Source organism: Melopsittacus undulatus, chromosome Z, assembly GCF_012275295.1.
Source record: "Melopsittacus undulatus isolate bMelUnd1 chromosome Z, bMelUnd1.mat.Z, whole genome shotgun sequence".
Lineage (NCBI taxonomy): Eukaryota > Metazoa > Chordata > Aves > Psittaciformes > Psittaculidae > Melopsittacus > Melopsittacus undulatus.
This window is the reverse complement of record NC_047557.1, coordinates 27,473,827-27,618,005: the sequence shown is the minus strand read 5'-3', so window position 1 is coordinate 27,618,005 and position 144,179 is coordinate 27,473,827. Positions and strand designations below refer to the sequence as shown.

Below are 144,179 nucleotides of genomic sequence, written 5' to 3'. Positions count from 1 at the left end.
CATAGTTGCTATAGCTGACGGCACAATAACAAACAGATTCATTGCTGAGTTTGATGCTTTTTCAGATTTTAGTCTCAAAGGTTTAGACTCAATATTCCCACGAAACCGTTAAAGAACTCTTGAGAATAATTTTTGAGATCCTGTAAGAGGAACCATAGGAAAGTGCAAGCAATCTCAGCGTTGTGGCTCTATTCGTATTTTCTCATTACCTCTAATGTCTTTTGAATTGTTACTACTATCAAAAATTATCCTCTTCCAGTACAAAATTAAGCTATAATAATATACTTCAGGATCAAAACTCATTTCCATCAAAGTTTCTACTTAAATTTTGGCATAATGTCATGCAGCTACACATACTTGGTTTAAAAAACACTTTGAAATGAGCAATCAAAAAAGACCACCCCCCCCACCAAAGCCCAAACAAACCCCAAACAAACTAACATGTTTTCTTACCCTTTTCCTTTTTTGGAAGTCGTCTGCCAATACAATTATGCTCCCTGGTGCTTTTTTTGCCAGTAGATGGCATTCTCAGTGCCCATACTCATACTGTGCAGTAAATGAGCACATACAAACTTCTGTACTATTTTTAGGTCCTAGTACTTAATGTGAGACATATGTTTTCTGTTTTGCTCTGACAACTTGCTTGGAGTTTAAATCTCAGAAAATTCAGCTCTGTTGACTGTGAAGGATGAAGGAAGAAGCTCATTTACAACTGTAAATGCGCTTGTCAAAATTCAAATCTTATAGTCAACAGAGGAAAAGCACAGCATAGCTCATGCAGGTGAGAGGTCTGTCAGTTAGAAGACCACAGATAGCAATCATTTATGAAAATGCTTAACTTTACATTAATTCTGCAGAGCCAGCAGGGGGAAAAGCAAGATCCCTATATATGCAGCTATATTTGTGCATAAATTAACACATGCTGTAGATACAGCTGAGGAAATCAGCCTTACAGATCATGTATATAGATCCGCATTTTCAGGATGTCTCTAACAGACCTGAGCTTCCCCTCTTTTGAAGCTATGATATATCACACCAAGAAGTACAGCAGTGCCTCCTCTCCCATGTTGAATTTAGAACACAGGATGGAATAAAAGACCTGAGATCTATGCAAGTAGACTCCAATTCACTTATGAGGTTTAATGTATCTCACATGTTTTTCCTTGTCTCAGTCTAAGCTATAACTGTCAGGAATATAGAAATACAGTAGCATATAGTTTGACAAAGCATTTCAGTATTGTCTGTCTAAAAATACTTGTTCATACAAGTATATTCGCTATGTATCCTTTTTCCTTTCTTATGGATAGAAAAAAAACCCCAACCTTATAGCTTTCTAAGTGACTGTAGGAAATGTGATACATCCTGAATCAAGAGACCTGAAGTTTAGTCGTTAAATTTTCCCCCCAAATACATAAAGACTGACTGTAGCAGTCACACTTAGATGCTGTGGACAGTCCTTGATATGGATTATTCAGTTGCAGGGATGTAATTACATTGATTATTTTTTTCTGTCTTGCTTCAGTTTCCCTTTGGGGACTGCTCTGCAAAGTGTGCCAGTAGAGAACCTAGCATCAGTGATTTATGCAGTGTGATCTTCATTAGAATTCAAAATGAGGCTACCAGCTCTCTTCAAATAAGCTACCAGCCAGATGTTAGAAAGTAATTACTACAGGGATCACTCAACTTGATTTGAAAATAACACCAAAGATGAAAAGCTGAGATTAGACATTCACCAATTTGTGTAACTCCTTCAGATCTGAGTTGTATTTAAAAAAAAACACGTGACCACCATTTTATGAAGCTGAATACCTGCACATATCTCTATGGACAAAGTACTTTTGATATACAAAAATACTGGTAAATGGACATTCAAATAATTTTCAGCTAAGTTGACCTTGGGCAAAGTACTAGGGCTCCAAAGGCTGCTGAGAGCAGCTCTCTTTTACCACTTATGTAAAAAAAAAACACAACAGAAACAACAAACAAAAGCTCTCAAATGGCAAAAACATAGCCAGGAATTTGTCTTCAATTGTGATTGCTATATCACTTTGACAAATTTTGATTTTAACGTGTAAATTATGAGTAATATTACTGGAAACAGAAGGGTCCCACCAGATCTACCCTGTTATGTGTTAGGGAAGCATACTGCTGTTGAAGAATTGCAATTTGTAGATCATATTTATAAAGAGTTGGAGGGAAATGTTTGTGGGGAGCTGGTTTCTACATAAAATTAAATGCAGCACTGCTGGGTTGCTGTGGCACCACTTGAAATAAAACCCAGCAATTCTCTTCTACAGCTTCCTTGTGAGCTGGGCGGTGCTGGCATTGACAATAAATCAGCTGACTTCCATTAGACCTAGACATCTATAGGAAGCTGAGTGCTTGTGCAAATCTTAAGCCAAGCTGGTGAAATATTGTCAGCCATCTCTAACAAAGCTCCATGTCAAGTGGGAGTGAAATGCTTCCAAGTGCAGCCGCGTGTCTGTGGAAACGTGTGCTTTCTAATTACTAAAAGGCTCTTGCTGGTCCTAAATCTAGGATGCTTACAGCGTAAAAGTTAAAATACTATGGGGAGATGGAGTAAATGACATTTTGATTACCCTTCTTAGTGACTGACACAACCTTCAAACCCTGGGGAAGAGAAGTGGCAAGGAGGAGTCTTTTGCCTTTTGTCACCTCTGCTGTGCCATCCCTGCCTCTGCACCATGCTTATCTCATGGCTGAGGCTTAATTAGAAGACTTTGAGGCTGAAGTTATGGAAGAGAATATAAATTGCATCTGTATGGATTACGATCTGGTGGAGTTCATTAGCATGCAGGTGGAGTTTGTGTGCTTCCCAGCCTCTCTTCCCAGAGCTTGTGACTTCCAGGCATTTCCACACTCCAGCAGATCAGTTGTGCCCTATGGGGCTAACCCGCATTTTCATATTAACACAGTTTAATTAGGCAAGGAGAGATTGCTGTGTCTCCAGAATGATCTACAGATACAATAGATCAGTATTTATTACAAAGATTCTTTCAAATAAATGTCTGCTCTGTTAGACAGGTTTGCTCGTTCAGAGGCCCTAGAGTCATTTAAGAAACAATTAAATCCTCTCTGGTGTGAAGCAGAATACTAAAAAGGATTAATGCTGACAGACTGTGCACTCTCTCTAGTTTCAGCTGTGTTCCTATGCCTTGCTGTTCTCCTCTGATATGTAGGTTTGATAAAGGGAGTTGGGTTCAGGGACAGCTGCCCATCCCTTGCAGCAGTGTGGAGTGTAAGAGAGGATATAAAAAGCACCAAGGCATTGGCCAAAAATGATCAAGCCTAGCATAAATATGTAGCTGTGAGGAATATACAGCTGTTATGCTAGGAAGAACTTCGGATAGCTTAATTCCGTAACATTTATCCTGGTTATCCAAATTTGATGTGAAAGATGAGTATGAAGCGGTCTAGTCTTCTAAATGCTCATGTAACTAGCCAGATTTACAGTGGCCATCTGGGAAATGCCACATGATGAGCTTCCATGGTCAGGTCATTGTTGATCTTATTTTTTCCTGATTTCTCCTCCTCTCCCCTCAAATTAATCTTAGTGTTCTGTGCAAGGGAAGCAGTTTTCCCCTAGGGAGCATGTTGGAACAATATGCAAGATTGACTCAATTATGAGGATTCGCAAAGGACCTGTACAGAAAACAAATATTTCTCTAAGCTTTATGTAATTTGGATTTATTTACATGGTTGAATTTCCTACTCATGTTATTGTGTGTATTCCTTATATATGACTATGTAATATATGTTTAAAATGCTATATATTATAAATATTCCTATTTTTTAAATTTTTCAGGTTAATGTCTTATGAACTACACAGTAATGTAACTTTGTAGAATCATAGAAATATAGAATCAGCTAGGCTTGAAAAGACCTTTCAGATCATCAAGTCCAACCATTAGCCCAGGACTGCCAAGACTACCACTAAACTGTATCAGTGAGGACCTCATCTACACATTTTCTGAACATTTCCAGGGAGAGTGATTCCACCACTGCCCTGGGCAGCCTGTTCCAAGGCCTGAGCACCCCCTCCCTGAAGAAAGTTTTCCTAATATCCACTCTAAACCTCCCCTGGTGCAGCTTGAGGCCATTACCTCTTGTCCTATCACTTGTTACTTGGGAGAAGAAACCAACACCCACCTCACTACAACTTTCTTTCAGGTAGTTGTAGAGAGTGATAAGGTTCCCCACAAACCTTCTCCAGACTAAACAAACCCAGTTCCCTCAGCCACTCCTCATCACACTCCTGCTTCAGACCCTTCACTAGCTTTGTTGCCCTTCTGTAGACCTGCTAAGTGTAGCCATCTCAAAAAAATGCAATTTAGGACCATGACGACCAAATTCCAAACTTGCAAATATAACTGATTTGACTAGTTCAGCATAAATGAATCTCCCTTTTGTTAGCTGGAGTCTTCAAATTCAAACTGAATTTGTAGCAAAAAAAGTGATGTATCTGAACTATTTTGAAATCCGTCAGAATTTTGCTCTTGATCTCAGTGAAGGCAGGTCAACCCCAACGTTATTTATTTGTTCAAATATTTATTAAATAATTTATTTATTTTTATATTTGTTGTTATTTTTTATGCTGTTCTCAACAGGCATGCAGTTTTTTCTTAATTTAAGAAAGAATACTTGTGCATTTGCACAGCTTATAACTATCATCAGGCATGTCAGTTGCAACGTCTAGTAAGAGTTCTCTCAGTGTAACTCCCTCAGAAAATTAAGTGTGCCGGACTTATCACAGTTTATATGGAAAAAAATAAAATCAAATAAAATCATGCAACTCTGTCATGCAAGACAGTGGGAGCTTCCAATGGAATCTAATGGCAACCTTTACATTTCTTCACCAAGAGAAAATACTAAAACTCACAGGATTTCTCTTCCCCCAGAAGAGAAAATAAATTAAATATTTTAATCTGGGGGGGGGGGGGAAATGCAGCTATATTGGTTTCATGTTCCTTAAGCATCCCCCTGCCCTGCATTTTTGGGTGTTTTTTTTTAAATGCTGATGATGAACCTATAAGTGTACTTGAGTTGTGTTCATTTAATACCGTGTGGGTTAAATGTCTCACTAATGCTGACACTTTGTCATTCTAATGAAGTACAATTTATGAGTGTCTGTAATTACACAGCCTGTGTGCTTAGAGTGATACACTAAAAGGAGTGTATCACATCTAAAATAACATTTTCTTCATTGCATCGTCTAATTTCATCTGACATTCTGCCAAGCAGGGCACAAGCTTTCTGCAGGAAGCCGCAGAGTATCTATGGTCTCATTTAGACAGAATTAAGTTATTATAAATCTGTTTCTAATTATGTTAATTAAATATTACATCATGTATATCGACCTGCTGTAGATCTTAGATATTTCTTTTATTGTTTTAGTAATTTGCTCTATTTGTTATGCATGAAAAATGCTTTTGATAACCCATGTTGATCATACTTGCTAATGAACCAATGCTTACCATTATTGCACTTAAGGATATATCTCCAGAACATACAGTGTTAGAGGGCTGATAATGAGCACAACAGCTGAAGATACTGATTAATTTAATCAGGGTTATTTTGCCTGCTGCCAAAGTATAGGAGGAGAGATGCTACCACTGGAAAATGTTGGAGCATTTAACTTGTGGCTATGTATTTAGGAAAAAACTCGGTTCAGCCAGCCTGTTTCAGGAACATTGATAATGCAAAATGTTTTCTTCATTATAATGGCAATAGTTATTTGCTACCTTGTTCAGATCAATTTATTATGAAGCAGCATGACACTTTGTACTGTGAATCATATTGCCCAAAGGCATTCACATGAAAATTGCTCATTTAATTTTCACTGGATTACTTTTCTCATTTAAACAACAATAATAATGTAAAGTATAGAGCTTCTACAGCTTGCAAGTTTTTTTCCCAATATTCTCAACCTAATTTTGAGATTAACCTTTTAAAATACACATTCAGATTTCAAAGATCAATTTTTTTAACTTCTTTTTTTTCCTTTATGTGGAAAGCTGAATCTTTTTTACTATTTCTCTTAGTACAGCCAAAACAAGATGCTTATCAGCAAAGGATATATGCCATTTTTTATGGCAAAATTTCTCTCAACCTATCTGATTGAGAGAAAATGGATAATAAACACGACTTGCGCTACATCAGTGATTTCCGTTGTCAAAAGAAAGAGGCCCAGCACAACACTTAAATTTATGTGGTTGGAACCCAGACACATAAAAGCCGTACTTTGTCATTGAGATAGATATTGCTAATGGAATTGCCTGTGTGAGTGCTGTCTGGCAGATGATTAATAGATCAGCAGTAGCACAGCTTCACGAAGGCTGCAGATACTGTCGTCTAAGGGACAGGAGGAGTGATCGGTTAGTGACAGCAGCTCTCAGGGGAGGAACAATAGAGACTGAGGAATATATCAAGGGAAACATCACTGGTAAACAGAGATACTGTAAGGCTTTTACTCACCTTCTATGAAGTCTCTGGATGTGCCTCATGGCTATAAAAGAATAAAATGACAGAAATATACTGTTGTATCTTTCACTAATACTTGGGCTAAAAGAATGTCTTTGAATTCCTTTACATTTGCTTATGTCCAGTTTTCCAATATTTTCCTGTAAAACCACCATCAATAGTTTTTTTTTTTTTTTTTTTTTTTTTTTGTGGCTGCTGCTAGCAGAAACCCTGAAGAGAGGGATGGATTTTTTGCTCACTTTTCTGCCCTTCAGTGTGCTCTTTCCAGCACATCCCTTCTCCCTACCAGTCACTTCCCCATGGGACAGGGCCTGTGGTCTGCTCAGACCTCTTGTGATATCTGGTCATATCTTCTGCCAGGCTCAAGCAGTTAATGAGAATGGCCAATTACCTAAGAGGGTTGGTCAGACACTCCTCAGTTTTCACAGCTGCCAGCCGGTTTCTTGATCTCTCAGTGATATATACAGATCAAAGAAGCCAAAGATGACACAGGCTTTAAAATAAGAGTCAAGTTTGCTCACTACTCTTCTGCATTTCTGATTTAGCATCATCCAGGTAAGACAGCAAGAAAAGAGCTCCAGAATCACTCCAGATGTTATAGAAAAGGCTTGGATTTCTTTCTTGTTCCAGTTTTGTTTTGACATAGCTTTTGAAACAAGAGCACCACAAAGTGCTAGACTTGGTACATCAGTCAGCCCTGCAGCCAGTCCTAGAAAAGACCTGTGCTAATGTTGACTGAGAAGAAGAGAAGCAGGTGATGAGAGAGACTAAAGGTAACTTTTCCTCTGTATTATTCAGAGACTCACTGAGCAGGCTTTATTCCTTACTAAGGAAAATGTTTTGTTGGTTTTATCAAACTCCAAACTAATCTTGCCTTAATCTTACTGTTACTTGAAAAAGCTATTTAAAAAAAATACGTTGAATCTAGACCTTTAAAAAGCCTGTTAACCCTTATATATGAGCTCAAGGGCAATCTTTCTGTTTTCAAAGTAACATAATTTTCTCCTTGGAGGCAATAATTATTAACAGCCAATACTGAAATTCAGACCTGAAAATTGCTTTTGTGTTCCCATGAAAAAAAATCAGTGTAGTACATACTCCATGTTACATGTGCTCTTCAAACACAGTATTTCAGGTTAATATGTACTAAAGGAGGATTCTTATAAAGCTTAAAACTTTAAAATATTAGTAGGTGAGCAGCTGTTCAATAGTCAGACAGCCCCTTCAAACCAGTTGTCAGCATAATAATATTGAGGGGAAAGATAATTAATTTCTGTGTTCCTTTATAGTTGTGTGTTTTCTAATTATCACATTCCTTTGCTAACTTCTGCTGTACTAACCTGATAACTGGGGGTAAATTTCAACAAATCTTGACATGGTCACATACTTCAGAACTTTAAATGGCTGGTTTAATTACCAAGAAATCTGCATTTGTTAACAAAGTGATAAAATGCAGAAATAGGGAATAACTCCCCAAGTGGGAGATCGTACATGCTACTACTAATCTTGCACAGGAATGCTTACTCTGCATAAATACATAGCAGTTTATATGTGTATGTATAATTTACATAAATGATGTAAAAGCCAAAGCTGACATTTCAAAGACTCTTTGAAAAACAATCTTAGTATTATTTTTTCTTTCCTGTCCTCTTTAATGAAACATAAGAGATGGGAAGCCAAGCCTTTCCTTTGTGCCTCGTTTAAACAGATTTACAACCTGAATTTCTGTAGAAAGAAGGCTAAGTGAATTGTCATTAATATCAGAGGAACTTAGTGTAGTCCATATATTATCAGATAAGACTAGTCAGTGCTGATACAATCTATTATATCTACAGACAGCTGCTGATGTCACATCACTTGTACGGCACATATGACTATGTAAACAACATAATGCACACTATCAGAAATGAAGGCATACAGAGGGGAATTGATTCCCCCAAGGAACATCTAGGTGTGCCCTTGTTCTTGATGCAGGAGTCAAGGATCCTGGGCCTACAGTGCATGCGTGACCTCTTGGAAAACCCTGATTCTCCCAGACTCAGATCTTTCTGGCAGCTGCCAACCCAGTTCTGTTCCATGGATAAGGATTACCAGTCTGCAATACTCTCTTTCTGTGTTACTTTCTCTCAACACTTCCTTGGACTGTTTTGTATGTTCCTTATGTTGCTCCACTTCCTTTGTGGGTTTCCCACCTTGTTATACTGTAAGTCTGTCAGAATAGAAAATATATAATTTTCATAAAAGACCACCAGATTATTATAAAGGCCAGAACCAGATGATTCACAGGAAATTTTTAAGCTGAGATAATTTTAAGTGAATGTTTGGTTTTTTCTTTATTTGTAGAAGAAACAAAACCAGTTTGGGCACTAGAAATGTAAATAAACCCTAGTTATTTTGTAAACTTTCATTACTTGTTCAAAAAGGATACAATAGGCTTTTATATTTCCCTGCTTTTTTTTCTAAGGGACATGAATGACAGTAGTCAAATTATAAACCACTCAAAAACAGTAGCATATGAAAAAGAAAACCATCAACTGAAAATGTCTTTTTGTATCTATACTCCTGGGCCATTCCTCTAATGATATTACAACCTAGCTTCTACAGGTATACTACAAGAGTTCTTATACTGTCAGATGAATTCTAAAATATACCCAAATCCCAGGAGAAAGTGCAAGAAGACAATTTTTTTGTCAGGAGACTATATTATGGTTTTATTTTGTTTTGCCAACTTTCTTTGCTAGACCACTTCAGCTAAATAGCCATGCATCCAGACATTGTCTTATACTTGTTTGTACTCTACACAGAAAGTAGAGCATACAGTACCTCATGATAGGTCTGCCTGCAAGTCTGCTAAACTATTTCATGTAATGTTATAAAAGTAGTCTGGATTTTTTAGAGGAATCATGCAATAATATGATACACAGTGGATGTGAGATAAGAGTGTAAAAGACTCAAGCCTTCTTTCAAGAGAACACTTAACTAATTCTTAAATCTTTCCTTTACCCTCCTTACTTCCTGAAGAATTAAAACTCTACCATTTAGTGATCACTATGCCCAAAACAACCTCCAACCATCACATCACCCACAAGTATTTCTTTGTTCACAAACAACAGGTCCTGTGGAGCACCTTCTCTAGGAGGCTCCCTCACCAGATGAGTTAGAAATTTATCTTTCATACACTCCAGGAATCTCCCAGACTGTTTCCTGTCTGCTGAGCTGTATTTCCAGCAGACATCTGGTAAGTTGAAGTCCCTCACAAGAACAAGGGCTGGTCCCTGAGAATTCTCCCAGCTACTTACAGAATATTCTGTCTGCCTCTTCATCCTGGTTGGGTGTCACCCACCACGATCCCAACATGAACCCAACATCTGCCTTGTTGGCCTTCCCCCTTATTCTTACCCATAAACACTCAACCGTATCATTGCTTTTAATCTCTAAACAATCAAAACTCTCCCTAACATATGGGGCTACCCCACTGCCTCTCCTTTCTTGCTTATCCCTTCCAAAGACTTTATTAGCCACCCATTGCAGTACTCCAGTTGTGCAAGTTGATTTTCAGTAGCTTTGTATGAGAATTGTTGACTTTCTTCTCTGTTGACACTCAAGGCATGTGAGAACTAGACTGATTACTAGTTGTTAGTTGCACTTGAGATGGCACTGCAAGAAATTGAAAGATGTCAGTGCTCGAAACAACAGTATTTACCCTTAAGGACAAAGGTAGAAATCTGACCAGGCAGTTTGTTTATATTTAGCAAATTCCTTTCTCTGCTCTTGCAGAATATTTATTATGCATTTATTTTTGTGTCAGTTGATAAGCTGTGTGCTGCACAACAGAGGGTCACAAAAGACAGGCATGAATAAAATCAGACATAAGAGGTGGGAGAGAAATAATTTTTTACCTTGTCCTTAAGTTGACACTGGATAAATATCTGATATGATAGAACTTGTCTTCAACAGCAGAAGAGAACATAAACTGGAAGGTACTCTTTCTTTGTGAACCAAAGAAGGGTGGCAGTCTGGGTGGTTATTTGCACATACACTTAGAGAAATAGGCAAATGTTAGAGTTAACAGACAATGATGTAAACCAGTTAGCACTTTCCCAAATATTTTTCTAAAATACACATTTTAAAAGCTACTGTAAGAAACAATTAAAAGTTAATACATGGCATGAATGGATGGGAAAGCAAGAAACTGTCTTTTGAAATTTTTAGAACAACCTTAGTGTCACAGTAACTATCATACTGCACAGTTGGGTCTAATTCTGAACTTCATACTCAGGTGACTCATGCAGTGGACTTACAGATTTTGCTGGATCTTATCCTTCAAAGACTTAAGCACTTCCTTATTTTTTAGCATGATCTTTTTACAGACATTTAAAAAATGCCACTTTAAAGTGTGGAGTTTTTTAAACTTTTTTTGTCCTCTGATTTCCCTTCTTAGTCTGATTTGGTTAGAAAAGCTTGAATAAGAAAATAGAAAAGGACACACATATCTGCAGATGCTTGGAGCTAAATTAGTAAAATTAGACAAATGCATTTAATTTAAGTTGTTTTTAAGCATTATACTGAAATGGTAATTTTTCTTGGTACAGTTTACCACAGCTCTTAATCCATCTTGTAGATAAGCTAGAGAGTTTATGCTGGGGCCACTGCTGCATGCATATGTGCCAAAACTCATCTGAAGGAGCTGTTTCATTACTAAAGACATTCCCAAGTAGAATTTCTTAGGTCTATTGCTAAGCACATGCTAAATACAGGATGACTGTGAATTCACTGTTGCTATGCCAATTTACACTAGGTGGAATCTGAGCTGGGGAGAGTAATTTCCATGTAACTTGCAGATGGGATATAGAGCTATATGAGAGAGGATGAATAATTTATGTCTGAGTTCACAATATTAGACCACGAACCAACTCACAATTAACTTATTCTTACAGCCATGGGGAAATTCGCACTGTGGTTCCTGATGACTGTAATCATTCATAGAACATTAAGTTTTCTTGAAATTGTTAATTAGCAAGTGAAAATATTTTTGGCAGTGTGAAAAATCCAATATTTTTGTCTTGTAAAACTTATTTTGTAGACTGTTGTTTTTAATGACTCTTTAGTGAGTTTGTTCAACTCCCACTGAAGTCAGTGGAAAAAGTTCTGTTATCTGAAGGCCAGTTGGATCAGCCCTTACTCTGTGTAATTTTGGATGTTTCTTCTCTTTCCAGCATCTGTGATAGATGGTGCATGAGAAATCTACACAGTCAAATTATCTCTGTACAGAAGAACAATGTCTTACATTCCATAGTACTTATGTTATTTTTCTTACGCATCATGCACAATAGCTGTATCTGGAACAAAGAAAGAGCCTTGTGCATAGCTAGTTATAAAATAAAGTATTTCCAAAATGTTCATTGAAAAACTTGACAAACAGAAATACAAATAGAAAACAGACATTGACTTTTTTGAAGTGCAGCTGTAGAGCAAAATGTGTGACAGCTTTATTAACAGCATCCAGGAAATTATAACAAAACCTAGCAAATGTATTAGCCAGGGAGAAACTAAGCAGGTGGAAACAAAAACCTACTTCGTGGTGGGAATTCAGTTGTGACACACAAACTATTCTGCAAGATATCAAGGCATGCTTTGAGGACAAGACCTTGGTTTTGTGTCTCAGTGACCACGGCTGTAAGCACATCCTGACATCTATAAAGAGATGAGTCCCTGCAGGATCTAGCTATCCTTTCAGCATTTCCCGTCAAGGATTAGAAGGCAGAATAGTAACCTTGATGCTGCCACTGCTTTGCAAAGGTGATTTGTCTAGACCTGTCTCAACTCTGAAGAGTGTAAAAAAGAGAAAGAGAGCTGAAGGGAGGAATAAGGTCTGACACTTCACACAGAGGGTGCACTGAAGAACCCAGAGGTCCATTAAGAAACGAAGTACTCTTGCTGTTAGTGTCCCAGCCATCAGCTTAAGAGGTCTGATGTCATAGCCACAGGCTCAGTGTGGTTATTTCAAATCTTTGTGCTCGCCCACTACCTCCCTCCCCAGGGAATAGGGTTATTTTTTTGTCAGAAATGTTCTTCAGTAGTTTGAAGGTAGAACTGGGAGTGGGTGACAGTGCTCTGCAGAAGTAGGGTAGAAAATACACTCCAGGCTGTTAGGAGAAGCAGGAGTGAATGCTCCCTTTACAGCAGTAATGGCTAGAGTGGTTAGCTGTGGTAAAGATGGCAGAGTGCTCTTCATTCTGCTCCCCACAGATCTGCTTTCTTGCAGACATGATAGCACAGTAGGAACATCCTGTAGAAGTACTGACATGCCCCAGTGAAGCATAAAAATTGGGTTGTATTCAACCAGTGTTATAGGCAGTGTCCATGGAGTTTGCTTAGAGATGCTGTAGCTTCTCTGTGACTTTGCTGCCTTTTTTATTTTGTATTTCATTTAATTTTTATTTATTGCTGTTTTTTTTTCTAGAATCTTGATTTGTAACAGTGCCTGCAGTTACTCTGTTATATGTGACACTAGTCCCCAAGGCAAGTTTTCAAATTTGTGAGTGAGAAATGATATAAAGAGCATGGGAATAGTGGTGAGATAGGAATCAATCCAAATCAAACTGCCAGCTAGAAAATGCAGACTACTATAGCACATGAAATATTTGATAGAGCAGCTTAAGATACTTGAGGGAAATAAGAAGAAGACTTATTAAGCCTCAGTTTCTTTTCTATTGCACTGATTTTGGAATTGTATTTTAATCTGTTTAAGATGGACAACAGAGGTGATTACCTATTAAAAATTAGGTTACCACCATCTGTAGAAGATTTTTTTTTAATGATAGTTTTTTACACAAAAATACTGTTCATCTCACCTGAAATGATACTCAGCATTATGGACTGTGCAATCTTACCAAGTTTTCCATGATTCAGTACTTTAGCAGCTGAGTCAGATTAATAAAAGGCGTTTGTTTTCTGTGAAAAACTTCAATTGATTTTGTAGTTCACTGCTTCCATTGATTCTGTTTGAAATGCAAATAATGGAAGAAACGGTAGGCCAACAGCTGCAGCTGTGAAACATGGCACTCCCTCCAAATGTAAATGTGGCACACAGGGACTAAGCCTCAGTCCCTGTGGCCTGGAGGGGTTTTGCCAGGAATAAAGCAAGCAAGCACTCCCAGGAGCCAGGGAGCTAAGCTGAAAGGAGTGTTGAAAGAAAACCAAAAGTAGAATTTTGATATCTTTCACTAAAAATAAAGATTGCAAAGCTGGTCAAAGATTTTAGTTGAGCATATTTTAATTCAAAACACCCTTTCAATAAAATTCATGTTCTCTTAAAATGTGTTTTTCCTTAGATTAATGATTTCTCATATATAAGTGAAATATTTAAAATCTTATGTTCATTTTTCTGACCTCACAATTTTCAAATTGAACATGATGGAACAATTCAGTTCCATTTAAAAAATATTACCAGAAAAGCATTATTTTATTTTCCATGCACTGTAAAACTCTTATCAAGGACACTGATTCTTACAAAGACTTTCTGTCCTCAGTCTGTTCAGGGAATGGGGTGAAGGAGGAAGGGCACTTATTCAGGTTGCAAGCAGCAGTGACAGCCATGGCCTGATGTGCTGGACTGCCCACATCCAATCTACTATGGACACTGCAGCCAGAAGATGTCCTAGACATGTATATTGCCTCCATGCACCTAACAGGGGCAGTACGTGCTGCTTTTGTGTTACTTGTTTGTATTGCATGGTTGTGTATTTTCACATACTTCTCACAAGAGGTTTTATTCCTGAAAATTACAGAAAAAAAAAGACAGAAAGGAGATAAAGGACAAGTGGAGAAAGGGAAAAGTGAAGAAAGGAGGGAGGTTTTACAATTAATTAGCGCAAACACACAACATTTTATGATGCTGGTGGTGCAAAGGAAATCAGATTCCATGGTGGAAAGTGAGGGGCCAACTCAGCCTCATTGTAAGGTAAAAAAGCCAAACCTTCCCAGGAGATCTGATTTCCTTCTGCTTTCCTGTTTCTTTCTGAGGTACTGGGAACTGCAAGTAGCCAGGGCTGTATTTGTTCAGTGAAGACAGATCCTTGCAAGCTGCCAGACTGCACCTGAGTGGTGGCTATTCCTCTGACTGGTGTTCAGATCCTGGTTTTACGAAAGGAAAGAGGCAGACTCTGGTGTTAAGTTTTTCAGAGGCAGAATTAAGATCTTTCATGATTCTGAAAGGTCTAGAATTTACTGCAGTACAAACTGCGAAGATGTGCTGCAATCTGTAATTGAAGGGAACCTATTGTTTAATGCATTATCTGATGCTAAGGCAATGAATACTTTCCTTGGAGGTTAGAATTACAGTGCTATAGTAACTGTGAGCATGTATGTGGGTACCGACTAGCACATATATAGTAAGTCTGACAATGGTGGGGTGACAAGTGCTCATATATTTGGAGTGGATAGTGAAAGTGGGCATATTAGTGTTTACATGTATCAGCTTTCACAGAAATGAGAATGAAGCACTGTCTTATAGGCATGTTGATATATAGAAATGCTAGTATACAGAAGTGGCAGTAAAGAAATTCTGATACAGAATGGACCAAACTGTATCACTGTAATTAAAACTTCAAGTCAGACCTACTAACTGATTTTATGCTCATGAATATATTCTTCTCCCAAACATATTTGCATATACAGCTCATGTAGCTTGAAAACTGACACATACTCTGAAGATATAAATGAACCCTTGATATTTTCCAGAACTGTTTGGTCTGACTTAATTGAATGTTATAAAGTGCTTCTGAGAGCTTCATTCATTAGATGAAATATTATAATGCCAGCTGAATCCATAGTATCCCTAAGCAAATCATGAAAGCAATTTTTAGCATTCAAAGGAATGTGGCATGGGATATTTTATAAATATGTTGAAATGACAGCAAACATGCTGTGACTTGATGATAGATCTATAAAATGTAAGTCCACATGCTTTGATCTGAGGGAACAGCAGAGATGTGTTTGCAGCTGCATATAAAGAGCTAATATTCACTAACAACAAATAGATTAAATCTGTATACCCAGAGAGCTGTGCCAAAGAACTTGTGTTATTGTTTTACAGCAACCAAGCCAAAGACAGCTTCCAAATAAATGTTCCAGTTTCCACGGGATTCTTTGACTTTTTTTTTTTTTCCCCATTCTTTGGCATGTGGAAAAGGAAATATTTCACTCAATTGTAGCTATTATTATGAGTGTTTTATTGATGAACATGTGAAATATTAGTGTCATGGTCAAATATTCATACCAGACAACGTGCTTAGAATTTGAGTGGACTCTAGCCCATGCTTTGTTGTCTTCTAAGTTAAAAACAAAAACACATCACAGTATTTGGGGAAAACAGGGCAAAGGAGATCTGTGGGAAATCAGGAATCTTACTGAGACCTTTAACCTAGGAAGTAAGGGATGCTAGGAAGGGGAGTAGACATGTTGTTTCAAAATCTAAATCTGATTTATTCCTACCCTGTTAGTGGTTGCCTAAAGCACTGGAAAGCATGGTTCTGACCCACAGGTTTTTCCTGGAAGTGGTGGGGAAGCAAATTTACCCACCTTGGCAAGTCTCTCTGGTGTCAGACGAACCCAATGACCATCTTTGCAGAGGATAGGTCCTAAAACAAGGATGCAATCTCATGGATCTGCACTTTGAACTATCCTGAGGTAGTGACAAGGCCCTCTCATGTCTGGGTGATACTTGTTCTTTTTGAGGGTGACTGTGGTTTCTACCGAGCTCCTCCGAACTCCCCCCCTTGCCTTGCAGATCAGTAAATGTGTCTTCCTCTGGTTCTCTCCTTCAATTGTGAGTAAGTGCTGAATGTTCCCAGCAATGTAGTATCAGTGTAAGGATAAACCTGTATATTTTTCTTTTTAACTTTCCTAGCTATGTGCAAAGAATAAATAACCTCTGTATGTAAAGATACAGTCACTTACCCCATACCTACCAGCAGCCATACCCAGTTCTTCCTTAAACATTCATAAAACATTAATTACTGTTGCCCAATTACCTATTTAAACTTGAGCACCAGAATATGGGATACAGCTGACACTGCTAGGCTTCTGTGGGGAAAGCCACTGTAACCAACAGCTCTTGTTATGGGTATTTATTTTTTCCAGGTTCCTAAAAATCTGCTATTTCACTGTTGTGTTGCACTACTTCTGTTTCAAATGGGGAAGTTACATGGTTCTTGAGATTTGGTGAGATTTTCATCAGTCTAACTAGGATAGTGTAATAATGAGGAGCATGGGATGCAGAGCTCCTCCTGTATGGGCTACAAGTTGAATAAGAGAGTAATCTTATGTATCAACTGAAAATTATAGAAAACCCCAAAACTATGCAATGACTGTTCATGGAAGAGGAGGTTTCCAGAAATGATCTTGAAGTTAAGAAATGCAGGCAATATAGAATGCTCTTTTTCTTAGGAGAACACAGCGAAATCTCACCCTTTGTGCAAAGATGATGTTGCCTTGCTTCCTGCTACATGTGCAGACCTGGTGCATACTGTTTACTGTAAGACAGATGTGGTTTGAGGCATATTAAGCCTGAATTGAATTTATACAGCACTTGATGGTCCTAATGCTACTTTTGGACTTGACTTTCTTGATTTACCATGTACACGTCTGTTCTTAGACAAGACACAATATTACATTATTGTATCTAAATCAGGAAAATATTTTTCTCTTGATTTTTCCAGTTGTCTTCTTCAGGATATCTTGGAGTAGGCCTCCCCTTGTATTAGCTTGTCCAAGGGCATGCTATTAAAGTTCATTAAGATCTTTAAGGGGTCTTGCCAAATGCTACAGAATTCCACTTTTGCCACAGATTCTGCAGAATTTTGGGGGCAAAAATTCCCTGCAGGAATTTCTGGGCCTAGCTAGATCAAAATGAAGATGTTGGCTGTAGAGAAATGCTTTATACTTACAAAATTTCTGCAAATTTTTTCTTTATTTACTGAATTTACCACAATCCCACAATCCCTCATTCTTATTTATGTGAGAGCTGAGATTTTCTTCCCTGTTATCCAGATTTTCTGCATAACACTTTCTTTTAACAAAATCCCAGTACCTCGTGGTTTTCTGTTTTTTTGCTTGTTTTCCGGCTCTTGTGTTCCCCAATTGTTCTATCTTGGGGAAACACGGCATGAAGATAATTTCAACAATACGACCACTGGGGCTACAGGTAAGAGCCTTCCTACTTGAGGTCTTCCAGAGTATGTTTCCAGGAGCAATCAGTTTACAGACAGTGTACAGACAAAGCATGGAGCCCTCCCCCCGTCCCCCGCTGGGAATAGGGGCAGAGACTTGGAGGGGCCATCTATAAATGAGAAAGTGGATTGGCTCTCTTAATAATCTGAAATGTTCTAGATCCCCTGATTTAAACAGAACCTTTGCATCTATACGATCCACCCAGTATTGCTCAGAAGCTACCACTTTTAATAAATTATCAGTGTCAATTATAATGAAATTCACAGATGGAGTACAGATAGAAGACATCCTTTAAAACTTACAAAATAAAAGTAACATGCATTTCTTTCTTCAGTGTTTCCATTTTAATTGCAGCCCTCACTTCTCAGTGTCCATACTGATGCATCAGCTCTATTCATAATATTCTGTCACACATCTCTACAATTCAGTTTTGAGATATGTGTCGGTGCACTTTCTCTAGTTGTCTTCAAGGTTTCCTCTTGGCAGTCTATTGCTGGAGGCTACTTGGTGTCAGTTGCTGAAAGTAATTAGAAAAAAAAATCTGTTTAAAAAAATGTTGATCACTATTCTTCTTGCTTGTACCTTTGGATGCATGCCAGAGGAATTAATTCTAATACTGGGCCTAGTGTGAAAAAGTCTCTTAAGTTTGATTTTTGTAAATTTCTATGGTATTTTTTTTTCACAGCATGATGAAATCTGCATGATAAAACCAGCTTTAATTGATCAGTTTTTGCCTGCAAACAATTGCTTAGTGATTGGTGGCCTTTCTGTTCAAATCTACAATAAAACTGATTTGTGGGTTAGGTCACTAGCTGGTTTAAGTCAGCATGACTGCTGATTTAATTGGTATGCACCAAGTCAACCTATTTACAAATATTTCTATATATTTAAGAATAGCATGGATAGCTTCTATAGACAAGACAATGCTGACTGATAAAAGAGACAGCTCATGTGGTTTTCGATTTACTAGTTTATCTTTTGCAGATGTCTTTATTTTTTCTGATTGCAGTCTTGAATTAAAATCAAAATTTCCAAATTTTACATTTGGAAAGTACTAGGTGGAGCTAATAATTATGATAACTCAAGAAGACAAACCTGTGTGAAAAGTGTCACAATATATTCATTCCTTACTAAACACCTTTGCATCTGAATCCATGATGATTAACAAAAAAAAAATCAAGGATTTGTGTAGTTAAAAATTAATTAAAAATACCCTATTGTTGAGTTACAAACCCTCAAACTGAAAATAAAAACACATGTTGTTCTCAGTGGGGGAGAAAGTGTCAGGAGATAGATTCATAGCAGCTTACAGACTAAATTCCTCAGCAGAGCCTGGTCTGTGCATGTGTTATGGAAACAGATATCCAGTTACAGGGCACCATGTGGTCACCTATGGTCGATTTAAGAAGCAAACACTGCCACAAATGCTATTAGTACTGTGTAATGAGATTAACTCCCCATAGTACTTGCAATATCCTTGAGGTTTTTCCCTGAAGCAGCACAGGGCTGATCACCACCTCTTAAACAATAAAGAGTTTAATCTTTCATTGTTGTATGCACATAACTCTCATTGGCATTAATAGGAGTTAAGCATGGACATGAAAGGAAGAATGGACCTTAAAGTTTAAGTAATCATGGTATGCTAAAGTTTCACAAAGGACCAGGCCAAAATTGTATTGACTATTCCCACTGGGAGACATTAAGTATTTCCAGAGATTTGTATTTTAAAGGCATAAAGGGTGATTAGAGGTTCCAGTATAACATGAAGATTTATGAGAAGGTAAGAAGGATTAGCTGTAAGAGACAGAACCTGAGACAGAGCTCATATTTAATTAAATGTTTTTCCTGTCCATGACAGGGTGAGCTTTTGCATTAGTACTGTGCACTGAGCGTTGTGGTGAACTGTCTGGGCATTTGGTGGATGTTTATTTCACTGGAGATGACAGAGTTCTCTGCATAGGGAGAAAACTATTTAACTATACAAATCTGCACGTTCAGGTGCAAATTCTGTGCCCTCCTTCAAAAACTTTGTGTGGCTGTGTAAGCAGAAAGGATCTTCCCATTGTAGGTCAGCAAAAGTAACCGTCTGCTCCTCAGCTCAGAGGCTGCCTGAACTATTTCTGGGGTCACCTGTGTCTCCCATGGACAATGACTGGAAGTATGAAAGGGCATCAGAAATGGTAACTCAAACACTTGAATATCAAAACAGGTGCTTTCAGAACTACATCTGTTTATCTCTTATTTTTCCATACAGAAATCGGTGCAGGCAGAGTGTCCAGGGCCAGCAAACAAACAAAAAAGAGAATAATCCAAGCTAGACTCTTGATTGGCCTCTGGAGTCTGCCCGCTTCATTATTTGGAGGGCCAGCTTTTGCTTCCACACTTGCTGGTCCATTGATTTCTGATTTCCAAGCCCTTTGACTTCTGTTGCTGAGTAATTTTCTTTCTTGGATCAGTGGACATGAGCTATCACTGTTCTTCATACGCTGTTTTTTGATACTACACTTTCCACCACTAAATAGTGTAAAGCTTTCTTACATTTCGGCATTTAAGTATTAAAGAACATCGACTTTTTGAGATAATATTTGGATATGAGTGTGTATTTCCTGAAGACACTTTTCGTTTCTTCCCTCTTTTCCTGTTTTCCTGTTTTGATGTATTAATTACAGAAAGAATTGACTTTTTCAATCTTGTAATGTAGTCATGTTGGTTGTACTTAAGCACATCATCAGAAAAATTAAAGGCCAAAGACTGGAGGGATTGTTTATGGCTTTTTTTAATTTCAGAAATGAATGTTCCCTTTGTGCTGAATCATCTAGCTGGCAGGTGCACCTTCTCATTTTCTTCTTTGTGAAACCTGTAATTAATTAATAGTACTTGCTCGTATTGCATGCAAAGGCAATTGATTTCATATTACATTTGCAGTTTGCATCACGGTGGAGAATTACATCCAGTAAAGAATCAGAGGATGAAGGTGTTTTGAGTTTTTCAAGTGATTCGCTCTTGGCAGAACAAGGTCTCTGTCTTCAGGCAGAACAATTGCTCTGCGCTTTCAGATGGGGAAAGCAGTTGCTGCTAGGATAGGAAAAGGAATTCACATCCAGAAATTGATTAGCAACACTGCTTATTGTCATGGCTTTTTTCACTGCCTATACGTAAAGCAAAATAAAAGCTTTGGGCAAGTTGTCCCATGGAGCTGGGAAGCCAGATGATTGCCAGGGGAAAAGCTTAAACCTGGTTCTCATTAAAGGCTTGCAAATAGAGCATCTTGTTAGCTTTTGCAGGGTTGTGGAGGCCTGGGGAATATCCACAGCTGGTACATTAGTTGATAGTAATAATACGCTTAACAGAATGACAGGTTTCTAAAGCACACAAAAGTAAACCCGAGTATTAAAAAATTAAACTTTTCCACTGTAATACAGCTGTTATGATTGTGTGATTTGTTCGGGAAACAGCAACAAAGCTGCAATGTTATTTGTGAAAGAACTTCACAGTGTTTTAAATTCTAGGTAGATCAGTTTAAGAAATTATTTTGGTAAACAGCTAGGAATTTTAATGTGTATATATATATATATGTATATATGAAAAACAAATGTTACAGTGCAACTATCAAGGATAGGTTATAAAATGTAGGGTTTTTCCCCAAGAAAACTTATTCATTGCCAGACTGTATGAAGATTCAACCTTAAATAATTTTATATCCTGCAAAATTGTCTAATCTGCAGTGCAAGGCTCGCTGCATCAGCCCTTCATGCTTGCAAACAGATGCATTCATTATTCATAGGCTGCCAAGGCAATGAAATCCTTCTCTGGTTTGGACTAGGAGGAAGGATAAAAATTATATATAAACTGAGAAACTTTAATAAATACATGTCAAAGAAAATGTGCTCGAGGAAAAGAATGCATTCGGCATGTGTGAAACTCTCATAGGTTGTATTGACTTGTCCGACTTCTGACAAAAATGGCAGACAAAGTTAAGTCACGTAAGCAGTAGTGACCTCAAGATCAGAAATATCGCCCAGAGGATTTTAATTGGAGCTTTGTTTTGATTTCAGCTGCCATAGTGATGAAAACCCACTAGCAGGTAGGCTGTGGCGAATTGGAAACATTAACAGAGACTTTTTGATGTTATCAAAATCCAGAGACTTGTTCCTGAAAGCAGGGAGTAAAACACTAAAAATGCATGCAAGTAGTGATGTCTTTGAAATAAAAAGACAGACTACTGAAATATTCACTGTAGTATTTATCCCTTTGTTACACATTTTGCATTTACATCAGCTTTTCCTTGATGCTGCTTTGCTCCACTTTCCATATGAAGGTGGAAGCTGTGATGAAGTGCAAGGAAGCATCTTCACAGTGTGCTGCGGAGAAAAGAAAAAAAACCTCTGAGCAACCTTCAGAGTTTGCTCTTGAGTCAGGATGATGAGGGCAGAATGGTACAGCGAAGCACTGCAGCACAGGAAAGTAAAATAAAAAGATGTAAAAAGGAAGTTTTAGCAATGGCAACATTTGAAAAGGAGTAAAGTACATTTAAGTGAGGTTGCTTTTGTTTTTCTTTTAAATACAGAAAGGATCTTGGCTACTTGCTTAAATTCCATTAAGGAGAAACATAATGCTGATGCTCCCTATCTTGTTTTCACATCAGATATTTATAATTATAGAATCATAGAAAGGTTAGGGTTGGAAAGGAACTTAAGATCATACAGTTCCAACCCCCTGCCATGGGTAGGAATGCCTCACACTAGACCATGTTGCCTAAGGCTCTGTCCAACCCGGCCTTGAACACAGGGATGAAAATTTAGCAACTCTTTGGGCAACCTATGCCCACTGCCTCACCACCCTCACAGTAAAGAACTTCTTTCGTATATCTAACCTGAACTTCCCCTATTTAAATTTAAGTCCATTACCCCTTGTCCTGTTACTACAGTACCTGAAGAAGAGTCCCTCCCCAGCATCCCTATAGGCCCACTTCAGATACTGGAAGGCTGCTATGAGGTCTCCATGCAGCCTTCTCTTCTCCAGGCTAAACAGCCCCAACTTTCTCTGCCTGTCTTCCTACGGGAGGTGCTCCAGTCCCCTGATCATCCTCATGGCCCTCCTCTGGACTTGTTCTAACAGTTCCATGTCCTTTTTATGTTGAGGACACCAGAACTGCACACAGTACTGCAAGTGAGGTCTCACAAGAGCAGGATCACCTCCTTCTACCTGCTGGTCACGTTCCTTTTGATGCAGCCCAGCATACGGTTGGCTTTCTGTGCTGTGAGCACACACTGCAGCCGGCTCATGTTCATTTTCTCATCAATCAACACCCCCAAGTCCTTCCCCACAGGGCTGCTCTGAATCTCTTCTCTGCCCAGCCTGTAGCTGTGCCTGGGATTGTCCTGACCTATGTGCAGGGCCTTGCACTTGGCTTGGTTGAACTTCATGAAGTTGGTACTAGCCCACATCTCAAGTGTTTCAATGTCCCTTTGTATGAAATCCCTTCCTTCCAATGTGGTGTTGTGGCAAACTTGCTGAGGGCGCACTCAATCAATCCCACTGTCCATGTAGCAAACAGATGTTGAACAGGGTCAGTCCCAACACTGATCCCTGAGGGACACCACTCATTACCCATCTCCAGCTGGACACTGAGCTGTTTGCCACAACACTGCTTGTGGCCATCCAGCCAGTTCTTTATCCTCTGAGGGGTCCATCTATCAAATTGATGTCTCTTCAATTTATAAACAAGGATGTCATGTGGGACAGTGTTGAACACTTTGCACAAGTCCAGGTAGATGATGTCAGTAGCTCTCCCCTTTTCCATCAGTTCTGTAGCCCCATCATAGAAGGCCACCAATTAAACAGAAAACCTTTTCTATTCCTCACTGATCTCAGTGGCAGTTTTCCTATGGAGTGCACTTGGATTTGAGTTAGAAACTCTCATTTAATGCAGATTGACACAATTGTATTTTGTTATAATTAAGATCAAAGCAAATCAGATATTTGTTTTCCATAAAAAGCAGCCCCTGGAAGAAGTCCCAAGCACTTTTCCCTTGATGTGTGAATTTGCTTAGCATCTCTAACAGCCCAGTAAATGGTTTTGTTTGTAACGTGAATATACTTGGCACTTGGTATAACAAAGGAACACTTAAGCTTTTAACTCATCTTGTGAATTACGATATATGGTAGTGTTTGATAAAGAGTGGACTGTGAGTAATAAGCCACAGAGGTATTGAGAAAGAAGCAGTATTTTTTCCAAATAAGATTGTGCTTGGCTATTTGACAGTTAACACTGAGTTAGGATGTGAAAGAGATTCCTTCTGTGTGAAGTTAAAATACCACATTGTGGGGACTGTTGCAAACAAATGATAGTGAGAAATGATCTGTTCTGTTAATGATTAGTTTCTGGATCTGAGACGTGTTCCAGTGGTAAAAGAAAAGATTTCTTTCTTTCTAAACAGAAAATTCTTTCTGGAAAAGCTAATGTTGTGCAGCTCTCTTCCCTGGTTAGTAACACTCCCAAATGCAGGCTCAGACCAGGACTTTCACTGACCTTCAGGACTGATGAGTCAGCTCTGCGTCACTGCAGTCTCCCATGGTTTGTGCCTGTTGGCTGCCATTTTCTATGCAGTACCAGGGCAATGTGCTGTGCAGCTGAAAATTAAAGCTCCAGGTCCATGGATCAGTTCTGCAGTGTATCATACAGATGCCCTTGACATTTTCTATGCATTTAAGACCTAAGGGTAGGCAAGAGGTAAATGTGAGACAATGAAAAGATTAAAGCCTAAAAATACAGGTCTGACCATAGTATACATGCCATCGATTTACTAACTTGCTGTTAACAGCTTTTTAAGATTACTACTTGTAACAGAGATATATAACTCAAGACGAGTGCTTACAGTGAGTCTCACATTTACCTACTTGCTTGCCTTAAGTTTATGAAATACAAAAACTAAGAGAGGAAAAGATTAAGTTGCTTTGCTTTTGCCTAGATAGGAGAAATTTCTACTATTTTTTAAATAGCCAGGCAAGTGGTTTATAGAAAACCTTTAGCTCTGGGAAGCAGTCAAAAGGAACAATAACCCATTATCCACTGCTTTTTAGGTATTCAGTGTTTTTTATTGCACAACATAGAGATCTGCCTTTCACAACGAAAAGGGTGTGTAGCTGCAGCATTCTGGTTGGTTTCTAAAGATTTAGGTATCTGTTTCTGTATGACCTTGGAAATTGTTTCCCTGTTTCTATATATGGGGTTAAAACCTTTTCACACCTTTCACATATGTACTAAAGATAAACTTCATTGTGAAAGTAGTTGTTCAGATACCACTGTATGTAGAGTTTTAGTATATAAAACCAATATGTGGAAATGTTCCTAAACAAGATTTAAAACAGCATTTCAGGAAGCCATTCTTAATTACGAATATTTTGAAGGAAGATCCTAAGTTTGTTTGTTGGGGATTTTTTTAATATATGGAGCATTAGCAAGTGCTACATATTGCCTTGAAAATAACGGAAAAGGTTATACAATTTATATAAAAAGACTTTAAGGGCAAAACAATTGAAGGATAACACATAAAGGCACATAGGAATATTTCCATATTGATGCTTGCAGCAGTCTTCTAGCTTTCTCTGAAGCCTCTTATTTCAAGGTTGGAAGGGTGAATCCTGAGGGAGATGGTGACTTTGGCTGAATAATTATAGGGGAAAGCCCATGTCAGACACTAGGGTGTTCCATGGGGACAAGGATGGGGTGTTGGCTTCTCAAACCCCCACCGACTTACAGCCATGCTATTGAGCAAGGCATAATGGCGTTCTGGTAAGCAGCCATCACTCTTCCATCCCTTTCTGACCAGATATTAAATTGCTCTGCTCTATCAACACATTTTTGGGTTTGGTTTTTTTTTTTTTTTTACTTCCTATAACTCCTACAACAAGAAATCAAATCTTAGTACAGGATTATAAAGCTGCACTCACCTGTCTGCAATCTGTAATTCCAGCTGTGCTAGTTCAGATTTATGTCCTTTGTTTGCCACCCACTCACTGAAATTGCAGTGCTGCCGAATAGTGACAGACAAGGCTTCTGGGATTTGAGCTTGGTCTACCATGTGGATTGTAAATGACACAGGTCAAGAAAAGACAGAAACAGCAGAGTTCAGTGACAGGCATGCCTGACTACAGCAACAATTAGGCATCAAATGAGAAAGCAAAGACTGCTGCCAGGGACCCACTATCTGCACAGCAGTTGGTTAGGATATTGGGTAGTTCCCCCAGAAGTATGAAATCTTAGGTATTGGGAATAACTGATTATAGCAGGATGGATGAGGAAGGTTTGATTTCCTGATCAAAGAAGCATTCCAGTAATTAAAGACAGTAACTCCAAAAAGAGGCTTGACTTTTCCCTGTTGGTAGCAAATTTTAATGCTCAATACCAGGAACCTGTAGCTGAACTCATTGAATAGATCGGTGCTGTTGTGTGACTGCTATATTTATTTTTTACTTAAACCAAGTCAAGGGTGAGCGCATTTGTCAGAAGGATTGGATTCCACTGTTGTTGCAAGTTCAGTGTATAAACAGCAGGTGTATTCTTGTTCCCTTTGATTTTATTGAGGACTTCAATAATCTTAGATTAAATTTCACTCCTGTCTGGAGTCTCAGTGAAATTGATACAGAAATCCCTGGGGTACTTTGTTCCGTTTTTGTGTCATATACTCTTTTTCTGGAGACAAACCTATTTCAGTAGGCATTAAAATACAATATATAGACTTTTATTGTCAGTGTGCTTCAGACTGATTTGCTCCAACTTTTTTTTCAGAGTATTTTTTTAGTACTGTTCTGTTCTGAAGAGATTTTTAATACTTTATCAGTTGTTCAGAGAGCCCCGAAATTGTAAAACATCAAGAATTATGTGAAAATTATTGTTTTTGAAGGTAAGGAATGGCAGCTAAGGGTAATAATTTGCCCGTCAGTAACAGATGGGAGTGAAAGGCCAGCAGTTTGTTTCCATTTGATAAATGGCTGTATTTTGACAACAAATTAGATGTCACATGGGGTTGGCAAATAGTGCAAGAAATCAATATTTAGTGTGAAAAGTTGATACCATTAGTCTATTGATAAACAGGGTGTGTGGAAACATGATTTAATGCCTTAAATTTACTTCAGGAGATTTCAATGGGAATGGGTCACAGAGAGAAGAAGTCCCCTGTGAATACTTTTAGTTCTTGCAGCAGCTCCTAGCACACTCAGTTCATAAAACTGCCAGTATTAGAGATTAAAGTTTGAGGCAGAAAATATGAATTCAGCTATGAATATTCATGCAGAGAGGTCAGCTTGTTTTCCCTCACAGTCCTGAGCAAGGATTAGTTGACTGGGTTCATGTACAGTAAGTAAATAGAGGCTGAGTCTTGCAGTTACTGTTCAGGCTGCATCATCATCTTCTGTTCAGCCTTCCACTTTCGGACTCTATTATTACCTGGAAGCAGAAACTCAAACAAGATCTGGCAGATAGGAACTTGCCCAACAGCTGAAATGAAATATATGCAAGCCTTATTTCATTAAATAAAGGTGAGCTTAAAAATCCTAAAATACAACATACACAACATTGCCTCTCAGGACTTGTGGTTTATATATTGTTGCAAGTCAAATGTGAGCAGGAGAAACATTTAACAATCACTAGGCTGCAGCTGAATCATATGAAACTTGAATATGAGTTCCATTTATAAAGGGAGAAGATAAAACACAGATTTATGCCTCCTGCAGAGTCACAACACAGTTCAGTATTCCAGCAGATCAGATGCAAGAAAGATTAACTTCGAGGCATAATTCTTATAAAAAACATCTAACATTAGATATGAATTTGAACTAACCATTGTGTTCAGAGGAGGCAGGTTTAAATAGTCACAAGTAAAACAGTAACTCTTTCCAGTCAATGTCACTCTTTCACATCTTTGTCCCCATCAGAGGGCTCAGCAATGTTAGTAGAGCTGACTTTTTGTTCACAGCTGTCACACTAACTCAGCATCCTAGTAGGTATATGGATTTTATTTTCACCTAGAAATGTGTAAATTACTCTATTATTTGTATGTATGTGAGAGTTCTTGCTGGAAAAATTACTATCTTTTCCTTGCACCCAGTTTATATTTAAGAAGTCATTGGGCTGAATTAAACACTGGAGGCAATGAATCTGTCTTCTCTGACGTAAATGGAGTTATGCCTGTGTTACGCACTCCCCATCGTGTCAGCTATTTAGAAGACTGACTGATCAGCCTCTGCAGCTGCTGGCATCACTTGCAGGGCTTTCTAGAAGAGGTTTTCTGAAGTTCAGCTCTTGTAGTTCAGTGCCTGTTCATTATACAGCCATTTCTCCATCAAGTCTGCAAATAATTTTCTTCTTCCTTGCAGATAAAGAACTGCAGATTTTTACGTAAGGATTTGCCTTGGCAACTCCATAAAGCTCACTACGTTGTTTAATGCTGTACTCTTGCCTATTTGTCCAGCTTGTAGTTTCTGTCAGTGGAAACTTAATGTGCCCTGGTGGCCCTGTCTCAACAGAGAAGGTGAAGGGGATGGAGTGCTCCATATCATTTATGCAAGATTTCTTCAGATAATTGATAATCTGTAAAAGTGAATCCTGATCCTTTCTCCTTGGTCTGGAATTGTTGTAATTTAGTGCCTCCACGTAGACAGTGCGGAGGTTTGGGGGCTGGTCACAATTATAGCATCATTTGGCAATTCATGCCTGTTGATCTTTGTGTGGAAAACAAAGGAAAAATAGATTTATTCAGTAAGTATAAGAAATAGCAACCATCAAATATTCAGTAATCCAGAACTCTGGATTCTCTGTTGATAACATCAGCAACCACACTGAACACAAGTTTAACATGTCTTTTTTGGAAGATAAATCTTAAGTCCCCACTTGAAAAAGTAGGTGAAACAATTAGGAGTTTGAAATGATCTAAACTATTTGCATTATGGTTATTGCATTACAGTTGGCTAGGCAAAAAGCCCCCTTTTTTTCCCGAAAGAAAAAATGCTTTCCCTTGCCATTACATTTTGTGTTTGCATAAATGTAACATAAACTTTGTTAAAAGTGGGCCCCATGGTCACGCTGCTTGATTGGCTTGTAAAGATCAACTATGTAAATTAGAAATCTGTTCAGTCACTTCCCTAGAAAATGTTAGGAACACCATCCCCATCTTAATAATACTACTATAACTGCCATTGATATTTGACTGAGTTGGGGAGCAATAGTATCCTGTGGCCATAGAAACTCAGATGTTGCATATGGAAATGACCCTTTAAGCAATTGTCATATGCTGTTTACTTCTCTCTGCTCTGGTTCTGAATCAAACAGCTGCAAAAACTCTTTATTCATATGTGGTTTTACTGTAAAGCTTTACTTAATAAAATCACGGATGTGCATGTACTTAGATTTCTTCCAGACAAGATTCTTTTCTGCAAGCCTTTAGGTGAGACTTTGACTTGCTTTCTAGAATCAGTAAACAGGTAAAATCTCTTCACCTAGCCACTTCTGTGCAACCTGGAAGTTTCTTCCTTCGTTCCTCTGACACTCTCAGAAATATCTTGTCAAATGTGTAGTGATGGGCTGCAAAAATCCAGTAAAGTCAATATAAAATAACCCCAGATCTACACAAGTCTCAGATTCTCCCTCTCCACCTGTAGATTAGTTAGTCACAGTCTCTTTCCAGTTTGTGAGATGCTATTGCTAGTTTCTGCTTTCACACTGTGATAGTTTGCTTGTTTGATAAAACTGTTCCCATGGGAGACTTCCCTTCACTGTATCTGAGTGTCTCAAGGGATCAGTGGGGGCACTAAGCCTGTGTCATTCTTACAAAACTGTAAATAGTTTTTTAAAAGATGCAATTTTTTATTTCTCAAGTAGTGACATGGGATATCAACAATTTGCTGATACCAACAACCATGTTGTTGATATCAGCAAGTAGCCATAAACTTCTCAGGTTTTACATGGGGTGGGAGCCCTGCCAGCACCGGGTTCCCCCACCCTGTGTGATAAGCAGTAACACATGCTGATGCTGAGGCATCAAAGAGGGAGGCAGTCACACATGCAGCTCTGAGCAAGCACAGTGTATAGGGTGCAGACCTCTATGCTTGCCCCTGGAAATCAGTCTCAAGGTACATGAAGTCATGCAGCTTGAGACTGGCTGGGTGTCAGGCCCATGGGTGAATAGGATGTAAGTGACCACCATTGGTGCTGGTCAGCAGGAGCTGCTACTCTTCAGATCAAATCTCTTGCAGCTACACACCTTGGAGCAGCTTAAGTGAAATACAAAGTGGGTGCTTCAAAGTGGACACTGCATCTTTGTCGAACTTTACATGTGGTTAATTGCATTTCTTTTCTACCTGTGTTTAATTTGTTAATGTCTAATCATGTATGAAGCTTAGTCTGGCCTGAAGCAAAATGTGTGTTCTCTGTCACCAAATGTTAAGGGAGAAATCTCTGTGACAGCTAAAGGTTGGCAATTTCTTTTGTTTCCTTACCAAGGGTAAAGACTAGATTCAATAAACTCTGCCTAATCTCTTGAAGGAAATCTGCAGAATAACTAAAATATCAGATAGCAGAGCATCTTCTAAAAGGAGTCTGTAGTAGCAGAACCATCTGGATGCTTTATTGAATGTAGCCTTATATATGCATTCCTGCTAGGCGAGGAAGCAGAGCTATAAAAATAAATTGAATTACAGAGGATACTGCCAGAACTGGAAGCTGCAGTGGGAGACCTGCTCTCCTCCCCATTTGTAATAGACGGTCTGTCTCCTTCTTTCAATGAAGTATCACCAAAAAAAAAAGTGTTAAGAAAATCATGTTTCTTAAAATGAATTAGATTATTATATACAAGTCTCTGGGCACTGTCATGCATAAAAGAGTAACCTACAATCCCATCTCACATTTTACTTGAGAACTTTTAGGGTTTTTTAGCTTCTCCTTCACTTTCTATCAATTGATTCTAAGCTGTTAATATAAATGCAGACCTTCCCCACAGCAACAGCAAAAGACACAGCACACTGCGAGGTTGGTGGGCAAGGAGGAGGAAGGCAGGAGGGGTGCAGGCAGAGCAAGGAGGAGGAGGAGGGCATCGCTGGTGCAGGCAGGCTCACTGCTGGTGTGGGAAAGGCTGCCTGCCCACCCTCTCAGGCTGCCCCAGCCGCCTGGTGCTCCCAGGAATGCAGAGATCCTTTCAGCATGGCTGTTCTCAGCTTTGTCATTTTATGTTTCTTTTACAGGGGAGTATTTTGAAGCTGGCAAATAAGTGACTTGTTCTGTATCCGTTGTACGTCCCTTTAAGTGTAATTATTTATTTTAATTAGTTAATATAGCACTGAGCAGTTTGCTCAGAAGGGATAGCTCTTATGGTTTTTTTGGACTAATTACCAGTCTGGATTTCTGAATGACAGTGTGGCTGCTAATTAATCTCACTGCAGTTCTCACAGAAAGAGACCCTGATAAGAACTTGCCAATTAACATAAGAAAAAGAAATGTCAAGGGTTTTGTTGTGTTTTCCTGGCACCCACTCCCAGTCAGATGAATATCGCTACTAAATAGAGACAGACTGCTAAGCATGAAAGCCAGTAGGCTGCGAGGCTGCACCAGTCTTGTCCAGACGTTATTCATTCAGGAGCTAGCTGTTATTTGTACACCCGTTCACTCTTGTTGCCTAACATTGCTTGCCATGGTTTTTGTAAGCAGAAGGAAGATGAAGCAGGGCAGCATGGCAAGTGTCTGACCACCATCATAGGCAATTTCTCGCAGCATCCTGATGTTAATCAGTATTAGCTGAGGGTTGAAAGTGGGAGTTTTGGCAGGGTGGGCCTGGCTTTCACCTGGTTCTTCTGGTGTGTCCAGGGACCTGAGGTCTGCATGGGGTATGCCTGGTTCAGGAGTACAACTACAGTGGAGCACAGAGTGTCATACAGGATGGCACTGGTGGTGGTGGGCAGCACCCTGGGCTCCTTTGCTTGTCTCACAGATTGTGCTCATCAGCCATAGTGGGCAGAGCAGTATACAGCCCAAATAATCACTTTGCGGGGAAGTTTGCAGTGCGTTTCCTGCTGCTGCAGCTAAGCCACTGATATTTGCTGGAAAATCTTATTAAAAGTCACCTGGGCATGTTACAGGACTGTGTAATCTCAGCTATATCTTTGGTGTATATATGTAAAAATACAGGGCCAGATGCTCAGCTGGTGATGGTTACTCCAGTCCCTGATCACACCAGCTCTGTGAGACCATGGTGAGTTACAGGGACTCCCCCAGACAGGAGAAAGAGACAGGGCTTGGTGCAGTTGCCAGTTGGTTTTCATTACCTTGAATTTCCCATAGCCATGTTTGTGGCTGACAGGACCACATGATACAGATGTTTCTGAAGAGATGAGCTGTACAGCAGCTGTGGTGGCCAGCATGCAAAGCTCTGGGTGACCAGAGAGCTATCGCAGAACAGGATGTACAACAAGCTCAAGGGAAGTACTGGTTTAAACCATACTGGTTGAATTACCTTTCTTTACTTTTTTTTTTCCTTTCTCTCTGTACTTGCAGGTCAGAAGATTCTTCATCACAGAAGTGATGTCTTAGAAACTGTAGTCCTGATCAATCCCTCAGATGAAGCAGTTAGCACTGAGGTAAGTCAGAAAAAATAATTGCATGTGTCATAAAAAATCCTTGAAGTGGACAGGATCAGAGCAGTGAAAGAGGTGTATTCTTGGGTATCAGTTACTGCCTTGCCCCTTAGTGACTAGCAAACCCCAATACGTCTTTCAGAGTCTTAGCAGAGTAAAAGTAGGTCCTGACTGTGGATGAAAGAACATGTTAGGAGCAGAAGCCGAGAAAAACGTCAGCCACCCTTTGATTTTCTCCCTGTTTTCCCAGAATTCTGATATAACGTCAGAGGCATAGGACAGAAACACACCTCTGATCTCAGTATTCATTATTTCATAGTGCACCAAATTCCCTTCTTAAGTGAAAGCAGTTGTAGTGAAACTGCATGTACTTTTCTTCTGTTCCTTTATAGTTTGGTAGCTTGGGATGCCTATTTTACACATGAAGAAAGTTCCTGAAAGTACCTTGAGACAAATTTAGGTCTTTCAGAAGAATTATCAGCTATGTGGTGATGATTCTAGGTTGATCTATCTGTCCTTCAAAAAGCAAGTGACATGATCCACAGACTCTAGAGAGTACTCAGAAGAGGTATTCCTTATGAATTCCTTATGAACTCATTAGAGTTCGTTAGAGTAGAGTCAAGGAAAGGGGCAAGTATCTCAAAAACAAAACTGACAAATTTAGCTAGTGAGACTAAAGGTTGAAAGAACAGGGATAATTGCATTGCCAGCCTATGCTGGAGAGCACTGACATAGTACCATTTCTGTTGGGAAATGAAGCAGCTGTGCTTGTAGTACATAATGAAAAATCTATTTTGTTACCAGCCTTCAGTGATGGTTGAAAAATGATGGTTGAAAGGAAGAAGGACTCTGAAATGAAATTTCTGCAGTTGTTTAAGTTTGAATAAGTAATTCACCTTAGTTAATGGCAGCTTATTCACTAAAAAAAAAAACCTTCGCTTGAAAAACTCTTACAAGCCTTTAGAGGTACTTGATGAGGAGCAGCTGGATAGCACCTCTTAATAGACTCAGACATTCAGAGCAAAAAGCTGTGACATGATTGTGTGGAGGAGAGAAGAGCCAAAGGAAGAGACAAAAGTAGGGAAATCAATTTTCTCTTGCTGTTGTTGTTGTTGCTTGTCACACCTTTGATGGATGACCATATAGAAGAGCACAGTATGAGGCCCATTAATGACTTCTTTACTCCCTGGGCTCTGGAAGATGTTTGGCTAGGTTACTGTTAATCTCCTCTTGCTAGACTGTGGGAGGCAATCTTTTCTTCACCTTCATCTGGCCAAACTGGTTACAGCCAGAAGTTACGAGTTTTACCTTGGCTGGCTAAGCAAGATGCTAACTGAACACAAGCCAGAAAAAGACAGTAAGAAAGAGGCAGAAGAATTAAATCAGAGGTTGGAATGTCCCTGCCCATGGCAGGGTGGTTGGAACTACATGATCTTAAGGTCCTCTCCAACCCTAACTATTCTATGATTCTAATAGTCATGCTTTGCTCATTATGGCAAATATAAAACTTAGTTTTGTATATCATGATATTTCCAGGTTGTACCTGGGGACACTGATCTACCATGGAGCTCAGACTTCACCACAAGAGGACTTGAATCTTTCCATTCAGGAAAATCAAAGATGACATTAAAAGAAATCCCTGATAATCTGCCTGGCAATAGTCATACTGGTAGTTAGAGCATGGCTCTGCCCACAGCTCCTATCAAATGCCAAAGTACCTCCCAGGGGAGAGGCACAAAGAGAGAGATTCTGTAGTTTCCCAAAGAAAACAAGTTTCTTCCTTCCTAAGAAGTCCCCATTCTGTTGCTCTAACCCTCCTGCAACTGTACCATTAGTCTGGGAAATTGCTGACCGGCTGATACTCCTGTCTGTTACATCCATTTTGACTGAGCCTACATCTTACTGTCTGCTTCCTTCAAACAATTTGAGACTTCAAACAACTTCTCTTTAGGTGGAGCTAAGCAAAATCATCACCTTGCAGTATTTCTTTGGAAATTAGCAGTCTTGAAAATAGGAGACAAATTGCTGGTTGTCTTTCGGGAAGCCTTGGTTATCCCCAGACACAGAATTTATGTGTCTCTTGAAGGTCTTCATGTGTGTTATACATTATGCTCTGTAATCTATTAGCATTTATTTACTCTTCTTCTTGCCATAGTTTGCTAGCTCTGCAGAATGTATTTAATCATCAATTTACAAAATAGGTTGAAGGGAAATTATGTGACAGTCACTTATCAGCGATTCACAAGTCAGGAAATAATTCTGCTGTTGAAAAACCTGGTGAGTTTACACGTAAGTTGGCAGACTGTCCAGCACTGCTGCCAGCAACAAGAGAAAACATAGAAGAGGAAGCCAGTTCTTTTATGGTTTTAACACAGCTAAAGCAGACAAGATTAGAGTAACACACATCAGCCATCTGCACTTATCTGTATTTTTGTCTGAAATAAAATATATTCCATCGAGCAAGAATATTGCTGAATTTAGAATTATTTAATACAATTAGCAACAGACCACCATTAGCTCTGTGTTTAATTCAAGGAATGTTCTGCTGCTCAGTATCCCTTATTTAATAATATAACAAAGAAAATGTAGTAGAGTTGGGATCTTGTTTCAGGTAGATACTGTTCAGTGTCTCTTTTCTACTTGTACTGAAAACTTGAGTTGTTCAGGAGAGATTCGTGTCAAGCTTTTCTGGCTCAGCCTCCCTGGTATGAGCAGGAATTATTTAGCAGAAGTGATTGCTTAACAATCAATATAAATATTTGACAGAATACAAGAACCAAGGTGATTATGTCTTCTCCATGGGGATGAAGCTTGGGTGCAATATCATGTGCAGTTGTTCCAGATGGACTCTGCTCATCTGATTTAGTATATAGATAGCCTTGCCCTGGAATCACAATTCTGGTTTAACTTAATTCCTCCTTAAACAGAGGAATTTGTGCACTTGAAATTCATACCTTACTGTAGGCTGAATTGATTTTTCAGTGTTGGACAAGGCTTTCAAAGAATTTGCAAAAATTTACTCAATAATATGGAATCTTACACAGGTTTTGATTAGTTTTGTTCTTAAACTTAGGTTTTGTTCAGCCAAAAGAAATATACTGAATATATGGATTTCTGTTAGCATGCAAGTAAATCTCCCTCTAGGGGTGAAACAGGAATTATTAGAGCTGTAGTGAGGATCAAGTAAAGTAATGAGGTTTAAAATAGTTATTTTGAAATGCAGTTGTTTATTTCACAGTAGCAATCTCATTTGTGCTGTCAGACACCCACTTAATTTACTACTGTATATTGAAAAAGGTCTCAGGTTGACACACTTTAAAAACTTACAGTGTTCATAGTCAGTCCATCATGAGATGTAAATGGTGCATGTGACTGTGTCTGGGTGCTTGAAGTTCAAATTTATGATAGCAGAATTGTCCCTTACCTTTCTAGATGATCCAGTTTACAACAGGATGACAGTGTACATATGACACCTTTATGCGTGATTTGTGGCTGTTATTTTGCGGTGATGGTTTCACAGCTGAATGGCAAGAAATGCTGTACTCTGGGAAAAGAAGAGCAGCCTTCCAAAAACTGAGTCTGACACATGTGGTTGACCCTAATTAACACATGGGATACAGTTTACCAAGGCTGTTATGACACAGTGCTATTAAGATTCACGGAGTTATACATAGAATATGCTTTTTTAATGGAAAAAGTTTTGGGGTTTTTATTCAGATTTTGTTCTGTTCTGCTCTTTGGTCTTCTTTTCCATGTCATTACTTTGGTTTATTCATCAGATCTCCTCTCAAACTGTTTCTTGTTCCCCCGTTTTCCCTTTTGCACCTTTCTTTTACCTGTCTTTTGTGAACAGTGCTGTAATTTGTTTCAACAGTCCTGGGAGATTCTGGTGCAAAATATGTTTTAAGTTAGGAGAGAAGACCTGCCCATTCTCAGTAGAATATAGAAACATGTGGTAACTCCCATTATTGATATATTCTCTTTCACTTTAGGTGCGCCTGATGATCACAGACGCTGCAAGACACAAGCTCCTTGTACTGACCGGACAATGCTTTGAAAACACAGGAGAACTCATTCTTCAGTCAGGGTCCTTCTCCTTCCAGAACTTCATTGAGATCTTCACAGATCAAGAGGTGTGTTCAGAAAAGTGTCTTCCACACATTGTCATGTGATGGCAGAGGTTTCTCGAAGACTAAAAATGGCCCCTTGTGTTGGTAGAGCTATCATTGGCAGCCTGATGCTGATGCTCTTTACTCTTCAGTATAGGTTTTCATTCAAAACATTTGATTAATTTACTTTAGATTTGATGTAAATTGCTTACTAAAATAATTAAATTTTAATTTGGGAAATTACACTATAAATTCCAAAAACATAAAATCAAAGAACTTTTGGACAATGGAAGGAGATAGTGTTGTGTTTAAAATATACTTTTTATTTATCTAAGGTGCACATACACAGCAGGCAGATTGACACCAGGTTCTTTCTTGGTGGCAGCTAAGTAATAGGTGACATTAAATAAGATAGAGGCTGTCTGTAGGAATAGCTGTCGTTCTTTTGCATGACCTATCTGCTTGGGTTCTTTATAGTAGTGTTAAATATTTGGCCAGTAAATCTTGTGATTTTTATGTACCAGAAAGATAAGTATGAAGTATGCCAGTACTTAATGTTGTTTGTTTCATGACTTGCTGTTTTGCTGTCTTGCCTAATGTACTGTGTCTGAAAGCTCCCACAGGGAAGGAACCCATAGTAAACAAGCTGTCATACTTAATTTGGCTGCTGCATAAGTATATATTTAAATAAACTATATGGCTTCATCCCTAGGAATTTAGTTTCCAAAATTCATTAGGAGTGTGTCAGTGAAATGAAATTTGAAAATTCAATGCTGAAAAAGTCAAGTTTCCATAGCTCCAACATGACCTTATTGTATTCATTTGATCCTGTTCTCAAAGCCTCTTTGTTCAGCATATGGTTGTAGGTTAAGGAAAGAGCTGGGTTCCTGGTCTCTGAAATACGCATAACGCCTAAAATTCACTAGCAGGATGCAGAGTTAGTTACTTTCTTAAGAAATTCCAAACCCAGGAACCTTGCATCTCTGATCAGTTAGCAACACATTACTACTTTATGACCATATGCAAAAACTAGGGGCAAATCTTACCATTATCGTTAGGAAGTGAAACTGCTGGCTGGAAAGCAGAGGAGTGGTGATAATGCATTTCAGCCGCCAAGGGTTTGCTGCAGTGGTGGGTACACAGGGCATACTCCCATGGGCTATGAGTAAGGCTCAATTGGCTACCTCTGTGACTGGCAGCAGGCTCAACAGCCAGCTGGCGTGGCTCTTTGAAAATGTTGGCTTCCAGCTTGTTGCTTCTGAAGTGTTGGGCTCTCACTGCTTCTTCAAGGTTTCACAAAGGCAAAGAAAGGTTGCATTTACCATACTGCAGTCTGTGCATGTGACATTTTTTAAAGAAGGGTGCCATTATCAGGAAAATTTCAGGTGGTCTATGAATGGGGAAAAAGGTTAGAAAAAAGGGCTAGAAAAAAAAATTATTAGTGTTTTTTTGTGTGTTATCAAATAGGGTAAGCAGTTGAACTGTAGATATCCTTGGTGTCACCATTTGAAATGCAAATCCATTGAAGTTATATCTGAAGTATTTCAGAGCTTGCTATTCCTAACTGATATGATCTATGTGTGGAATATTTTTTCTCCAACTTTTCATTGTCCTATGCTATCAGTGGCTTAACACTGCATTATGAGTGCCAACTTTTATGAGCAAAGAGAATTAGAATTTAGGAGTATGAAGCAGAAATCCAAATATGATACAGTATGAACTGGAGAGCATCAAGCCCAAACCTTGGCCCAGTATATTCATTAGCCTAGTATATTACAATGGTTTTTTTACCTAGCCAGAAAATTTGCCCAGAAAATGAGAAAGTCTGTACTCAAGTTATCTACATAGGTGTGCAACAAACTCAGATTTGTTTATCCAAAGGAAGCGATCATTTACTACTTTTGTCTCTCCCTGATGATCAGAGACATAGCATAAGGAGTATTCTTCAGATTCTAGATCTATTTCAGACCTGTCGTCTGTGCTGCCCCTTTCTCTTATTTCTACAATAAGCAATAGAAATGGTTCTTATTTTCCTTATCTTTCATCCTTTTCAGAATTCTTTTTTTTTATTTTGTTTTGCTTGTTTTTTTTTCCATTGCTCCTTTTCAGACAAAGCCACATCTGACATATTGGTGAGATTTATTTATATTCCTGTCAAATGGTTTGGATACTAAGTAGGGCTGACAAAGGAAGATAGCAAATCTGCTTTACTTAGGTATTGGCTGGATTATTTTTCTTTGGATAGCAGCCACTGCATCTTTTTTGAGCTTTACTTATTTTTAAATGCTGAAAATAAATTATATAGCACAAAGAAAGGGGGACATACACACATGAAAGCCTGAAGAGGTCTAATGCAATCAAATATAATTAAAATTTTATATATTAATTTCTTATGCTGATTCAGCTTGTGGTCCAGGAATTTCAGATTACACAACTGTAACATAATCTCTATCATCTTTATGAAATCTGATCTTACATCTTGCTTCTCTGCAGAGAAGGTTGTGATATATTGCATGATGAAGTGCTGGCATATTTTTCACTGACATATAGCCTTATTATGTCTGAATTACTTCCTTAAAGAAGAAGTTTACATAATTTTGGTGGTCTCTTTGTTAAGAGCAAATAGAACAGAAATGAGCAACATTTACCCTAATTGTCAGTAAAAAACATAAAAAAATCAAAAGTTGGAACTGGGAGAAAGAGTGAAGTATGTCACACTTTTAAATGTTTGTTCATCTGCTAATCTGGGACCATCAAATAGTGTTTTTTAGTTCAGACTGGACCAGAAACAGCTCTTCATACTATGGCATAGAACTTCTTATTTTCTGTGCCTTTGTTTCAGCAGCTTATTTTGGTACCAGTATGTTATCAAATACTGTCAAAATTAATGGAGTTATTCTAGGCTTCAACTTTTGTGCTCCATGAGCTTAAAATCAAATTAATGACAAGAGCATTTTTTCTCCTAACAATTTTTTTCTGGCTCTTTCTTTGGCCCTGTGCCTCATGGTCTCTGAAACACAAAACTTGTAATTGTTTCCATTTCTGAAGATTAACTCATTTCTCCGTGTTCCTGAAAGCTCTCTGGCAGTCAGTTGTGCTACTGTGGGAGTGCTGCTGACTTTTCAGGAGCCAGCTTGAGGAAAAGGATTGCAGTGACAATGGTGCAGTGTAATATACCTGAGATATACATGAGAACAGGGGTGAGAAAGGCAGCTGCCCCTGGGAGGACACTGGCTTCCTCTCCTTAATCTCTGCCTGATATGAGGATGTGCTTTGTCCCTTATATATCTGTTGGCTTTTCTAGGGGGTCTGGGGCAGCAGGAAGACTCATGAGCCAGTTGTAGAGACAGTGGCAGCTTGGGCAGCATTAGTCTTGTAGTCCTCATAGTCTCTTCATGTCAAAGCTTGTACCATCCTTCTGTAAAGGGTAGATGAGGGAAGGGGGAACCTTGGGGTACTGTTGTCTTTTGGGCTATAGGAATCAGTAATAAGGTTCTTCTTGGTATTTATAAAAACACAATAGTAAAATAACTGTGATAATAGCTTCCTTTAGCTTCCAGAATGGGTACTCACCAGTGCAGAAGCAATGAAAAAGTTTTTATTTATCTGATTAGGAAATATTACATTCTGACTTTAATTATCATTAAAAAGATTAATTTATGTGCGTCTTCTTGTGTTTTTGTTTTATAACCCTAGATTGGTGAATTACTGAGCACCACGCACCCAGCCAACAAAGCCAGCCTAACTCTTTTCTGCCCTGAGGAAGGAGACTGGAAGAATTCCAATCTTGACAGACACAACCTTCAAGACTTCATTAACATTAAACTCAACTCATCTTCCATATTGCCTGAAATGGAAGGGCTTTCTGAATTCACAGAGTATCTGTCAGAATCAGTAGAAGTGCCATCACCTTTCGACATTTTGGAGCCTCCAACCTCAGGAGGCTTCTTGAAACTCTCCAAACCCTGCTGTTACATTTTCCCAGGAGGAAGAGGGGACTCTGCATTGTTTGCAGTGAATGGATTCAATATGCTCATCAATGGAGGTTCTGAAAGAAAATCATGCTTTTGGAAACTTATCCGGCACTTGGACAGGGTAGATTCCATTCTGCTCACTCACATTGGAGATGATAACCTGCCAGGAATCAATAGCATGCTTCAGCGAAAGATAGCTGAACTAGAAGAGGAACAGTCACAAGGGTCTACTACCAACAGCGACTGGATGAAAAATCTGATCTCACCTGATTTAGGAGTTGTATTCCTTAATGTACCTGAGAACCTGAAGAACCTGGATCCTAACTTCAGAGTTAAAAGGAGTGTAGAAGAAGCTTGTTTTACTCTTCAGTACTTAAATAAATTGTCTATGAAACCAGAACCTCTTCACAGAAATATGGGAAATACCATTGACCCCATCATTTTATTTCAGAAAATGGGAGTCGGCAAACTTGAGATGTATGTCCTTAATCCAGTCAAAAATAGCAAAGAGATGCAATATTTTATGCAGCAGTGGAGTGGTAGTAACAAAGATAAAGCTGAATTCCTGCTACCAAATGGCCAAGAGCTAGACATTCCATTATCCTACTTCACCTCTGTCTCATCCTTGATTGTGTGGCATCCAGCTAATCCTGCAGAAAAAATAATCCGAGTTCTGTTTCCTGGAAACAGCACACAATACAATATTCTAGAAGGACTAGAAAAACTCAAACACTTGGACTTCCTTAAACAACCAACAGTTACACAAAAAGACCTAACTGGAAACATTGCTACTGGGGCTGTGAAACAAGGAAAGTTGAAACAACGAACAGACAGCAAGGAGAGTCTCAAGCCTGCTGCAAAGACACCACCAAGCAAGCCTGTTAGAAAAGAATCTAAAGAAGAAGCACCAGAGCCTGCGAAACCTAGTCCAGCACCAGAAAAGCCTCAGAAGTTGGAAAGCAAAGAGAAAGTTCCAGTTAAAAAAGAGAAACCAGCAAAAGTGGAGACCAAACCTATAGTGGCAGAAAAAGACATAACAAGTAAAGAAGAACAATTAATAAAATCTGAAACTCCTGAAAAGCAAACTACAGATGTAAAACCAAAAGTGTCAAAGGAGAAGCCAATTAAAAAGGAAGTCAAAGCAAAACCTGAAGAAAAGAAAGAGGAAAAAGAAAAACCAAAGAAAGAGGTTTCTAAGAAAGAGGAGAAAACACCCATCAAGAAAGAGGAAAAACACAAAAAAGAAGAGATCAAGAAAGAAGTTAAAAAAGAAGTGAAAAAAGAAGAGAAGAAGGAAATTAAGAAGGAAGTAAAGAAAGAAACTCCACCAAAGGAAGCTAAAAAAGAGGTTAAAAAAGAAGAGAAGAAAGAAATTAAGAAGGAAGAAAAAGAAACCAAAAAGGACATCAAAAAGGTTCCTAAAGAAACAAAGAAGACAGTCACTACTTCAGCTGAAGCCAAAAAGCCAGCAGCAAAGCCTAAACTGCAGAAGAAGGAGGAACCTGCTAAAAAGGAAGCAGCACCTGCTGGAAAGCCAAAGGAAAAAGGAAAAGTTAAGACTGTGAAGAAGGAAATCAAAGTCAGTGGAGCACAGGCTGCCCTTGCAGCAGTTGGAGTCGCTGCCACAACTGTAGCAGCTGTAGCAACTGCAGAAATAACTGCCAGTGGAAAGGAACTTGAAGCAGAGAGATCCCTTATGTCCTCACCAGAGGATTTAACAAAGGATTTTGAGGAATTAAAAGCTGAAGAAGTAGAAACAAAACAAGGAACAAAACCTCAAGTTGTACTTATAAAGGATGAACTGAAACTCACTGGTACAGTACAAAAAGAGGGGTTGGAAGTACAAAAAGAAAAATTAGACCATGAAGGACCTGCCGAGTCCTCTGATGAAGGCATAACGACCACAGAGGCTGAGGGTGAACTTGAACAGACACCTGAAGATCTGGAACCTGTGGAAAAGAACAGAATTGATGACAATGAAAAGTTTGAAGATGAGGGAACTGGCTTGGAAGAATCATCTGAAGCAGGAGATTATGAGGAGAAGGCAGAGACAGAAGAAGCTGAAGAACGAGGTGAAAATGAAGAAGAAAAGACATCACTGGACAGCACAAGACCATATATGGAGGAGCCAAGAAAAGCTGAAGAAATAAAGGCATATTATGAGGCATCAGATGAACGTGCTGAGGAAGACAGAGAAGAAGCAATAGAAAAGGCAGAAACTGAAGAGACTGAAGAAGATGAGGAATACAAAGCAGAAGACATCAGAGATGAAGAAGAAACTGAAAAAATAGAAGCTGAAGAAGATTATGTGATGGCTGTGGTAGACAAAGCTGCAGAAGCTGGTGAAGTTGAAGACAAATATGGCCTACTCATAATTACACCGACAAAACGCTCAGAGCCTCAGTCTCCAGCAGTTGAACCAGCCTCTTCCATCCATGATGAGACATTACCTGGTGGTTCAGAAAGTGAAGCTACTGTTTCTGATGAAGAAAATAGAGAAGATCAACCTGAGGAATTCACTGCTACTTCAGGTTACACACAGTCTACCATTGAAATATCCAGTGAGCCAACTCCAATGGATGAAATGTCAACACCACGAGATGTCATGAGTGATGAAACTAACAATGAGGAGAGTGAATCACCCTCTCAGGAGTATGTGAACATTACCAAGTATGAGACATCACTGTACTCTCAAGAGTTTGGCAGACCTAAACTTTCTCCACTTCCAGATGCTAATAATGGTTTATCTGAAGGATCCAAAACAGAGGCCACAGAAGGTAAAGACTATAATGCCTCGGCTTCCACTATCTCTCCACCTTCTTCATTAGAGGAAGACAAATTCTGCAAATCTGTATTCCAAGATGTATACCGGCAAAAAGAAAGTGAAATCCAAGGCACTACCAAACTAGAAATCAAAGAACACTATCAAGAAGATCTTGGTGGAAAACGTAGTCCAGCAAAGAGTCCAGTTGACAGTTTGTCCCCTCCATCACCTGTTCCCAAAACACCATTGAGTGAACGCAGTGTGAACTTTTCACTCACTCCTAATGAGATCAAGGTCTCATCTGAGCCTGTCCCCATCGCTACATTGCCTGATGTACATCAAGAAGTTGCTGAAGAGCACTGTGCAAGCCCTGAAGAGAAAACATTAGAAGTAGCATCTCCCTCACAGTCTGCTGCTGGTAGTGCTGGCCACACACCTTATTATCAGTCTCCCACAGATGAGAAGTCCAGTCAGCTTCCATCTGAAACCAGTGAAAAGTCAACAGAAGCTCCTGTCTGCTTTGAATTCAGTGAAGTCAAAGATGAGTCTGCAAGACCCAGAATAAGCCCTATGGATGAGCCTGTACCAGATTCAGAATCTCCCATTGAGAAAGTTCTCTCCCCTCTGCGGAGTCCACCACTCATAGGTTCAGAGACCAGTTATGATACATTTTTGAGTGCTGATTTAAAGTCTCCCACCAGAGATTATGGAAGTCTTTCTGAGGGGAAACCTGAAAAAGAAAAATCACCAGTTCAGATGAGCCCAGGTTCTGAAGCCAGCTCTGTGGGCCTTTTCCAAGAAAAACAAGATGAAAAAAGCATGGAGTTCATGATAATTAAAGAAGGATTCAGCCTAGAAAGGAAAATGGAGGATACAGAACCCAGCAGCTCCCAGTCTTCACTGGTCCTGGATGAGCGCAAGTTGGCGGGTGATCTCTCACCTACTCAAATAGATATCAGTCAGTTTGGTTCTTTAAAAGAAGATACCAAAATGTCAATTTCTGAAGGCACTGTTTCTGACAAGTCTGCAACTCCTGTTGATGAAGTTGTAGCAGAAGACACCTATTCCCATATAGAAGGAGTAGCTTCTGTCTCTACAGCATCTGTTGCTACTAGTTCATTTCCAGAGCCAACTACAGACGATGTATCTCCTTCTTTGCACGCTGAGGTTGGATCTCCCCACTCTACTGAAGTTGATGATTCCCTTTCAGTGTCAGTTGTACAAACACCAACAACTTTTCAGGAAACAGAAATGTCTCCATCTAAGGAAGAGTGCCCAAGGCCCATGTCGATTTCTCCACCAGATTTCTCACCTAAAACCGCAAAATCAAGAACACCAGTGCATGATCACAGATCTCCTGAGCAGTCAACTATGTCAGTAGAATTTGGTCAGGAGTCCCCTGAGCAGTCTTTAGCAATGGACTTTAGTAGGCAATCTCCAGAATACCCTACTGTAGGCACTAGTGTACACCATATATCTGAAAACGGACCAACAGAGGTAGATTATAGCCCTTCAGATATACAGGAGCCTACTTTTGCACGGAAAATTTCTCCTGTGGAGCAGTCATCTTACTCTCAGGAGAAAGATATTTCAGAAATCATTTCAGTGTCTCAAATTGAAGCTTCATCCTCAACTTCATCAGCTCATACACCTTCCCAGGTAGCTTCACCACTGCCAGAGGAAACTTTTTCAGGTGCTCTTCCACCCAGAGATATGTCACTACATTCTTCTTTTACCTCAGAAAAAGTGCAGAGCCTAGGAGAAAAGCTGTCACCAAAGTCTGACCTATCTCCATTAACTCCAAGGGAATCTTCTCCTCTGTTCTCTCCTACTTTTCCAGATTCACCTCCTGCAATTGCAGAAGCGGCATCAGTGAGTCACGCACCTTTGTCACTGCAGGTGTCTCCTGCCAAAGCATTTGGTTACCAGGAACCCCTAACAAAGCACAGTCCAGAGCCTTCACTCAGCCCAGAAAAAGAAGATTCAGAAAAAAGCAGGTCACCAGAAGAATTTAGTTATTCTTATGAGGCCACAGAGAAAACTACTAGGTCACCAGGGGATATTAGCTACACCTATGAGGCAGCTGGAAAACCTACTAGATCAATTCAGGTCACAGATTATTCCTATGAGACAACTGAGAAAACTACTAAGTCACCTGAGGCCACAGATTATTCTTACGAGATAACTGCAAAAAATATTAGGTCATCCAAGGCCACAGATTATTCTTATGAGATGACTGGGAAAACCACCAGGTCACCTGGGGACACAGATTATTCCTATGAGACAATTGGGAAAACCACCAAATCACCTGAGGTCACAGATTATTCCTATGAGACAACTGGGAAAACCACCAAATCACCTGAGGTCACAGATTATTCCTATGAGACAATTGGGAAAACCACCAAATCACCTGAGGCCACAGATTATTTCTATGAGAGAAATGGGAAAGCTACCAGATCACCTGATAGTATGGATTACTCCTATGAGACAACAGGGAAAACAGTAACTAAATCACCAGAAGCCATTAGCTACCGCTATGAGACAACTGGGAGAACCACCAGGTCACCAGAGGCGATGGCTTACTCCTATGAGACAACTGCGAAAGCCTCCAGTCCACCTGAAGCCACAGATTATTCATTTGAGACAACTGGGAGAGCCACTAGGTCTGCTGAAGCTACTAGCTATTCCTATGAAGAAAGGGCACATTTCACTCCACGAAAATCTCTAGCAGAATCCCGTCAAGATGTTGACCTATGCCTTGTGTCCTCTTGTGAATATAAACATCCCAAGACTGAACTTTCACCCTCCTTCATCAACCCAAACCCCCTTGAGTGGTTTGCAAGTGAAGAACAGTCTCAAGACCAAGACAAGCCATTAACTCAGTCTGGAGGAGCTCAGCCACCTTCTGGGGGGAAGCAGCAAGGGCGGCAGTGTGATGAAACCCCTCCCACATCTGTGAGCGAGTCTGCACCATCACAAACAGATTCAGATGTTCCCCCCGAGACTGAGGAATGTCCTTCCATTACTGCAGATGCTAACATTGACTCAGAAGATGAGTCAGAAACCATTCCAACGGACAAGACAATTACATACAAGCACATTGACCCGCCGCCTGTCCCAATGCAGGATCGCAGCCCTTCCCCTAGACACCCTGATGTTTCCATGGTTGATCCAGAGGCTCTGCCTGTTGATCAGAATTTAGGTAAACCTTTGAAGAAGGATCTTAAAGAAAAGACGAAGACAAAAAAGCAGGGTACTAAGACCAAGTCATCTTCTCCTGTTAAGAAAAGTGATGGTAAATCAAAACAAGTGGCTTCACCAAAGCCAGCTATAAAAGATTCGTTAGACAAAATTTCCAAAACAGCTTCTCCAAAAAAGAAGGAGTCTGTGGAGAAGGCAACCAAAAATATCTCTAACCCAGAAGTAAAGTCTAGAGTGGAAGAGAAAGATAAAGACACCAAGAATGCAGCAAATACATCAGTATCCAAGTCAGCAAAGACAGCAACCACAGGTAAAGACAGATAGCAATTTCCTAGTCTTAACATTTCCTTTGCTGTTGCAGTGAAGTTAGTTCGCCTTTATCACATATCAGTTGATGTGTGATTTGTAGCAAATTCCCAAAGACAGTCAAGTGCAAAGGCCACATTTGAATGCATGAAATTCACTAATATAACTGTACTAGTTTAAGAAACGTCATGTGTTAGCTTGTTCAAACAGTACATAAAATATAAAGAACTTAGTACTAGCTGTCTAAACTGACAAGCAACTAATAGAATTAGAAGTACCACTTTTGTAGGTGAAGTCAGTATCAAAATGACCTGATTTATACACTTTAAGAAACAAGCAGGCACATTTCTCTTAACATAAATTAATGCAATTTAATAGTGTGGAGTGCCAAGGGTAGTATTGGCCATTGGATGCTCTTACTACTTTGCTGGATTAATTTTGAAAGTAGTGTTTAAAAAATTATAAGAGTAGTAACAGCACTTCCAGTGAACTAAGCATGTACATCACATAATCCATTTAAGGTATTATGCTGTCAGTGATGACTTAACATACAGAATGTTAATGTCATTTTGAGTGACTGTTGTGTATTCTAAAATAGCAGAAAAATACGAATTAGATTACTGAAGGAGGCATTGTGCTAATCATTTTTTTCTGGCAGGTCTTGTTAGAGAATGTTTGGAAGATACTTTGATTTTGCTGTTGTCAAGGCTAATGTTCTGTTGAAAGCTTTTTTACAAGGAGCAGGTATAGGATTCAGTACAAACAAACCAGCATTCAGCTGTCTTCAGCTTCCCCATTTGAGCAAGTGGTCTGCTGTTCCTTTCTTACACCATCATATGCATGTGTCTGTTAGTAGATATGTTTCAAAGCAGCAGTATAGTTCCCCATGCTGTACATTTTTCCAGCACTTTTAACTTTACATAAAATTATTCTTCCTGAAAGTATATTTCCCAGGTATATGCTAGACTAGAAGACAAGGTTCTATTAGATAATGATATTTAAGTGTAAAATGTAGCATCTAATATTTTATCCAGTGTTGGTATCCACAAATCAGAAAGACACATAACAGGTTTTTAAATTATAAAAGATAATAAAAGATTTCTTAGCATAACTTATAGTAAAAACTCTAATTTTGGAAATTTTATCATATCATTATGTTTAGTTGGCATATTGCCCTACAATGAACAGCAGAACATGCTAGACAATAGTCTAGTGATGGACTTTACTGGCTTTACAGTGTGTGACCCTAAATACAGTGTATTGCTCAGACAGCTGTTTACCAAGCTTCATCCTCTGTAGCAACATGAGAGGGTAATAGAACATAGATGGTGGTCATCTAGATAAAATTATTGATTAAATCCTGATTTTCCGTTCACATCAAGATCCATTTCATAGCAAAAGCTGCTTGTTTTGGGGAGTAGTATCTTTATTGTGTTTAAATTTTGAACTTCCTTTTGACCAAAGCTCTTCTTAGAAAGAGTACTATGTACAGCAGCAGAAATGTGTTTCCCCCTCATTTTTGTGATAAGCAACTAATTTGTGTATGTAAAGAAGGATTCAGCAGGCAAACACTTGTTTTTAGTTCCCTGAAGTACGAGTTTCCTGGTCCTGCCAAATGCCTCTTTGACCCTCTTTGTGCTCATGTATAGTATCTTCCTGATGCACCTGTAAGGCAGTCTGAGCATATCAACAGCTACTACATCTTGCTATGTGCTGATACCCCAGATCATGGGACTGCTTCAAATCTGCATGGCTTCCTCTATGACCCTAGGTTTTATAATAGTGCATACCTGAAATGTTGAAAAAGTTATACTTCTTAGCCTAGAAAGTAATACCACCATTTATTGAATGGTAATTCAGTAATCACAGCCCTGTGTAGTAATTGTTGGATAATAGTAGTGTATTACTGAGAACTGTTCAATCAATTTATTGTTACACAGTAGTGAGGTTTTATTGTATTATATAGTTGCAGGTCTCTAGGTTTTTCTTCCCATTACATTTCAGTGGTAATTCACGTACAACAAAGTTGAAACATGTCATTAGATGTGAGAGGGTAATCATGTAATTGAACACATTTCATCTGAGCAGTTATAACAGTAATTAATAGAGATATGTTTTTAACCAGCCTGAGACATATTCTTTTGTTTTTTGCTTTCTAAAGGACCTGGGAATACCAAGGTGGCAAAATCCACAGCAGTGCCTCCAGGACCTCCAGTGTATTTGGATCTGGTGTACATTCCCAACCACAGCAACAGCAAGAACGTCGATATTGAGTTTTTCAAGAGGGTGCGGTCATCCTACTATGTGGTGAGCGGGAATGATTCTGCAGCCGAGGAGCCAAGCAGGGCTGTTCTGGACTCCCTGCTGGAGGGCAAGGCACAGTGGGAAAGTAACATGCAGGTAGGCTTTTCACTTGTATCTCCACCCAGAAATTTAACCTTCTCTGGGAAGCAACTATGAGAAGCCAGAGCACCTCTGAAGTAGATAGTGGCTGCCAAGGAATGGGGTCTCCAGCCTTGGCTACCTCGTTTCACTGATGATGTGGGGAGACACCCAAGTGAAGCACAGAGCTGCACTGCACTGCACTCAGCTGCTCCCCTATTAGTGGCCCTTCTGACTGGCTCCTGGTGAATAAAACAGTTGGCAGGTAGCTTATAGACCATTTGGCTGTTTCGTCATGTTACTATTCTGTATATGATCCAAGGCTGGAAATGTTGGAGTTTGTAAGTAGGAAGGAAAAGTGAATGTTTTGTGGTTCATATGGCAGTCACGTACACTTGGAAACTTCATGTGCTATTAAGAAACAAAGAAAATATTTGGCTGTAATCTGAAGAGGTATCAGATTACAGACTACAGACTGCTATTTCTCTGGAAAGCTGCATCTCAGCATTTTAGAAAGGCAACTACTTCTTTGCAGTCATTTTACCTAACCGCTATGTTAATTTATTTCTTTTTATCCCTCCATTTATCCAAGTATTGACTGCATAAAGACCCACTCTTTTTAAAAAAGAAACATACTTGTTGCCTGGGTCTTCTTACAAAGATGTTTTTCTTATCAGCTGTTTCTGTTGTCCATTCCTCAGGACTTTTCCTATTTTCTGTTGCAGGTGACCTTAATCCCAACCCATGACTCAGAAGTGATGCGGGAATGGTACCAGGAGACCCATGAGAAACAGCAGGACCTGAACATCATGGTTTTGGCAAGCAGCAGCACTGTCGTTATGCAAGATGAATCTTTTCCCGCATGCAAGATTGAACTGTAAGAACAAGAGCATACAACACAAGATTAAACTTTGGTTGCAGAAATTCTTCCGTTTGAAAACACTTTTCCTAAAAATTCAACCCAACTGTTTCGACTGCTGAACTATATACCTGCCAAATGCTATACTGTGTCACAGTGATGCAAGTCACTAATGTTTTTCAGTCTTTGCTGATTGCTAAGGGAAATAACAGTATTCCCATAGTAGGGTTCAAATTACTGCAAAAATACAGATCCAGTTTCATCTCTGCTGAACGTTTGGAAACCATGCACTAGCAACCCCAACTGACTTCTGCCAGGTAGAGGCATTTGCCCTCTAAAGAAACACAGAGAGAAAGAGAGGGGTAGGAGGAGAAAATAATAAGTAATTAGATCTACATTAGTCTCATGGCAATAGATGTATCGCTTGCTGCAGTCTGCTTATGCTCTCACATGAAAAGAAAGTTTTAAATTTGTATCAATCTATCTATCTTAGCTATTGCAAGGGGATCCTTTTTTACGAATTATGTTAGCTTGAAATTAAAAAGAAACAGAATATGGCTAGGAAGGGATGTACAACCTAAATAATCATCAGCAGTTTTCCACTTTAATTTGAACTCTGCATACTGACATACCATAACAATCATAAACCAAATATGCACGTAGTGTGCCACCCTACCCAGAAGCCTAAAACCCTTCTTTCAACATGCAGAATTGATGGTCTGAGGCATGTTCCCAGTGATAGTCCATTCACTCCAGCCAGAACTGACCAGTCCACATGCTTGAACACCCACGCCCACTGTCAATTAACTGAAGCAAAATACCAAAGCGGTACATACAGTAGACAATTTGCCTTAGAAAGTGACTTGAATGTACAAAGAAACTTGATGCACTTATTTTTTAATGCTGAGACAGCAGATTTCTAAAACACCTGTGTAGGATCATAGTTACACCAGTAAAGAAGTGTGAGCATGCATGTGTGGTACTAGAAACCTATCTGACTGGTCAAATGGCTTGGTGCTATGAATTACATATGTTAGTCATGTGAATGCTTCCTTGGTGCACCTGGACAGCTCAACAAGAAAAGCATTTTTCAGAAAGCTTCTTTTGCACTGTCGAAGCAAGATTGAAGAGGTGTCCAGTATCAGAGTTACAAAACTTAGTGAAACATTCAGAATGATGAAAAGGGTTACCTGTGAACCTGTACAGTATTCAGCCTTCCTTTGTCTTATTTTATTAGTTTGATTTAAAAGTGAATACGGGAACAAATGTACAGAAACCTTTTTTTTAGTGCTGCAGAACTTTTAATAGATGAATTTTTAACAAGCGTTTTCATTTACAGGAAAATGCAAACAAAAAAATATCAGGTAAAGGCAGTTTTTTAGTAGTTTTGTAAGGAATGAAATTATTTAAGGTTCTAGTGAGAATGGATATTGAGGTAAAATTTATTGAAAATAATCAACTGCCAATACCTTTTGGGGGATGGGGAGGATGGAAGGGCACCCTGGTAGTAAAATCAGTCTATTGATGATGACAGAAAATGGAATTTGAAAAGCTCATTGCCTAATACAAGGGTGTAACCTACATTCTCAACCCTCACAAGATCTTGAAAAAGGTAGAATAAGCAATAAGCTAAAATAAATAAGTCGCTCTTTCTCTCCTCTCCTCTCCTCTTCTCTGCTCTCCTCTCCTCTTCTCTCCTCTCCTTTCTTCCCTTACTCGTCTTTCATGCCTTGATCCTTTCTTCTCATTTCCTCTTCTTTTCTCCTTCCCCCTCTTCCTTTCCTTGCCTCTTGTTACCATTCCTTTCCTTCCCTTCCTTAACCTTCCCTTCAATTCCTTTTTTTCTTCTCCTTCCCTTTGCCCTTCCTCTCCCCCTGCTTTCCTTCTCTACACTGATTGCAGAGGAACAGCATCACTGTTCAGTAATTTAAGACAGTTTGGATTTTCTAGTCTCAGAAATTTTACCCCAATTTAAAAAAATCTTGTTACATTGTTGCAGGTTTGCAAATCTGAATTTAAAGAAGGCTTAAAAGCCTCCAGAATGGGGATATATGCTGGTCTGTATATAGACTGGCATTAAGTTTCACAATGTAGTGAACTATGACCTCATTTTGTTTTCTTTACTTATAATTTATTTCAATTTTACATTGTTAGGGTATTTTTGTTTAATAGGTATAAGTTTGCACTCCTAACTTTTATGAGGGTTTTTTAAATACTGCTTTAGGGTCCTTGTTATGTGGGCTCCTGAGGCCCATTTAATGCTGTGAATTACTGTTTGTCAGTTTTTGGGGGTTTTGATTTCTTTTTCATGTCTTCTCTTTTTTTTAGGTATCTCTAGCAATGCTGTTTTATTTATTGCTATACCTTTTAAGTCATTAAGAATAATAGGGAATGACTATGGCACAAAAGGCAGATGGAAATGTGTTGTGAAAACAAGCATGTTTGCTGGGCTCATAATCATTCACTTAAAATTGCTTTTGTAATATGTAGTTTACAAAGTTATAGGCAAAGTGTTTGGCAGAATAGTTGTACTATTTCTACAATTCTTTCTGCTTTGTCTACTTTCTTATGTAGGTTAGATTTCAAACTTTTTGAGAGGGTGGGAACAGATTTTCTGGTTTTTCTCACAATATCTGAAATAGTTTCTATCTCTGCTTTGGTAGAAAATCTGTTTTAAGTACAGAAGTGGTCCTGAGACAGATCTCACTTATGCTACTTACTCCTGTGAACCAGGAGCAATTTCTCTACAGTCAGGGAAGTTACAGCCATTTGGTCCTACTGCAAATGAAATTGGAATCAAGCCTTAAGTCTCCCCAAGCAAGTTTGTGATGGCTCAAGCATTTGTTTTAATTTAATAATAATAATTAGACAGTTATAGCTTATCTAAAAATTACACTCACTTTTTTTGCTGCTACAAGATATTAAAACCCCAGTCTGGCTATTCTGAGGTATTGTAATGCTTGTTCCATCCATTCCTTTTCAAGTAGCAATGGCACCTGGGTGCAACACAGCAATGAACTCCTCCATTAGCTCCTCTTGCTCCTTTCCTGCCTGTGAAACTAACCTACCTGTGCTAGTCCTAGTACTACACAGTTAGTTTAGTGTAGCAGTCATCAAAATGTACCATGTACATTAAAGATGAGTGCTGTTGATCAGCACAGATTTCTAGGAGCATGGTTTGTTATTGATTACTCTAATTATAAAGATTCAATATCTGAGTGTAATGACCACTCCACTTAAATGGTGGTATTACCCATAAGAGCATCCCCAGTCATGATTGTTATGCTATCACTATACTGCTTCATATAATACAATAAAGAAATAACTTCGGAGATCCCACCCCACTCCTGAACTTGGACAGGGCCTCTCTTGCATGCCTTTTTAAGGTCCTGTGGTGGGCCTGAGTTCATTGACCTCTATTTTCACCCCATCTTTCATAGAAATTACTTTTGATTTTTTTTTCTTTTACTTTACATACTGTGATGAGTGGAGATAACTGTGTATATGAATGTTCTTTTCTTTAATCGTCTATAATAGCTTACACATTTTAGGAGAGTTCCAGTACTCATTTACTAAGATTTAATCAATTAGTTAATCAAATTTTCAATTGCTCCCACCACAAGCCAGTTAGCTGCAATGAGTGCTTACTGTGCATTTGGGGCATTACTGTCTTAACGCTTCTCTTTGTTCATCTGTCACCAGAGATTCTTGCTCAGTAATGATGTTTTGAGAGAAATAGTAATTTTGTTGGTCTGGATTTATTAGAAAAGCATAAAGTATAATGTTTACACTTGAAAGAAACTGTAAGCTTTCATCTTTACACTTAATAATTAAACAAAACACTAAAAAGAACTAGGGGTAAGCATTTCTTAGAATACAATTATATTATTCACCAGGTTTAAAAATGTTTGTTATTTAAAATTAAAAAAAAAAGTCTGTTTGTTAAGACTTTACAAAAAAATCTAAAAAAAAAACCTAAATAAAACAATCGCATAAAAATATAGAAAATGAAAAAAAAAAAAAAAATTGAAAATGCAGCTTCTCTGCTCTAGACTAGCTAGGAGCTCCGGATGGCAGGAGCTACCTCTTCAAGACTGGGCTGTATTTACAACTGTAAAAGAGAAAATCTGAAACAAGCTTTCACGCATTTGCATGCAGCCATTATCTTCCAGACTATGGAAAGAAACAGTCTTGTTGCTAGCTGAGAAGCATCTCACACACCTCCTCTCTCTTGTTCTGAATGGTATTTGTGTCAGTCTGCAGCTGTGTATGGTATTCTGTCTTATAATCTTGCATCACTTCTATTCTATCCAGTCATATCTAAAGTAGAAAATTAGTTTCAGTGAAAGTAATATGTAGTGCTTTTATGATATTTGTGTGCAATATCCCCTCTTCCATTGAGGATATTTGATGTAAAAGAAACAAACTCAGTTCCACAATAAACTACAAAAGTGGTAAAGTGGTGTTGACATGTTTCTTGTCTCTGTGTATGTACGTATTTTTAAGTTCTCCCTTTCTTTCAACCATGACTGCCTACTGCATGGATTTTTTCTGAAAAGAGTAATGACAACTGCCAGATAAGAAACAATCACTATTTAGAAATTGGAAAGCAAATGCAGACGATTACTTCTATTCCTTGTGGTGTAAAGTGTTACCATGATGTATCATGACGTGGCTTTTTTCTGTTCTCATTTCTGTATCCCTGAGCACCATGAGAAAACACCTCATTTTCAGTAAATACACATTAAAGGGTCTGTGTCAGAGATGATAACCAATAAAGTTACATCAAACTGAGCCCACCCTGGTTTGGAAAAGGGGTCTTTTCCAAAGTTGTTGCAGTTTAACAAGAGCATGCAGCTTATTTTCAGTGGACGTGGACCCTTCCTGACTGCTGCTGCCCAGTAATTCCTGGGAGAGGGGACAAAGTGTTCAGTGAATTTTTTTTTTTTTACTTTATAAACATCAGATTTTTCCTCTCCTGCTGTTAAAGTGAGGCTGTAAGATCAGGCATTCCACCTTTGTAGTTTTGCTGCACATGTGTACGTCAAGGCTTTTCGAACCTTTTTGGTAGAGTAGCCTGAATATATATTAAAAAAAAGCCTAAAATATATTCAAATGATTGTGTGAAGCAGACCAGGTCAGGCTTCAACCCCCATTATTCATCTGCAAGTGCAGGGCTAAGTCCTGGATTTGCACAGGTGGGACCACATGAATACACATGAACAGGGGCAAGCCAGCCTAGTCTGAAGCTTGCTACATTCTTTCCCCAACACAGCTGCTGAGAAGGAGAAATTAAATTTCCATTAGTGCTGTTAATGAAGAAATTCAGTCAGCTTACCAAGTATTTCAGATGAGAGAGGGAAATGACAGTCACTCACAAGTTTCTGGTCTATATAAAAAGAGGGATCTGTCTAGTGGCATCCTAGACCTGGAGACTGTTTAATACTGATTTCTAGTGTTCTGCGGCTGGGAGGAAACTGTTGCTTTTCATGGTTCTTACGATGTGGCGAAAAGAGGTGACCAGGATCTCTTGAGTAATAGCCATGGTGACACCTCATAGATCCAGCTCATTCCCAGTATTGCAGCAAAGCTCTTCGTTTTCTTACAGGGTTTCTCTGGGCATGTGGTACTTAATGCTACATGTTCTCCACTTAGCAAACAGTTTTTGAGCACTACCTACAGCTGTGGTCCTACTTTCACCTCCCACAGACACAACTAATCCATCACGGCTTGACTTCGTGAACGAAGATTTGGGAATTTACTACAAGCACGCTGATGACTAAAAAGGCTAATGTAGGATAGACAAATCCAGTTGCAAAAAGCACAGCTCTGTTGAGCTGCATGCGCTGTCTTCAGGTTTAGCGCAAAACTACTAAGCTGACTATCTTCAGCTTCCCAGCGGATTTGCTGGTTTTGACTGCACGTTCAGCATCATCTACACCAGAAATGAAATACTGAGGAGAAATACAGGCCCTGTAATCTGCACAAGCTCTGTTCGCTGGTTCTCACTGACCCTTACCACTTTATGTAGCTGATTGTCTGCTGTTCAACAGCTGTAGCGTTACCAGCTCCAGTGTAAATAGCTGGGAAGGCAGAGGTGGAGGTTGACTGTGTATCAGTGGATAAAGAACTGGCTGGATGGCCACATGCAAAGAGTTGTGGTCAATGGCTCAATGTCCAGCTGGAGACCAGTAACAAGTGGTGTCCCTCAGGGATCAGTGTTGGAACCAGTCTTGTTTAACATCATTGTCACTGACATGGACAGTGGGATTGAGTGTGCCCTCAGCAAGTTTGCCGATAACATCAAGCTGTGTGGTTCTGTTGATACACTGGAGGGAACGAATGCCATCCAGAGGGACCTTGACACGCTTGTGAGGTGGGCTGATGCCAACCTCATGAAGTTTAACCATGACAAGTGCAAGGTCCTACATCTGTGTCGGAGCAATCCCAGGCACAGCTACAGGTTGGGCAGAGAAGAGATTGAGAGCAGGCCTGCAGAGAAGGACTTGGGGGTATTGGTCAATGAGAAAATGAACATGAGCCGGCTGCAGTGTGCGCTCGCAGACCAGAAAGCCAACCGTATCCTGGGCTGCATCAAAAGAAGCGTGACCAGCAGGTAGAAGGAGGTGATCCTGCCCCTCTACTCTGCTCTCACGAGACCTTACCTGAAGTGCTGTGTGCAGTTCTGGTGTCAACATAAAAAGGACATGGAACTGTTGGAACAAGTCCAGAGGAGGGCCACGAGGATGATCAGGGGACTGGAGCACCTCCTGTATGAAGACAGGCAGAGGAAGTTGGGGCTTTTCAGCCTGGAGAAGGCTGAGGAGGGACTTTTCATGAGTAGTGACAGGACAAGGGGTAACGGGTTAAAAATTAAACAGCAGAGGTTTAGATTGGATATAAGGAAGAAATTCTTTACTGTGAGAGTGGTGAGGTACTGGAATGGGTTGCCCATGGTGAATGTTCCATCCCTGGCAATGTTCAAGGTCAGGTTGGACAAAGCCTTGCGTGGCATGGTTTAGTGTGAAGTGTCCCTGCCCATGGCGGGGGGGGTTGGAACTTGATGATCTTAAGGTCCTTTCCAACCCTGACTATTCTATGATTCTATCTGCTTCCAGCTTCGTTGCCAAAATAACTGCATGCCATGATTTACACATTATACTACAGCTTGGCCATCTTCTGTGTTGTAAATTACACAAACAAGATAGGCAAAATATATGGAACTTATGTTCTAACACGAACAAAGTTAAATATATCTACCTATATATGATCTATATAAATATACCTACACTGAGGTCATATCCTGTATACCTGTTAAGGTCCAAAAATTAATTTTCACTGAGCTTTTATAAACCTTACGTTATCTCAGCCCAGCTGTGTTACTCTCTTAAAGAGCTGAAGGTAAACTGAACCAATGACCACTTAAATAGTTAATACAAAAGCCCCCAGAGTGCAAGTCAGTATTGCCAGCGAGTTTACTGTTTCCAAAGACATAATTATAGCAGCAGTTACCATCACATCCTGCATGCCTCAAAGCCAGGGACACAGTTCCGTTTTGTACCTACCTTACTCCACCTTCCTTAGGAGGTGGAGGAAGAGGACACTTGCTAACCTGTGCTCTTGACTGTCTTCTGCCTGGCACAATGATGGCTGCTCATGTCAGAAACCCCCTGGCACCAGCCAACCTCCATCTGCAGCTTAGGTAAGCCATCATTTTGGTTCTATAGTATCAGGGTGAACAGGACTCCAGGCAGGCAAGGAGCTGGGACAGGCCACTAGGGAGGGAGCAAGTGCTTGAAGCTGTGGGAAGGGGCTTGATACCACTGCTGTGGCAGGACCAGGTCTGAGAGCATCTAGTAACCTTATCTTGGCAAGGTAGGTGTTACCCTAAATAGGGCCCATCTGTGCAAGGCTTCAGGCAGCATTTATTTGAGCTGCAAGGGAATAAATATGTATTATTCCTCTTGTGAATAATGGATAATGACCTTCAGTGCTTCACTGCAAGCCAGTGACGCTCCTGGGAGGAAGAGTTACATACTTAACTTGCCTAATCAGCAGTGCATTTGATGTCTGCCATGGATTTGAATTGGGAAGCTGCTTTTTGAATTAAAATTGAAAGCTTTTACCTTAGAAGTGCTGGGTTTTTTCTCCTAACAGCATTTGAATTCATGCCAACATACCAAACAGGCTTTGCATTTGTACTGGTTTCTGTTTCTTTTGGCTAGTATTATTGAGAGAATAGTCTCTCCCACGCCTCAGGAAATACAAGAGAGCTGTTAACACTGCCTATCATGTGAAAATCTGTCAATGCTGTACCATAAGTGTTATCGAAGGCAGGTATTATTTAGGCTGCCAGTCACCTTGTCTGCATGCTCAACTCAGTGACTGTGTGTACAAATGTATTACTTCTAGTACAGGGAGATTTTCCCTTGCCTTTAGCTACACAGCAGAATAATGAACAGAGAAATTATTCAGAAACTGTCAAAACCAGAGATGCACTCCTGTGACTTAGAAATATACTGATAAGGGAGAAACTGCAACAGCTTTAATCCAAATCATAGCTGTAGTCACAAATGAGAACAGGAGGTGTAGGAGCATTTCTGGGAGAGGTGATCCAAAAAAAATGAGATAGCGCTACTACCAAAAGATTTTGGTCTGTCCTCTCCAGGAAATATTTTGCCAGTCCCATCCACATGCAGAAAGGTACAGACAGCTGTCTGAAACAGTGCAGCAAGGAGCAGCAACATTTCAAAAGGCTTGAGTGTCCTAATGAGGAAGTGCTGACTGGGTTATGAGCTTGCATCAAATGAGTACCAGGGCACAGGACTGGATAAACTAGGAAACTTTACATGTTTGTAGGGGACAAAAGTTTTTGGTTTTTTTTAGATGCATATATATGCAAATGCACATTCTTCACTTGCCATCAGAGCTCATGGCTAAGAAGCAGCAGACCAAAAGCTGCCACCGCAGTTCTAAATGCAGCTGACATCACAGCAAGTGATGGCTATCCCAGGAGTGCACAGAAAGCCACAGGCACCTGGATGGAAGTGCTTTTGACTACCCAGGGCCCAGTTTCACTCTTAGCTGTTGCTACAGGTGTTCTTCAAACTTGTATTTAAGAGTAATCCAGCAAGTTGAAAATCAGGCTGTGTGCAACATGACTTATGCAAGGGAGCAAAGTGTGAAAACTTATTTCTTCTGGAGTGGGAAGGAGAAAAGCAGGTAAGTCAAGCTGACTTAGCTACAATTCTGTTGATTTTTCATTTGCTGCATTTGTGCACAGCTACCATCCATGTCTCCCTTAGGATGTTGAGTACATGCCTGAACAGCATTGGTCTGTGAGTTACCCCATCTCAGTTTGTCTCACTGTTGACTTTTGCTCAAAGCTAGTGGGTGAGATCGCTGAAGAGGAGAGTACCTTCCTCTTCTCCCTCAAGCTTCAGTTGGTAATTCATGTTTCCAACCTCTTGTGACTGAGCTGTATCCAGGATCTTCAAATCTCAGGGTGCCCAAGCACTTAGTACCCTGGGCTGCTTGCTGTCTGAAGACCTGCGGGGACACTGCTGTTTAAAGTAGGCATGCAGGGCAGACACATGGCCAGCCTCCTTGGAAGAGAAAGAAATAAATGTGAGATGATATACGGAGGAGCTTGAAGGGGATCAAGGGGAAGGTCAAAGGGGAAGCAGTGAAGAGGATTACTGAAGAATTCAGGAGGGTGCAGGTATGCTTGTGGGAAACGTGATTATTTGTTAGGTGAGAAAACATCTGTTTGGCAGAAGCTGGTTTCTACTGAGAGTGGTGAACATGCGTGGGGAAGTGACAGAGGCTACTGGGCCATGGAATAATACTTGGCTTGAGCATAAAAGAGAGCGAAGAGGAGCTCCAGCATGCAGCTGGTGGAAGTGTCAGAAGCAATTTTTTGCTCAGAGTGGTACCAAGGGGACAGATGAATGAGAGAGTTTGGCAAAACTTTTGGTTTCTAAAGTCACAAATGGTTTGGACCCTCTGCTGCAGGTCTTGCATTTGATGTCCTTCATGTAGCCCCAGGAATCTACTTTATTTCCTATAGAGCAATAGGCGGCACATCTCTCATTGCCCCCTACCCCACCCCCACCTCCCAAGGGCTAGGAGTGTTTAAGCTTAGGCTTTGGACTGGGCTGAAAGCATTCAAACACATAGTGCCTGGAACAAAACAAGAACGCAACCTGTAAAATTCATTAACAAGTTACTCAGAGCTTAGAGGAGGATTTTTTTTCCTATTGCTGTAATAGTAAAGTCTAAATAAATGGGAAGGGTATTAATTTTCGGGGGAAGTGAAGCATGCTTTGAGAGAGTGGGGGCTATGGCAGCTGGCAGCTTGTTGGAGCTCAATTAGCATTTGCAGCCTGGTGTATCTACCAAGCAGGGTGAGGGAAGGGAGATGTGGGGCCAGAAACAGGCTCCTTGGGCTGGCAAGAAGCAAATGATAACAGGAAACAAGGAGAAATGTGGCAGTGCCCATTGTGGCCTAGCCAAACAGTGTCTCATAAGCAACAGGATCAGCATCTGCAGTGGCTAGAGGCCATGTGTCTGCAAGAAGGGTCTTAAAACTGCTCTCCAGAAGAGTGAGGTAGTGTTTGTAGAGAGGAGCTGAAAAAGGAATCTGGAAGCAGGAGTGATCATGAACCTTTGGAGGTACAACCCATGTTGATACTGAAGAAGTGAAATAGGCAGTCAGGGAAGAGACTCTTCATCTTCCTGTGACTGGAATAGGAGTGATGGCCTCTAAAGCCACCAGTTTTACAGAAACTGTTCTTAAAGTGTGTTTGGCTTCCTTCTCTCCCTTAAGGCTCCCTAAATTCTCATAATCAGAAAGCATTTAGACCAAAAAAGCAGGGGGAAAAAAAACAATCGGGAGACTTAAAGAACTTGCCCAGGAAAATCCACTGCTGGTTTGTTAGGCTAAGCCACAAAAGATCCACTTACCTGGAGACAGCACTCTCTTACTGCAGCATGGGGGAAACATAGCATTTGCTAACAAGACAGGGTGAAGGGTCTGACTGCCAAGCTGCAAAAGAGCAATCAAGCTCTGAGTGCATTTGCTGGGAATAAGACAGATATCTGGTGTACAGAGATGCTTTCACTACACTTTGAAACAAGTTCACAGATTTGCAGCATGTTCTCACTGGATTTACAGTAAGTTTGTGATGTGAGCTTTATTACTGTAAGACTAGACAGGTGCATGATAAACTGGAAATGCTTATCAGACCCTGTAGTAAAGCACAGTGGGAAGCTGCAATACAGCAGGGCTGTTGCTAGGATCTCCATGTTTTCAAGGAACTCGCCCTGCCCTGAGCTGAATGAAGTCACTGGGTGCAGCTGATGAAATTCAGTGGTGACAGGGAATATAAGCAGGCACGGATGCTGTTGCATCCCACAGCCAACAAATGCACTATGATCCTTCCCTCCCTTGCCCTTTCCTTGTGCTGTGTGAATAGCTACATTGTTTTACTGATGTGAAGAATGGGGCATGGGACCCTGTACACAGCTGAGACAGGAAGGGAATTAGGTCAAACCCCCCATGAAACAGCGCCAAGAATATAAAAAGAAACTGCACTGCAGTATGAGGCTCCTCAGTGTGCGCCAAGGTGATTGTGTGTGTTTCTCTACTGACCTCAAAAATGGAGCAGTGCAGCAGCAGTAAAATCAGAAATTTCTAACTTCCTTACAGGCAAGGCACATCAGAGTGCCTGCACAAGTGCTAACTCACTAGGCTAAAACTCTTTAAGTACTTTTAAAACAGTCTAAAGTTAGGCTTCCAACTCCATGTACAGTAGCCTGGATTTTCCAAATGGGTTGGGGAAGAAAAAAGCAATCAATATACGTTAATCCTCTTAGCATCTGAAGTTCAGAGTAGCCAAGGCATTCTTTCCTGTGAGAAACCCCTACTGAAATAACTTTTGCTTGAAATTCTTCCCTCTTCTTTTGTTCCTTCCACCCTTTACACCTTTCATTACAGGCAAGATACTTCTTGTGCCTTTGTTTCTTTGTGTTGTCTCTATTCTAGCCCCTGCCTGGCTGATGTCAGGAGTAAAATATACCATGTACAGGATAAAGATTTCTAAACCACGTGTGCTTTACTTCAGGAAACAGGCAAAATGGGAAAAGTTTAATTTCCATATAGCAGTCACATACAGTCACACTTGTAGCAGGACTGAAGTGAATATTAATAATGGTAAGCACTTCAGTTCAGTGACAGAGGAATGCATACCACTATGGCAATCTTGGAGTTCCAGTACTAAGCAGACACTTTAGCTAGCTTCTTGGCTTCCATTTCCTTCTTAGCCTTTTCTCTCATCTCTCTTTCTCTCTCAATGAGAAGTGCTTGTTCTTGCTCCCACTCCTTTAGCTTCTGCTCGTATTTTGCAAGGTCTTCCACTTCACATGCTGGCATCTTTTCCTTGACAAGTTGGGTGGTCAGGGTTAAGAGGCTTCCAGATTCAACCTTGCCAAGTGAATGCAGCTTGGAGTACAGCTCCTGTCATAAAAAGGGATTTAGCAGAAAGTGAAAAGGAGAGAGCCAGTCAGTCACAAAATAGTCAGCCACAAAATACTTCTCTGAAATAACCAATACATTGCTGCCTGAATCTAACTATTAGCTGGGCTTTGTAGGCCAGGGAAGTACTTTATCCCACCACCGTTGTGCTGTGGTTAGTTGGTATCATTTCTTGAAATATGAACCTTTAGAATAATTTTTTTTGAGTAATAAACCTAAAAAAAAAAGTAAGTTTCATTTTAATTAAACATTGAAATTCTCTTTATTTTTCCAAGTTCAGTTATGTGTTATCAAGATCAGCTAACCAGTCAACTACAGTAAATATAATCTGAATACCTTAGGTTTGTGTCTTACACCACAACCAATTGCTCCATACTATCTGCATTAGCATCCCTCTCAACAAATACACATAATTTTAAATGCTCTTTTGCTAACAACATACTAAGTAGCTCCCACGAATTTTCTTCCCAACAGTTACTGTGATCTGAGGCTTGACTATACTCACACAGACTGTACAACAGCGCTAAAGCAAGGGATATTTTTTCAGATACTCTACACTGAAACTATGAGAAGAGCTCCAGTAAGAAAACAGCAGCATTTCTTTCTTGAGCTTTACTTATCTAGATTTTAAGCAGCATAAAAATGTTAATTCACTTAATATAATGAATCATCCAGTGATACTATTTCTGGCTTTCTGGAATCTTTATCCTGATGGCTCACTAACAATCTGAACTGCCTTAAAAGTGCAGATACACAGCCAAAGAGGAGTTTCCTGTGGGAGTAAAATGACATGCCATTGAAATATTCTTTACCCCTTGCTCCCTCAGTAGATAGCAACACATTTTCCTGATTTTTCTTTAAATTAAACATTTTACTGAGCCCACACTTGCAGATATGTTTAAAGTAAGTACACGTAATGAAAAGATTCTTTTGTGGCCCTCTGAATAAAGCCTACTGTTTTGCATTATAGGAACAGGTTGCCCAAAGAAGTGGCAAATGCTCCATCTCTGGCAGTGTTCAAGGCCAGGCTGGGCAGAGTCTCGGGTTACATGTTTTAGGGTGACATATCCCTGGTCATGGCATGGGGGTTGGAACTAGATGATCTTAAGGTCCTCTCCAACCCTAACTATTCTATGACAGAAAGAAGATGTAGGGATCATTCCCACCCAAATACTGTGGCAATTCTGAGGCCACAGATAACAGGACTTCCACTTACCACTGGAAGCTTATGCCCTGTGCTGCTGGAGCACAGTTTTCCTCTTGCCTCAGCCTCTGCTGGCAATAATCTGTAAAGGCACTGCCCCTCAGCTCCTGTATTGAGACTCTTGCCTTATTCTTATGCAGGAAACTATGATATTCCCTCTGAGGCCTCTCCATTTTTCCCTACCTGGGCCAACACAACCGCAAGCTTCATTGTATTTTGCTAGACCCTTGAAGGTTTGAATTGGACAGACAGCAGATGAAAGAGTCTTTAAAATACTGGACATGCAGGTCTGAGGGGCCTGGGTATTTGGCTCTGTTTGGGTGTTGGTTTTATGATAAAGAATGAAGGCAAACCCAACAGCTTTGAAGCTAACGAATTAACAACAAACTCAACAATATTTAGGTGTATTCGTTTCTGAGATGTCAGTAAGTATACAGTGCATCAGAAAGAAACATGAAGAGATCACACAGCTTGGGTCTGGGGAAAGAACCTGCCAGCTATACTCATGTTTACAGATTAGATATTCATAGAATCATAGAATAGTTAGGGTTGGAAAGGACCTTAAGATCATCAAGTTCCAACCCCCCTGCCATGGGCAGGGACACCTCACACTAAACCATGTCACCCAAGGCTCTGTCCAACCTGGACTTGAACATTGCCAGGGATGGAGCATTCACAACTTCCCTGGGCAACCCATTCCACTGCCTCACCACCCTAAGAGTGAACAATTTCTTCCTTATATCCAATCCAAACCTCCCCTGTTTAAGTTTTAACCCATTACCCCTTGACCTCTCACTACAGTCCCTCATGAAGAGTCCCTCCCAGCATCCCTATAGGCCCCCTTCAGATACTGGAAGGCTGATATGAGGTCTCCACGCAGCCTTCTCTTCTCCAGGCTGAACAGCCCCAACTTTCTCAGCCTGTCTTCATATGGAGGTGCTCCAGCCCCCTTATCATACTCCTAGCCTCCTCTGGACTTGTTCCAACAGTTCCATGTCCTTTTTATGTTGAGGACACCAGAACTGCACACAACACTTCAGGTAAGGTCTCATGAGAGCAGAGTAGAGGGGCAGGATCACCTCCTTCAACCTGCTGGTCACACTCCTTTTGATGCAGCCCACGATACGGTTGGCTTTCTGGTCTGTGAGCGCACACTGCAGCTGGCTCATGTTCATTTTCTCATTGACCAACACCCCAAGTCCTTCTCCACAGGGCTGCTCTGAATCTCTTCTTTGCCCAACCTGTAGCTGTGCTTGGGATTGCTCCAGCCCAGGTGCAGGACCTTGCACTTGGAATGGTTAAACTTCATAAGGCTGGCATCGGCCGGACTCCCAGAATCTTCCCTTCTCTGCTGTGATACATTAGTGAAACTAATGGGCACTTTCCTAAATGGCTACGCCACTGATTTTTAAAAGCAGTCTCCAGGGCTCTGAATGAAGACCATTAGAGAAGGAGCACTGCTTTTAGAAAGGGTGTTCCCAGCATTTATGCAATGAAATGTTTGCCCACTGATCATTGACACAGATGGAGGGAATTGCCTGAGGAACATTTTACTGAAAAGTGAGCTTCAGCAGACTGAAACTGAAAACAGGTAATATGAATGACAGTGTCAGACAGAGTCTAAATTACAGCTCTAAAGGGTTTATCTGGAAAGAGCCAAATGCCCTCATATCATGCTTGTGGAAGTGAAGGCCATACTGCCTGTCATACATTGTGTCAGTTAGGCTGCCATGGCTTTTTCAGGTTCTTCCACAAACGGTTGTTCTGAAGGCTGGTATGAGACATGGAGTCCAAGTATGTTTATAAAGTCATGCAGAAAAAGCTACAATTCTAGTCAAGAACAGTGTGTCCAGAGCAAATTCACATGCTTTTCCTCACACACTGAGGTGTATATGACTTGTGAAAGAGAACTGCACAAGCAGGAGACAGTAGCAATTGGTTTTGAGCTCAAGGAGTGAGACTGGGAAGTGGTGGCTAGCATTGGGCTGGACAAAGTGCAGTCAAAGTGTTTTCAGCAGAAGTGTAAATTCTGTGTTGGAGTTACATCACACAGGGGCAAATGATCCATGCTGGGACAGCAACAGTGAATGACAACATCATCAGGTTGCTTCAGAGCTCCCATTTTCCCTCAGACTTGTATGGATTTCTAGTGAAATCCATCCTCAGCCATGTCAACTATGCCCACAGGTGTCCAGGGGTTCAACTGGGAAGACTCGCTAGTACTGGCCTGATGGATTTGAAACTCTTTCAGGATTAGCTGAAACAGATTCTGACTTGAGAGCTCCTTTTCTCATCCAGACAACTATAAATTGTAGCTTATTTACATATAAATTACTGCTGGATGCCTAGACTTCACATGAGCACTATGCCTTTCTTATATTCAGATTTTTATGGTGAGAGCTTAGAGCTAAGCATTGTGAATGTGGTTGTTGGCTCAAAGTCAGGGTACTCACTGCCACACCAGCAAATGCCTGAACTGGGGTTAATTATGAAACTTGTGGAAAGGTTGAGGTAAGAAGAAAACTACTCTCTTGGCACTAGTCTGTCCCCAGTTTGACATTTAGGCCTTGTTTTGTGCACTCTGCATTGTTTTCTTCAAGGCTGGAAACTTATATATAGACAATGAGAGATTCAAAAAAATGTCACACACCCTCCTTCAAAGGGCACTTGTGTTTACCTAATTCACTGTGATTCATTCAAGCATTAATTATCACATGATGAGCACCCAATGATTCCCAAAAACTTTAATTAAAAAGTTCTAAGTGCCTACGAAGTGAGTTTAACCTCTAAAGATTAGTGGCAAATAATTTACGTAAATAAAAATTAAGGAAAGGAAAAGGGTGTGTATGTGAGATGAAACCACAGGATACTAGTCTTTTAACTTTTGTAGAAAGCAATGGTCTGCATTCAGAACAACTGTCTAAGGTCATGACAGCTGCAATGGAAACTGATGGGGTATGGGAAGAGTTCGAGGTATGCTCCTGGAACTACAGAACTGGCTAATTTCAACAGATTAATTTGATTTTTACTAAGCACAAATCAGAGATGCTTAAATAAGAAGAGCTCATTATATAGCTAAGAGATGTTAAAAATACAATGCACTTATTATATAGCTATGCCCGAATGAACAACAGTTTGTGTTTCATATTCTTAGTATCAGCGTGGTGATGTAAATACAAAACGGAGCTGATACAGCCTTTCTTAATTCCTCAAAGTACAGAATGCAACATTCCTACTTAATCATAACATAGACAAATGGACAACAAATTCAGGATGGTGTCATGCCTATCACAATTTATTTTAATGAGAAAGAGCCCACACAAGGTCAGATAATGGATCTCTAATCCCATACCACTTTTATAAACAGGATTGGATTTATCATTTTGATGTATGAAATGAGAAGATAAAATCCCAGGAGACAGATAAAAGACAAGTGGTCTTGAACATTTATGTCTTTGTAGGCTGCTGCTTCCTGCTTGAATAAGTGAAAATATAAGGTGATATCTGTTTCAAAAATGCCAGGTAGGACTCCTGATGCACTGAAGGGGTGTCAGTCTACTAACCATAATAAGCCAACAGATATATATATATTTTCTAGTAAGATTTATGGAGTTCTACTACATCTTAGAATATTTAGATAAATGAAACTCTCTTACCTTGAAGCGGCTGTAGTACTCGGGTACTTTAGACTGCTCTGTTTCTTCTGATTCTGCACACTGTGACTTTTGCTCTAATTCCTTGACTTCTTCAGCTGATTCTGGACCAGGCTTTGCTTCAAGGACAGACTGCAGAATGGTCTCCAAAGCATCAATCTGAAAAATCACATTTGTCATTGTTAGCTTAAACAGCATGAAAATACAATCCAAGTAACACTGCTGTCATGTTTAACAACAGCTTCAGGGGATACCACATATTTTGAGATGACTTCTGTGTATGACAAAAAGAACACCAAATTCTAGAAGGAAATGGGACTTGTTCTTGGAAGAATTTTGTACTGTGCTTGAGATCTTTGAGGCTGGACATAAAATACAAGAGGAAAACTCCATCACCCTCTGTCAGCAATAAACTCCCTGTGACTCAGATGCTGACTGGTATCTGCAGATTTGTCCAAAATTAGGCTATTATATCCTCCTGGCCTGATATCCACCCATGGATACTAATGCTGAACAGTAGTCACAGTGGTAAAAGCACCAGCATGACACACAATCACAGATACGTGTAAATAAGATATTACTATCGACTGTTCGAACAATATAATCTCTTATAGATGATTAGTGTACCTTTACAATAGGTGATTAGAGGTACAAAGATAGTACTTCTTTGGTGAAAAGAAGCAAGGAAATCATCCGTACAGCAACAAGAACACTCATTCCTATCATTAGTTTGATAATTTAGCAGGAAAAATGGAAATGTAAGCATTTAATATATTGATATAAGTAAATTTTTATTCTGTGACACCTCTGTTCTCTCCATGTGTGACTTCTGAGGTAGCGAGAGAACCACCCTCTCCTAATCTAATTGCATTTGTATCAGAAGAATGCATTAGCTTCACTAAGGGACTTGTTAAATTATTTTTGTATGTATTATTGATATAAAAGATAGAACTGCTACATGGATGTTGATGCTGTTTTGGGAATAACACGATCTTCATAACGGGAATTATTAGGTGAAGGCTGCCTGCATTTCAAATTTTAGCTTTTACAAATGCAAAGAGCTGTTATCCTTCTATGAATCCTGAATGCTTATCAGTAGGATAAAATAACTCTGTATAACCTTTGACTCTGTGATGTTTTCTCCAAGCAAAAGGGATCTTGATAATTACAGTTTAATTTTCCCAGCATAAATATATAATCATGGAACCATAAAACAGTTAGGGTTGGAAAGGATCTTAAGATCATCTAGTTCCAAACCCCCTGCCATGGGCAGGGACACCTCACACTAAACCATATCACCCAAGGCTTCATCCAACCTGGCCTTGAACACTGATGAAATAAAAATTAGGCTTATTTGAAATAACAATCTTCACACTGAAACGCAATCTTTAAACTAGCGCTACTGAAACAGGATTAAATAAACAATAAAATACAACTATGTGCTTGGAAATACGTACACTTACTCAGAGACCTTCTCAAACAATTAAAAAAACCCAAAACTTGTCCTGCTTGTCCATAGTTAAACAACATAGCACAACACTAAATCAATATTTCTACGATTTTGTTAAGACAGTAATTGTAGAGGGAAAACAGATTCCCTTCTAGACAGGCTTTAAACTTCCATTAATTTCTGAAAGAAAAGTAAGTGACTGAATCATTTGGAATCACTTGAAAATGTTTATATCAAAACTGCAGCTATAAAAGTTCTTTTGAAAACTTCCCTTTTAGATAATGAAATTCATTCAGCCAGTAAACAATGTTACATCTGGAAAAGAACTAAGTTCCCAAACTAAAACTAAGTTCCATGTATTTCTCAAATAACATGTGATTGTGCAGGACATTTTTAAAATGTGCATGTCAAAAATAGTACATTTTTAACACGGTCCATACTTCTCAGAGCTACAATATGGATTCATTAGAATTGCATAATATTCAACCTAGTCCTGTCCATGAGAGACCCAAGATACAGGAAAGAAGGATTTATGGCACTTGAAACTCTATCGTATCTGCTGCTGAATTCAATGGAAGTTGACTGACCCCCATATTGACCTGGTCAGTGCTCCTAGTCCTTCACCCTTAGGAATACCACATTTTAATCAGAAAAAGTAATTAAAAATGTCAAGCATGGATTTTAATAGTAAGATCTTAATAAGCATTTGGGTATAAAGGGCCAGATGATGCAAATCAATACACTATAATTACTTTACACCAGATAAGGGTTATTGACCAGCATATTTTCCTGTTTTCCTTTCTGCACTGGGGTCACAAAAATGCATTGCAAAACAATTACTTTGATAATAACAGAACACCCTGGCCTGTTCTTGGTTCTCAGCTTGGTGAAACTTATATGACTTGCACTATTGTTTATATACTGCTACCTAAAATCCATATGAGGCAAAGTATCTTTTCAGGGAGTTTCTGTGTGGCTCTCATGGTCATTGCTTTTGGGGCTCAACTACTGGCTTCATACAGAGACACTTGCAGCATTAGTGAGTAGTAAGTCACAACCTTCTACATTCTTAGTTTTTCAGTGCACAAAGTAAAAAGTGTTTCTATGAAGAAAGCATTGCTAGATTACCAGTAGTGTTTACTATTGTTACGGTATTGGTACATAGAAGGATGGGATCCTGTTGTACCACAGGCTGACGTAGGCCAATACTAGGATATTCACATACAACCCAGAGTTAGCCAAGGAATTCCTTAATTTCCCTGGGGTTTGCAAGCATAAAAGATTGCAAGCATGATAGGCTGAATTCTTCTGACTTGAAGTGAGGAAGAAACTCCCAAAACCACATACCTAAAGATGTAACTCAGTCTGGCAGGAGTTGCATACATGACACTTCCTTCTCTGCACTGTCCAGTTTTACACATGGAGCAATAGATAAGGAGAACCTGCTAAGCAGTGCCCTGGCCTTTGTTTGTCAAGGGATTGCAGAGACTGCAAGCCTAGTAATGACCCCAGCAATGCTGTTTCTATGCTTCAGCCCATGAGGTGGTTTCCTAAGTTACTCTTCCTAAGCTGTCTGATTCCAGGATTAGCATGATACCCCACAGCACCCCTAACCCACAAGATCCTCAGTTCATGCTGACTTCACAAATGGACTGAATCTATCCATCCTCCCCAGCTGAGGGCACTACAGTTCTTCTAGAAATCACTCTGTAAAAATTTTGGACCAGTGTCACTCAGGACATCATCTCAGAGGAAAGAGAATATATAGAGTTAGCTGGGAGAAGAACAAGATGTGGTATTTCCTTCTCACTGCTAAGAAGTGTATCTTCAAGAGAGTTCAGAAGCTTGGGAAACAAAAGTGTCTTCCCATCCCCACAGACAAGTGCTTCCTGTGACACAGACGCAGGCGTCTCTATGGAAGAGAAAGGTTTAGGAAACATACTTAAAAGGTTTGTGGGAGTAACAGACACTCGACTCCGAAAACATGCCAGTAAACATCACTGGCTCATCAACTGGAGCATGGTTCTGTTCTAAACATTACTTCTTCTCTTGCCTTCCAAAGATCTCTGAAGTGTAGCTGAATTTCTCATTAGCAAGGCACAGAATTCACAGGTTTTACTGGAGTTTGGCTTCTATGAAATTACCCTTGGTCAAGGTAATTTGACCTTCATACTTACAGCTTCTTTGCAGATTTTGCTGTCCCCTGACAGTGAAGCCACATTCTCCATCACTTGCAAGGCTCTATTCAAGTATCCAGGTGTCCACATCAGTGGCATTAGATTGTATACAGCTCTTAGCCCTTTATTCAACTCCACCTTCCCTGTGATAAAAAAAATACTTCAACGTTAATACTTTTACATTTGAGCCTTAACAGAATCCATATGAGTTGGCTCTATTTTTCAGAAGTGACAGCAATTGTTTGGCTTCTGTGGTAAAAACAACACACTCTTCTACGAACCTGCTCTGACAGAACTGCTATTATTTTATTAAGGTGCCTTCTTTTTGCCCATCTTAATGGCTACCACGTTTGTTTCCAGTTTATCCCCATGCCCGCTCCCTCATCTCCTAGGATTTTTGTCTAGATGGAAAAGAGGAAAAGCAGTGAGGTTTTCTGATTGTCATGCAGTTTTAACAGCAGCTCTGAGAAGGATGTCTGAAGATTTTGGACAAATGTCTCCCGAGCTTTTAGGCACTGACCGTGCAACATCTGTGCACTAAATCAAGGCTCCGGAGTCAACTCTTTGGCCTTTAGGTTCTCACATACGTGTCATGGCCAGACTGTACGGTATTTAAACAACACACGCTCTGGCCAATTATACAGCTTAGTATCCTTATTTCCACTTGTCCTGAGTTCAGCAGTAGTAGTCATTTTTCGCCTTGTTAGTAGCTAGTGCAGCGTTGTGCTTTTGACTTTCAGCCTGGAAACAACACTGATAACACCAATGTTTTTAGTTATTGCTCAGTAATGCTTACACCGACCAAGGACTTTCTGAGTCTCATGCTCTGCCAGGGAGGAGGGGAAGCTGGGAGGAAGCAGAGATAGGACACCTGACCCAAAAGCCAAAGGGGTATTCCATACCACTGCACATCATGACCAGTATATAAACTGGGGGCACTTACCCAAAAGGGTTAGATCACTGCTCGGGTCGGGCTGGGTATTTGTTGGCGGGTGGTGGGCAGCTGTATTTTCTTCCCTTGTTATATCCCTTATTGGTGGCAGCAGCAGTGGTTTGTGTTATACCTTAATTACAAGACTGTTCTTATCTCAACCCATGGGAGTTACATTCTTTCAATTCCCCTTCCCACCCCTCCAGGAGCAGGGGAGGAAGAAGAGGGAGAGTGAGTGAGCGGCTGCATGGTTCTGAGTTACCAGCTGAGCTTAAACCACACTAATGTAGCTTGCTTCTACTGTACAGGCAATAGGGAGAGCTGCCAAAAAAAATTTTGGTTCTTGATTTAAGACATTTTGTGCTGCAACATGTTCTTCACTGACTTTAGCAGGATCAGTGTTATCCATCACTACTGACAATGTGGCTTTTTTTTCTGACAGTAATTACCAGAGAACATGAAATTCCTATATAATAGAGGAAATGTACATCACATTGCACTTGGTCAGTACTAATTTACAATTATTGTCACTCTAAGGGTTTGATTTTTTCATTGTCCATGTAATGAATGATACTACTTCAGTGTAGCTTATGAGCTATACCTAAGCTCTTGATCAAATTTGCACACTGGCTACAATGAAATAAAACTATGAAACACACCTTACTCTTCTTCACATTGAAGAGAATAGTTTAGGAAGAGCAAGGTAATAAGTGCACAGACAAAGTTTATTGGACTATGGCTAAATTAAAATAGCTGAGGTGCTTAAAGCCACTTTATGCCTGTAGACATCTTTCATTGTCTGAGGTCAGCTCCATTAGCGTTGGCAATTCTGTGTAATACATGATGTAAGAATAAATAGCTCTTGATCTACTGAATGTCAATGTCACGGAACAAGTACTACCACCCAGACAATAGTGAAGTGCATTTGTGAAATACAGCCACTACTCAACCTATCTATATGACATAAAAACCACTCCAAACTGAATGACAATGGGCCAGCAAAGCCCCTATTTGTATGTGTATCTCCATTGGGTAACAAAGTACAGCTCCACGGAAAATCCTGCTTCCAAATTAATTTTCACATTTATCCCCCATTTGGACTAAAAAGGATGTTTTCATCTTACAGTCATGATAAATCTGAATCAGCATCCTAACTCTGACATTACGCATCATATTTTGAGGCCACATTTTAAGAACAAGTGCACTTTTCATTACCATCAATACATTCTAACATAAAATACTATGTGGTAATGGAAAAACTGCATAATCATATATTTAAAATTTATTAATTACTTTTGTCCTGGATTCCCATGACAACTTTCAGGTAAATTACCATTTTGTAGAGGACAAAACCTGTCTCCACTAAATTAAAAAATTATTTACCCTGTACCGCATTTCCCTCTAATTCTGAATATACTCTAACTGCTCTTTTATAGTATAGCATATCATAAGCAGTAAAGACTTCTTAACAGATACAGGGTAAAGGCACCAATATCTGCTGTTCACAACAGAAACATTAACTTTACAGTGAGTAAATGTTTAAAGATAGTGTTTTTCAGACTGTGCTCTCTAAACTTCTTGAGGTTTAAGGACTATTTTAAGAAGCTTACTAACTAGAATTTACTGTCCATAACCTTAAATTTGTGTTATGGAACTCTGTACTTTTGTGTTTGTTCTTTTTTAATTTGTTGGTCCACAAACCAACCAACCCTACTTCTTTCAAGAATGCCTTTCTCTCAGCTGCCAATTCAAACCAGCAGGGAGTCCTAAAGGAGGTTCCAAAGCTGTCTGATAAAGGACATACCATTCAAATCAGTACTATCCTCCAGGCCTACAAAACAGATTCAGGCTTAACTCTGAAACTGTTTCTTCCACTACTTCTCTTTTCCTCAGCTTTCTCCTTGATCACCTTTTAATAAAGTGAAGATGCCAACTTAATTCAGCCACTGAAGACAAGAGGGAAAAGATGACTGTAAGGGAGGTAAAACTTACCAAGGAATGCATAGCCATACAGCTGGGAGCTAAAACCCACAGTACTTGCTTGCTTGAGACCTGTAAGCACTAGCGATGCTCCAAGATTTTTCTCCTCTTCCCACTGCAAATAATGTAAACTAAGTAAGTGCTCCTTGACAAACATAAAATGGCAACAGCCAAAGACTTTAAGGCTTTCATCAGATGTCTCAGCAGTAACAAACCACTAAATATGTCTAGTGGTCAGAGTTACAGTACGTATATCCTGAGGAACAGCACACAATACACCAAGAACACCTTTCTTTCCAGAAGGCAGAGGTTAATGAGTGCATTTCCTTCAAAACACAGGGCTACATGAATTTACACTGTTCAGCCTAAGCTCTGTCACTGTCCTGTATGTCCTACCACTTGCTTCAGACTAACACTGCTGAAGAAAAGATTCCATGGCTTCTGTGCTAAAGCAGCCTTTTCTTTTAAGTACGTGGCCAAATACATGGTTCTTTATTCCTCACTAGAATAGGAAAATGCTGAAAGAATATGCTGCTAATGGCTGCTCCAAGTCCAAAATCTTTATTGTGAAAAGAACATATGCAACTCTCCAAGGCCCCTGTATGCCCAAGGATTAAAAGTACAGCTGTCTGTCCAGCTAGAGAAGTCCCAGCTGTTTGAGCCAGACCACCAGTGTTGGTTAACAAATGGCACCCTCTCAGTAAGTACACTAAAACCACAAGAGCAGTTTGAATTTTGTTTTGCTATGGGATAGTACAGTATATTTTTCAAGACCAGAGAAGCACAAACATTGAGGATAAATGTCTCCTTATTGCAAGTGAAAGGAGATGAACAATTCCCATTGCTAAGAAAATAATAAAAAGGACGCTATAAAAAGACAATAGACTGGAGGAAGTCTGACTTGCTAACACATGGATTTTCTGGCAGGGTACTTGTGTCTTGCTTATTATCTTATGACCTGAAACAAATATCCCTGGCAAAACATCCAAGTTTTCTGAAAAATTCCCCAAGGTACACTCAGTCTTAAAACCACAAAGGTTCAACCTTCTAATTTAATGAATTATTCAAAGATGTCTTTTTCAAAGTATGGTATTGTTCCATGTCTCCATCTGGGTGCTACAAGAATTTGCATGTTATCATCTGACAACAAAATACTATCACCTAACAGCCAGGCAAGGTATTTGCCTGACCCTGAAAAGCGATACAAGGAGACAGGGCTGTTTCATGCTGAATTCAGCACTGCAGCTAAATGTTATAGGAAAATCAGACGCAACTGGAAAAACAAGGCTTATATGGCCTAGGCTCTTTTGTGAGCTAGCCCATTTGGCTCCACAAGCTGGAGGAACTGCAAGAACTTAATGTTAACAGCTTTCAGTGGCAGGTAGCAATCATAGTGATTGTTTGTAGCAGTCAAGGAGGCAACTTTCTGGGGAGAGCCAAGATCAGTCAGGCTTTCAGTGGTTTTTACAACAGCAGAAAAATCACCACTCTCTATCACCACTGCTACACACACTAAGGACTAACACAGTCAGATGCCTAAGATTCAGCTCTCAAAGTTAAAAATCATTCTATCAGGCTGCTGAACCCTAAGCTACTGCCAATAGCCTGTCTGCAGCAGCAAAACGGCTCACCTGTCTCACACCTTTGAAAAGGGAATGGAACTTTCAGGAACAGCTGAGCAGACTTCATAATTCTGTTTACCACCACTTCTTAAATCAAACACAGAAAATTGTTACTGAGTGTTATGAGGTATTGAATGGTACTCTGTATAATGTGTACGCAGAAAAATATGGCTTATTGCTGGCACTGGAGAGGGTAATTTCAAAATGCCACAGCTATATACTACTAAATGTCACAGCTGTATGAATATGCTTGCCGTAAATGTGTCACGCGTCCACACAATCCTTACTTGCATATTCAGCTTTCATGAAATGTTATACATATTGACAAATTCTTATCTTTGCAGTCAGGATATATGAACATGGACAAACACAATGGGAAAATGAGGTTTTGTTTCCCCTGCTTTTCATATACAAGTGATTACGCTTACTTCTGTGGATTGAAGCATAATACAGAACGTGAAAACTGAAATAACAATCCAGTTTAGTAAAACCTTAAGGCATCTGTAACATGTATTTTGGAAGATGCTTCATGTAAGGCAAATGAAGGCTTCAAGCATTTTCCTGTGGATGACATGCTATTGAACGCTTGTGCCAAACCACATGAAAAGTAACTGCCTAAAGTGACAAACATGGCAGAGCCCTTTGCTGATACCTAACTGAGCCCCTTCTGCAAAGGAAGAACAGAATGTGACTTCTGAAAGCCTGAACTGCCATATTGTCCTTAAGCAAGCATGATGTGAAAGAAAGCCCTAATCCTTGGAGACAGGAGAGATGCAACAAATTGAGCTTTAAAACAAATACATACTGGAAACAATACACCCAAAACCAAATTGGGTAGCAAAAATCCTAGTGAAAATGCTTTATAATTCCTCAATATCACCATTACCAAGGTCTAATGGTACACAATAACCACCAAACAGGCTGCTACACAAGAGGTGACACAGTTATTTTGTTAACTGATAAACCCCTTTTTAAAGTGAACTGAAATGTCTTTTCATTATCTTCCAATGCGATTTGAAAATCGCAACACATATTCCTTTTCAGAGGAAGGGGCAAAAAGGGTGACAAGTGATTTTATGGCTTTCATATTTTGTGTTTCTTTTTTTTTATTTTCTTCTGCAGTTGTAAAACTAATGACAAATAAAAAAATAATATTCTTTTTTCCCAGGTAAACTTAAGGGAAATAAAGACTAAATACCCAACTGATATTCAGAAACAAAGGTTTTTGTGCATCATTTTGTTTGGTCAGCTTACCGTATGTTCATGTTTAGCTGCCAGGTACTGGTATAAAACATAAAGAGAAAGAAGCTGTGTGGATAATTCATCAAAACTTTCTTGCAGCATGATCTCTGTTACTACTGACACAGCATCTAGGGAGGAAAACAATACACAATCAGCAACTGCAAGTTTACACAGTTCACTTTCATACCTACTCAGGTTCATTGATACTTTATTGATGTAGAATGTTTTGAAGTACTTAGAAAGAAAGTTAAATTTCTTATGACAGGTAATGTGGAATTAGTCTTACTCGCTTGGGTTACTCGACATACTATGAGAAGGAAGAATAGGTTGAATAGCATGAGAACACAGAAGGGATCTTTCCAAACTCAGCTCTACACTCTTCAACTGGCTCTTCTTCGCTCAGCCCTTCAATCATTAACACAAAAAAAATCACAAAAATTACTTCTTTGTTCTTGTGTTTAGATTACAAACAAGAGAAGACCAGATTAAACTCAATGCTTTAAGGTGACAGGAGAGTACAATGGAGAAATGTTGTCAGAGATCACCCACAGCACTCACTGTATTCATCAAACAGTGCGCTGGAGATGTTCCACAGGGAGTCCCAGTGACACTCCCTGTCAGGAAGGACAGTTTGTTAAGCAAAAGAACTCAAGCCTATCACAAAAAAGAAACATGGATTGAATAAGGTGTACTTCACAGATAGGGGAGCTCACAAAATAAAATAAAAATACGTATTAATTTGCAATTTAGCAAAACTTTCATGACATAAAGCTACACAGAGTGGGCAATTCTACTGTCTCTTTCACTTATTTGTTTTACAAGAGGCTTAAGCAAAGAAACACTTACTGCAGAGTCTACAGTACCAGAAAACCTGCAGTAAAATGAAAATCTTAAATATCTGTCATCAAATATGAGAGGACTATTCAATTTGTTCTTGTGGTTAGATTACAAACAAGAGAAGACTGGATTAAATTCAATGCCTTAAGGTGAGAGTACAATGGAGAAGAAATGTCAGAGATCACCCACAGCACAGGACAATTCATGAGAAGACTATTCAACTCTTATATAGTCAGTAGTGGAAAGACGGGCAACCCAGAACAGCAATTCAGCATAGCTGGCTCTCTCTAGTGACAGAGACAAAGTCTAAACAAATGGTTTAGCTATGCAGCTTTTTTAATAACTAAATGTACAAAAAATTAACTCTATCAACACACATTTTCATTCTTGTAACATTCTAGTTGTCACTAAAAACTCATATGATCTTGTCAGCATGTAAGTCAGACTTGCAAAAAGTGGAGAAGTTGATTTATATTTGGAATGGGATTAATCACAGTAGAAATTATGAACTGCACATGTTTCAAAATTACATAATGAATAAAAACCCAACAGAAATGAGATAAATAAACCTGCAGAAAAGTAGCTTAAAGAAAAAAAGGCATTATGTTTTTAAGGTGACTTCAGAGAAAATATGGCTGAAAGCTTCTAATTCAAAGAAAGGCTCTGCAGATGTAGGAGCATACAACTAAGGATGCAGAACTGCATTCTTACACATAACATATTTTCTTACCTTCGTATTTCTTCTGCTTTATAAAACAATCCAACAAAATATTGAAAGTGAAATTATCTGGAAAAATTCCATACTGAACCTGAAGAAAAGAAGGAAAAACCAGTGTGAAGATCTGTTTTTCCAAGTCTTCCCAGGTATAGTACTGCAGGTTATCAGAAAGATGAAAACCACACCATTGCACACTGATGCTATGCAACACCCAAGCAACCCAAGGATATTAGCACAGCTTCTGTGATGGAGGCCTTCTAACTTCTGATGTATCGGCTTTGCTTTGGCACTTTATGTGAGCCTTTGGGACCAGGAGAAGCACTGTCTATCAGGTTTTTATGCTTCTGCGTCTAGCATGTTTCAGACACCATATTGTTTAAAACCAAAAATCCTCCTTGGAAAGAAGATAAAATTCAAGTGCAACATTAATTTTTGCTTTGGTAAAGAAATACCCGAACTGAAAACCACAGTCTACAGGACCTCGCTACAACAGAGGTTCCAGGTCAGCCACATTTTCTCAAAAAAGCTGGTCAAATATATTCATGACTTTTCCTTGTGAAAACTTACCTTGTTTTTTAATGTGTATAAGGCTTTGTCTTGTGCACCATATTTTAAGCATTGTCTGATCCAGGTATGGATGGTCCAGTCTCTCAAGTACCAGCAATTTGGGCTATGCCGAAACCTAAAGGATGATAAATGGTCCAGTGACAATATGACTCCTTGTTTTCACAGAAACAAATACTGTAATCAAAAAACTATGAGTTTCAGAACCCCTGCCTTCCATAATCTCAAATATATATCTACCTGGTTTGACTTTGCAGTCAGTCACTGCTCTCCAAAGAGCTCCAGCTAGCCCCTTAAAATAAGGGAAAGAAAACTTAGATACACTTTAATAGTATGTATGAAGGTGAAATCAGGCCTTTTCACAAATGCATAATATTTTAAACTTCTCACTTTCCAGGAAGTGTACTGCTTTCCCCCTGGAAAGATAAATACCATAAACCAATAACCTGGTATACTTATGAAAGCCAACTGAGATTGCTATAAAGGCTGTAGTGCTTTTTAACCTTGTCCTTCTCATTGTGTCACATTGTATCCTTGCTGATCTCATCAAAGAACAACACTGCTTTATGACTGATGACATAAGCAAGTACCAAAATTACATCAAAATACAGATTGGTCTGAACTTCAGAGCTGGTGTAATCTGGTGTCTCTCACCCTTTCTAACTCATGCCTTGTTTCAACCACTTAATTATTTGTCAGCACAGGCAATCCCTGGGCAGCTACATGCTTCATTTGCTTCAGAAATGCTTCAGCAGTGAGGCATGCCTCATGCAAGGAAAAACTGCTGGAGAGCACTCCCCTGCACCAGCTGCCTTGTTCGCAACTGATGCTTCTTTAACCTGTTCTGATTCGCGTCATGCCATGGCTTCAGCAGTCTTCCCAGGCAACCTACTTCAGCACTCAAGCAATTTGTACATTTAAATACTCTTCAGTTCAGCCTCTTTTATTCCGTCCTTATTTAGACATACACACTCTGCTTTGTATTTGTGTAAGTGGTGACAAAAAGCATATGGAGCTTTACCTTTGGCAAAGACTCAAAAAACAATTAAGAGCCAAGTGGTAGGAGTTGCTGTCATGGTTCTGGGCTGAATTTCACATCCCAATGTGAAGAGATGCATGTAACCCTTCTCAATTCAAACTGTATGCATGAAAAACGGGCTCACTCCCCAGCACTTACTGTAGAAAATGTCAGTGACTGAGCTGGGCTCATGTGCAGATGCTTACAGCCTCAAGCCAAGCTGCAGCACCATTTGGAGGCAGGACTGGCTCTTCCATATGAGTGAACATGCTTTCCAGAACATTTATCAGATTAACGTGGCCAGCAACATTCTTTCCCCTTCAGTGAATCGCCCTGTATTGCATCCCATGGCTAAGGGCTACACAGATGACCAACCCTGGAAAATTACTGCAGCCCAGAGAGCCTTCAGGATGCAGAAGACATTTGTGCCAAAACCCTGCTAAATAACTAGACAAAGTCTAAATATATGGGTTTGTAAGTAGCACATGAAACCTCCCAATTAAATTAGAATTTAACAGAAAAAGAAAAGCAAGCTTTGAATATTAAATTACGAACATCCATTTTGTTGCTCTAATTGCTTTGCATTTTCTTCCCACTGGAGTTCAAATATTGGGAACAGCAAGAATGTACATTTGCTTTCATTAAAGTTCTGCTTCAATAATGCTTGCAGGAAGCATCAATTACAGGCATTTGGACTTAATCATATTTTAATGAAACAATTATCTAATTGCTACAGACTGCTTCACCAGCCATTTAAGATGGGTCAGAGTGCAACACCAGTACCCAGCAATAAAGCTGCCAGCATCTTTTAAAGTTGTTTCATTAAATGGTTAATATTATTTTGCAAGGGGAAAATAACAGACTTGTCTTATAAAACCATGACACTGATGCTCTCAAAGACTTGGGCCTTTCTTCTGATATAATCTTTGGCATCCTTCCTACTAACTAGTTACACAGGAAGGAAACAGACATTAAAAAAAACAAACAAAACAACAAACCAAACAAAAACCCCAAAGGTTTTAATGGGTTTGAATATCCACTTTTTTCAGAGCTATATTTATTATCTTGAGTACACCACAGTGAAAATGAGCACTCCAATACCTCCTGCACCTTGGAAATGCTATAGCCTACTGTAATGGTGAAATGCTTCTAGGTTTCAAAGTCAAATTGCACTTTAACAGTAAAGGCTTAACACAGATGTGATGAGGTCTAGAAACAGGATGAAACTGGTCCTTAACACAAGTTTCTGGAATTGAGATGCACAAAATTCAGAGGCATGTTATAAAAATTATATAAAACAAAGAAATCTTCATGTGGATTTTGTATGGCTGAGACTGATCTGAGTGTGTGTGTGATAAGATTTATCAGTTATAATTACTAAATGCTACTATTAAGATCTTTATGCTCAGACCAGGTCCCCACTGTGATAGGTACTATGTAAATAAAAAGCATACAGCTTCTCAGCCAAATAACTTTCTAGTTAATTCTAATAATTAACTACAAAACAGTTGCCTGGGAATGAAGAGAGGGGACTGGTGCCAAAATTTTTCTGTCTCCATGTCAACAAGAATGCAATGCATATGCATGTACACGATCCCTCAAGACTACAGACTTCCATTAATCCATGATGAGGTAGAAGGAGAATTGGAAGTGAAAGGGAAACAGGCACACTGCAATGTTCAGTTGTTTCTGATCCATAGAATGCTGGGTTGAGCTCTGTCTCTCTTCTACTAGCTAAGAATAGAAACCAACAGAGTATCTGTTTTTACAGATAACCTAGGCAAACTAACCAAATATTATGGCAGACATTTTTATTTGAAAGGGAATCAGGGAAAAGAGGAGATTGATGGTCATTTTGACAAGCATTAATGTCATCATGCTTCTCTTATTCCACAAAATACAGAACAGGATAAAATTAAGCAAGGCAGTATGTTCAGAACTGATGAACAAAACCAGAAGGAAACTAAAACAACAGCAAGCAGAGGATTTAGAGTGAATTAAATATAGGAAGCCTCTAACAACTGCTGCATATTTAATGGAAAGATCAGGAGTTACATTGCAGATGTTTGCTGCTGAAACTATTTTTTCTCAGAACTAATACAAAGCTAAGAAGCATATGATTCTTATAAAGTGTTCAGAAAAGATGAGTATTAGAGGACCTCCTGAAGTGTCCCTGGTATACTTTAATGTTAATGACTAAGGAATCAATATGGTCATCCTTCCAGTCATTGAACTGAGAACATCTGTCCCCACAGGGAACAAGAAGAGCATGTGTAAGAAAACGAGTTCCTAAAATATCAAGGTCATTGTGAATCTAACAGCACACAGTGCAATGGTACTAGAATTCCCCTTATTTTGGAAAATTATTCAAATTATGTAGTCCAGAAATTTGATTTTTCATTAAACCACCGCTTTCTACTTCCAAATTACTATAACCTGGAAGAGATACAGTGAGTGTACAGCCTCAGTACAAGGAAAGCAGGACATTTTTATGCAGGTGAGTGGACTGTCTCTCTTGCTCACAAACTGGCTGCCACACTGGGCTAATACATTTTTAGATTATTAATTTCCTGCATAAGGCCCTGTTGCTTATTTACAGCAGTGCTGAAGTACTCATGACATGTTAAAAAAACTGAACAACGGAGAAGTTTATCAGATGCTGAGAGTGCTTCTACTTACAGAAATGTCTGGCTCACTTCTGTTGGTGCCTCCCACACTGCAGAAAAGCTGAGCTGCTTCACTTCTTATTTTATAAGGTCTTCCAAATTTGTCTGGTGCCATCAAGTGGTGATACACTCTAGAGCTGCTTTTACATACCTTGTATTCTCAAGGAAGTAATATACATCCACCCTGAGAGCAAAGAAGCACCAAGCGGCTGGACTGTATTATTTTCCCTAGGTTTGGTATAGGGGAGTTCTTGTTTTGGAGACAATCACAATAAGGAAGATGGTGAAGGAAAATTTTCCGGATTACAGAAAAGCAAATTCTGCATAAGTTATTACTTCTGCTACCAGGAACAGCTCTCCTGTACAGAGGAAAGCAAGCTCAGCAGATCTGTTCTAATTCTTTCATAAGCTGATGACAAGCTGCCATTTTGGCTTTCTTAAAGGTCGATCCAATTCCTGGTACTGCCAGATGCTATCCTTGTGCAACACGCTATGTTTTCTTCCCCTTTCCCCTCTCCTCTCCCCATCTGTGAAAAGGGATGAGTTTCTTTCCTTTCTCCGAATTTATCTAACCCATTAGGAAGTGTTTTGCAATGTTCTACAGATCCAGCACATAGAACTGTATGATCTCTTAGGTGTCCAGATTTCTCTAAGACATTCTAAATTTCACCTGCATTGTGCTTTGCTAATTTTCCATTACCATATATAAAACCAACTCCATAAAACCTCTTGTACTATGATAGCAACCTTCCAATATCTGAAGGGGGCTTATAAGGATGCTGGAAAGGGACTTCATCAGGGACCGTACTGATAGGACAAAAGGTAAAACTTAAACAGGGGAAGGTCAGGTTGGGTGAAAGGAAGAAGTTCTTTACTGTGAGGGTGGTGAGGCACTGGAACCGGTTGCCCAAAGATGTGATAAATGCTTCATTCCTGACAGTGTTCAAAGCCAGGCTGGACAGAGCCTTGGGCAATATGGTCTCGTGTGAGGCATCCCTGTCCATGGCAGAGGGTTTGGAACTAGATGATCTTAAGGTCCTTTCCAACCTTAACCATTCTATGACTCAATGATGTTCTTCTCTGATCTTAAGTTTTAGAGATTCCTGTACATCTTCTGCCACATTGCAAGGAAGTGGAGAAACCAGCAACAGGACACTCAGCAATCTCAATTCTTTCATTATTTCTAATATACATCGTTCATATGCATTATTGTACTTTCCTCAGAGTTAAAAATAAAAAGGTTTGACATGCTGTTAGTCCCCTTGTAGGATCTAGTTCAGGAAAGGAGCGAACCTACCTAGTGGTATGCACTGTAGCAAATTTCTTACACCTATGCTTCAGATCTTCATTACTTCTGTTAGAACTAGAGAGAAATATGGGTTTGCAAGTTGATTTGCTTTAATCAGGAGGGGAGAGTGCCAGATTTCTTCTCATCCACTTAAAATTCTAAAAAGTCCTGAAGCAAAACGTAAGGAGACTTAAAATGAGTAAGTATCATAAGAAATGTCTCTGTGAGCCAGGAAGAAGCTCTCTCAATGGAATGAATCCAAAGCCACACTATGTTTTGCACAAGGCATACAGGCTGTGAAGCTCCTTGGCAATGCCATGTTTTTTTCTTCCCAGACACATTTTTTAAGCTACAGTGCATAATGATCAAATGGATTCCAGGCAGGCTTAGCTTGGAAACTGAAAAGCTAAGGAAACATCACCCAAAACTCCTCCTTTGTTTGTCATTTTGAGCCATAGGTCTTGGGAAAAATCATCTGCATTTTAGATCTGCCTCAGACGCATTGCTCATGTGTCAGCGTCAAAGGCAACAGCTCTGTAAAAATCTTTGCTGACTGAATTTCTTTTAAAAACAAACAAAACTTCATTTTTTTCCATGTTCTTTGCCTACATCTTAGCCTATACCTTTCTTTGTATGCGTTTTAAAAATTTCATATATAAATGTATCAGTCCTATATCAAATACCTCATGCATTAACTGACTACACTCGTGAAAAAAGAGGGAAAACTTTTCTTCTGTGTTGAAATAAAAAACTCAACCAACACACATAGTATAAGAAATCAGTTACGAAAAGCAGTAACAGGACAGGTTTAGTAAAATAAACAAATAAACTGTAAAAGAGGATAGTGTAATGCTGAGGCAGAATTGTACTCTTACACATGAAGAGAAGCCGTTTGCAGATTCCATGAAGAAAGCCCACGTTGAGCCTTTAATCTATTTAATTTTATTGACTTTCCCCAGTCTTTGATTTCTAACTAAATTTAGCTCAATTGCTTTGGTCACCTCCACATGAACAGCTATTTTCTGCACAGTGTCTTTCATTCAGAAGTTGCACAGACCTCTAACATCAGTGATGAATATGGCCTCAAATCAGGTCCAAACAATCAGTTTTTAGATACAGGGTTTTTTTATAGTTTTTTTGACTGTGCAAAAGCACAGTCAAACATCAAGGCTGAACCGGAGACATAAAGAATACTTACAGTGTTAGATCTTGCTTTCCACTTACACCACATTAAGCTTTTGTATCTGTCTGCCTCAATGTTGCAGGTTTACCTGTGTCTTAAATCTTTATGGCCCAGATCTGGGAGAGGAGATATTCTGTGTAGAAGTACATACTATAAAGTCATTTAGAAGGTCTCAGGATATCAACTTGGTAACCACCCTCTCCTAACAACTGAATGGACTGAATTCACTGTTCAGTAATCTCAGAGTAGTAACTGCATTGCTCAAAACCCCACTCCCACACCAGAAAACAAAGCTGCACTAGGCCTCTTTCCAATGATGACTATCACACAGAAACACACCATAGAGTAGCTAGGATCTAGTTTATCTTTTACTGACCTAGATACTGTGCCAGCCAGTTATTAGAGTCGATTAACAAATGACAAGCTGAATTACTGATGCAACAAGCATTTCTGCCCATTGTTGTCAATCTTTTGTATCACTAAATGCTCTTCTTCCTGTTGACAGATTTAAGGCACATTTGTGAGCAAAACATAAAGAACAGCCTTGTTATGCTAAAAAGAAAAATAGTATCATCAAATAGCTGCAAGGTCCTAGAAAAATGTTACAGATTTCAAAACAATGTATGAATGGAGAAGCAGTTTACTGCAGCACCAAAGAAATGTTTTGCTTACATATGTTTATGTATATAATGTTATATATATGCTTATATATAATTTCTCCTATGAGGAAAGGCTGCAAGAGTTGGGATTGTTCAGCCTGGAGCGGATTCCAGGGAGGATTCAGTTCTTAAAGGAGCCTATAAGAAAGATGTGGAAATACTTTTTTGCAGGGCCTGTTGCAATAGGACAACAGGTGATGGTTTTAAACCAAAGGAGTGGAGATTCAGGCTGGATGTGAGGAAAAAGTTCTTTACAACGACAGTGGTAAAATACTGGAACAGGCTGCCCAGAGAGGTGGTGGATGCACCATCCCCGATGCATTTAAGAGACATTTAAGGCCAGGCTGGATGTGGTCCTGGGCAATCTAATTTAGATGCCCCTACTCATTGCAGGGGGATTGGACTAGATGACTTTGAAGGTACCTTCCAATCCAAACTATTCTATCATTTAAAAACAGACATAAGAACTACCACAAAACTAACGGCAGCAGATCCAGAGATACAGCAAAGTCTGAAGCAATTTACTGGGATTCCTGTCTCTGAAAAGTACCTGAATTATTTATCTTTTCTTCCATCCACAGGCAGTGAACATAACAGCAGCTCTTCTAGCCTTCTGCCATGAAGTTACACTAAGCAGCCTTCAGCCCCTCTAGAATCATTTGCAAAGCAAAGAGGAGGAATGCTTCAAACAACTCGAACAGTGTGACCAGCAGGTGGAAGGAGGTGATCCTGCCCTTCTACTCTGCTCTTGTGAGACCTCACTTGCAGTATTGTGTACAGTTCTGGTGTCCCCAACATAAAAGGGACATGGAATTGTTGGAACAAGTCCAGAGGAGGCTAGGAGTATGATAAGGGGGCTGGAGCACCTCCATATGAAGACAGGCTGAGAAAGTTGGGGCTGTTCAGCCTGGAGAAGAGAAGGCTGTGTGGAGACCTCATAGCAGCCTTCCAGTATCTGAATGGAGCCTATAGGGATGCTGGAAAGGGACTCATCACTGGGGACTGTAGAAATAGGACAAGGGGTAATGTGTTTAAACAGGGGAAGGTCAGGTTAGATATAAGGAAGAAGTTCTTTACTGTGAAGGTTGTGAGGCACTGGAACACATTGCCCAAAGAAGCTGTGAACGCTCCATCCCTGACTACAGATGTTTTACAAAACCTGCATCTTAGCCAGCAGCTTTTGCGGGGATGCCAAAGGGAAGCCTGCTTTCCAGTAACTATTCAATAAGCCTAACAGATGTAGCACAAAAGCTTTTCAAGCTGAAAAGACAGTGACTCAAAGTTTTACTGTCATTCAGTGTCAGAGGGAACTGAATCGGACTTAGGGCTAAAATTTAAGAGTTTCTGCCTCTAGCACTAAACTTAAACTATGACAATACCCCCCCTACACATTAAAAAGGAATACTTTATGGCTATGCATAAAACCGCTGTCAACAAAAGCCAATAATGATTTATTATTTTAAGGGCAGGAAAAAAACACAGCCTGTAACTAGACACTGCTATTACAGTATCTACGAACACCAACCTTTAGCAGTACCCAATGTACAGCCTAAATTTAATCTGAGACAAAATTAACACAATTTTGTCAGAGACCTAATTCACTGAGAGCTAGAGTCTGCACTGTAACAGGGTTGCATTTTCTATTTATTCCACTCAAATTCTTTAGGCTTCATAAAATATCTCGCAGAAATACATTACACACTAGCTTCAAACTCCTGTAATATTACACCCACTGACACAACCCTGACACTTTCTGGCTTGATCACAGTTTAACTTGCACACATTACAAGCCATGGATACCTCTGTCTTGACTATCAAAGGCTGTAACAGAGAAGTATAAGAGCCAAACAGTTTATTCTGCAAATTTGTTGGGTTTCACACCACATGCAACCTAAGCAAAACGGAGGTGCTAGAAAGAGACTGCTGTGGGAATACAAATATTGAATGGATCCCAGGTGTCAACTTTAGCAAGGGAAGAGCCAAACTTTACAGTTGCTTTCAAACACTTCAAAAACTGGATTGGCACAGTTCAGGTTTGTCCTGGTTTAACCCCAGCCAGTAACTCAGCATCACACAGCCATTCTCTCATCCCTCCTTTTCTTTCCTCTGGGCAGAACTGGGAGGAGAATCAAAAGAATGCAAACCCCACAGGCTGAGATAAGAACAGTCCAATAACTAAAGCTTTGGCACAGGCATTGTAGGCAAGGCAGGAGGGTGCGTTGCCATTTTACTCCCACGTGTCTGCTGCCACTGGATGCAGTCCTGCTCCACTCACTCCCTAATGGAACTAAGCAGAAAGCACGTGATTAGGCTAAAGAACAAAGTATTTTTCCCTTTTGTTAAATGAAAACAGTAGTGAAAGAGGAGAGATGAGAATTAAATAAATGACAATTTAAAGAGGATGATCATAAAGTTGACTTTAGAGATTTAAGCCAGCTTTACATCCACTCCAATTCTTGGGAAAAGATACTACTCATAAAGGTGCAAATCTGCTTGCCAAGACAGTTGCCAAAATCTGTGTGCTTTCAGCTTGACAAGCTCCACAGTGAAGGAGGGGGGTCATCAAAATCCACACTAATTTTTCAGCAAGAGAAAGAAGGAATATTTATTGTGTCTATATTTACAGCTGAGAAAACAAGTTTCTACCAGCTGCTCTCTTGTGTACTTCTTTCCAATTTTAACAGCAAACCCAAGAAAGCATTATTACACCCACTGGTGTTGGCTGTTTAAGTGCTTCCTAAACTAGATCCTGGGTAAAATCCTCACCTGATCCAAAGAGACAACACATGGCTCCCCAGTTACCAGGGACCTGCCCAATCTAATGAGGACCTGGCACATCATGCATATTCATGGATCATTAACTAGACTGGAAAGCAAGGACAATTCCAGCAACTTTTAAGGACATGCAGCCCAGTATCCCACAGAATCTGTCAGGTGCTGAACACAGAAACCAATTGCTGAGAGCTGCTACAGTGTAACTCCTGAAATTACCAACTCCACATTTAACAAAGCCCTTCAGGGTTTTAAACTAATGTAGCAAAGGAGAGACAGGGAGGCAACTAAAAAGCATAGGGGCATTCTCCTTCAGGGAAAGGGGACACACCAGAATTTTAAGAAATACATAAAGGGATATTAAAAATACTTTTTTTTAAAAAAAAGAAAAAGGAAGAAAAAAAACCCAAACCAAAAACGCAAGGAAGAGATTATTCTGCCGAGGAATCGAAGATTTGCCAAGTAAAGGACAAACGCAGAAAAAGAGGTAACAGGGACTTTGTCAGAACAGTCACAGGTAGCTGAGCAGAGTGATGAGAGTGCTTTGTACAGAGAAGCACTGAAGATGCAGCTGGCCTCATTGCTGCAGACAGTATAGGTATGTTACCTGGAGCACGCACTCACACAGCTTTAAAAATAGCTCACTAGAGCAGGATTAAAATAAATAAAGAAAAAAACGCTAACCAAAACCTCAAAAAGTAGGTGAACTGAAGAACCATTTTTTTCCACTTTGCTACTGGACATCTTACATTCAGAAATCTGCACTTTTATTTTCCATTTCTGGAAAACAGAGAGAGTCATAACCTCAGAAATCACCCCAGGAAAATGTGAAACTATGATCTTTGCTTATCAGAACCTCTATTTAATTACAGCAAAGCATTGTTTTGTGGGGCTGTTTGCAATATGAGCTTCTTCTCCCCTTAGGGAGGAAAACACTTTTTCATAGGCATGAATGTATATGTAAAAATAATCAGCCACAGAAGTTGAATTTCAGTCTTGTTCTGTACTCCAATGTTTCTGGATATTTCTGAAGAATATGGGAGTATTTAGAAAAAATGAATCACGGAAGGAAACAAGCAATGGAAGCTGGCTTTTAAATTTTTTTATTACTGGGGCCAAAAAGAAATCTACAGCCTGACGGATATAATCAAGATATCTTCTCAATCTCTCGATAACTGGTCATTGGCCCAACATTTATAGTCCTACAGAAGCATAAATATCCACCTCTGTAAATAAAAGAAGCCAACTATTTGAAAACTAACATTCCCCATCATTTAAAAGCTAAAGAAATGTATGCTAAAGTAAGCATCTCTCATCCCTGTCACAGTAATTTCAATTTTATTGACAACCATTTTGTCTATAATGGAGTATAACAACACAAAAGAAGATCAGAGCTATACCTGTGGTGCATTATTTCATCCCTTACTGTGGTCATCTTTGTGTTTTTTTTCCATTTTCAAAGGCTTTCACCTTCTGGAACCTGCACATCTGCTACCTGTTACTACATACTATGCAGCAACATGCAACACAACCACAGCTACTCACAAACACAACACATGCTCACACAACACTGGATCCTATTAGTAAATGGAGCATCTTCACTGTTACCAAGAAAGTACCAGTCCAGTAAGATGGTGTAGGCCTTTTTTACACGCTTTATCAGACTGTATCCACCTTACACATTCTGTGGCACACAGCAAGCTTACAGACAACAATGATATGTTTAAAGTTAAGATCATACATGTTTTTCCTTTTACAGAGTAAAATGAGGGAAAGCTCTCACTGAAAAAGCACATGAACATTGTATCTCATATGTTAGATGCGTAACACAGGAAAAAATATTTTAGTGCTTTTCTCCTTCTGTCCATCAGTCTACATTATAAAATTTACACATGACTTATCATTCAACCAGACTGACAATCTTAAAAAAGGTGGTGCAGAACAGGGCTTGTCATGTAATAGAATGTCAGCAGAGATGCCTTGGTTCCAGCTCTGCTTCTATGCACCCTGCAAGAGCTGATACTGTTTCCATGGTAGAACAGTGTCATAAAACTGCCTGTATAGGTATTATCAGCATTCATAACAGTCTCCTGGAGAAACTTTTATTCAAACATCGTAAAGAAAAAAAAATTTAAAAAAAAATCTATATATGGACAGATAGACACAAATCCCCTTCAGGCTAACCTACAGTGTAATATGGTATGGAATGTTTCAAAACATTTTTTCACATTCTTAACAGATCCCCAATCCCACTTTCTTGCAAGCACCACTTTTAGTTACAAATAAAATAACTAAAACATAAAATTCTGAGCGAACTCTGTCTTATCAAGACAGCAGCTGTGACAGGCTACACAGCTCTAATACCCAACATGAGGACGCTAGAGAGCCAAGACAACGTTATACGCGTATTTCACCTCCAGCTCCTAACTTACATTTTTCCAGAATAAAACTGACAAAGTCAAAACCATGTTAGAATCATAGAATCATTGAATAGCTAGGATTGGAAAGGACCTTAAGATACATCTAGTTCCAACCCCCATGTCATGGGCAGGGAGGCCTCAGCCTAGACCAGGTTGTTCGAGGCTCTGTCCACCTGGACCCTGAACACTGCCAGGGATGGAGTTATTTGCCACTTGAGCAGCCTGTTCCAGTGCCTCACCATCCTAATAGTAAAGAACTTCTCTTCTTTAACCTGACCTTCCTCTGTTTAAACCAATTACCCCTTGTCTTATTCCTACAGTCCCTGATGAAGAGTCCCTCTCCAGCATCCTTGTAGGCCGCCTTCGGATACTGAAAGGCTGCTATGAGGTATTCACACAGAGCTTCTCTTCTCCAGGCTGAACAGCCCCAACTTTCTCAGCCTGTCTTCATACAGGAGGTGCTCCAGTCCTTGATCATCCTCGTGGCCCTCCTCTGGACTCCTCCTCCACCTGCTCCATGTCCTTATGTTGAGGACACCAGAACTGCACACAGTACTCCAAGTAGTGTGTCACGAGAGCAGAGTAGAGGAGAGACCACCTCCTTCAACCTGCTGGTCACACTCTTTTTGATGCAGCCATGAACAGCCTGATTGATCACACAGAAAACCACGGCTAATGGCAACAAATCAGCACCATAACTTATCTTACAAATCTCTTTTACTACTAATTACAGCAAAATACTCAAACCTACTGCGATATCTTTACAATTCCTGAGAATCTTTCTGCCTGATCTGTAAGCCTTTTGACCTTACTTATTCCTCTGTCTTAGGACATTTAAACTGCTGGACATTTAGATACATGCTGGTTCCAATCGCTCAAAAACCTTTATTTCCCAAAACATAGTATAAATGCTCCCCCATTTTTAGCCTCTTTTGTTATTTTATACATGATGCATGAAGATAGATGAAGTTCAAATGGCCTAATATTTTCATTTGAATGGCTACCTACACTTTTGCTTACACCACAATCCAGTGCTACTCACCAGTGTGCCTCAGTTAGCTTTAACCTCAGTAAGTTAAAGCTAACAAAAAAAATTAAGAGAATTTCTATTTGAAATAAACTCACAAACCCCCCACAAAAATGCAAAGCTAAATTTAGAAATTTGTACTACATACTTTTTTTCCCCTTAAGAAACATGTATTTTACAGCTAATTTTACTAGTAGGATACGATGCCATAGACTAGAGAAAGTTACTAGCTGAGCAACTAAAACCAGAATTTTGAATCACTGTTCCCTTTCTACAGCTGCAATCACAATATATATTCAGTATTCTCCTATGTTATGGTTAGTTCAACTCATTATTGAGTAACTTGTGACTAAGACCAGCAAGAGTGCATACTTAATCTCTTTTAAATAAAAAATAAAAAATGGCACCTACAAATAATAAAACCCTGACATTGTGAGAATCTGTTAATGTCAACAAATAAAACACAAGGTTTCCTGTAGTTTCTAAATTTTAAACGCAAAATATGTTCTGATAAATGCTTTCCATATTGTATCTAATATAAATAATGTTTACATAGTTATTAAAATATCTATATTTGCAGAAAAAGAAATACTTTCATTCAAGTTTCTCTCTCAAGAGAGTTGTCCCCACCAGTGAAATACAGCACCCTGGTGAACACTTCTTACTTTTTTTAAAGGTAATCAAATACATAAATTAAACCTCTAAATACCCCTTAACCTTGCTAGTATCCACACAAGATTTGTCTCCTTGCTCAGTAAAAAATGGTTTCAAATTTAGTAGAATAATTCCAAATAATAATTCCAAAGAAAATCAAAATGGTTTAAAGGGTTACCAGAAAACAACAATAAGGCTTTGTTTAGAAAGATAATAAAATTCTAAACATGAAACATGGTTGGAGTCTTTTATTTGAATTAAGGTTTCTTGCTTGCTGATTTAAGCTGAGATCAAATTCAACAATTCAAGTAATTCTAATTCTAAACAACCTACCTGTACTAAGACAGCATCATCTAGAGCAGGTCAAGATTATTCCTTAACAATGTGATTCATTGTTATTTTTTCTGCTGTATTTATTTAGATATAGAAAGGAATAAACACTTGTACCATACAGGAATGACTAAGATTGATAGACACAGTAAGCACAGTTACCATATCACAAAGTAGGAGGAAGGCCAGGAGACCTTCTTGGATGGATGAAGAGCTGCTGAGGAAACTTCAAGGAAAACAAAGAGGCTTATACAAGGTGGAAGCAAGGAGAGGCGGCCTGGAGAGAATACAGGGATGTTGTCCAGGAAGCTAGGGACAAGGTTAGGAAAGTTAAGGCCCAGTTAGAATTAAACTTGGCTAGGGATGTGAAAGATAACAGGAAGGGATTCTATAGGTATATTGCAAACAAAAGACAGACTAGGGACAACATGGGCCCTCTCCGAAAGCCATCAGGAGAACTGGCTAACCTGGATTTGGAGAAGGCTGAGGTTCTGAATGGCTTCTTTGCCTCGGTCTTCACTGGTAAATGCTCTGACCACATCACCCAAGTCTTGGAAGGCAGATGCAGGGACTGTGAGAATGAAGACCTTGGGCCCACTGTAGGACAGGATCTGGTTCAAGACCATCTTAAAAACCTGAACATACACAAGTCAATGGAACCTTGGAAACACATTCGTGGGTCCTGAAGGAGCTGGCGAATGAAGCTGCTAAGCCACTGTCCATTACATTTGAAAAATCATGTCAGTCAGGTGAAGTTCCTGATGACTGGAAAAAGGGAAATATAACCCCCATTTTCAAGAAAGGGAAAATGGATGAGCCAGGGAATTAGAGACCCGTCAGCCTCATTTCTGTGCCTGGCGAAATCTTGAAGCAGATTCTCCTGGAAGGCATGCTAGGGCACATGAAAAACAACAAGGTGTTTGGTGACAGCCAGCATGGCTTCACTAAGGGAAAAATCCTGCCTGACCAATTTGGTGGCCTTCTATGATGGGACTACAGAACTGATGGACAGGGGTAGAGTAGCTGATGTCATCTACCTGGACTTGTGCAAAGCGTTCGACACTGTCCCACAGGACATCCTTGTCTCTCAATTGGAGAGACATCAATTTGATAGGTGGACCACTCGGTGGATAAAGAACTGGCTGGATGGCCACATGCAAAGAGTTGTGGTCAACGGTTCAATGTCCAGCTGGAGACCAGTAACGAGTGGTGTCCCTCAGGGATGTCAGCTGGGACCGATCTTTGTCGCTGACATGGACAGTGGGATTGAGTGCAACCTCAGCAACTTTGCCAATGACACCAAGCTGTGTGGTTCTGTTGATAAGCTGGAGGGAAGGAATGCCATCCAGAGGGACCCTGACACACTTGTGAGGTTGGCTGTTGCCAACCTCATGAAATTTAACCATGCCAAGTGCAAGGTCCTACACCTGGGTCAGGACAATCCCAGGCACAGCTACAGGCTGGGCAGAGAAGAGATTCCGAGCAGCCCTGTGGAGAAGGACTTGGGGGTGTTGGTCTATGAGAAAATGAACTTGAGCTGGCTGCAGTGTGCGCTTACAGCCCAGAAAGCCAACCGTATCGTGGGCTGCATCAAAAGAAGTGTGACCACCAGGTTGAAGGAGGTGATCCTGCCCCTCTACTCTGCTCTTGTTGAAATCTGACTTGAGAGTACTGTGTGCAGTTCTGGTGTCAACATAAGAAGGACATGGAGCTGTTGGAACAAGTCCAGAGGAGGGCCACGAAGCTGATCAGGGGACTGGAGCACCTCCCGTATGAAGACAGGCTGAGAAAGTTGGGGCTGTTCAGCCTGGAGAAGAGAAAGTTGCATGGAGACCTCCTAGCAGCCTTCCAGTATCTGAAGGGGGCCTATAGGGATGCTGGGGAGGGACTCTTCATGAGGGACATACATAAGAACAGATGAATTATAAAAAGCAGATGACTGAAAAGGCCTGTGTTACAGGAAGATATCTTTTTGAATGCTTTTCAGTGTTACAGCCTTATGGATGGTTCTCCACTACTTTATAGCACAGTTAGATTGAGCACACCTACTTGAATGAGACATGGATACCAAATCAGGCTTGCTGAAGCTGGGCTCTGGGTTCTGAAATGTAGTTGCTAGATTCCTATGGCTCAGACTCTGATAAATCATGATAATGACAACAGAGAAACTGTGAAAGATGACAGGGAGAGTAAGCTCATGTGCCCCTTTGTGCAGAAATTAGTGAATGCATCCACAGAACAGACATGCAGATATAGGCAGCGCAGGTGAAACTTATCTTGCATGTGATGTTAGACTAACTACTAACACACTGGCATGAAAATGAACAAGCACAAACTCATATATGGAGACCACTGTAGTCCCAAAATGATTTCACAGCTGAAATCAGGCCTCAAAACTGCAACTACCATGCAAGATGCAACATCACATCTAAGAGTATCTTCTACGAGTTTGCTATAGTCCCATTTTGTGATTATAATCAAGTACTGATCCCAGGTAATAAATTCTAAAACCTGCAGAAATATCTAGATTTCAAAAAAAGGAATTATTAGTCAAGGAAAGGCAATGAGAAAATCTAGGTAGACTGTGCAACAATTTACAGAGCACACGGATACACAAACATATACATTTTACAGACAGTGTGCACACTTTTTTCTATACAGTGGGTCATGTGTTTAATGCAATTAAAAATCCTCCTGAGGAATCGCAACATAAAACTTCCCCAGTTGCTTCCAAGCACATTGAAAATCCTTGTTGGCATAAAATTTACATGAAGAATCAGCAGTTACCTCACCACAAAACCCTGCTTCTTTATGCTAATGTTTCTATCATACAAAAAACACTCTGACTTGAGAAATAGTGACATCTCAGTGAGTGAGAGAGGACAAAGTAAGGCGAACTGCAGGTCTTTGATCTGGCTCAAAGAGCTCTGAATTCTTATTAGAATTTCTGCTGGTATCCTAGGAGATGAAAGGGTTTTTTTAAGTCTGACAGTTAACAGAGGGGGGGGACGTATTCAGAAGAGAACAAAAAGAGGAGCACTGAAAAAGATGATGTCATGCCTCAAAATGGCCTTTATCATCTTACTGACATGTTCCACAATGTAGCGAAGTAGTTTCTACACAGCTATTTTTGAGAGCTCAAGATTCTTTGTGGAGACAGTATGGCAGGAGATCACTGCTTTAAGAGGATGGAAAGTTAGAACAGGTCTAAATATAACACATATATTGTATTTCAGGACCCTAAATGCATGGTAATGCTCCAGAGTACTACTTTTAGAAACTATGTTCTGCCTGAAATACTACAACGAAAGTCACCAGTCTACAAAGCTTGTAATTTCAAGTTCTAGCACTCCCATCTTCAGCAAAACCTCACACCATGAGTATGTAAATGCCATTTGCTTCCCTCTGATTCTTCCCACAGGCAGAGTTTGGCCTTTTTTATAAGGAAGATCTTCCAAAACTGATGGCGCCTTGGAACTGATTACCCTTCACCTCAGATTGCCAGAGGCAGCCAACACTGGAGAGAGACATCAAAATCTTTCCCCTGTATGCATTTTTTCCTCTGTAAGGGGAAAAATGCAGGACTCTAGGAGCATTCTGCTTATTTATGTTCAGGCAAATGCATATACAGTAAACTTACCAGGCCACTTATATGCCGTTTGCACACAATAGATTTCTGTACCTTAAAAGAGATTAAAAAGCTTGTCTGTTACTGTCTCTTTTTTAGAGGCTTACTCTTCTTACATTTAGTACAAAAATTGTGCTCTGAACTGTTTCTCAAACTGTTCTTCATTAAACCAGAAAAAGTGATTTCCTGTCAAAGCTTCTTTGTTTCTTAACTCTCTCTACCATCTTCTTTGTATTACATGGAGTGGACACTCTTGTACAACTTTTCCTGTGTCAAACATCCTCCCAGCTGCAAAGAGGTATCTTATAAACATGTCCTTCATTTGAACTCCATCCTAAATGCAAAATGTAAAGAACAACAAAAAAGGGGCTTTTTGGATACCAATCACATCTCCAATTTCCTGAAGCTAACACACATTTTCATTTGAAAGGGAAGCTGATGTTATAATTGGGATTTTACATTTTCACATGAATTACAGACCTCTTTACACTGTCTCACTAGCTGCATATAAATGCATTTTGAGAATAGTTTCATGGATCGTGTTGGAATGAAGTCTCCTGGAAAACTTATGCTAACATCACTAAAAGACTAAGCAATTTGCAACACCAAAACAAAGCAGCATTACAGGGACACACACAAGTACAATGTCAATGAAAGCATGCCTGACAAGCCATGTGACACATCAGTACTTCTCTATTTTCTCCACACAGACTACTAAAATCTGTATCAATTACAAATGATCATGTTTGATGCACGCATAACTATGTTCTCACCAGCCACAGGAAAATTATTTCTTAGAGAACCAGTAAATAACTGTAACTATTTTTGAACTACAAACCTCTCTTTTAGAATGCGATTTAAGGATAAAGCCCCTGTGTTTTAAACTGAGGTACAGGTGAAGAGTGGAGAGGATATTTACATGATATATATACCAGAGATTCCCATTCTATTCTCTCCCTCTTACTACGGATGTTTTCTATATTCTAATTTTTTTTTGTCACGCTCTCTAAACCTCTTATTTTCAAGAACATCTGTAAAACAAAAATGAGGGCTTGCCGTAAACTGCTTTACTTTCTCCTGTTTTCATCTCACCTGTTGCAGAAAGGAAAACCGATTTCTGAGCATAGATTCTCACAACACTAACAAAATCGTGACAAAAACTCCACTAACCTTCTCTCTGTGACAGAATGTTCTTCCTCATTTTATTTTTTAAATTACAGGATATTGCTAGTATTAGCAAACTGGACTTCTCTGAGGTTCAGATACTGCCCCAGTAATACCAGAGAATCACAGAGATCTGACATGTAATGCAGTCATGCCTTTACAACTATGCATATAATTAAAACAGCCATCCAGTAAACTTCATTAAAGTAACAATCATTATTATTTAGAAATAACAACCTGACAATAGTTGTAAAGATGCTCTCTCATGCACTTTGACAGGATGAGTTACTTTCTCCATCAGAAAACCTCTCAAAATCTGTGTGCAACCAGCCGTAAGAGAACTAACTTATTTTAGTTATCAGCAAGAATTACTGCCCTCTTAAGGGAGATATTGAGATGCACTGACCTGAAGCAAGCAAGCACTCAACCTGACATTAGCAGAAAAGGTATCCAATACACTCCAATCAACTCAAAAAGAGTTGCAGAAAACCCTAACAAACCATGCAGAAGGTGAACAATACAAGTTTGTCTGGGGAACATAAAGTACTAAGGGAATAAAAACCAAGAATATACTTCATTTAGCCTTGCTGACTTGATCATTACCACAGCATGCCCATTCTCATTTCTGTTTGTTCTAAGGAAACAAGCTTCCATGAGGCCTACACCTGAACACACAAATATGCATCTGGCCAATTTAGTTAAATAATGACTTAAGAGGACCAGAAGAAAAAAACATAAACAAACATAATTCTTTCACTATTTCAGAATCTCTACTGTAAATCATAGCTGGAGGTATTTTGGCTGTTCAGTGGCTCAGACCAACATGCTTGACAGCAGTATGTGACAGAGGACCTGGAGGGTAGCCATAGCAAAGAAGTTACCAAGAAGGCCCTTAGCTGTGAGTTGTAAGACAAGCAGATGCACATATTTTGCAAAAGAGAAATTAAAGCCAGTACACCAGAAAGGGTCAGAGTCTTAAAAGGGCAAGATTTCAAGATATTTACTTGTATGGCTCAAAGATCATACTGGGGGGAAAAGATGCTTACTTGTAAAGGTAGTATTCAGCTTGATCCACTTCTTCTCGTGAAGAAATGTTGTCAACAAACTGATTGAAAAATAAGAAATAAAAGCCTCAGAGAGAGCACTCACAAAGGATATTAGAAAGAAATACCACTTCAATAAACAAAATACATGCATAACGCATTTAGGTGTCTGGCAGTACTGGAGATCTTCAAGTCTTTGCTTGATCCTATTCTGGTTTCTCTAGACTGCTCTAAGTCAAATCTTTTTAAACTGAGATGACACCACTCCTCACCTCAAAGAAAAGTTATACCCCTTGAAAACATGGAGACCATCTAAGCATAATCCCCCTATAGCTTAGTATCTTGTATTTTTGTTGCTTCTCTCTGAATTTTCTGCTCTTTAGTGACATCCATTAATTTGAGAACATTCAGCTCATTTTTTTCCCCAATTTTGAGCGAGTCTCAACACGTCTTACTTCTCTCACTAAAAAGTAATCTTTTCCCTAAAGTTTGCCTGCTGTGCCTATTCATACTATGAATTCTGAAGGACAGGGGCAATAGCATTTTGTATTTCAGCACACATATAAATAACAGTAAGAAAATACATCACCCCCCATGCTGTAAAGCACAATGTTATTCTCATTTCAAACCTTGTCTACTCCAGACAATCTTCCAAAATTCCCAGTGCTATCAATTATTTAAATAAAAACAAAGTTTTTCTTACCCGGGCTATTGTCAAAGAGCTGACAGGTAGCTTTCTTTCATAGGTTCTGTCCATTAAGTGGGCTAAGTCGGCTGCAGAAAACAGAAAAAGAATATGTTTAATTAACTGGCATTATAGGAAAATCTGGCAGAACCATCATGTAGACGTAGAAAAGAACCTCTGTCCACAAAATCAAATTATGTTTCCTTGTTAACCATTTTGAGGTTGTATGAAAACAATACTTTCAATTGTGCCCTTGCAACCTGGAAAGCCAACTATATCCTGGGCTGCATCAAAAGAAGCATGACCTGCCTGACCGGTCATGCTGCATCAAAAGGAGCATGACTGAAGGAGGTGATCCTGCCCCTCTATTCTGCCCTCATGAGACCTCACTTGCAGCACTGCATACAGTTCCGGTGTCCTCAACATAAAAAGGACATGGAACTGTTGGAACAAGTCCAGAGGAGGGCCACAAAGATGATCAGGGGACGGAAGCACTTCCTGTATGAAGACAGGCTGAGAAAGTTGGGGCTGTTCAGCCTGGAGAAGAGAAGGTTGCATGGAGACCTCCTAGCAGCCTTCCAGTATCTGAAGGGGGCCTATAGGGATGCTGGGGAGGGACTCTTCATGAGGGACTGTAGTGACATGACAAGGGGTAATGGGTTAAAACTTAAACAGAGGAAGTTTAGATTTGATAAGGAAGAAGTTCTTTACTGTGAGAGTGGTGAGGCACTGGAATGGACTGCCCAGGGAACCTGTGAATGCTCCATTCCTGGTGGTGTTCAAGGCCAGACTGGACAGAGCCTTGGGTAACATGGTTTAGTGTGAGGTGTTCCTGTCCATGGCAGCGGGGCTGGAACTTGATGATCTTAACTATCCTTAACTATTCTATGATTCTGTAATTACTGTTAAATACTTTAACAGAAAATAATACATGGAAAGATTCACAACATGGTAATTTTAACTTAATAAAAAGAAGGGGGGGGGGAAGCAAACTACCCTATAATGTGTTTGATTAAAATAGTATAACTAATATAACTTACAAAAAATTCATGAGCAGATGTCCTTAAAATTCACACTTGCTTTCAAGCTTAGCATTTGCTGCACAGCACTTCTGGAATGCATTTGTCCTTTATTTTACAGTGAAACAATGAAACACAGAAACAAACAGTACCATACCCATGATAAGCTCTATAGTCAGAAACAGCAATTCAAAGAAATCCTGTTAATCAAACCGGGCATTGTGCCTGTACTCTATTAATTTCAGAGCACTCCGCTCCAATAGTCATATAACAATATTGATTTGACCATATAAGAATTTCAAGCTTCTGACTGTTGAACAGGTAGCCAATCATTGCATTTAATGAATTTAATTATAAGTTATATTAATTTGAAGTTTTAGTTTTTTAGTGTTCCTGTAAAATAATAACTCAGGAAGAGTAAGCTGCTTATTGTATGATTAATGTCAGCTTCTTTATGTTTGATTCTTTAATGAGACACAAGCTGATGATATCCTATCTACAATATTTTGAGACTTCAACCACTCTATTCTTCTGCATCTTCCAGAGCCAGGAATCCAACATATTCTCTCTGCATCACCAGCATCTTCCTTCATCCTTTGCACCCCAAGACTGCAACTGTTACTAAACCAGCCTCTCCTCTGACACATCTCAGTCCCGTTACTCATCCTTCCATCCAGGCACTAGTCCCACTGGTCATCCTTCAAGAATTTATGGTTTGGCTCACTTTACGATTCGTTTTCCAAAAAGCTCATCTGACCTTCACACCTGTCATTGAAACATGAAGTAAGCACAGCTCACAGCATCACATCAGAAAAATAAAGCCTTCCACTCTGGTAAGGTGGTCAGGGGTTAGAATCAGCACTGTACCAGTAACATGCTATGTCTCAAAGAGATGCAGCCCATATCTGCTCCATCCACAAACACAGTGATATCACTCTTCATCATGTTAGAAAACACACCTGTACTGCTAGTGAATACTGCGGGGTATGCAGTTCTAACAGTACAAATGGCATTCCATGCTACTCTCACCTTGTAGTTATTCCCTCAAATTATAAAATGTGCAGAGATTTTGCTCCAGTAAAATGACAGAGCCTTGATTTGGAATAAAAATTGGCTCTTAGTCTGTACAATGTTGCTGTCTGCCAAATAGCGGTATTTTGTGTTTATATAACACCCTCCCTCCTGAGGCACCTTAAGGTGCTCTTCAAAACACAAAAAGAGCATTTATCTCTGGCTACAGGAAGACAAGTATTTCATGACCATGGAAACAAATGGAAATCTGGGGCAACATTACTGAGCAATTACTAGCTCCTAAGAAATACAGCACAGGATGCTGAACTGATGTAGGCCACCAAGGTCATGCTATACAACTAAAACAGAGGATCAACTTTTTTAATAGTAAAGAAATTTCTGTGGGAATACGCTTACAAGAAGTGTCTGTATTTGACTCTGTACTACCCATCTGTCCAGCACTCACAAATGTAATGATGGAGCATGCAGGTAAAGACTATGGGGGCATTCTCAGTAGTGCTAGAAGTTACACCAAAAGGATGCTGCAGTCAAGTCACCTTGTCAGGAACCAAGAACTGGCTAAATCCTTGCCTAAACATACTAAGCCTGCTGTCCTCCAACATTCTTCGTCTGCATTTCAAGATAGCTGGTAAAAAAATATTCACTCTGAAATCTGCTGTGTTTCATGACATAGCAATGTGGACCTGTGACAGGTTGGGAGTTTATTATCTATTCCAGAAATAATTTTGTTTGCATTTTCCTCTGAAAAATAGAAGGCAGTACCTAAGACCACTCTGTGACATACTCAGTGCCTAAGCTTAGCACTTCTTTTGTTTACCTACTCATGAAGATGAAGAGCCCATTTCAGGAAACACTAAGTACCTATGCAGAATATAAACGAAATGAATAGAATGCTATGAGTGCAAAATCCCAGGACTGTTACCCATTTACATACAGGCCTCCTCTGGGAGAGATCACATACAGAATTTTAATGACTGACCTTTTATGCTGTCTACAAAGCTACATCTCTCCATCAGAACTTTACCATGGAAAGCAACATGAAGCACATATCTATCAGCTCCAGTATAAGACTCTCAATAACATGAAAGCTGATTAAACCTTAAATAGGAGACAGATCAAGCTAGTGGGAAAGTTTGTTTCCAGAAAAACAGCTGTTTCTGCTGTAGTTTCCAGATTTGAATAATCTTCAGTTTTCTCTGAAAAGCACCTAAAATATTTTTTTCCTCATATTCATGATTTGAAATAATTCAGATAACTTTTGTAACATGTTTGTTTCATAAGTTGCCACTCAATAATCAAGATAAAAGCTGCTTCTTAGTTCAAGACTTCCCAACAGAAGTACTAGAATGCAAGGATGTCAATGTCCAAGTCTCCTGCCACTGTAGGTAGTAAAACTGGAGAACTAACATTGGTCTATGAACCAAACAGATGTTTTAATGGCCAAAATAAAATTCTACATACATTCTACTATATATATGTTGCAAATGCTTTTCTTTGATAGCCGCTATCATTTGATAGTCACTATGAAAGAGGACACTAGTAGATATAACCTCTCATCACATTACCTAAAAATACAGTTCTACAAGATGATTTTTTTAAAAAAAATTAATTTCTACATACTGAAAAGTTCACGAATTTAAAGAAATTAGCAAAACAAACCATTAGCCTGAGATGACGTCATTTAACTTCTGGACATGACTTCACAGTTTTCTCTACAGCACTGGTAGCTTAGATTTCATGTTCGCTTTTTTTTTTTTTTTTATTCATAGAAACTCAGCATCATGCTGCCTTCAACAGGGTGATTCAGGACAATGTTTGGGAAAATACTGTCACTTTCCAAGTTAGTGGTTATGACATCTAATACCAGCTTGGTGACCTAGGAGATCAATCCAGTTTCATTTTGATCTGCAGTGTTTACCTACCCACAGCATGTAGCAACATCAACAAGTGGCACATTTTGCCACCATACAAGGATGCTACGCCCTTATTCTTAGAAGTGGCCCACTCCAGCCAGCGTTTAAATCCAGTGATGAGACAGCAACAGGAAAGTGGATACAACTACAATGCAAAATTTACTTGTCATGGGAATGCTGAGCAGAGCTAATATCTTAACTCACAGGCTAACATCTAATTTTCTGTATAACAAAAGCCCTGATTTATTTTAGATACCCAATTAAAATACAAAGGCAGGTTGAGGCACATACTTTGTCTTACAAATTTAGATGCTCCATATTTCTCAGTATTGCCACATCCCTAGCATCTTCTGAAAACTAGTAGAGTTTTGTACCAAAAAAGGCTTTGAATGGAAATTATTCAAGTTTCTAAAGGCAGCACTGCCACCTGGTGTTGCAGATAAACCATTCTGGGCACCATGAGGTTTTCTAACAAAAAAAAAAAGACACTGTCTTACTCGGATTCCACCTTCCCCATGTATTCTAATAACTGATATTCTTCTCATCAAGATGGTTACTGTCACTTAATTACTTCCAGACAGGTTTCTAAATTCTAGCAGTTTGTAAATTCCAAATCAACACATTTTCAGTTCCTCCCTTTTTGAACAAATGTGCTTCTATATATAAAATACAGCCTTGTTTTTTCCCATGCTTTCTTCAGTACTGAAGTTCAGCAAAACTTAGTAATACTTGGAATGCTAAATTGAGACTATGGAGAATAGAATAAAGCATATCTTACATGGACACAGTAAATGAGTTTAAGCCTGGGATGGCACCATATCACTGCAGCAGAGAAATGGAGCAGATTTTAAATAAAAAATATTTCTTTTTCCTTTAAATGCATTCTTACAACATAGTTTTGCAGAATAACAGTTCTGCAACAGTGTTTGAAATACACAAATAAAAGAGCATCTCCTCCACACAAGGAATTCATTCTAGCTACAACACACTAGATTATATGTGAAACCACACAACTGACAGCTACACACCAGACGTCTGCAGGGCTGTCTCCCCTATGAAAATGCTAATACAGCTGACACTGTGTTAACTTGTTTTCTCTTTTCTGTGAGCACAAAATGAAAATGCAAAGTAGTTCTTTGAAAAGCATGGAACAGACATCTGCTTTGGATCAAGATCATCAGCAGAACAGCATGAAGACTTGCCAAGCAGTCATGAGGGGTCTTGCCAGGCCCAGGGAAAGCCAAACATGGACTGTACCAGCACTTGCACAACAACATTTTCCTCTACAATGGATTTCTGTTGCCAAAATAAGAATCCTTTTTCATCTGGAGGTGACTGATTCAAATGCATCTCAGGCCACTAGACTGTGCCTCCAGCCCCAAAATAGTGCATGATCAGCCCTATTGACAGTAAAGGGTTAAAAGTTATTAACAGTCTCTGCAGGATCCAAGCTACAGTCATGAGCGCCTACCAGCTGTTTCTGGCCCATGTACAGTAGAACATATCGACAATACCAACCTAGATGGTTATAGGCAAATAACAGAAACAAGTTAGTGCATAAAAACTACTGAACATTTATTGATCATTTACTCATCAATGATAACTGACCATTTTGTCTGTCTTCCTGCCTGACAAAAGCCCTTGAATTTCACCTGCTGCTTCTTCTTTCAGCCTCATAATATGTGTTACAATTAGCAACCACAGTTCAGGAGCCCGGGAATGAAAAATGGAAGACAAAGGTAATGCATTAAGGAGTCTCCAAAACACCTGCGGTATAAAATTTGTATGTATCTTTAGCATGGAAAAAAGTTTTGTATGATGCTTTCCATTTAACACAGTCACCAAAAAGACAGTGGAATGTCATTTCAAATGTAAACTAGCGAAAGAATTTAGCTATGAAATTCATATGAGAGAACTCACTACCATCTGGGATACAGTTTAATGTACAGATTCTTGGAAATAAAGGCATAGTTTCATTTTTCCTAACAGAAAAATCTAAAATCTCCACAAGAAATATAACTCCTCTTGCAAAACTATGAGGAAAATGTTTTCAAACATGAATTCCCTGTAATAATTACAAAATAGGTCTTCTTTTTTACTGCATTACAATCAAAACAATCATAGAATCATATTGTAAAATCACAGAATGATTTGGATTGGAAGGGACATTAAAGATCATCTAGTCCCAATCCTCTGCCACAGGCAGGAACACCTTCCACTAGATAGGTTGCTCCAAGCACTGTCAAACCTGGCCTTCAACACAGCTATGGATGGAGCAGTCATAACTCCTCTGGGAAACCTGTGCCAGCACCCCACCACCCTCACAGTAAAGAACTTCTTAATATTTAATCTAAACCTTCTCACTTCCAGTTTAAAGCTATTCCCCCTTGTCTTGCCACTACATGCCCTTGTACAAAGAAATCTCTCCTGTAGGTACTAGGCCCTCTTCTTTAGGTATTGTCAGGCTGCTGTAACGTCTCCCTTGATCTTTCTCTTCTCCAGGCTTAACAAGCACATCTCCCTCAACCTAAATTAATAGAAGAGGTGCTCCAGCCCTCTGATCATCTTCATGGCCCTCTTCTGGGCTTGACTCAAAAAGTTCACATCCTTCTTGTTAGGGGGCCCCTACACTGAATGCAGGACTGCAGGTGTGGTCTCACAAGAGTGCAGTAGAGGGGAAGAATCACCTCCCCTGACCCGCTAGCCATGCTCATTTGATGCAGCCCAGCATACGCTGGCTTTCTGGGTTGTAAGCACACACTGCCAGCTCATGTTGAGCTTCTTGTCAACCAATACTCCCAAGTCCTTCTGCTCAGGGCTGCTCTCAACTCAGTCTGTGCCCAGCCTTTATTTACGCTCAGGATTTCACCAATCCAGGTGCAGGGCCTTGCACTTGGCCTTGCTGAACTTCATGAGGTTGGCATTGGCCCACCTCTCCAGCTTGTCAAGGTCCTTTTGATAGCATCCCTTCCCTCGAGTGTTATCGACCAAATCACACAGCTTGCTGTCATCGGCAAACTTGCTGCGGGCGCACTCAATCCCACTGTCCATGTCACCAACAAAGATGTTGAAAAAGACCAGTCTCAACACCAATCCCTGAGGGACACCACTTGTCACTGATCTCTACATGGACATCGAGCTGTTGACCACAATTCTTTGAGTGTGATCATCCAACCCTTACCCACCAAGTGGTTCATACATCAAATCCATGCCTCTCCAATTTAGAGACAACAATGTCACACAGGACAGTGTCAAATGCTTTGCACAAGTCCATGTAGATGACATCCCATGCTCTTCCTTTAACCATAGTATCAATGAAGAGGACACTTGGAGACAGTCTTAACTATCAGACACAAAATTATGACATTCATAAAAACCTTGAATTTTGTCAAAGAAAAAAAATTAGCTTGTAGAACCCAAACATTAATGGGAAAATTGTAACTTATTTCTGCATTATAGCTTTGACCATGACAGATTTTTAACGAGTTGAGCAGATTTTGACATAGATACTCAGAAGCATATTGCTCCGTAAATTTTTTAATTTTGAAATACTTACAGATGATGAGCTAGTCTAATGTGAGTGCAGGCTGCAATTAGTTAGTCAAAGTGTAGAAAACGAAATAAACTTTTCTTACCTAGGCTATGATCTTCTTTTTTTCTGTTTTCCCATTTTGAGCTGTCCACATAGGCTGCAGAAAGAATGTATCTTCTTCCTAATGAAGCAAGAAATCACTAGGTAAGCCAGGTTGCTTAAGACACCTCTAAATAAACTAATACTTTATTAGATATCACCTTTTTCTGTCACATTTACTGAGTTAGATGCATTAAACTGTCTTATGACACAACTGTCAGCAGCAGATACTGTAACAGTTCAGTTCCTTCTATGTGGATGAACCATCACCTCATCATTTTTAAAACACAAAAGCTCTCCCCTAAGTTTTTTTCCGCAGGAAACAAATCTTTTTAAATTAAACTCCATATGTAAGAAAATTATAAATTTGTAAACACAGAAAAAAACCCAAAACAAATAACAGCTTCTTTGTTCCCACAGGCCTTTATCATCAAATGCTAACACTTAGCTATATGTAGACATAAACACATAAACAAACAAACAACAAAAAATGGAATACACACCAAAAGGCTTTTCTGTTGTTGTTGCACAGTTATTTTTTTCATCTGTAAAGACCTGTCTCAGTGGAAATGAAAACTAGATGCTAATCTTGGAAATACTCCATTTTTGTTCATTTCCCTTTTTTGCATCTCCTGTGAAATGCAAAGTTTGCTCAAATGTTTTAAGCATTTTTTTTCCAAATACTATTTTGCGCCACTTTTGAAATCTGCTCAAGACATGTTCTAGCTTGTGAAACAAAACAGAAAATGTTTAATTTGGAAGAACAACCTATGTTTGCGCATCATTCACAGATGATGAGGCCTTGAAAATGCATGAGGAATATGTGGATCGTTTTTTTTAAGGAATATATAGAAATACATGCAAGGGGTTGTGGAAATCCATGTTAAGAAGCAAGAAATAGACATTACTATGCTACACAGAATTCTTAGCTGTATCTTGAAGCCTTTATCTGAAAATCTACCTGATACCACTGAAAGTTTGTTGCTCTTGTGTGAAACAATTTTTCTCCTTATCATTCTTATGACATGAAATTATACAGACACATCTGAACATCTTAGCAAGTTTTTGTCAAAAAAGACCAGGTACCTGGCATTCCACAGTCATAATGTGAAAAAAGCTGCAATGCTTTACCAAACAGTTGGAAAGTAAGAAAAAGAGGCATTTTTTTTTTTTTTTGTTCAAATCACAAAATCATAGAATCACCTAGATTGGAAAAGGCCTTTGAGTGCAACCATTACCCCAGGACTTTCAAGACCACCATAAAAACCGTATCACTGAGGGCCTCATCTACACGGATTCTGAACACTGCCAGGGATGGTGATTCTACCACTGCCCTGGGCAGCCTGTTCCAACGCCTGACTGCCCTTTTGGTGATGATTTTTTTTCCTAATATCCAGTCTATCTAGTTCGTGGGGTTTTTTTTTTTTTGAAGCTATTTCTAATTATGTTCATGAAGGAGGCACATAAAAGATATAGGTTTGTACTGCTCTTTTGTTAGGATAAACTTCTGTATGCCCACTCACAGCTAAGACTACCACTAGCAACGATACGGCTCTAAAGAACTGTTTTCTATAATACAAGCAACTGCCTGCATGATAGTGCTTTGCTCAGGTAAGCTGGAGGTCCAGTGCTAAAGCAAAAAGGCATTACTGAGACAGGGGCATGTAGATACCAGAAGCAACACTGTGAAATTCCTGCTGAGGGAAGCTGAAAAGGCAAAATTAAAGACACCCATCACCCTAAGGGTCACGAGTTTTTGAAAGGTGGCTTTAAAAAACCCAAGTCTTGGTTGCACTTCTGTCACCTGAGTTAGTAGGTTGTGCTGAACAACCGACTGCTGCGAGTTCGGCAGACCCCATATAAGCCCGCGTGGCTTCCCGTGACCCCAAATGGCAGCTCCTATCACACTATGCTATGAAATCGGCAAGGTGGAGTATCTATTAAAACAGATTACGCACACTCTCCCGCACCGCATGTTTAGTGCTACGCCGTTCTCAGATCTGCTTGCACCTTTACACATATTTGTATAAAGGCAAAGTGGACCCTAGGCAGCACCCCGTGCCTGCTCACGCTCTGCGGCCAACCAGCGCGACTCAGGGACCCGTCCCGCCATGGCCTGTTCTCCCCGGTCAAGCCCCCACCGCCCCTCAGGGAATCCCCCCAGGTGGGAGCCCCCGCCGAGCGCTGCTGCCGTCTGCCAACGGAGCACCGACCTGCGGCGGCGCCGAGGACCCTCCTGGTGCAGAACACTGCACGCCTCAGCACGGCGGCGGCCATGGTGCCGAGGGAGGAGGCGAGCTGCGGCGTGGGGCAGGTCCGCGAGCGCCCCGCCTCCGGCAAGTCGGGAGCAAGATGGCGGTGGTGCTGGCTGGCGGGTGGCGGCGGGTGGTGCGGGAGGCGGTGCGGAGCTCCTCCGTTCACCTGCCCTCCTCCGGCTGCTGGGGCTCCGTGCTTGGAGGTACCGCGGGCTGCGAGGCGGAGGCGGGGTGCGCAGCCGGGACACTGGGCTGTCAGCCGGCTGCGGCGCCGGCCCGGGTACTACAATTCCCAGCAGGGTGGGCGCTTGTCGTAACCTTGTGGCTGACGGGAGTTGTAGTTCCGGTGGGGATGCCTCTCTCGGAGCTGGGTATGGAAGGACAGGGAGCGCTGAGGGGCTCCCGGTGGGCCTTAGAGTGAGCGCGCGGGTGATGTCAGCTACCGGGCTGGTGCGGCAGCGTTGTCGCGCGGTGCAGCGTTACTCGGCTTATCCTGGCTTTGCCTTCGGCTGCATAGGAGTCACCAAAACCCAATTAGCATTCAGCTTCATAAATGCAGTTTTGTTCTGGGAGAATAACATTATCCAGACACGCCTGGTGGCTGTCACCACCGTGACCTGCCTTCAGAGGCCTTTCGAGGTGTTCTCTCAGCATGTGGAAAGGACGTGTTAGAAGGCTCCAGCTATAGGCCACGTCTGGGTCCCTGGGTTGCTGTACCACCGTCTGTGAAGGGTTTGCTTAGTTTACAGGCCCTTTAAGATACCTCAGAAACATGAAGATCCCCAATGCATTGTGGTCTACCCACCACTTTTCACTGGCCTTCCTTTTAGAGAGTCACAGTGTGTCAGTTGGTCAGTTAATTTCTCTGGGATGGCCTGCTCTGTGTGAGCCAATCATCATATTGATCTCCCTCTTTTTTTTTGCTCAGCAGCCCTCTTTGCACTGGTTTCTTTCCATAACACTGTAAAGTGTGTATTTAAGAAAGCAGTAGAATAGAACAAATTAATTTCAAGAAAGGTGAAATTCTGCTGTCCCAAGCTCTCTGACCACACCTGTGACTGCTGAGTGTCCACACAGTGTGGTGTGTGTGTACCAGCCCAGGCACTGGCATGATTCCCACATCAGCTTTGGAGAGGCCCAGGACAGGGGTGTTGTTAGACCAGCTGAGTAGGTCTTTGGGAAGTAATGGCAATATAATCCACACCAATTTCATTCTGGATAAAGTGTATTTGCTTACCCAATGAAACTGCTTCCATTAAATTTAATGGCTAAAGATGCCATTTAATGGACAGGAGGCTTCTTCAGATTTTATGAAATGTATCATTAGCATGCTTAGCTTGCATAGAAAACAAGTGTTTTTATTTGCTAGGGAAACACTGAAGGAGGACAAATAACCTAGCTCAGGGTAATACTTGCTCTTGTCTCATGATTAGAATCATTCTTTAAGAAGCCAAAAACTTAAAAGATTCGATTGTGACAACATAAACTATTACAGTGATTCTCTGTTACAAAATCACTGGTTGCAGACAAAAATTTACTGGAGGGCTTTTTTTGTTGCAGCAAAACAAAATCACAAATAGTATTTGCATGACACTTCAGTTAAAGGAGCTTACAACATAGCACAGTTGAGGTCAGCACCCAAAGCTAATTTTGAGATTCTAGGTTCAATGACTGTCTTCTGTGATGTCTGTACTGCACTACAGTTTTACTAGGTCTCCTGAGTGTTAATACAATCCAAATAGTAAGCTTTGCATTTTTTCCTTTTGTCTTTCTACTGAATTTGGAGCTTCTAGAACAATGCATTCTACAACAGGGGGAGATGTGAGGAGCCTGTGCCAGTAGTGCATTGTGATGAACAAAGAGAAGACAAATCATTATAAAAATATGAAAGGGGTGAAATACCTTATGCTTGTGCAGAATCCTCATGTATCTTAGCTTGGTGGAGAGAAGTGGTGTCTACTTTTTCTTTTGCACGTCTAGTAAATACATACTTCTTCATCCTTGTTGACATTAACTTTGTGAAGCTGAGACATAGTGCTCAGGCACTTTTGTCAGTCACATGAGGAATTGCAATTTTTGCAGTCTTTTTTAGTGTCATGGTGCCCGTGTTTTGGCATCACACAGTAATTAAGGACAGTAATTAATAAATGCAAAGTTCAGTAGTATTAAAACAGTGTGACATAAAACTCTACCTTCATCTTTTTTTCTAATGGTAGGAAAGAGGTATCTGCTAACGGAAGATGATATCAAGTTACAAGAATTTCAGCAGATGAAAGTGATAATTAGAAATGAAGTTCATGGCAATAAAGGTATTAATATTTATTTCATCATCACCATTCTCAACTTTGGAATAAGTCCTAAGACATAAGACTGTCACCATCATTGTAATGTGATATAAACTAACCCCATATAAAACAATCTTTCTCTTGCAATTTTTTTTTTGCTAAAATTATTGGAAGATCTGCAGCTTTGTAGAGTGAAACTATATTTGTTATGGTGTGCTGGAAAATGTGGAAAAGTTTTCAAGCATGCAGACTTTCACATAAGAAGTGTTTGTGCCCTTGCTTTTCCAACTTTGTCGGATAGTCTAATAGAAAATACCGTTTCAGTCTACAAGTCTTGCTTCAAATATGGTATCAGAGAAAGTTAATACAAAATCTAATATCTGCTTAACTATCCAGAGAATGCCTATGGCAGTAATTCTCTTAATCTACTCTGTAAATTTAGTTATCTTATTCTTTTAGATTTGTTTCTGTTTACTTAATGTAAGTTCTCAATTGTACACCCACTTCTAGGTATATATACGTACTCAGAATATGGAAAACAAATTTAGGCTTTCTGAACTTACAAAGGAGCAAGATCAGTGGATCTTACCTGATGGGGATTTTATCAAGCTGCTTAAAAAATAAACAGATTCCTTTCTTTAAGGAACATAAATATAAATATAAACATAAATCTGTCCTTAATATTCAAGAAAGGTTTGGTAAAACTGCACTTCCTGCACCTGTTTAACCATGTGCAGGTGTTCTAGTGATTAAAATTGACAATTGTTCCAAAGGATGTTTTTGGTTTTTATGTGTATGTCAAGGAAGAGACAAATAATCAAATTTTGTTTTGTGTAAACCAGTCTTCTGGGACAGAGTAGGAGGTAAAGTCAACAGGACAGTTTTTCTGTATTAAATGAAAGTAGAGTTTAAATCAGGCAGTGGCAAGTCATAATGTTGCTATATTGTGCTTGATGATGACATACTCACATGGGGGAATATTCATCCTGCCCTTCAGGGAGGATGAATGTGATAATTCAAATATATTGAATATCACAAATTGTATTTATTGCTATGGGTTAATCACTCTTGCTAAAACAGGTTTGTAGAAGCCAAATATTTGACTTTACAGGTCACAGTAGATCTTTTCATTTTGTACAGATTGAAGCTTCCATGGACTAATTAAAACAATATGCTAAGCATCTATCTGTGTGCATGTTTTCTGTACTCTGTGTTTAGTCTAATACTTGGAAGCTGAAAAGGAGTAATTAGAGTTATTATTAAACTTGGCTTAGAACTGGAAACAATATATATATATATATAAATTACACAGAGTATATAATAGCTATTAGCTATTATTATGCAACTATTAACTGTAACATTTATTCTATTAACTACAGAAGTTTAAAAATTTTTTTGTATTACACAACATACACAATGCAATTAAGTTCACAGTAAGCATCCTCTTTTCCAAGTCTGACATGACTCCATGGGGACACCTAGGCATGAAGTTTCATTCATTTTTCTTGGTGAAAAAAAAAACCAAGCTTTCTTCCTCATTGAATCTTCATGTTTCAGGTACCGAGTATGCAATGCAGGTAAAAGAATTGTCTATAGACTATTGCTATAATGTGTTTTACTTTCAGATCCGTATTTTAAAAGTATTAAAGAAAAATTAAAGAAAAATGAAATAATTCTCAAAACTGAATTAAAAAATTTGCTGCATTTATGTCAGACTTCATCTGATGTGGAACTAGCCAGAGAAGTTATTTACAGGTATTTTTAACAATCCAGGTAACACTCTTTTCTGTCTTTATTTTTTTGATTTTATTAGATCATCTCAGTTTATTTCTGCAGTTGAGGGTTTACCCTAATTCGGTGGCCATATGCATAGTTAATCCCTTAAACTAAGGCTGTATTTTGTTTTATTTTGGATCTTCCAACCCTTCACAGACTCTCAGATCAAAAGAGAGTCAAGCTACAAGAGCAAAGTGCTTTCTTATTGTATGCAGAATGAACAGTGACACATAGAAGCATCGTAGAATCATAGAATAGTTAGGGTTGGAAAGAACCTTAAGATCATCTAGTTCCAACCCCCTGCCATGGGCAAGGACACCACACACTAAACTATGTCACCCAAGACTGTCCAGCCTGGCCTTGAACACTGCCAGGTATAATGATGTGTTCAGTGATGCTTTCCAGCCAAGCCATCCATTGGTATAAACTGGTATGGATGCAGTAGTGGCAGGTTTTGTGAATTAAAGCCTTCCCAGCAATTGCAGTGTAGGACTTATAAAGAAAAAAAAATCAAACATTTCATTTTTATCATTTTAATTGGGGTTCTTTTAATATAGGAGAGAAAAAGTTATTTGAACAGGTACTGCTGCTAAAATGGAATGCTGCAACTTCCTGTGCTGTTGCTCTGGGGATAGATGGTAAAGTAGCTGCAATTCTTGTGGCAGAGACCCTTTCCGCTATTAATCCAATGCAAGTTACTTTATGTATTACTAGTTAATTTATTAGTTTGATCAAAACAGTATTTTTTCCATAAAATTTATCTTCTGTTATCTAAATGTCGTTGGCTGGTGCAGATAGAGAAGTGTGCTTGTCATTGCATATACAGATCTTGCTGTCTGTTTAAACCTGTTTTCCCTTCACAAATTCCATGCCCTGTGTGATTAACTTTTTTTAATCTTTCCAATAGGTACCATGAGCAGAATGGAATCACAGCCTTACATAATTTTAAATTTGGGCCACTCTTTATGAGGCTTTGTTATGAGCTAGATCTTGAACGACCTGCAGTAGAGCTTATCAAAGATCAGGTAATTTGCTTATATATTTAGAAAATATTGTTGTTATTAATAGTCCTATATGAATAATTCATGTACTACATGAGCCCTGCATGGGCTTACAGACTTTAAGTATATGTGTTGCATTAGTAAGGATGTCTATGATATTAATGTGAGGATGCAAATTACATGGGGTTTACCTTAAAAATAGCATGACAGTAATTAAAAGAAAACTAAATGCTAGTTTGACTGATAATATTATTGTTCTTCTGCATCATTGCATCATAAGTATTGATTAAAACATTTCTCAAATAAACACAGCTGATGCATGCTTTCTTGCATCCTGTGATGCATTAGATTGTTCTTGGAAATGAACAGTTCTGAGCTTTTACATAGTAGTCCTCTGAAATCCCTTGGGTTGTTTGCACCGACATATGTATCTCATTATTTTGTACTTCAGATTCTCTCTGAACTCTGTAGTGGCTATGTAATATTAATCAGCTCAGGAACCTGGCCATTTTAAATGCTGAAGAAACTTAAAGGCTTGTTTCTGAACATCTGTAAAATGCTGTGTATGATACTATGACAAGACAGTAGTCACACCCACTGTATAATAAACATAAAAGGTTCTGTGCAATAATGTCGTGTCTTCAAAAATCTCTGGCAGCCAGTGGAAAGTCACCTCTACAGTGTTAATCCATTAAGGCATGAGATTTATCTAGCCAGAAGTGGGAGAAGTCTCGCTTGTGCTACTATTGTTAAATTAGGCACATGTAAAAGTATGTGTGGTTTTTGTTTCTTTTTTATTTTTTTTTCACTTAAGATCTATTTCATTGAGACTGGTCCTGCAGTACTTAGTAACTAATGGATAGTAAGCTGGAGTACCACTTCTTCAGACTGCTTCAGAAATTTAGACTTAACACCTCTGGCATTTTATATGGCTATTTCCAACACACAGTGTCATTGAAGCGGAATGTAAAATGTACTTGCTCTTTCTTCTGCTATTCTGTTCTCCAGCCATTGTGCTGATATGTTCATCATTTGATACTGTGATGAGCAAAAAATTCTTTTGGTTTCATGGTGGTGGTACCTTACACTAAAGATACTGTTAATGACCTGCAAGCTGTGTTTCTGCTGAGATTCTGGAGTTGCCATTAGTCAGTGACTTCTGCTTGCATCAGTTTAGAAGTCACAATCTGTTATTTAAAAAAACGGGTAGTGGGGAATATCTGGGAAATTCCTGCTTAAGTTTAGAGAGCTTTTGACTATACTTAATCACTGGTATTTTAGAGGTGACTTGACAGAGGAACAGTCAGGAAACTCGGAATGTTAAATGTGGGACTTAGGAAGATGAGACTGTTCAGTAGGAAGACCTGCAAGATGCTGTGTACAGTAAGAATGCTTACTCTCCTAACTTTCTTTACACTTGCTGTGTCTGTTCTGCAGAATTTACGTGGTTTTTTCTCGGAGAGTACATCATTCCATATTTTGATGACTATGTTATTTAAAAAGAGACATTTTGAAAGTAAGTACTCTGTTTGCTGAGGCAAATGCATTTTGAGGAGAATGCTCATTGTAAGTGTGTGTGTATAAATACATGTACATTTTAATGAACATTACTCATTGGTTTATGGTTTCAAAGGCTTACCATCTTGTATATAAGTGTAGATGTGGATGAGCTGTGCTGTAGGGTGTACTAAAAATCGAAGACTGTATTTGTTTTGCATTTCTGCTGGTATTCTTACCATTCCTAGTTGCACAGAATTGTAGTTATCTAGCGGGGATTGTTTCCTAACCCCTCTTTTCTGAAGGCTTAACTTCTTTTTGGTTTGTAATTTCCAGAGCTTTTTGTTTTCTCTATTCAAAGTTTGGTTTATAGTTTTTTGAACAGTAAGCTCTTCCACAACCTTTTTTGGCAGTTCTGCATTTGTGTCAGACCAGGAAAGAGTACCCTTTTTCCCTTGGATAACAAAACCAGGCTGCAGTCTTTTCTTTGTTTGTCCTACTGGTGTGTCCATACATAGTAGCTACTGCAGTATTTTAAGTCAAGTGTTTCAGATCATTTTGGTCCTTTTTGAGGATAATGGTGAATCATCTGACCTGACTGAAAAGACATTCCATGACAAAATCTTAAATTGAGGGTGGAGTAAGCTTTCAAGCAAATCCCTTTATTTGAAATTTGTTGAACACACAGTGGTTACTCTCTTGATGTTTGGCAAATCAAAGTCCAGAGGTTGTCATAGAAGTTGAGACTGTAAAAATAACTGTATCAGAGCCTCAATGCAGTGTGGTGGTATAATGGAACATGTGTGTTACTGAGGAGCTGTTAGTTTCCAAAAAATAGTGGAAGCTTTTTTTATGTGTTTAAAAGGCTGATTTTCTGGGCAGTGGGGAAGAATGAAAGCAGCTTTGTCAAGTGTCTAGAATTTATTTTTAGATTTGCACGAAAATATTAGGACAGTAAGGCCAGATGCTAATGCAGATTGAAAACCTTCTTGCTGGCAAGAAATATTTTCATCCAACTGACTCTAAATTAAACTTTTTTAAATGTTCTGTTTTGTTTTTAAAAAACAAATTTCAGTTACATTCCTATTTTGAAATACACCTACTGAGATTATTCCATGCTGATTTAATTTTTTTTCCCCTGTTACAAAATGTACAGCCTTAAATTTGTGAAGTGAATAACACTCATGTATTTTTGATAGGTGCTTTGGAAGTTCTCATTGAAATGAAAAAACAAAGTATACCTTTCAGCAAAGAAACCTATCTAATTGCATTTGCAATATGCTACAAACTGGTGAGTATTTTCAATTTACATGATGAAAAAGGATTTGAAATGCCTTCTCTATGTCTTCCTTTTCTATGAAATTTAAAATTTCCCAGTCATTATTTCTTACCTAGTACAAATATTTTAGGCATATTTAAGTCCTAAATTGCTTAATTGAGTACACATGTATAGCTTCTCATGAAAATTAATGTCACAAAGCAAATATCTAAAAACGTATGTGGACATAAGTGCTGAAGAGCAAATTTGATGCATTGTACTCCCTGTGTGTAGATCAAGAGTTGTTCTCGTTCTAGCTGTATTCTAGAATGAGAACAACTCTTGATCTAACACACAGGGAGTCCAAATAAATGGGTTTTGTGCAGATCTTACCCAATCTATGACTCCCTGAGATTGCTCTCATATAATGAGATACATTTTGTGGATGAGGCTGAGAAGATTGAGAGGTCTTCTCTGAGGAGCTTCAACAATGGGCAGCAACACTGAACAATGGAAAATGCTCAGGGCATCCCTGCAAAAACCCTCTTAGAAACTCCTCTTGACTAAAGTACTCAAAAGGCATTGTTTTAAATGCCCACCTCACTTTGTGAACATTACACTTTAAAACAATGAGACACTCAACATCTTTAAGCGCATTATGGTGTGCAGAGGCTCAGTACCTCCTGCAGCACACCTTGTTGACCCCCTTTGCTTATTCAAGTGTGTTTTCAGAGGGATGTTTGTTTGCTCCTTAGCTGTCTGTGGTGGAAACAAGGACAAATGTTAGGAAAAAAGAACTGCATTAACAACATGGGGTCTCCACAGCATTTTGGAGTTGCCAGTGACCAAAAAAGAACATCCAAAATACATCCAGTGCAGTGTTAGGCAGCTTAGCAACAGAATTAAACCCAAATGTAATTGTAATGAATAAACAGAAAAAACCCAAAGCATTAACCTACCTTGTACAACCAGATACCCCAGTTTCTGTAACTGGTGGTGCTGCCCTGAAATGCATACAGCTAACACAGCAAAATGCCCATAATGTATTTAAAAGACTTCCAGTTCTGTGCAGAGCAATGTCCTTTTTATTCCCCACTTACACAGAATAACTGTGAAATCTAAGCCTTTTTATTTCAGCATATTGAGCAATAGCATTAAAATGGTTTTTACAAGCACTGATAATCACAAGCCTTTTCTGCCTTTGAAACTTGTCCTTTGTTTGAACCTTTACAGATTATTACTTCAGGCTCTGTAGTGTGTGTATCAAAACTCCTGTTGTAATTCCTAATCCATGATCTAGGCTGAGTAAAAAAGTAACCAGAGCATTGAAGATGAAATACTGTAGGAAAAAAGACAGAAAGGTAACACTGAAACAGACATTTCTCCCAAAGAAGACAAGGCAAATGGCATCCTAGGGTGCATTAGAAAGGGTGTGGTTAGTAGGTCAAGAGAGGTTCTTGTCTCCCTCTACTCTGCCTTGGTGGGGCCGCATCTGGAATATTGCATCCAGTTCTGGGCCCCTCAGTTCAAGAAGGACAGGGAATTGCTTGAAAGAGTCCAGCACAGAGCCACAAAGATGATGAAGGGAGTGGAATACCTCCCTTATGAGGAGAGGCTGAGGGAGCTGGGTCTCTTTAGCTTGGAGGAGACTGAGGGGTGACCTCATCAGTGTTTACAAATATGTAAAGGGTGGGTGTCAGGATGATGGAGCTAGGCTTTTTTCAGTGATATCCAGTGATAGGACAAGGGGCAATGGGTGTAAACTGGAGCATAGGAGGTTCCACGTTAACATGAGGAAGAACTTCTTTACTGTAAGAGTGACAAAGCACTGGAACAGGTTGCCCAGGGTGGTTGTGGAGTCTCCTACATTGGGGATATTCAAGGCCCACCTGGACAAGTTCCTGTGTGATGTACTCTAGGTTACCCTGCTCTTGCAGGGGGGTTAGACTAGACGATCTTTCGAGGTCCCTTCCAACCCTTGGGATTCTATGATTCTGTGATAGTATTCTTTCTCTTGGATCTGTATCCCTCTTCAGACTGTGCTTTGTGCTTGAGCCTCAGTGTTGGTTTCACAGTCTGGCTTTCTTAAGAAACAAGGCATACATATGATATGTTCTGTCAGACATCTCCCATACATTTTCCCCTTCCCTTCCAAGTAAACTTGAACCATTTCTGTAATTGCACCCAAACTTGACAAGGATTATGGTTTTCAAAGGTAATCTGTAGCTGCATGCCTGATGGAAATGGGCAGCTGAGTGGAGAAAAGAAACCCAAATGAATGCCTTCAGTGAGAGACAGGCTGCCTGTTGACCTTAACTGTATTTTTAGCTCAGAGAAAAAAGAGCATGAACACAGTAAGAAACTAGGCTACATAGGTTCTACGACTGTTTCCTTATATCTGTTTCCCTTTCGCAGCAAAGTGAGATCCCCAGAGTTTTTTATTTTGATCCTTCTCCAGATTTGGATCAGTTCTGCAATTTTAAATGTTAAATTAGGCCTTTCCCAAACTCAGTAGGGAAGTATTCTTCAATTTCCCTGTATTTTTAGTACGAAAGACACTAGCTGAGGGAAAATTATATCACTCAAGTAAACTTTCTCAGGTTTCTCAGTTAACCATACAATGAAACTGGGTGTATATGTGATAAAAAGCTGGCCTCAAACAGTAGCTCATTAATAATTTACATCGTGCTTTTGAAGTTCTCAGTCCTAATGAATCAGGGCTGCCTTTAGGTCAGGAATAGCATGTGGCTTTGGTGTCTGGGGAGTGAGGCAGTAGACTGAGCTGAGAAAGAACTGCAGAAGATGTCTGCTGTTAAAAAAAGCTAGAGATTGATGATTACAGTCAGGTTAGGGTTGTTACCAGTTCTGTGTAGAAGGTGCCTTTTTTAGAAAGCTATGAATATACAAAGACTCTCAACATTATGTTACAACCCAAGTTTATAAGCTGATGTTTACTACTAACATCTGCTGAGGCAGTATTTATCACTTCAGGGTTGCCCCTTGGTAAAACACTGCCCGTATAGGTAAAGGCTTTCAGAGAAACTTACCATGTTTCTCTGAGGTATCCTTTACTCAGTCTTCTGTAGTTTCTTCCCTAAAATCTTTACATAGTTTTTTTCACAGCCTGCTGTCCAAACCCTTGGATCTATGGTATGGGCAACAGGAAGAGGTTCCCAAGACTGTTTTCTACTACTTCTGGTCCTACCTGTATTTTCAATAGAGAATCTGACCCATCATTAGCTGTTTAGTGAATTGATAAAAATAGAGGGGAAATGATACTCAACTGTCACCCAGTTGTTTTAAAAGCCACAATAAATGTGTGGTGTTTTGGGGGCTGTTTTTTTCTTTTTTTGATTTTGGGTTTTTGATGGGTTTGTTTTTGGTTTTTTGTTGTTGTTGTTTTGGTTTTTTTAATGAAGATAAAATACTATCAATAAGGGAATAAGCTTTAGTAACCCTTTATACACTAAAGAAGATTAGGTGAGACTTTTTGAAAAACTTTATCTATTGATCCAGCTGTTAGCAGTAGGTGGGAAACCGTAAAGCTCAAAAGTTTTTTTGTCCATGATGCAACATAAAAAAACTTAATAAAAAAATCTTGAGGGGAAATATCTTCAAGATGCGCTACTTGAATACTGAAAATATTAGTGCTGGTATCTTACAGTATATTGACTTCTGATTGCCTTCTCAATGTGATTGCAATTGTCTATGGTCCTTTCGTATCACAAGAATAGCAAGTACAACTTAGGTTTGAAATTTCAATGCAGGACAACCTGGAATCTTGCAAAATCTGTGAGAAACTGCTTGAAGAAGCACAGCTAAATGGTGACGCATTACCACTGCGAGCATACTGCTTTGCTGTGGCAACTGCTCTGAAGCAGGTACAGTATCTTTTGTTCTGATTTGTGCCTGAATCTCTCTAGTTTTATTTTTGTAAGATAGTCAGTGAAAAGAAGCTAACTTAGAGGAAGCATAACTGAGATATGCAAGAACTTCAAGTACTAGAATTTTTAGGCCCCCAAAAGATTAAGATTATAGACAATTCCCACATAAAGTGAATGTAGAAATTCTCTAATCCAAACATGCATCCTGAGTGAAATGCACAGATATTTGGTGCTAGTAACAACACCAGTAAAAAGAGTGCAGCCAGCAGGTCGGATGTCACCATGGACCCAGTCCTTCAGATACTGCTATTTAGTGATGGTTTCCTCTAAATGTAATTAAAATGATAATTTAAAGTATGTGTACAATCATCTTTTAAAAATATATATCTTGGGAGGCAAACTCAAAGGCTATGTTTTGTCCTACTGCCTGGAAGATGGCTTGTCTTTCTCCACATTTCTTCAGGGGGAAGTTGTGAAAGACTGTTGTTTTTCTTAAACTTTTCTTGTCAAAGTGTGTCCCACATGTTTAACCATATTCTTTTTATTATTTATAATTACTTCCTAGAATGATGTTTCACAAGCCAAATTTTATTGTTCCCAGATACTGAAAACAGAGAGCAGACTATACAATAATCTTAAAGTAAGTATCTTTGATTTGTATTAGGATCTTGCTGAGAAGTATGCTATACTGGACAAAATACTCCCTTGTGCAGAGTAATAGAAGTCCAGCTTCTTAAGTAGCACAGCTGTGTACGAGTACTGTTGCTCAGCTTGGTTTTGAGCAAACAAACAATTTCTGTCAGTTGTACTGACAAAATTTTCAGTGCTTTCTGAATTTGTAACACCCTGCCACCATTTGTTAAAATTGCTTCCCACCATAGATAAGAATGAAAAGTAGACCAGTCCAATGTCTGTGAGTATAGGCTGTGAACAATTTCTAATTATGACATCGTGACTTGTTGCTTTCTTCCTACAAGAGTTTAAAAAAAACAGTTTCAAGTAAATGCCTTCCTTAGCTGTGTTCTGCCCACTTCAGGCCTCCTACAGCCCTTTGAACCTTAACTTCATCTGCATGGAACTTTTTTTTGCCTTAATTGTATGGTCTAAAACCTGAGGGAAAGTCTCCTGCATGTGCCCTGTAAGTAACTTCTCTAAGCTGTGAAAAAAAACCCCTCAGTTTACACAAGAATAGCTATTGCAGCTCTGCCAGAGGAGCCTTGTCTCCGGCTCACCCTTTCCAGGTCCTAGCTGCAAAAAAGATCCCCTAAATCTCTGTGGAAATCAGTCATTCCTTTGGCTTTCTTCATGATTAATGGATTTTTATCAGTGCAATGTCTAGAAATGTACTTTTTCCTGCATTGCTTCATGTCTTCCTCAAACACTTTTTTTTCTTTAAATTTACATTCTGATGATAAATACTATTTGTGTGATTTTATTTCATTTTTAAGGTTCTTGTCCAGCTCAGATCTGGTTTGCTAGAAGAAGTAATAAGGACATTAGAGGCAGCAGTGAAAGTTGATACTCCTCCCTTTGTGAAAAAAGTCGAGTTTTCTGAGCAAGTGGTAAGTGTACAGTAATGAGAGGAGGTCCATGGTATTTGGCTGAGCCATGATGATGGTGGGTCAGTTACAGAACTTTAGGTGCCTGAGTTCACCCTACTAAAGTTGTTTGGAATCTGATGCAGTCATATGGCAAGGCTGCTGGCTGACTTTCTGTACTGTTGGATAAAGCAGTTAGCTGCTCACTTCCCTTTTCTTTATTGTAGATCTTGCTCTTAGGAGCTCAGGTTTCATCTGAATGCAGATGTAACATTCCCTAGTAGCATTAAGTAATTTAATCCTTTGCCTTCTGTGCTTTTTTCATTTGATGTAAAAATGAGAATAAGGTTCTGATCACAGCAATATTGTTAGGTTGGTAATATTTGCAAAGACCTGTGATGCTACACAGGGAAATGTGATATGGGAAGGAATAGCTTTTGCTATTTTACTATATTTTACTATTCAAAAAAAGCTTTTACAGTATTGATCGCCAAGAAGACCTCCTTCAGAGCACATATATACCCCTGTCAGCTTGGAAGCATTGCTGCGGTTTTTCCTGAAACTTGTCTGTGGAATAAGATATTTTAAGACTATGTTAATAATTAAATACTTAGCTGTTCACTGCCGCCTATTAAACAAAATTAATAACTGATACATAAAATAACAAATAACAAATACTAAAAAGAAGTAGGACACATCTTTCAAAACACAGTCCATGTATGTTAACTGGTGTGTTGAAATTAATTTTTTTTTTTAAGCAGCATTTCATTTTGTAGATTCATTGCAATAAATGTTGCGTTTGTCAGTGTTGTATTTTGCTTGTTAGGCAAATTTTGAACAGTTCCTAAGAAGACTAAGCATTAGTCCTAATCCATTCCTAATCCATAACAAAAGGTTATCGATAAATAAGAATTTTTAAGAGATACTTACACTTGAGCTCAGACTGTATATGGCATACAGAACTTCTCAGTGTTCTATAATCTGACTTTTTTTTACTTTTTCTGTACATTTAGTGTGATACATAATAACTAGAATTGTGCTGATCTGGAAAGTAGATTTCAGGAAGCAATTAATGTTTCCTGGGTTTGAATAGAAAAATAATTGTGATAGTCTGTACTAGGAGTGAAAACTGGACTGTATATTTTGAGGAAGTTTTTAATCTAACAAATTCTCTCTAATAGATAGCCAGTACGTTTCCACCATTGTTTGATGATATATAATGTGTGGTATTGTATTTGGTGACACATAAAATTCTCTTACTAGTCACTGTGTTAGCCACATATCTCACATTGTGTGCCTTTTTCTTTTTTAATTTGTGTGATTGCTTGCCTTCAGTATGGTGGTTGAGTGAGATCTTCACTTGCTGAACTGTCTCTCATTTTCTCCTCCTTAGCTGGCTGCAGTCAGGGAAAAGATGGAAGAAAACGCCTACCTTTCTGCCAAATTAAGAGATATTCATATGAAACTACAAGCTTCAGGACGGATAACCATGTGCACACTAGAAGACATGCTTTTCCAGATTCCTAGTTCAAAGAAGATCCCTGCAAAGCTTTTCAATCAGAAACTATTAGGCTATCAAGCTGCTAAACCACTTCGGTCGAATCTATTGTTGGAATAGTTGAATATTTGATGACACACTGAACTGTTGTTAGCATCTCTTAGAAGCCACATTCAAGTAAAATTATCTTCTTCTCTCCTCCACAATGAGCAATTGTTTGTTTCTGTGAAACTGCATTTTAAATACACATCATGTAGCTTTCACATTTTAATTTTGATGATAAAAACAAGTCATGACCATGTATTCGTCATGTGTTGGTCAGAAATGGGGTGATAGAATGGTTTGAAGTTCTTCCTCAGGCACTTAAATCAGAATTTTCCTATGCTAAACATCTTTATGGAAATGACCAGAATAATTTGTGTATCTGACCTGACTTGTGGTTTGTGAGAAGAAAATTCGGTCTTCATCAGTTGTAACTAATGGGACAGATGCAGTCCAGATTCTAGATAAAAGAGTATGGAAGTTAACTGTTTATTCAAATTCTGTATATCTCAAGAGAATCAGAGGGAAGAAGGCATCTTTTTCCCTCAATTGGAAATTATTCCAACACTTCCAATATGGAACCTTAAGTAGCTCCCAATCTTTTCTCCACAGATAACTTTGATAAAGGATTTGTGAAGGTTGCTTGCAGTGTGGCAAGGATTAGTTTAAAAAAAAAAAATGTGAACTACTGTTCAGTTTACTTGGTTGGCTAGTACTATCAGGATAACTGTTTGATGTAAAAACTACATTTTTATTGGCAATAATAGAAGATAGTTTTATCCATTTAGCATGTTACAGAACAAATACATAAGGTCAAGTCTTTTTAATTTCCTTATTTGACACTTTCAAACTTGAATTAATTGCAAGAAATTAATTCATCCTTGGACTGAGATTCACATATTTGTTTTAATCTGAATTAATTAGGCTCCTGGCTCAGACTGTGTCCTACCTGTAACTGAAGTAATGATAACTTCTATTACAATTACCAATATAACTGATGTTTTCCATTCTTTGTTGTCTTGACTATTTGCTTTCTTGAGGCTGATTCACTCAAGCTATAATCTGTTTTAAGGAAGCACCATTTCTCTGTCTTGAAAGAGAGAGGCAGTGCCCTTACATAACTAAAAATACTTCAGTAGGAAAAGAAAGCAGGAACCCAAGAAAGGTAGGTTCAAAGGAAAACGCACACAAAATTCAGACAATTGAACATGAAAATATTGAAGGTTGCTCTGGAAGTGTTGTAGAAGACTGGTAACATCCTCCATTAGGAAACAGGGGAGGTAAAAAGAGCAACTTCTAATATCTATGCACATTAATTTAAACAAAGTCCAATTTGTTTCATTCAAGTTGCATAGCAGCTTGTTCATCAGGGAAGCTTGGATTTCATATGTTTACAGTTTTGCTTTTTGGTGCATCCAGGTCCTGAACACACTGGCTCTGGTGCAGAAGATTTTTCAACCATATGTTTAGTTTAGCACATTGAAGTGTGGTTGACATCTAGTTTCCTAGTGTCCAAGATCAGGAAACCAAACTCTTGCCGGGTTGGAGTGGCTGGCATGTCCTGGGTTGAGTCACTAGAGACCATTTCTTGGGGATAGCCACAAGGAAAGATATGTGCTATATTATTGCAGCCAGTGGTATAGTTATACTTTGCTTATATAGAGTTTTAATCAAGGATGAACCTTGATATTCAAGGGAAGCCAACATTTTGAAATTCAGTTTATTATTTGGAGGGAAAGGAGGGGAGCAATTAGAAAAAAAACAAGGCATATTTCAAAGGGAATTGCTGTCCTTTTTTTCTAGGTTTCACTGCAAAAGACTTCTGTAGGAAATGCTGCCTGAATCTTTATGTAGTAAGTATCTTAAATGAGGATCTGAAGGATTGCTGTTTATCGTGTTCATATATTTTTCCTGCAATAAAAGGAAACATGAGTTTAGAGCATGTCCTTTTTAGAACAGTGATCCAGGAGACAGCAGGTGGCGTTTCTTGATCATTCTTTCCTACCGACTCAATTTCCAGGGATACCTTGCATCTGTGGTGTCCGTTGTGTAAAGGCAGGGCAGAACGAACAGTTTGCCCTGTGCCTAACACATTGCAGTCTCAAAATGGAAAATCCAGGCATCAGTTCACACCCCCGAATGGCTGGTGATAGGTATAGACTGCAAACCTATAGATTTACAGCATTTTATTTGAAACTTACTACATTTGTTGAAACAACTCATCTTTGCCAGTGATCATGATGGAGTTTTTAGAGTATTCTGTGGAGATACTAATCAATGACATACAAGACAGGCTGTTGATGTTACTTCTAATATGGCAATGACAATTATAAAGGCTTCCTTTGCTATACATCTGAAGAGAAAGTTGGGCACTTTTTCCAGCTTGAATTGTAAACCAATTTATTTTTATATTCACATGGCATCTGTATTGTGTGCAGTCTTCAAAGGGCTGATACTCCTCTGCTATAGATGCTTCTGCTATTCTCCATGGATTATTACCTCTTTCATATTCCTCTCAACAAGCATCCTGAGTCTTGATGAGGAAGGATCACTTCCTCTGTGCTCCTGTTAATCTTGTGCTTCAGAACAATAAAAATGAAGGCTTAATTGGTACAGGATCACACAGGAAAGCTCTCTAATGAAAAGTTTTTGTGTACTTAATGAACCTTCTACATAAGCTTAAATAACTTTTGAAACAAAGACTTGGTAGAACTTTTCAGGACTACAGAAAGCAGGGAGTCCTATAGTGTGTAAGCCCAGAGCTATTCAACTTCGGGTTTGACTTTGGGGTTTTCTTTTCCTCAGGGTTGTTTCAAATTTCATCCTTCTAAAATCTTTATTGCAAAACAACAAAAGACTTGTTTCTTTCTTTGTTTTAAAGCTACATCTGTTGTGACTGCTTACATGCCATTGTACTGCCACATACTCATTAGTAAGTTTATTAAAAGTAGATGTTGCTCACACACCCCTTTCATGCTCTGTTTCTTTTCTCCTGCTGCTTATGAACAGTGTTCAGAACTCCACAAGTGTCTGACTATCTACTTCCTTTCCAGGTTACTTTTGAAGTCACCTTATTTTCATCTGATTGGTATATTTAAGCAGCAAGAGGGGTTAGGTAGACTTAAAACTACTACTGATACTAGCTTCATGTTTTGTGATATGAGATATAATGCTACCTCCACATCTATCTTTGCTCATGCTATTGAAGATAGGTAGATGAAGACCTTCAGGAGTGTTTGGTGTGTCTTTGCTCTGCACAGTTTTCTGAAACCTCCTAATGATTCCAGCAGCACATGCAGTGTAAATTGGAGTAGTCTGATTTCAGCTCCCCAAGCATAGGTGCTGTTTTTTGTGAGTATTGGTGCTCTAACTACAGACCCTTTTGTATGTTTGTCAGGTAAGGTCAGCTCCTAAATCCTTTTGCCAAACAGCAACTCAAAATAAATGCAGAGCACTGATGCCAGAGGGAAGTTGAGTTAGGGACCATTTGCTCAAATCAGACATATGGGATTGGAACCTGCTGAACCTGAACTTGGTGTCTACATGAAGGGTAAAAGTGGTATGACAGTTATAGGATGCTTATTTCTACGGAGACAAAGGCAGCAATCTGGCAAAGAATCGTGAAGTTGTGGAGATGCTGCCCAGGCTGGAGAGAGAATTGAAGACACTAGAGGCAGAGCCAGTAAATGCACCTGTGAGACAGCACGACAGGGGAGGCTTTCACACTTCGCCTGTAAAGGCAGTGTAATTTAAGACCCATTACAAATACCTGTACCCAAATCCATGTTGCATGAGGAACAAGCCAGAGGAAAGTCTGCACAGCTACAGAGTTAAGATCTCATTAGGATCATGGTGATGTAGTGGGATAGCTCTCATGACTAGAATGCTGCAAGAAAGACAGGGGTGGATAAGGATGGCAGAGAGATTGAGTTCTGTATAAAGGAGTCCTATGCATTTGCTTGTGGGTAATCCTTACTTGTGGGTGAGGATCAAAGGGCAGACCAGCGCAAGTGATGCTGCAATGGGTATCTGCTACATCTCATCTGATAAAGTAGAGGGAGCAGGTGAAGCATTCTTTAGGCAGCTGGAGAAAGTCTCAGTCACAGACTCTAGTACTCGTCAGTGACTTTAGCCACCATGCTGGAAGAGCAATAAGGCTGGACGCAGGTGATCCAAGAGATTTCTGAACCACTTTGAAGATAATTGCTTGATGCACATGACTGATTAAATGGTGAGAGAAGGTGATCTGTTGGACCTGCAGCTGACAGGTGAGCAACAACTGGTGGATAGCCTAGAGGGCAAGAGACTTGCAACAAGAGTTGCAAGAGTGGACTTTAAGATCCGGAGAGGAGTAAGTTGGATCCAGGACTTCAGAAGAGTAGGTTTTGGCTTGTTCTGGGAAATGCTTGCAAGAGCTTATAGAAACCATTCCTAGAAAGAAAGGGGCTTGGGAGACCTGGTTGATCTTCAAGAACAGCCTCATCAGAGCACAGGGATGATCTATCTCAATGTGCAGAAAGTCAAGCAAGCTGGCAAAAGGTCAGCATGGGTGGACACAGAAATCCTCGCTAAGATCAGACACAAAGAAGACACACAGAAGGTGTGGAAGGCAGATGCAGGGACTGTGAGAATGAAGACCTTGGGCCAACTGTAGGACAGGATCTGGTTCAAGACCATATTAAGAACCTGAACATACACAAGCCCATGGGACCTGAAGAAATCCCTCAACAGGTCCTGAAGGAGCTGGTGAATGAAGTTGCTAACCCACTATCCATCATATTTGGAAAATCACAGCAGTCAGGTGAAATTCCTGATGATTGGGAAAAGGGAAATATAACCCCATTTTCAAGAAGGGGAAAATGGACAACAAGGTTGTTGGTCACAGCCAGCATGGCTTCACTAAGGGAAAATCCTGCCTGATCAACTTGGTGGCCTTTTATGATGGGGATATGGAACTGAAGGACAGAGGTAGAGCAGTTGATGTCATCTACATAGACTTGTGCAAAGTGTTCAACACTGTCCCACAGGACATCCTTGTCTCTAAATTTGAGAGACATCAATTTGATAGGTGGACCACTCGGTGGATAAAGAACTGGCTGGATGGCTGCACACGAAGTGTTGTACTCAATGGCACAATGTCTGGGTGGAGACCAGTAGTGAGTGGTGTCCCTCAGCAATTGGTGTTGGGACCGATCTTTGTCGCTGACATAAGCCCTGCAGAGCAGGACTTGGGGGTGTCGGTCGATGAGAAAATGAACATGAGCCGGCTGCAGACTGCGCTTGCAGCTCAGAAAGCCAACCATATCCTGGGCTGCATCAAAAGGAGCGTGACCAGCAGGACAAAGGAGGTGATCCTGCCCCTCTACTCTGCTCTTGTGAGACCTCACTTGCAGTATTGTCTGCAGTTCTGGTGCCCTCAACACAAAATAGACATGGAACTGTTGGAACAAGTCCAGAGGAGGGCCACAAAGATGATCAGGGGACGGAAGCACTTCCTGTATGAAGACAGGCTGAGAAAGTTGGGGCTGTTCAGGCTGGAGAAGAGAAGGCTGCATGGAGACCTCATAGCAGCCTTCCAGTATCTGAAGGGAGCCTATAGGGATGCTGGGGAGGGACTCTTCATGAGGGACTGTAGTGATAGGACAAGGGGTAACAGGTTAAAACTTAAACAGGGGAAGTTTAGATTGGATATAAGGAAGAAATTCTTTCCTGTTAGGGTGGTGAGGCACTGGAATGGGTTGCCCAGGGAAGCTATGAATACCCCATGCCTGGTGCTGTTCAAGGCCAGGTTGGACAGAGCCTTGGCGTGACATGGTTTAGTGTGAGGTGTCCTTGCCTGCGGCAGAGGGAATGGAACTGTATGATTTAAAGGTCTTTTCCAACCCTAACCTCTGATTCTATGCTTCTATAACTTGGAAGCAGGGATAGGCTTCTCAGGAAGAAGGCAAACACACAACCATGCACATAGAAAAGGAATGAGAAAAGCCAAAGCTCAACTGGAGTTCAAACTAGTAAGGGAGGTGAAGGATGGGGAAAAAAAGTTGTTTTAAATTCTTTGGCAGCAAAAGGAACCTTAACAAAATGTGGGCCTGTGGTCACTGGGACAGGGGAACCAGCGACAAGTGACAGGGAGAAGGCTGAGGTACTCTGCCTTTTTGTCTGGGGAAGACAGTCTTGGAGAAGTGAGTTTCCTCTGCCTTAAAAAGAGAAGGGTCAGGGTAAAACTTGTTCTCTTCTACAGCAACCTGATCAGAGGACAAAGAGATGGTGGAGCTAGTCTTCTCAAAGATGCATGATGATAGGACAGGGAGCAGTGGGCACAAGTTAAAACACTGCAGATTCTGATCAGGTATTAGGATAAAAAATGTTATCATGAGGGTTATCCAACCCTGGAACAAGCTGCCCAGAGGGGATGTAAAAATCTCTGTTCTTGTAAATCCTCAAGATTCAACAGGACATAGCCCTAAGCTACCTGGCTTGATTGGACTTGCTGTGAGCTGTGGTTTGGACTATATAGAATCATAGAATAGTTAGGGTTGGAAAGGACCTTAAGATCATCTAGTTCCAGCCCCCCTGCCATGGGCAGGGACACCTCACACTAAGATTGAACTGTTCCATTAGATACCTGGTGAGGTACTGACTATGCTGGCTTGCAGTCCCCCACTGTCCTGTGAGAAATGCACATGAAGGTTTCAAACTCCCAGCATGCCACCATGTAGCTGGCTTAGTAGTCAGCTTTTACACATTTTCATAGACAAAGCTCTCTTTTTAGTTTCTTCTGTACTGAGGATGGTGTTCAACCCAGCTGGTCCCCATGTTCACTTGGGGGTTATGAGTTGCAATAAAAGTTACAGACTCTGACCCAGCCTCTCTGCTGCTCCTTTGCTATCCAGAGCATAGGAGCGCAAATTTCTAAATCATGACAATCATGTGCTGTACAAATAGGCAAGATGATAGCTAGTCTGGTTAATTCCACCCTTTGGACTGGAAACCACTGAATTTATCTAGATGTGGTATAATAAGAACAAGGTGGATTAGGAGCCCAGTTTGCTGGTAGACATCTTTAAAGGGCAAGAAAAGTCTTTTCACCAGTTCTTTGTAGGACCTGTGTTATGTGGTGAAACATTACTCTTATGGAGGTAAGCATCTCTAAAATCAGATGTCCAAGATTGTTAGGGCAGCAGGGGAATTTGAAATGAGTTCAAGAACACCGTCAGATACTTTGATCTATGGTGGAACTGTAGTACGTTTTATTCCTTTTCCACAGTTGTCTGATTCATATTGTAAAATCCAAGATTGAAAGGGATAAGATCAACACTGTATTGTTACCTGGAGTATTCTGGACAGAACTAGTGTAGTCAGCCTATGATTCAAACATTCAACTGCTACATTCCCCATTTATATCCAAAATTACTGCTACTTCTTTAGTTTGTTTTAATATGATATACCCTCTGGTATTTTGGCTTATATATATGCTGGTACAAAGTTTTCACAAACAGCTCAAGTGTAATCATTTAATTTCTCATATCATCAGCTTTTGTTTATCTCCTGAAACTTCACAATTTGCCAGGATAAAAGAAAATAAACGTCTCAAAAGAGCTTTGCTTTACCACGTCAGTAAACAGGCAATTATAGTAATGGTCTTAATGTTTCTTTCTATCTTTGGAGTACTTTAAGGGGTTGTCTCCCTTACACATACAATATCAAAGCAGATAATGATGTGGAGTAAGACAGTGTCACCAGCAGTCTGCTCTAAGTTTCTTACCAAACAGCCACAGCTCTATGTTCAAGTCATACCAACTGCTTGCTTCAGGAACTAGGGAGAAGAAAAAAATTGCACTCACTTCTGTCAAACGCAAAGCTTTGCTTTAGCTGCTTGGGCTGATGGTATGCTTGAGCAGGCTATGTGACTGCTGTTTGTCCGGAATAGCTGGGGTTCTTTGTTCCTGGAGTCCCAAGGGGATGGGTGCTTGCAGCAACCTGCCCTTGCATTCACTCTGGCACATACTCCAAAAAACAAATTGTCCTCTTAGTTCATGTTAAAGGTGTTTTTTTTTTTCAGGCCTTTGTACTCGAGATAAATTGTATGATGTGCTTTTCATGTCCAGTTTCCTATGTCCTGAGCTTTCAGTTTCTATATAGTTAAAGGAAGTCTGTGGGGTCTCAGTCCCACTGAACTTTGTGAGATTCCTGAAGAGATATTAGGACCACAGCCATCTTCAGCAGAAACTACAACATCAAAATAAAGTAGAAAACTACCCATCTCCAGTCTTGTCTATGCTAATTCAGGCTAACTATCATTCAAGAGGTTATCATATTTGCTTTAGGAACAGGAAATATCTTGTAGCAGGAGACGTGGCAGCACTGATCTGTATGGAAAACTTTAGAAGAGAGTAATGTAAAAGGTGTCCTGCAGAACTGGAGCTGTAGAGTCCAACATAACTTGTTAGAGTAGGAAAGGGAGTAAGTTCGCAAATTCACTTTACCTAACTGGAGAAGGCAAATGTATTTGGTTAAACATTAGCAAAACATTTTGAGAAACTTCTTATCCTCCTTCTCTATGATACCATCACTTGGGGTGGGTAAAAGGAAGGGAGGGAAAAAAAAGGAGAAATAAAAGGCTGAGACATTGCTGAGAACTTCTTCTTTATGTTTGAATCTTTATCAGTTCTCACATCAGAATGACAGAAAAAGAGAACTGTGATGGAGAAAGGATGATACATCTACAGAATTGCCTCAGTGGTTAAGCACTTTCAGGGGAAATTCAGACCACAGACTCTGCTCTGCTGCACTTTTAGTACCCTTTGTAAGGGTTTAAGATTTACAAGCGTTCGCAAATTAAAGCTTTGAAAAATGCCCCAAAAATTGCTAAAAAAAGTGCATGCTTGATTTTAGAAATGAACCTGTGGTGACTGTTGCCTTAATACAGCTCTCTGTGGCCAGAACACAGATGAAAACATCAGCATGACAAATTTCAGGCCTGAAATTTTACACAGTAAGCCCCTTTGCATGGGCAGAACTGCTTAGTCTGTAAAGTATTTCTTCCTTGAGCTGCTGTGGGTAACAAAGCAGTTTGCTGCCTTGAGCAATGTGGTAGAGAAAGCGTGATGCCCTGTCACATTTGCGTTACTGAGGGAAGTTTTAGATTTTTCATTTGTTTTACATATATTTGTAACTATGTTAGTGACACCTATGTATTGGGCTGATATTTTTTTATTTTTTTTTTTTTTGCTTGCAAACTAATCACAGAGCTGTAAATAAACTTACATTGAAAGAGATTTCTGGAAGCCACCTTTTTCCATCCCCCATTACATACCAGCAAAGAATAGCACCGAAACATTCAGTATTTAGTCAGAGAAAGGAAATTCAGCTCCTTGCCTGTACAACTGTAGACTTATGAGCCTAGCTCCCTTGCCTTCCAGTGTAATCAAGCTTGTTCTTTCAACTATTATTTATATTAAGATACATGTATTTTCACTTAAGTCTCTTGCTTCATACCTGGTTATAGTTAGCTCTTGTTGGTGTCTACTCCTAAAATTACTATGCTCTAGACTCACTAGAGTGGTTAAAGTTTGGATTGAGAACCTCTCTGAGTCTGTATTAGCACCTATCTTTTATTATTCTCTTCCTAAGCAGGGGTGCCTCAAAGGATCCCCTGACAACCAGAGTGGAACAAACAAGTGTTCTTCCATTGACAGATGATTTTAAATACCTCACTTGCTGTAGCACCATTTTATTTTGCCCACAGTCTTTCTTAACTATTGACTAAATATAATCAGTCACCGTCAATTACAGGTGATTATAGATTAGTATCTGATTGTAAGTCACGTTTATTTCATTGACAGTCTTTTTATACTTACACTGTTCTTTTAAATGTCCTTAGGGTGAGAGTGAATGTCCAACTTTCTCAACCAAGTCAAAACTTCCCATGTTAATTATTTAGTGGAGTAACTATATAATTAACCACTTCAATTTCTTGAAACTCCTAAGGATGGTTGTGGTACTGATGTTTTGTGCAAGGATATTTATCTAAAGACCTCTTGCCAAATCCCGATGACATACTTAGAAATGTCCAGATAACAGAGTTTGCATACTACCAAAAAAGCTGCAATAAGAAGCCATATCCCAGTATGGTTCTGATTATTCATGTATGATATATATGTTGTGTATAAGGCTTTTAAGAAATATAAGCTTTGTATTTGCTCTGGTGTCTTTTCTCCCTTTCTCAGATTTGGATGTCTAACAAGCAAACTGTCTTCCCAAAGTAAGCTTCAGCCGTCAGATGTTTTCTGTGGTCCCAAGATTACATGTGAGTGAGTTTCTTTTCCTTTGTGCTCACAGGTGTGATTTTTTTTCCCTGATTGTGTTCTTCATTTAGCCAAAAATGTAGCAATGTGCTCAATTTGCCAATGCGAGTATCATGCATGTTGTTACAATATTTCACTTGCATAAATGTTTAGTCTTCCTGTTAGCTGCAGGGAATAATTTACACATGTGGTATTTATCTTGTAAATATTCAAGGTCAGTCTTATAAATAGTGAGTCATACTGTTAGTATTGAGCAAGACTGCTCATTTAATTAGTCTGGACATTTATGCACACAGCCTGGAAATTACAAGTTTAAAGTCATACTGTGCTGGTCTTCTGTTTGGTTTCTTAATATTTCTTTCCTTAATTGCACATTCAGAAAGGAGGCTCACGAAAACAGAGTGGTGAGGAAGAGAAAGTAAGAAATACTTCTCTATGTCAGAAGAAAACTACATCAGTGGGTGTTCACTTCATCAGAGCTGTTCTCCTATCCTGGATGCAGTCACGATTCCTGATGTGAACTAGGGCAAATGAAAGAAATGAGTAAGAGTAGTAGCAAATCAGCTGGTTCATAGTTATGCCAAGAATGTTTTCCAGCTGTTTCAACACCTGTGAATAGGCCAGCATGCTTCCAATTAATATATTCTTTAAGAAGAAAACATATAGAAAGTTTACTGTAGTGCTGAGTAATTGAATCAGTTCCGCTATGCAATGCAATAACTTAGAAAGTTTCCTGCAAATGACATGAGGGAGGGCCATCTCTTCCTTATTCAAAGCACAAGTAGAGATGTATCCTCTGCATGCTGCAGTGACTATAATCAGTAACTAGTGTGAGAACTGAAATCTGTTCCTTAAGACAATCTGAGATAATTCAGCCAACCTGACTCCTGAGTTACTAGCCAGAAAGACCAAGGGGCTTAGAAATATCATTTATGTGATGGGATTATTCCATGTATTTTCTATAAAAATAGGTTCTTATAGCCAAACTTCAGATTTTTTTTTTTTTTTTTTCAGTTTTGGGGAGACCATCTCTGGAAATTTCGGAACTGTCTTTTAAATGCTGTTTCATATGGGTGTTCTGTGTTGTCTGACAGCTCAGAAAATCAGGTACAGCATAGGGGGTCCCAGAAACAAGGCAGAACAGACTGGATGTCTTTAGTAAAAGTGTTGTTGACAGTTTTGGCTGGTATCTATACAGTATCTCAGTGACTTCCAGCTGTGAAATGAATTAAAAGCTCCTGGCAGTCAAGTCACATGCCCACTGTAAATGTTCTTAACCAAGCTGTTTTACTTCCAAAACCCTTCCTTGTGCCAGAAATAGAGGTGTAGGAGAATGATGGGATCTTATAATTTTCCTACATACCTTGCAAATCCAAAGATCCTGAAAGCTTGACAGAATTTGAATTCCAGCACAATCACACTGAAAACTTCATAAAACCCACCTTATATTGGAACAGAACTACTTCTGTATTACAACATCCCAGCAGGTTTCTTTCAGATATGTGAGGGCTTCTGCAGAAACTCAAGAACTTACAGAAACCTCTACTGGTAAAAATTGTTGTGTGTCACTTTGCTTCAGCTCAGCCCTGATTATTTCTGCTGTCAGAGGATTTTCCTCTGGGTTCCGACACCAAGCACCCAGTCTGCAGACTTTGTGAATGTGGTTAAAAGGGCAGCTGAGAGAATGCTGTTGTTTAAACAATAAGCAGAAATACAATGAGTGAGAATGCTTCCTGTTTCCCTAAATGACCTTAAGGGAAAAAATGAAGATATATCTGAGAATAACAGATTTTTTTAAAGGGCCTTTTTGAGTAATAAAGACAAATTCAGTCCAGAAGTGTAGAAAAAGCTAGAGTAGATTTTCAATTTATTGCGCAAAGCTAATTTTGGCCTTGTCTAATTTACTTTCTTCTTTGTGTAAGTGAATAAACCCCAAGTTTTTTCTAAGAGGTATGCCTTGTCATTGGCAAGGTTATTTCAGTATGCCCTGACCTGCAAGAAAGCCATTCTCCTTGTACTGATTTTTATCTATGAACACAGTTTTCTCTTTCTCTAGTGGAGCAGTACTACCACTGAGCATGCACCTCACACTCTGGCAGGTAGGACAGGAGGTAGGGACCTTTACCTTTGTTGTAGATGGATCTTTCTTTGTACATCTCACAACTGCTGCTGCTGTCTGTAGCTGCAGCCATTCTTTATTGTACCTTGTTTCTTTACTTGTATGGAATAAACTGAGAGTCCAAATTCACCATTTCTACAGCAAAAAGGGGTTGAAGATATCTTGCTAAATTTGGACCCACCTCTGTGGTGTTTATGAAGGTAGAATGAGACTGCAGTTATTTTCACTGGTGGTTTCAAATGTTTGAAAACTAGTAAAGCTAAAGGGCTTTCGGAAAAACTAAAATGTTCTTCTTGCATACTCCACTGAAAGTCAGCGAGTGCTTTGTGTACTTCCTCTCACTAATGATAAATGTGACGCTGCTTTTCTGGCATAGGATAACTTTCTGTGTGCATAAACTGTATATTGTAGTTGTAGGCTATAAATTTCAGCAGCACAGACAGAAACTGTGAAATACACAGAACAATATTTTGCTGTTTCATGGAACCAGACAGTTGCACATGCACTTTGAAGCATAGCAGATGAAATAATGTGAGATCAGCTCAAAGTATTACAGCTGGAATCAGACCCAGTAATACAGATATCATCATGCTGAATCAGCAACAGCAGAAGGCAAATGAAGGCAAGATAAAGCAAGAACCGTTCAAGCACTGCAAATAAACCTGTATCGCAAAATCCTGTGTGTCAAATATAAAGTAACTAGTTCAAACAAACTCCATATGCATAGGAGAAACATTCTGCAAATGGGAATCTAGACAGCAAGTGCTGGTTATGCTTACTATTCTACAAAAAAAAAGGTCTATTAATATATGGCAGTAAAAATCAATTTTTTACTAGGACATAATATTTCACCTAAGCAATAGCTACTAAAAATTAACTGAGTACATTTTGTGTGACGTAAATAAAATAAATAACATACATATACTGTGGATAGGCTGAAATACAGTTACTGTTTCTGATGTATTCGGCTGGCAACTACAAGTTTGTGATTGAACTCATAAGCACTGTTTGCCTTAGTCCAGCTACTTGCCATGTTTTACATATTTTTATTTTGAACAGAACTAAGTTGGCTCTTTTCTGTGCTCAACATCTGTAAGACAAAATTGCTTTTATGGGTTCTTTGCAAGTAAATATGCATCTACTGGCTACACTAAACTTACATTTACTTAAAAGATGCTCTGTTTCAACTCCACCATTGTTTTTGAACCTTCATTTGACTATGACTCTAGTGGCTGTGTGACTGTAGTGATAGGACAAGGGGCAATGAGTTTAAACTTAAACAGGGGAAAGTTCAGATTAGATATAGGAAAAGGGGAAAGATATAGATTAGATTAGATATAGGTTAGATATAGAAAAGGGGAAGTTCAGGTTAGATATAAGGAAAAAGTTCTTTACTGTGAGGGTGGTGAGGTACTGGAATGGGTTGCACAAAGAAGTGGTAAATGCTCCATCCCTGGCAGTGTTCAAGGCCAGGCTGGACAGAGCCTTGAGCAACCTGGTCTGCTGTGAGCTGTCCCTGCCCATGGCAGGAGGGCTGGAACTGGATGATCTTAATGTCCTTTCCAAACCTAATCATTCTGTGATTTTATGATATTAGTTTCAGCTGTCAGAAGAGACGACACTGAGGAAACACCTTCTTGTGTGAAAGGTTTTGTTCGCAGAATTGAAATTTGTCTTACTGTGACACTGATAGAATAAAAACATCTCCTCTCCCATTTTCAGCATGAGATACTAACCCTGAAGAACTTCAGAAACCATAATTCTATCAAAGTTATTGCATCCTTGGAATGGTTTCAAAGAGTGATGGAAATACAGAATAATGCTAAACTTATTTACATGTACTTTCAAAGAAGCCAGGAGGTCACAGTGACTTTTATCCATCCACCCATCTCTATGCATAAAAAAGCAATTAGAAGAATTCTGTGTTTAAAGATATTTTCGGCTCTTGAGTCACAGTATACATATTACCAAGTTGCTAAATAAAAACCAAGTATCCCATCATACTTAATAAACACAATGGACTTTGCTATTCTGAATATGTGTTTTACATTGGTACCCCATGGCTCTCAGTAGCTAGATGTCTAGTATTGCCTGAATAACGCTATGTTTAGAGGAGATCCAGAAATGTCTGAAAAATGTCCCCATGCCACACCAACACACCAACACATTACAGTGAGCACTGAAACTTAACTTCACTAAATGCAAAATCAGAAAGTAAGATCTGCACCTTGTCTTTGCAACAGGACAGAAAATAGACCTTCATATGCCACTGTAGTTATGAAGGTTTCATCACTAATGGAATAATGCTCCTTACGCTCTCTCTGAGATCTGATATCACGATATGAAAACATTATTTTTCCAAGATATTTAAGATGCTTATTCATGAAAAATTCTCTTGTGTGGAATCTGCAGCTTGTCTAGACAGGTACTGATGTCCTACAGTGGTGACTGGAGATGCTTTAGACTCTCCACAACTAAAAGCTTAACCATTCCAACCACTTTTTGCAAATACTTTGAAAATAAAGTGTTTGAAACTTGTCCTCTTAAAATTATTCCTCCGGAGCATGCTACCAGACAGCAGGTGTTTTCCCTAAAAATAAGCTATGCAAAATAAATAGTTAGCTTTTTCCAATTAAGAGGCAAATAGACACCAAGACACATTGACTGACTATTTCTACTTTCCTTCACAGCAGCAAATCTTGAAATTTGTCATTATACCATGAAAAAAACTTTAAGAATTTTGCCTTTTACCTTTTTTTTTTTTCCTAGCTAGCAGGCATGCTGTTAGCTGTTTATCACAGCATTTAGTAAAGACTGATATGAATTATTTTGTTTCTTTTTGCAGCTAGTAAATAACATAGTTTTGCTATATTTTCATATTTTTTTCCCCTGACTTTATTGTTGGTGTTAGAGTGGACAGACTTCAGGTCAATTTAGTTCACAGAAGCTTAGAAGTGTGGACTGGAAGTTCCAATGGTGGTCATTCAGTCCAGTTTCCTACTTGAGGTTAGATCATTTCTCAGACTAAGTTACGTGAGCCACAGCTTTTTTCAGCCAAGTCCTGAAAACCTCCACGGACTGAGAAATGTCTCTGGACAACCTGTTCCAGTGCTGCACTAGTTTTTGCTAGCAAAACTATGCTTTCTAATGCCACTCATGTAAAACTTGAACTTCCTAAACCACAGTTTTTGGTTACTCTCTCTGTTACATCATCTACCACTACCAAGAACTGGTCTGTCACTGTCGTAACTACCCTCCAAGTAGTAATAGGCAGCTGTTAGATCACCCCTTAACCCTTTTTTCCCTAGGTTGAGACATAAATCAATCCTTCAGTCTTTCTTCACAACATACATACTGCAGGCCCTGGACCTGTTTGTACTCTTTCACTCTATTTTGTCCACACCCTTCTTGTGGGGAGATTAATAAAACTGGAGGTGATATTCCAGAGCCAGCCTCACCATCATAGTGGTGAGTATAGTGTGTGATAATAAATGCCCTTGAACTGCTGGCTACAGTCCTCCTCAAGTAGCCCAGCACATCAGCCAGGTTTGCCTGATGTGCAACAGCCATACCAGTGCGTGGGATTCTCACACTTTTCTTTACTGAAGTATATGAGCTGTCTCTTGGCCCAGTCCTTAGATTCATCAGGATGTCTCTGTGCTGAGACTCTGCAGTTGCCTGTTAGCCACTTAACCTTGGTTAGTGCTACATTTCAATTATGTTGCTCAAAATGGTTCTCTGCTTCTGGAAACTCTGTCCTTTGAACCCCCTCCGAGGCTCCACCACTATTCATTTAAACCTCCTTTCATTCATGTGGTATATAATCTCTCATGCTTAATGACATACACAGGGACTTTGAATAAACAGAATGTATAAATCATTTGCCCCCTTGTACTTCACAGATTTTGTCAGTGCTGGAGAAAAATAACAAGAACATTTCCATTGGGTGAAATAGGAATTGAATGTAAACTACAGGCAAAGACGAATAGATACTTGAATTTGTAGAAAAATGCCTTTGGTAGTAAGAGTTGGATTTTTTCTAAAGCAAACTTGGGCTCTTGCTAACCCATGTATTAATGTGCTTTTCCAATATATATTAATGCAATTTCCTTTACAAGTTGCACACTCTGGAGCTTCTTACTTTTCCTATATGGGAGAACAATAGCAGGAAGGAGAAATATGTGTGTATTATTTAAACTGAGGAAGGGACAGGTGTAAAATTAAGTGACTTCTAGTTCAATAGCATGAAATGTTTACATAAATTCAAATGGAAGCTACTTAGATATGTGCTAGGAAGATATTTGCAAGAAGTGATGTCATGCGAGGATAATAATACATGAGCTACTATTCTAATACTTTTACTGCAAGGTACAAGGAAGTAACTACAATATCCTGAGAAAGAATGCAATGGAGATTTGTTAGAGCACATCAGCATTTATGAGGCCATATGGGTTCTGGAGATGGAGCAAACTGCTCTGAAGTCAGATGAATCAGAGATTCGGGGTGATTATTTTACTTGGTTAACTGTTATTGACATTTGAAAATCTGTGTGGCTGCCCTTCATTATAGGAATTTGTTAGGAAGCAAATAGACTATTCAAACTGGTTTATGTGTCTTGTAATAATAATAATAACTAATGTTAGGTATTGCATCAGATACTTGAAATGTTTGAATAATTTCTACAAAAGTCTGAATAGCAGCTTGGAAGGAAGCATTTTCTTATTAGAGTGATGTGGGACATTTTGTAAAATGTATACAAGTGCCATTAGTGCTATCTTTACTTTTAAATGACAAGACTTAATTTTCAGCTATGTTCCAGTGACTCAACACATTCAGTCTTAGCTGACATACTGGAAATATTTTCTAGCCAAGCTGCTCTTTGACAGAGAGCTAAATTTTTGATGAAATTTTCCCCAAAAGATTTTCTGTCTTACATGAAGAAGAATAAGCTTTCCTTTTTTTTTTTCCAAATCATACAATTCCCTGAAATGAACAAAGCTTTTCTTTATGGTTGAACTTCATTGCATTTATGCTGAAATTCAAGACTTGTTTTCTGAATAGTGTCTTTGCAAAGTGCTATCAGCAGTGAGTAAACTAAATTTTCTATCATACCTCTTGGCTTTGAGAGTGTAATATACAGTTTTCTTTCTTTCCAGAGAAGGAGATCACATAGTGCCTTCCCAGTGGCTTTAATCAGCTAGGGATCCTGGCCAGCAGGGAAAACCAGACTCCTGACTGAAAACTCTGTTTCAAATACAGCTGTGTTGTACCACCTCCAGAAGCCATAAGACATTGTAGGTCTCCTTTTCTGAGCTCCTGGTTGTAATAAAATTTAACCACAATGAAAAGCTTTGCTCATTTCAAGGAATTATATGCTTTGTGAAAAAAAAAAAATTCTTCTTCATGTAAGACAGAAAATCTTTGGGGGAAAATTTCATCAATAGAATAATTAGCTAGAATAATTAGCTAGAAAATAACAATCTAAAGCTGTAACTCCTCTTCCTCCTCTTGCTCATTTGACATCTTTGAGTTTTCAAACAGTGCCAACAGAAACCAGAGTCTTTAAGTACAGAGTCAAAACTACTGGCTTAAAAGAAACAGGGAAAAACCAATAAATCAGTATGAATCTTTTGCAGTTCAAAGGTTACTAAACTGACCAACTCCTGTGATGCCATGACTGCATCACACTTTGCAAGGCTTTTGACTTGGTCTCCCGTAGTATCCTAGTACCCACATGGGTGAGTTAGGGATTGGATACAGAGATTGTCGATCACGTGGAAAATCTGCAGAACTGCTAGGCTCAAGGGGTTCTGTGACCATAAGTATGAAGTATGATGGCTTGTTATTCACTGTGTCCATCAGGAAGAGAGTCTGAAGCCCATACTGGTTAATAAGAAACAGCTTCCACTGGAAAATTCCAGTTGTGCTCAAACAGGTTTCCCTGAGAGACCGCGAAGTCTCCATCACTGGGAGACACTCAGAACTCAACTGGTCAATGTCCTGAACAATCTGATCTACTTCAACCCATTTTGACCAAGAAGCTGGGCTAAATGACCTCCAGAGGTTCCGTCCAATCTCATTTATCCTGTAACTCTCCAATTCTACAAATATGGAGTCGTCTTCAGCTGTAGAAGTTATTAATACAACAAACTGGTTGATGAGAAGCTCATCATGACCTGGCAATTTGCACTTGCAGCCCAGAAAGCCAGCTGTGTGCTGTGCTGCATCAAAAGGAGCATGACCAGCAGGTGATTCTCCCCCTCCACTCTGCTCTGGTGAGACCCCACCTGCAGTGCTGCATGTAGCTCTGGGGCCCCCAGCACAAGGTGGATTGTGGAACTGTTGGTGAAAGTCAAGAGAAGGGGCTGGAGCACCTCTTCTATGGAGACAGGCTGAGAGAGCAAGTGTCAATCAGCCTGGAGAAGAGAAGGCTCTGGAAAGACTTTAAAGCAGCCTTCTAATACCTAAAGTGTGCCTAAATCAGCTCTGGGGAGGAACATTTGTACAAGGGACAAGAGGTAATGGCTTTAGAGAAAAAAAAAGAGTGTAGAATTTAAAGAAATAGAGTAGATTTAAATTAGATATTAGGAAAATATTCTTCTCTGTGAGGGTGGTGAGGCACTGGCACAGGTTGCCCACAGAATCACAAAATCATAGAATCACAGAATAGTCAGGGTTGGAAAGGACCTTAAGATCATCTAGTTCCAACCCCCCTGCCATGGGCAGGGACACCTCACACTAAACCGTATCACCCAAGGCTTCATCTAGTCTGGCATTGAACACTGCCAGGGATGGAGCATTCACAACTTCCCTGGGCAACCCATTCCAGTACCTCACCACCCTAACAGTAAAGAATTTCTTCCTTATATCCAATCTAAACCTCTGCTGTTTAAGTTTCAACCCGTTTCCCCTTGTCCTATCACTACAGTCCCTAATGAATACTCATAGAATCATAGAATAGTTAGGGTTGGAAAGGACCTTAAGATCATCTAGTTCCAACCCCCCTGCCATGGGCAGGGACACCTCACACTAAACCATATCACCCAAGGCCTCATCTAGTCTGGCCTTGAACACTGCCAGGGATGGAGCATTCACAACCTCCCTGGGCAACCCATTCCAATAGTCCCTCACCAGCATCCCTGTAGGCCCCCTTCAGATACTGGAAGGCTGCTATGAGGTCTCCATGCAGCCTTCTCTTCTGTAGGCTGAACAGCCCCAACTTTCTCAGCCTGTCTTCATACGGGAGGTGCTCCAGTCCCCTGATCATCCTTGTGGCCTCCTCTGGACTTGTTCCAACAGTTCCATGTCTTTTTTATGTTGAGGGCACCAGAGCTGCACACAATACTGCAAGTGAGGTCTCACAAGAGCAGAGTAGCTGTGGCTGCCCCATCCCTGGCAGTGTTCAAGGCCAGGTTGGACTGGGCTTTGAGCAGCTTGGTGTAGTGGGAGGTGTCCCTGCCTGTGGCAGGGTGGTGGAACTGGATGATCATTAAGATTCCTTCAAACCCAAACCATTCTATTAGTCTGTCTTCCTTTGTCAGTCAACAGGTTGTAATCTCCATGGTAACAAGGGGAATTCCTCTTTCTTATTTTTTTCTGCTTGTTAGATTAATTACCATGTTTGAAGAAGACCTAAATGAAGGTGGAAGAATTCCTGATTATTACAGGATTAGTTTTTTACCATGCTGTACTATTCAGGTACTCTATCAGATGGGGAGTTTGGA

At 39.6% G+C, this 144,179-nt stretch overlaps 3 protein-coding genes across 4 annotated transcripts in view; 2 read left to right on the top strand and 1 right to left on the bottom strand.

Moving 5' to 3' along the window:
* The window catches only part of MAP1B (microtubule associated protein 1B), a 63,258-nt gene extending 13,242 nt beyond the window's left edge, over positions 1–50,016 (top strand). Inside the window, exons 3-8 of the mRNA XM_005155020.2 lie at positions 32,276–32,358; positions 36,348–36,488; positions 40,161–45,352; positions 45,455–46,713; positions 48,871–49,109; positions 49,817–50,016. Coding sequence (XP_005155077.1) covers positions 32,276–32,358; positions 36,348–36,488; positions 40,161–45,352; positions 45,455–46,713; positions 48,871–49,109; positions 49,817–49,972 — 7,070 coding nt within the window. The 3' untranslated portion in view covers positions 49,973–50,016. The remainder of the gene's footprint in view (positions 1–32,275; positions 32,359–36,347; positions 36,489–40,160; positions 45,353–45,454; positions 46,714–48,870; positions 49,110–49,816) is intronic.
* A 12,049-nt stretch (positions 50,017–62,065) lies between these two features.
* MRPS27 (mitochondrial ribosomal protein S27) lies at positions 62,066–109,361 on the bottom strand. Its single transcript, XM_005155021.3, has 11 exons — positions 109,209–109,361; positions 107,000–107,077; positions 99,419–99,489; positions 98,719–98,777; positions 78,867–78,981; positions 78,312–78,390; positions 76,757–76,872; positions 73,893–73,995; positions 70,970–71,112; positions 67,346–67,501; positions 62,066–62,467 (listed from the first exon to the last, which is right to left on the bottom strand). The coding sequence occupies exons 1-11, from the start codon at positions 109,270–109,272 to the stop codon at positions 62,228–62,230; spliced, it is 1,224 nt and encodes a 407-aa protein (XP_005155078.2). The 5' UTR covers positions 109,273–109,361; the 3' UTR covers positions 62,066–62,227.
* Positions 109,348–126,994, top strand: PTCD2 (pentatricopeptide repeat domain 2). 2 transcript variants are annotated; one of them, XM_005155022.3, is made up of 10 exons: positions 109,348–109,453; positions 111,467–111,559; positions 113,161–113,290; positions 114,219–114,336; positions 115,750–115,828; positions 117,009–117,100; positions 120,835–120,948; positions 121,517–121,591; positions 122,400–122,513; positions 123,883–126,994. In XM_005155022.3, the coding sequence occupies exons 1-10, from the start codon at positions 109,348–109,350 to the stop codon at positions 124,105–124,107; spliced, it is 1,146 nt and encodes a 381-aa protein (XP_005155079.3). In that variant the 3' UTR covers positions 124,108–126,994. The 2 variants fall into 2 exon arrangements, with proteins under 2 accessions (XP_005155079.3, XP_033928859.1); XM_034072968.1 differs by lacking the exon at positions 109,348–109,453 and adding an exon at positions 110,929–110,991.
* Positions 126,995–144,179: the final 17,185 nt, after the last annotated feature.

Bases quoted from the DNA above. Each gene is read 5' to 3' on its own strand.
- MRPS27 (XM_005155021.3), bottom strand. From the start codon at position 109,272: ATGGCCGCCGCCGTGCTGAGGCGTGCAGTGTTCTGCACCAGGAGGGTC. The intron at 78,982-98,718 runs GTAAGCATCTTT...ATCATCCTTTAG, and splicing joins GCTGAATACTACCTTTACAA to GTTTCGGCATAGCCCAAATT. The intron at 78,391-78,866 runs GTAAGTTTTCAC...TCTTTTCTTCAG, and splicing joins TATACACATTAAAAAACAAG to GTTCAGTATGGAATTTTTCC.
- PTCD2 (XM_005155022.3), top strand. From the start codon at position 109,348: ATGGCGGTGGTGCTGGCTGGCGGGTGGCGGCGGGTGGTGCGGGAGGCG. The intron at 113,291-114,218 runs GTATTTTTAACA...TCTTTCCAATAG, and splicing joins GCCAGAGAAGTTATTTACAG to GTACCATGAGCAGAATGGAA. The intron at 122,514-123,882 runs GTAAGTGTACAG...TCTCCTCCTTAG, and splicing joins TCGAGTTTTCTGAGCAAGTG to CTGGCTGCAGTCAGGGAAAA.